The 144,179-nt window shown below is 38.0% G+C and overlaps 1 protein-coding gene and 1 pseudogene across 2 annotated transcripts; one reads left to right on the forward strand and one right to left on the reverse strand.

Moving 5' to 3' along the window:
- The first annotated feature begins 15,458 nt into the window (after positions 1–15,458).
- On the forward strand, positions 15,459–102,632 carry PAXIP1 (PAX interacting protein 1). 2 transcript variants are annotated; one of them, XM_036760470.1, is made up of 21 exons: positions 15,459–15,584; positions 21,470–21,604; positions 26,125–26,168; positions 29,540–29,603; positions 36,661–36,774; positions 54,324–54,971; positions 65,644–66,421; positions 66,929–67,023; positions 68,659–68,754; positions 69,777–69,914; positions 71,074–71,195; positions 76,286–76,470; positions 78,360–78,403; positions 82,568–82,638; positions 84,945–85,047; positions 86,353–86,521; positions 94,690–94,790; positions 96,515–96,649; positions 96,746–96,821; positions 96,913–96,973; positions 102,190–102,632. In XM_036760470.1, the coding sequence occupies exons 1-21, from the start codon at positions 15,504–15,506 to the stop codon at positions 102,203–102,205; spliced, it is 3,276 nt and encodes a 1,091-aa protein (XP_036616365.1). In that variant the 5' UTR covers positions 15,459–15,503; the 3' UTR covers positions 102,206–102,632. The 2 variants fall into 2 exon arrangements, with proteins under 2 accessions (XP_036616365.1, XP_036616366.1); XM_036760471.1 differs by lacking the exon at positions 15,459–15,584 and having other exon boundaries at positions 21,521–21,604; positions 29,529–29,603.
- Positions 101,176–101,272, reverse strand: LOC118852449 (annotated as a pseudogene).
- Positions 102,633–144,179: the final 41,547 nt, after the last annotated feature.

Raw genomic sequence — 144,179 nt, forward strand, 5'->3', positions numbered from 1 at the left:
TGATCACAGTGAATGTTGGCCTCGTGTTATTCTCATCCCTACATACCCAGGTACCTGAATTCTCAGTCACAGCTCCAGCAAGAATGTCATATAAGATTGATATGACTACATTCTCTCAGGAGTATGTCTACTTGTTAGTCACTGGAAAAATATTTAGAAACCATCTAAGCGAGGTTAGTATTTATAGGTGATAAAAAAAAAGGTGTGATTCTTAGGATTCTCTGCTCCCTTTCTGGCTCTCAGACAACGTCATTAAAAAAGTATAAAGGACTACTCCGAAGGTCTGTTTTGTATTATTCTTTGTTTCATAGATTGCCAAAGAATTGATTGTTGAATGGCCAACCTATTGGTGATGAGCCTCTCTGTACTTAGCTAGGCTGGAACTGAAAAAAATAAAAATAAAAATACACACACACACACACACACACACACACACACACACACACACACACACACACACGCTACTCTTGCTGAGACCATATTTGAATCACTTCCACCCTGGTAGAATCTGCCAGAGTTTGAACTCCTCTCGCATAGTCTTTGAGAAGCTAGGGTTGCTTTCCTGCCACAATAAGGCATCAGACTCTGTTAATACTATTTTAAAAAATGGTCCTATATGAACATCTCCATTATTTTGGTGGATGCTAAATTTTACCTAACCTTTTCATATTAACTCTATTTTGCTTTCTGAAGGGTCACTCTATAACTCACAGACATTTGTATCTGAATATTATGAACACTACTACTTTAATCCTTTTCACCTGCGCTGGGTTTATTAAGAAGGCATTAAATTAAACAGCTCCATCAAATCTCAGCAGTTGGCATTGTGCCCCACTGAGTATCACAAACTGAAATCTTATGATTATTTGGGGAAGCTACGTAATTATACGACCAAGATGAAAATCCTAGCGGCCAGGAGATACAGATATTTGTGACACTTTCATTAAATTTCCTCTCAAAAATCCTGGAAAATATTACTTAGAATGATAGTTTGTGCTTACTGTGAGGCCCTTTCCTCCATGGATCTCAAAGATTTGATTAGTATTAATTAGCCCCAATTCCCCTGTTTTCTTATCGGTCAAGCATTCAGATTGATCTCTTGAGTCTCTTGGAGGCTAAATCAAAAAACATGACTGGGAGTTGGAAATCTTGGGTTCCAGTTCTCAACTCTGCTATTAACTCAATGTGTGATCTTATGCAAGTTTCTAACTCTCTAAGGGTCTTCTTTCCTCATTTGTAATACAAACGAGTTGGACTAAATGGTTTCTAAGGTCCCCTACTGCTCTCAAACTTTGTGGGCAGTAATTGGCAACTTCAAGAAAGATTACTTCTCATTTGTATCTATATGCAGTTCTTTTAGTTGACAGCAAAAGTGTATCGCCATGTACTTAATTTTACAAGTATCTGAGTATGTAATATATGTTAGGAAAGGAAGGATGGCAGAATAGATAGCCAGTGTTGAGTTTGGAAGAACTGGGTGCATGTCAGGCCTCCCAAACACACTGGCTACGATAACTGAGCAAATCACTTAACCTCTCAGTGTCCCAAGGCAATTCTCTAAGACTATAAGTTCTTAGGTGGTTGGTGATCTGCATTGTTTGAGGAAGTTCCCTCAGTGGAAGTTCCCTATACCAATAAAATCACTAGGATAGGTTAAAAAAAAGGATATTCAACAACTCTGCTAGACACTGTGTTATGTTTTTGCTGTGGCTAAACAGAGCACTTATTTTATTTTGCCTTATTTTTATCGCTATCTTTTTTTAGATCATCACCTTTATTTCCAAATACATCCCTCATCCCTCCTTATCCAGAGAGCTATCTATTGTAACAAATGTTAAGAAAAAGAGAAAGAAATGTAGTTTAGGAAAAAAAAAACTCTACATCAATCATATCTGACAGTATAAATAATATTCTACTCAACTTCCTCCAAGTCTGTAAAGAATGGAGGAAAGTACATTTTATCAATTCTTCCCCTGGGCCCAGCTTGGTCTTTATATAGTGTTAGGTTATACTTTTTTTTGTTGTTCTATTTTCATGGTTATGATCATTGTTTGTACAGTTTTACTGGTTCTACTTATCTCCCTCCTCTCTTCACATGATTCTCTGAATTTTTCAGATTCACTATTTCTTAGAGCACATGAATATTTCACTGTATCCATGTATTCCAATTTATTGGCCTATTTCAGGGGTGGGGAACCTGCAGCCTTGAAGCCACTGAGGCCACAGGTTCTCCACCCCTGGATTCTCTGACAGACATCTACTTTGCTTCCAATTCTTTGTTACCACAAAAAGGGATGGTGTGAATATTTCTATCTTTGACCTCCTTGAGACATGTGCCAGGCAGTGAGGTCTCTCAGTCAAAGGGATATTTTAGTCACTTATTAGCATAATTACGAATTGCTTACCAGAATGGTTGTACCAATCCACAGATCCACCGGTGCAATAGTGTGTTTGTTTTCCATTGCCCCACCATCAATTTCCATCTTTGGTTCTCTTTGTCCATTTGCTGTGAATAAATTGGAACCTCTGAGTCATTTTTGATTTGTTTTTCTCTTATTATGAGTTGAGTTGGAAGGGTCTTTTGTATTGTGCCTAATAGTTTGCAATACTTCTTTTGAGTTTTTGACCACCAGTCCACTGGGGAATGGTTTAAACAAAGTATTTACTGAGTCGCCTTTCCTATACATTTTCTAAATAAATTAAACTAAACATTTCTGTTGCTACAATTACAGTCATTTTAGGTTTTGTTCTGTTTTGAAATAAGAATGTCTAACAGATTATCACATAATTCCTCTCTTCCTTTTGTCCTCTTCTCCATTCCCACCTAAGCTTCTTCTAGTACATCCCATCGTGATTCATCTACCATAGCCACAGGTTCTCTCCCAATATCCCAACCAAATCATATTCATTTCTACCTGAATTGCCACATGCAGGATCTCCTGCTCGGAATGCTCTCCCTCTCCTCTCCAAAGTTCACCCCCTTTTTTATCAGTCCCCTTCTTTTATACAGTCTTCTCTGATAATGTGACTTACATGATTACCCCTCCTTTTAACTCCTATAGTATTTGTTGTCTATAACACGTTGATTTAGTCTTTAATGATATTAATAATGGCTCACATTTATATAGAGCAGTTAGACAGCTCAGTGGATGGAGTGCTGGGCTTAGAGTCAGGAAGATCCGAATTCAAATTTGGCTTCAGAAAGTTACTGTGTGACTCTGGACAAGTCACTTAACTTCCATTTGCCTTAATCCACTGCAGAAGGAAATGGCAAATCACTCCAGTATCTTTGCCAAGAAAACCCCATGGAGAGTATTGGTTTGCTGTGGTCCACAGGATGACCAAGAATCAGACCAGACTGAACAACTACAACATTGACATGAGCACTTTAAGGTTTTCAAAGCACTTTATATATGTTATTTTACCTGATCTTCACAAAAGCCTTGTGAGGTAGGTGTTATTATTACCCCCATTTGGCAGATTGTGTTATATTGATATTTTACAAATGAAGAAAATGAAATTGAGAGTTTGAGTGACTTCCTGGGGGTCACACAGCTAGTTCTTTAACAACTTATTTTGTTTGGTCATTTGACTTTTCAATAAGATTATAAGCTCCTTGAGGACATCTTTTTTTTCCTCCCATTTTTAAGTTCCCCATAATGTCTAGCACCATCAACAAGCCTTTGTTAAGTACCTACTATGTGGCAGTCACTGTGCTAGCAAAATGCAAAGGCACCCAGTTTACCTGAACACATTTTACTTCACTCACTTAATTTTTACTCATTTGGGGGGCAAATTTTAGGAAAAAACTAAAAAGGCATCTTTTTAAATTAAAAAGACACTGATCCAGTCATTAGCAGTCAATATTCAATAGTCAATAAATACAAAGGCCTCTATATAATTCAGGTGCTGTGCTAGGGATACAAAGAAAGGTTTGAGACGGTCCATGCCCTTAAAGAGCTTACAATCTAATAGAAGACAACACAAAAAAAGATGTCCTGCAGGTGGGGTGGGACATGATCTGAAGAGGTGTGAGTATCAGAGTTAATTTTGTCTAACAATGAGTTTCTGGAGAAAATGAAAACCTGGAAATCATTTGGGTGGGAAATGATGAGCTGAATTTCCAGGACCAGGTACCATGGGGGAGAAGAGAGCTATGTTCTTTTTAATCTTGTGTTTTAGGCAACAACTCATGCTCTAATGGAAGAGTACTACACTTGCAGTCAAGAGAAACCTAGGTTCAAACCTAGTCCACAATACTTGCAAATCATGCAACCCTGGGCAATCATAAATATAATCTCTGAGCCCGAGTTCCCTCATCTGTAGAATGGGGATATGACCACCTGTAATCCCTTTGTGACATGGCTATTCTATCAAATGATATAAAGTACATAAAGTCGTTTTTTTGTATTGTTATTATTGATATCAGTGGTATGGAAAGGATCTGAATTTACATATTTCCATGAACTCTGCCTTAAAATGAGCAATGTATATATAATGTGTGCCCATAAAGAAATAAGACAGATTCCTTTACGTTACATGAAAATATAGCATCATTATTTTATAGTCATGTTTATAGAATATGTAAAATCACTTATTTAGCTCATAACAGAATATAGGGAAAAGTAAATGCTAGTATGTTATTTATCCTGGAAGATGATTTTGGCAAATAATAATAGCATTTATCTATCTCTTTAAGGTTTATAAAGCACTTTACGAATATTATCTAATTTGACCCTTACAACAACCCTGGGAGGTAGCTGTTGTGGTTATCCCCATTTTATAGATGAGGAAACTGTGGCAAACTGGGGTTAAGTGACTTGCTCAGGTTCACATAATTAGTAATTATCTGAGGCTGGATTTGAACTCAGATCTTCCTGACTCCAGGTTCAGCACTCCATCCACTGTTCCACATTATTTAATATGTGTAAGGGATTTTACTTCAATAACTCAGGCATCCATGATTTCATTGATTCATGGCATACTGTCTCCCCAACACAGAGCTCAAACCCTGGAAGTCTTACTTAACAGTCTTTATGAATGGTCATGGCTGAAAAAAAATGTCAGCATCCAATGAATATCTTTCTAGGGATAGGTTATCCTTAAATTAGATTAGGTTTATCTGATGGCAGAGCCTTTGACATTTTTCCACCTTGTCTCCAAGCATGTTCTCCTTTATTCCCTGCATCACTCTTCATTTCCATCTCTTGCTCAGAGAACTTTAATCACATCAATACTCGCCAAGTCTCTGAAAAGGGTACATTAATAGATGAATGTTCCACTCATCTAACTACGTCTCAGTGGACATCTCCCTTCCCTGGTCAACTGTACCCTATAGATGTTGTTTTCCCTATTTGGAATTTAGGCTCCTTGAGAATAAGGATTGCCTCAGTTTTTGTATTTTTATCCCCAGCACTTAGCACAGTGCTTGGCACATAAGAAGCTCTTAATAAATGCTTTTAATTAATTGATTCATTCATTCAGTGCAAGTTATCTACATATCATAATGAGGGACTGAAGTCAGACTTATCGCATTGTATGTACGCAAAATATTTCTAAATTATTTTTATATTCTTTCACTAAAATCAAATAATGGTAGTGTTAGTTTTTAATGTGAAACTTCCATTTTCTCCTAGAATATCTTTTAACCTTTACAATTTAATAAAACGTCTCATCCATTGAATTCTAATTGACAGAAATAAATTGTTGAATCCTAATACACTTTTACATGGTACATGTACTTAACTTAAAACAACTGGGAAATAACCTTTCTAGTATATCTGACACCTCACCTAAAAGACCCTTTAATCTATCCTACTATTTTACTGATCATGAAGCAATAAATGTAGAATTTGACAATGCTCCCTCTTGTCATAAACTATCTAATTATTGAAAATTAAATAAATCCCAGTAGAGGATGAATCATTAAATATATAGTAAATAATGAGGTTAATTAATTTAACCCTTTCTAATTAGGGAACTAATTAAATCAGAAAATTAAAACTGAAAAAAAGACATTAAAATCAGTATGAATTAGAGCATTTAGGTGTACCAAAAGTCTTTTCTGTTTTTACCTACTCCAGGTAGACAGCTGTTATTTACTTTATCTATAAAAGCATAATCAATGAAGTGTTTTCAAACAACTTGGGAGATAAGAATAAAATTTTCATATTAAATAATATTTTATTTTATTGACTGTTTTTCCTTGATCCTATTATATGTGAAACTGGATTATAAAAAGTAATTTAAAATTTATTTTTTCTTATTCTTAATAATTAACAAATGTGGCCTAGCTTGCCTGGCTTATTACACTTATGTGGAAGCTGGCTGATATGAAAACAATTTTTTTTCTCACAAATGGCTTTTGGTAAAAAGACATTCTGGTAACTTTTTTTTAATTAAAAATTTTTATTGTAAACTTAATCAGTAACAAAACTGCTCTATTTGTGCCTCCTTCTGCATTTTTTTGTTTCCTTCTGAAATGTTTCATTAATGCTTTTTTCCCCCTTCACTTACCCATTAACTTGTCTCCTCATCTCTTCCTCTTCCCTCAAGTCCTTCCTTGTAACAAATATATGTGGTATAGTGAAACAAATCAACACAAAGCATATCAAAAGAATTCATATCATAGAATTCATACCTCACTCTGCCTTTCAGAACCATTATTTCTCTGTCAAGGGGTGGGACATATAATTTTTTCATCAGTACTTTGAATTCACTATTATTTGCTTCTGTGATCAGAATTCTGAAGTTTCTCAAAGTCATTTTCCTTCATATTATTATGACTGCACACAACATTCTCCTGATTCTGTTCATATTCTTTTGCATCGGTTTGAACAAGCTTTCCATGTTTCTCTGAATCCATCATTTTTGTCATTTCTTGTGGTATGATAATATTCAATTACAGTTTGTGCTTTTGTGATGTTCCCCTCCCTGGCCCCCTATTTCCTTTCTAGCTATTCGTTTTTCAAAGTTCACCAATCCTACCTTATAAGGCTTCCATGACTACTGTAGCCCACAATTCACTTTATTGAACTGCATTTATAACTTACTTCACATTTTAGGACTTAATTATAGAACACATAATTTTGTTTTATGGGTGTTTATGTATCTATATTTCCCATCTTACATTATAAGTTCTTGAAGACAGAACATGTATTCTATTTATTTTATGTTCCTTCATATGCCTAGTACAGCACTGGTTTCCATATGTGTTCAACAAATGCTTCCTGATTGCTGAAATGTATTAGGAGTTTGCTATTTTAAAATTCTGTTGTGATTCTTTTGTAAGGCAAATAATTTCCCTAGAATTTCAAAGTCTAGATCTTGATATATTAAATTGCAATGTATATCTGTACTTAATCATTTTATAAATAATAAGTAATTTTCAATGTGCTAGATGCTAGGTGCATATGGAGAATATGATGGTGTATATACATATGAAGGGGCAACTAGGTGGTGCAGTGTATAGAATGTCAAGTCTGGTGACAGCAAGTCCTGAGTTCAAATCTGGCCTCAGACACTCATTAACTGTGTGACCCTGGGCAAGTCACTTAACTCTGTTTGTCTCAATTTCTCATCTATAAGATGAGCTATAGAAGGAAATGGCAAACCACTCTAATTTTTGCCAAGAAAATGCCAAAAGGGGTCACAAAGAGTCTGAAAATGACTACAACAACATATAAATGTGTGTAGGCACACAGAACTAGTATATGATACTTGAAGATGACTATTAATTTCAAATTTTCAAATTCTTTTCCATTAAAAAAGAATGTTCTTTGTGTTCATGGTTTTAGTTGCCATTTATCAAGCTTAACTATACTTGAGAGTCTTCCTGGTCCCTGCGTGCAAAGCTAGTGTCTCCTCGGCTATGGTTTCCCAGTTTCTTCACAGCTCTCATTTAATGTCATTTCCTAGTATTTAACTTTTATCTGCCTACAATGAGTCATGGTTTTACTGAGTGATCTTAATGCATAATAGTGGCTGTCATCCATTCCTTACATATGGTTAGCTCAGAGTCCTTGTGTTGGAATAAATCAACAAGCACTCATTAAGTACCAAGTGTTTATATACCAAGTGCTTGGGTTAATTAAAAGACAAAAATTGCTGCAGTGCTGTTAGATTAATAGCTGTATTCTAAGTTCCCGTATTCCCATTAAATGTCTTATGTGCAATACCAATGAGTTACTTAAGAACTTGAATCTGAAAATAGCTATCCAGTCCAAGATCTAATTGAAAAGCAAACAGAAAATGGAATCAAGGGGACATAAAGTTTTTTGGAGAGGTGAAATGCTGTAGTGCTAATGTGGCAGGCACCACATGTGCCTCTAATGTGGCTTGTTCACTTTGACCAAAGGGAAGCTTTTCTGAGCAAGGTAAGATAGTCTTGTTTGGTAGTGTCGAACCTCCTATAAACCTTGTTGTATTTATATCATAGCTTGTACTGGTCAATAATACTAGTTCAAGTCTATGTCCGCATGGAAAGTAAATCAATGAGGCAGCTAGTGTGAGAGTTGTTGAAAAACCCCCACTTATACCTATTATATATAATTCAGGCAAAAGTTTATTTTTGATTATTTAGATAATAGCCTCAAATCTCCATTTCTCTTTCCCTGTATAGGTTTAGCCTTCAGTAAGAACCAACAACAAACACACCACCTCCTGATTTCTAAGTTCCCATTGACTTTCTCAGAAGGTTTAGTTGGGTTAGTTATTTGACCTGAAGGTTATTTTGTAGATTAGAAAATTGAGAGAAAAGGGGGAGACTATTCACTTACAGCATTTAATGAATTGGAAAGGGGAAAAAGGGAAAGGGGAAAACAGGCTTTTATTAAGCCCCTACCATGTGTCAGGCCCTATGCTAAGTGCTTTACAGATGTTATTTCACTTGAACTGATTCAGAAGATTGGAAAGCTGCTTATACCATGCTGATTTGTGTTCCACCAAATTCCCAGGCCTAGAAAATCATAGTTGATGAAACCTGGTGATTTTAAAGTTTAGGGTAGCCCAGCAAATATGTAAAAAAATAATAAGAAATACAAAATACTTACTCTAATGAACTAAAAGTGATGCCTACTTCCACAGTTGTTTATATTATATGAGACATACTCTAACTGGTTGTGGTTGTGTGGTTTTTCCTTCATTTTCAAAGAAGAGGACCATGACATCAGGGAGATGAATACATGACTTGCAATTGAATTGGATTTGAGGGAGGTAGGGCTGTGCAAAGTCACCAGCCTCACTTTCTCCTCCAGAGCCATCTGAGTCCAGTGTCCAGGAATCAGTTAGGATGACTGGATGGGACCCCAGGATGCAGTGGGAGACATTGGCCTTTTTAGCTAAGGTCTTTTCAGGTTCTCACTTTGGGTAAGGCAACACCCATTCAGTGAATAGGCCTCTTTAAGAAGTGGGTCAAAGGATGGCCCCTTTAATTAAAAAAAAAATATATCAAACTGGGAGAGTTGCTGGCCAAAAGAGAAACAGTTACTATTTGAGGCAGGAGGGCTCAAAAATAACCATTAAGTGGTGCTTGGGTGGGAACCTATTGTTGTCCAATCAATGAAATCTAGAGTGAGTTGGGTTTAAGGCATGCTCTTTGAGAAAGAAATCTAGCTAGTAAACCCCAAGTTAACTAGGTAGGTTTCAGCCATCAAAATTTACCTTCCTTTGGGCAGAATACCCTCAGGTGAGCTATGTGCTAATTTATGTTTAGAGGATAATAATTTCTACCTATTTTGAGGTCAAGGTATATAGCCATTTTATTTTAAAGATTCTCTGTGGAGATAATTTTGATAAGCTTTATTGCTTAATTTTTTTTAAATAGAATTTTGTTTCCAGTCCTTTTTTTGATGCTTTTAGGCAGGGATATTCTTCAGGACTTCAAGATGTCAGTTCTGTGGACTTTATTTTTCCTACTTGCCTAGCACATCTACTCTCTGAATGAAATTAGATTTTGTCTCAAGATTTTTATTTATCATAACTGGCCAAGAGGAACAGTCTTGGTCATGATTGACACACTCTTAATGAACATTTTCTTTGCTTGAAACTGGTTTGACTCTGGTCCTCTGTGGTGATGGCTCCCTATGATTTAAACGTGTGCAGCACACTGACCTTGCATAGTTAGCATCTGATATTTTACAAAGTCTGACAGGTTGATGGGATTTTAAATATCAGATGGACACCTTAGTCCTACAATTTACCTTATTGAATAAATATTGAAAGTCAAAGTGGAGGTAGCCTAGTTCTGCTGTAGAAAAAGCTACAAGGGTTCTTCCTTTTAAAAATCCAATCAAATACTTGTTTGAGTTGTATCTTAAGTCTTTCAGTTTAAAATCTTATAGATCTAGGCTGTGTCCACCCAAGCAAAGCAGAAAGCTGGGCAATTATCTTTTTAAAAAAGATTTTGACACCTTTTGCTTTTTTTTTCTTCACCAATCATTTCCCAATATCCTTGTTATCCCCCAAAGAACCTACCCTTATTTTAAAAAATAAATTTTACATGCATTTATAATCTCTCCCACTGCTCCTATTAAACATACAAAAATGAAAATTAAAACTCTCATAATAAAGAGGCATAATCCAACAAAACAAATTCTCCCACTAGCAAGCCTGAAAATGAATGTCTCTCTCTGCATTTTAAGGTTATCACTTTTCCAGAAGGAGATGGTAAGTAGTGTGTGCTTCATCTTCAGTCTTCTGGACTCATAGTTTAGCATTGCTTTGTTCTAGTCTTTTTTGTTCTAGTCTTTCAAAGTAGTTTTTCTCTGTTCACTTAGCTCTGCATCCGTGCAGAGAAGTCTTCCCAGGTTCCTCTGAATTTATTCTGCCATTTCTTATGGCATATATTCTGTTACGCCAATATGCCATTAAAAAAAAGGCCATTCCCTAATTGCAGGACAGTTGCTTAGTTTCCCATATTTGGCTAACATGTTGTTATATTTTTGTACATATAGGCCTCTTTCCCCTTTCTTTGATCTCTTTGGTGTAAAAGCCTAGTCAAATAGCTGGATAACTTTTGGGGAAATTGTTCCTAGAATGGCTGGACCAATGATTCACAGATCCACAAATAATGCATTAGTGGGTCTGTTTTTCCACAGCAAGTCAGTCAATAAACATTTATTAAGCTCTTACTACGTGCCAGGCACTACGCTAAACACAGTCCTTCCAACTCAATACTTTCTGCTTTTGTCACTGTTGCCCGTTTCATGTGTGAAGTGCAACAGAACCTTAATAGTTAAGCAAAACCAATCTACATTGTTCAGTCTTTGTGACCCCTATTTGGGGGTTTCTTAGCAAGGGTACTGGAGTGCTTTGCCATTTCCTTCTCCAGTTCATTTCTGAAACTGAGGCAGCAGGTTAAATGACTTGCCCAGGGTCATACAACTAGCAGTTTCTGAGGCCAGTTTTGAAGAGTCTTCCTGACTCCAGATCTTGAGCTCTATCCACTGTACCACCCAGCTGCCTTGACACACACAGCAACCCTGACACTATGAAATACTTCATACCTAAAAGTCTCCCAACCTTTTACCAAGAAGAAGGGTGTTTATATGATAAATACAGATACAGTCCTTAGGAGTCAAGATTGACCACTGCTTTTAATCTGAATATAGATACCCTTTAGAGTCATTTTCATTTACATCACTGTACGTATGTATATATGTATATTGTTCTCTCTGTCCTTTTCTTCCTTCTACATCAGCTCATGTTTTCCCATGCTTCTCTGTACTCTCACATTTGTCATTTCTTATGGTGCTATTGATTATATTTTATTACATTTATTTGGGGTATCAATTTTTTCTTTGCTACCACAAAAGGTATTGCTTTAGATCTTTTGGTATATGCAACATGTTTCTTTTTGTCAGCTATTATCTGAGAGATAGCATGTCATGTTGGATACACAGCCAGCCCTGGAATCAGAAAAACCTGAGTTTAATTCTCACTGTTGTCACCTATTGGCTATGACTCTGGGCAAGTCACTTAATCCCTTGATGTTCTAGGTACCTAAGACAGGGATTCTTAACTTGGAGTTTCTGAATTAATTTAAAAAAATATTATGACTACATTTCAATATAATTGGTTTCCTTTGTGTTTTATTTTATGCATTTAAAATATTAATATATTTACATTAATAACATTAATATAATATTATATCCAGGGTCCATAAATTTCAATAGGCTGACAAAGAGATCTATGACACAAAAAAAATTAAGAATCCGTAATTTGCAGATCTACATTGGTAAAGGGAATGCCTCACAGTTCTTTTTACCAATGAAATCACAGGTCTAGACACTGCAAAAAGTAGAATAAAAAGGTATGTGAATTGCATTATACACCTAATATTTGACATGTTTTCTTAACCTCTTATATAAAATATTATGATTAAATATGTACACTTCTTTGGGTAATATTTTGCTTAATTGTGACCATGGTGGCACAGTGAGTAGAGCACCAGCCCTGGAGTCAGGAGTGCCTGAGTTGAAATCCGGCCTCAGACACTTGACACAGTTACTAGCTGTGTGGCCTTGGGCAAGTCACTTAACCCCAATGGCCCTGCCTTCCCCCCTGCAAAAAAAAAAAAAAAAAGAAAAAGCTAGAGAGAACCAATTGCCAGCTCTTGAAATCAAGCAGTCAGATCTTAGTTCAAGTTCTTCCTTTTAAATGTGCTAACAATGTGATGAGACCTCAGACAACTCTCTAAGACTATAAATTACAAAGGAATTCCTATTCTGCATGAATAGAAATCTTCATACTGGGATTTCTCTCAAACCCCACCCTGCCTATCCCCATCCCTGTTAACTTGTAGTTACCTAAAGCAAGATTATCAAATCTATTTTTCCATTATTATGAGTAAAGGAATTGTTAAGCTAGTATTTGAGATGGTTGTAAGAAATAATTTAGTCGTTCATTTGCATTTTAGTTTCCGTGCACGTTAAAATTAGTTGCACTTATCTGTAGCCAATAATTAAACCTGTGCGGGGGTAGGAGTGGAGGTTGGGGAAGGAATAAAGGGCAGGTTTGTCCACCTGATCCTTAAATAAGTAATCTACCTTTGCTTTTATTTTTGAAACTAGTGTACCCATTCCCCCCTCCCTTTATCGGAGAGGAACGGTGGTAATAATGGCCAATTTTTAAAAAGCCTGAAGGAATGAGTTAATCTGCTATGTTAGGTGCTACAGAGTAATTAAAAACCCCCTTGATTAAAGGATTTCAAATTGTTTTTCTCTTGCTTTCACCAAACGCATTCGCCTCAAATTAGTTTTGTTTGCCATATGGAAAGGAGTTCTAGGAGGAATAGTTTGTACTTTCACAGAGTTATGGTTCAGTGAGTCAATAGGAAGGAAAAATCTTTGTGAAGAAACATTTCTTTGATAGCTAAAACATCTCAGGAAATTACTAGCCTGTGATTTGTGGTTAGACTGAAAGCAAAGTGAAGTGCAAGGATTGCATTTTTGGCTGGGGTTTTCACACTTTGTCACAAAAGATTCAAGACTATGTCGTCATTAGTGCCATCAGGCACGTTTATTATAGCTGCTATACAAATTACAGAGACAAAAAAAATTGAACAGTTCTTGCTGACAAGAAATTATGGTCTGCTAGGGAGTACATGTTGTATGTGACTTACTGTGGAAGGGGCAAAAACAAAAGGTAAAATGTACTTAAAGGATCTATGATCTCATGTTCCCTTCAGTTATTCACACTGCAACTTAAAGGAGGAAATTTAATCACCAGATTTGGGCATACACAGGTATCTTGAATCACGTTTCTCACTTCACTGACATTAAACATTAGACAGGCAGCTTTTCTGCCTCGTGGGAGCTTGCTTTTCTTTCCTGCCGGTGACGCTTCATTAGTTGTGTTTGAGCGTTTCCAAGCAGTTACGGACCACTTTGGGGTTCTCGTGCACAATGGTGCACACGTGCATCACAATCCACCCGTGTCAGAGCCAAGTTCTAAACTTTGTCTCGGCGCGTCCGTGCTCTCTTTTGGGATACCTGGATCTCAGGGTTCAGTAAAGAGAGGTCACTGCCACAATTGGGAGTGCGGGAAGGAAAGAAGCGGAGCTTCTGGTCCTGAATGAAACAGAACTGGGGAGCCGAACCACCCACTGGTGGGGGAGAAGGGAGGGAGCAGGCACGTGAAGGCCTGCGGGGCGGGCGACGCGGCGGCAAACGATCCGATCCTTAGCAATTCCTGGTACTTAATACAAAATCTCAACTTTCCCAAACCCCCCACTACAGCCTCTGCACGAAGAACCGAGTCAGGGGCGGGGGGCAAGCCGGGTCAGAGAAGCCGCGGCTCCGCTCCCCACCCTTCTCTCCCCGCGCAGTGGTCGCCGGGTCAGCAATGGTGGCCGGCGGTTCAACCCCCACCGCGGGCCCCTGGGCTGCACGTGAGCGGCAATCCAGACCACAGGGGGCGCCTTCGGGCTCGGGTTCCCCGCGGCGGGCGGCTGAGGCGCCGGTCCCAGTCACTTCCTGCAGGAAAGAGGCGGGACAACTGTTGCTCCCCTTCTGACCCCCGGGAAGAAGGGAGAGGAGTTTCTCAAGGTCACACACACACGCGTGTCCCGTGGAGACTGCCCTCCCCTCCCCCCCGCTCTCACTCCACCCGGGTCTTCTCCAGTTAGGGCAGCTTCTTCACGCGGAAGCGTGGCGTGGCAGAGTCCTGAACTTGTACGAACCCCATTCTCCTAATCCTTCCTCGGGGGTCTCGGCGGCTTGGGAGCTTTGGTTAGCGACCCGAACTGTCCAGAAGCGCACGAAGACTCCAAGTCCAGGGTTCGAGAACCCAATACCATGACCCGAGGTCCCCGACCCCCAGCCCCTACCCCACCTCCACCTCCACCCCGGCCTGGGCTTGACAGCGGGGCTGGTCCTGACCCCCGCGGGCCCCCGCCGGCGCTCCGCCCCTTCCGCCCCGCGCCTGCGCTGCCCAGGGTGAGTGTGTGAGGGAACGTGTGTTGATGGGAGGGGCTGCCCTACCCCCTTTCCCCGGGATCCGCTCACTCTTGCCCCAACGTGGGGGTGGAGAGGCTACTCGAGCCCTCAGGTCCCGCCGGTGAGAGCGCTGGCCCTGGGCCTCCTGGTTTTCCTTTAGAAGCCGGGTGTGCGAGGAAGCCGCTTCCGCACCCCTCGCTCCAGGGAGGAGGCGGCGGGAGCCTCCGGCCACCCGGTTTCCCTTTCCCTTGTCCCCCTTGCTCTCCTGAGGGGAATGGTGTGCCCCGCAGGGCGCGCGCTGCTCCCGCGCTTTGGCCGTTCTGAGAGGGAGGGGGGAAAGAAGGAGGAGGAGGAGGAGGAGGAGGGAGGGAGGAGGGGGGAACCGGACCCCGATTCGTAAAGACTCCGCCGGGACCGGACTACCCGGGCCGTATAAGCCGGGGGTGAATTGGGGTGCGCGCGGGCCGAAGTGGGCCTCGCTGGGGGGGGTGGGGGGTGGGTGGGGTTGGGGTGGGTGCCATCGTTGATTCTTCCGGATCCAGGGAAGCCAGCCGAGCCGCCGGGATCATGTCGGACGAGGAGTTGAAAGTTCCCGAGGAAATGTTCAAAGAGGTCAAATTTTACGCGGTGGGAGACATCGATCCCAAGGTACCGCATCCGCTTACTCTGCTCGGCTCCTCTTCCGTTACCTCCTCCACTCCCCCCTCCCACCCGCGACCCACTCCGGGTGGATGTGTACCCTCCTTAACACCTTCCACCCCCTCTCGCTCCCCCCTCCCCCCTCCTCCGCCTCCTCCCCCCGTCTGCGGCCGTACCATTGTCGAGGTGGTCTCGCGCCGGCCTGCCCGGGCTGGGGAAAAGGAGGCTGGTCTCGCGCCGGCCTCGCGCCGGCGCAAGGGGCCCCTGGGTGGTTGAAGGAGGAGGGTGAGCGCGAGGGCCGGGCTCGCGCCTGCTCCGCGCTCGCCGGCGGCCGGGAGGGGGGGAGCGGGCTGCGGGCTAGGCGAGGCGAGCTTGTCTCGCCGCCGGCTCGGGGGCTCGGAGGAGGAGGAGGCGCTCGAGGAGGAGGAGGAGGAGGGGAGCAGACGGGGTCACGCTGGCGCCGTGGACTGCCCAACTTGGGGAAGGGAACGGGAGCGTTTGGGGGCGAGCCGGCTCTCCCTGACTGGTGGAGGCGGCGGCGGCGGCTTCTGCGCAGCAGCCGCCTCGGGCCCGGGGGCTGCTTAGCGGGGCTTCCTCGCCTCTTGCAGCGGGCAGGGGAGCTCGGGCCTAGCTGTCCCCGGCTGCCGCCTGACGTCGCGCTTTGGCAGGGAAACCCGGCGCTTTGCTCGGTAGTGAGTAGCTCTCCCGTCTTGGGGCGCATCCGCCTTGGACTCCTGTGGAATATGGAGCCGTGTGGGGATGCCTGTGGTTCTGATCCGGGGAGCCGCCTCTTTCCCAGGCTGGCCGTGCGGCTCGTGTGGCTGCTCCGGACGGCCTTGGGGGGCGAGACGGGACGGGACTGAGGCAGGGACGTGGGTCACCGGCCTGCAGATGGCCAGCGACTGGGGCAGGATCTACAAGTGGGAGCACGGCTTTGCACTAGGCCAGGGTGGTGGTTCTGAACCCAAGGGCCGCGAACGTGGGCTTTTTTTTTTTTTTTTAATATTTTGGTAACTGTTTCAGTACCGTCGGCCTGTTTTCTGAGCCTGTGTGTTTTATGCATCTAAAAATAGTCGCTTCTCCTGACTGCCCTCCGAGGGCCCATGACAAAGAAAGGTTCAGGACCCCCTCTCTGAGGACTGCTGCTGTCAGTCTTGTCAGCTCCCTTTTATCCGGCTCCTGCTGTGGTGGTGGAGGCACTGCTAAGGTGTGCCGAGAAGGGGAGCAAACAGTGCCTGCTCTGCTCTCCAGGAGATCACAAGCTAATGTCACAGCTATAAAGATAGGATGTATGTGGTTTGTCCATGTAGATATGTATGTGTGTGTCCCTTTAGCCATAATTTAGCCAGCTGATAGGAATTTGGATGTATTTTCTTGCTTAAAAGCAATGAACCAGTTTTTACAGATGATTAGGGGCTGGCTATTACATGGCAAACAAAAAAAAGCTACTTTCACTGAATTTTAGTATTATAGGTTAGTTTATAAACAAATATTTTTCAGAAAATTTTATGGTCCAGTTAAGTTTTAGGAGAATACTCAAAATTTAACACCACCAGCTTATTTCTAAATAGATATTAATTATTGGAGTTTTATTAAATATATAGGGAATTTGAATTATTATCAAGTTTTCTAAATAATTTATCCTCATTGTTAAACGGTGGTGATGAGGTTGTACCAGATGATTTCATGTGATCTCTTCTAATTTTTGTTCCCTCATTTCTTGAAGTAAATTTTTCTTTGTAATTAATTTTTATCTATCTCTGGAGTAAGGAAAAAATAAGAAAAGACTTTTTAACTTCAAGGAGTTTACTTATTTAGATGCAGGGTACACAGTTACTAAAAGAATTGGAAAGGAAAAAAAAGAGTTGTTGGAATGACTGATGGTTATGTTTTAATGATAATTAGGTTTCTATCATAACCTCTTGTAACAAATTTACTTTTGGATGAAGAATGTCTCAATATGACTATCTAATGAAGTAGATTCAGTATGCTTGTGTTTTGTCTTTTGTAGTTTTCTTGTATTGTTAACTTCTTAAAATTACAGATTAATGCTTCAGATTTAAAGATTGAATGGAATTATAAAAATTACTAAAGTTGCATATATATGATGTCTATAAATATAATCCCATATCACTTTATCTCATGCCAAAATAAATGTGGCGATGAAAAGTACCATATAGAATGCCACAGGAGAGAGGCAAAAATAGGATATTTTAAATATAAAGCTTAATGGAAATTTAGTAGGTACCTTTGATAGGAATCTTTCAGAAAGGGGAGGGAGAATTTTATCATGTACTTTTCTTTGCCATTACAAGTATATTGATTGTTTTCATCTTGTTACTTTTATTAATGTTTTCATCTTGTTACTTTTATTAAAACTTTCCTATGTATTTTAAAGTACATTAAGGAAGCATGGTGCAGTGCAATAGAACACTGGCTTTGGAGTTGGCAAATTACTTCTCTTTGGCCTCAGTCTTCAGCTCTAAATCTGTGATCCTAAAGTCTGGTTGAAACTTTGGAAGACTTCGTATGACATTATGTAACATAATTTTTAGAGGTTTCTCAGCTTCAGTGACATTGATAACAGATTTTTTAAATTAAAATTTTTTTTCAATTGTCAGGTATGCATTTTTTTTCCTTCCTCCTAACCCCGCCCCCCCCCCCCCCCAAGGAAAACAAAAACAACTAACCATAGTCAAGCAGGACAAATGTCCACCTTGTGAATGTGGAGAAAATATGTGATAATTTCTGATATGAAAGTTGGCACTCATGAGATTTGAGAGGTAGGACTCAGAAATAATAAGCTCTTCCTCATCTAGACACTACCTTGCATATAAGAGGGATAGATATAATTTTGAATTGAAGAAGGTATAGTCTCATAAGTACTGTCTGACCACAGTTAAAGTGCTTTGTTTTGTTCTTAACGCTGCATTTTAGGAAGGATGTTGACATACAGGACATACAAGGGCAACTGAGATGATGAGACCACTTGAAATTATCATAGATCAATTGAAAGAGTTAGGGATAGCCCAGAGAAGAACTTGAGCTATAATTGCTGTCTTCAAATATTTGAAGGGTTGACTTGTAGAAAGTGATGTTTACTCTTCACAGCCCTAGAAGGCAGATTTCAGAGAGCTGTCCAAAAGTGAAAGGGACTGCTTGAGACCTAGTTAAGGTCCTACCACTGGAGGTCATCTAAATGTTAGCCTAATCACTTGTTGAGGATATTGTGGAGGCTGTATTCATGGATCAGATAGGAGGTGGATTATATCTCAGGTTCTAGATCTGCAGCACATACACACACGCACACTGATTAATAAGTATTGGCACTACAAGTGTCATCTAAAAGAATAGATTTCTTTTTTGTGGGCTTTTGGAAGTTCTTTGTTATAATCTAAGATTAAAAGTTTATATGCCATAGGTTAATAAAAATTACATCTATAAATCTTAGAAAGTTGTAAAATCATCTTTCCTTAATTATAAATGGTAATTGTGAAAACTCCTAATTATAAATGATAATTATTTGGAATTCCTAGAAATTCTCATTACTTCAAAAGAATATTCTATATATGTGGTATATATTTTTTAACCTGTGGGGTGGGGGAAATGTTTGGTACAAATGTGAAATAAGGTGCTAAAGAATCCCAGATATTGCAGCTTTTAATCAACAAATGTATGGAGTACTTACATAGGGAAGTATGTCACACAGATCATGTCATTAAGATATTTGCAGTTTTTTAGAAAGATAGTGTGATAATATGAAAAATTGACAATTCAAGAGTTGCATAATAGTCACATACTGTAACATTTTTTTTTCCATTGAGTGCCATACTTATGACTGGATTTAGAGGAGGTAGTAAGGGACTAGAATGATCAGGGAAAGGCTTCATGGAAAAGTGTAAAAAGCTGAACGTGGCATTCAAGGATTGAGACTAAAATTCATAGCAAAGTATTAAAATGATTTATAGAAAATGGTTTTTTTTTCACCGTCAAGTACCTTAATATTTTAAGAAACTACAAATGGAAGTGTGTGTGCGTGTATATGTGTGTGTGTGTGTATACTTTGCTCTTTAAAGGTTTTTAATTTGGCAATAAAATAACTAATTTCCCTTGAACGAGACTCAAGAAGAAACACTTATTACAGAATTCTGTCATTGAGGACCCAGTGTTCTATAGAAATTTAGAGGTAAATAATCAGGAGAGAACATGGAGCAATAGAAAAAATGCTGGACCTGGGTTCAAATTCTGGTTCTACTACTGCTATTGTGAAGTGGGGCCAGCCAATCACTTAACCTCCTTTGACCTCAGGTTTGTCTTTTGTAAAAGGAGAAAGTTGGACTAAATGCTCCTTCCAGCTCTAAATCTATGATCACAGGCATTTAGCCTTGAGATTGGAATCTCCTGAGCATACACACTGAATATAGAATATTGAAAATGGGGTCCTATAGAAGTGACAACTCTGTCAATCAAACAAGCATTCATGAAGCACGAACAGGGTTCCAGGCACTGTGCTAGGTGCTGAGGGAGATGGATATGAAAAAATCTTCAAGAAATTTAAATTCGGGGGAAGGCAGGGCAACTGCGGTGAGGTGACTTGCCCAAGGTCACACAGCTAGTAAGTCTGTGAAGTGTCTGACGCTGGATTTGAACTCAAGTCCTGACTCCAGGGCCAGTGCACTACTCATTGCACCACCTAGCTGCCCCAAGGAACTTAAATTCTTTCTTTCCTTTCCCTCTTTAATCTGATTCACTCACTATAAACTGTGTTTTAGAGGTTATTTATCAATGAAGATCTGGTATTTTCACAAAACACTGTATTAGCAAGGCAATCACAATATTGATGATAATTGCAAATATGCCTGTGTGGGTCTGTATTGCAAAATATTAAGAGACTCTCCATATAGAAGGTAAAAGAAGTAAACCATTCAGATACCAGAGAACCAGATCCCAAAAGCATTAAGTGCAATCCGTGATAGCAGCAAAGAAATTAATACATGTTATCACAACAGAGAAGGACTTCATCTCAAAACCATTCCCACCCCTTGCTGGGGCCTTGCCACCAACAAATACAGTACAGCTAGCACACATAATGCTCTCTCCCTCAGCTGTTAACAGCTCTGAGCATTTCCTGCTCCTTCCGCTCCTCCCATCACATGTGACTTAGGCTTCCTGTGACATAAGCAGGCCACATGGGTGTATTAATGGATAGGAAAGCTCTTCAAATTGACATTACCATTACAGATACTTAAGAAAAAAATACTCCATTTATAGGGGCAGCTACATAGGGAAGTGAATTGAGTACCATCCCTGGAATCTGGAGGACCTGAGTTCAAATTCTACCTCAGACACTTGACACTAGCTATGTGACCTTGGGCAAGTCACTTAACCTCAATTACCTTGCCTTCCCCCTCCAAAAAAAAATGTTCCGAAGTCCTACCTTGAACATGAGAATATTCTTAGAGCCCTAACTGAACTAATGTTTCATTTGGTTTGATTACCTAGATCTTGTAAATACAGGCTCAAAAAATACTTCAAAGGCTATCTACATAGTATTCCATTCTTTCAGAAGTATTTATTGAGCACGGTTGATATCTAGTGATTTGTGGGTTATAAAATGTAGTACCTAACAGGTTCATCTTGTTAGCTAGTAAAATTAACTCTGTTGTAAAATGGGGCCTTTATTCATGTTTTATTTGACTCTCAATTTGCTGATTCTAATTTAGAAAAAGGGTTTTATTGGCAATAGATCTAGGAATAAAATTCTATTAGTACAATGTGGAAAATATTCAGGATATATATTTATTAGAAAGTTAGAGTTAAGAGTACTGTCATGATTTGTTCAAGCGAAGAATGAAATGTGCTACTTTATTTCAGTGTATATATTCTTTTTCTAGGTTATCCAGTTTTTGAAAGCTGGAAAAGCTAAGGAAGTTTCCTATAATGCACTAGCTTCACATATAATTTCAGAAGATGGGGACAATCCAGAGGTTGGAGAAGCTCGTGAGGTCTTTGATCTCCCTGTAGTAAAGGTGAGTAGTAAATCCAATTTTTTATATTTGTTTTACTGATGAACAATTTAGTCAAATACATTGAATTATGTTATTCTTTTCAGGGTCCATGTAGTAGTACCGCCTTTATATGTGATGCCTTTTCAGTAATAAAGTTTGGTGGCTAATAAATGACACAGTATGCCAAATTCTACTAGAGACAAGATCCCTAACTTGCTACAGTGAACTCCAGGTTACCTGCATTGTAGATTATACACAAGCCCAGGGAACCCTGAAGTTGCCATGTCATAGTTTCACTCCACTGCAATAGATGTTTAATAATAATAACTTAAATTTGTATAGTGTTTTTTAAACAATGTTACGAATTATGTGGTTGTGGATATTCACATTTTTCAGATAAGGAAAATAGCCTGAGAGAAGAGAAACAGCATGGCTACTAAGTATTAGTTTAACTCAGGTGGCTTGACCTTCCAGAAGGGCTCCTTTCATTATAGTATGCTGTTTCTTTAAAATGCTAGGATGGGATTTCAAGCCTGTGGCTAATTAAAAAAGCTTAACTATGGAATTTCAAGTCTAAACCCCTATTTAGCCCTCTTAGCACACTCCATGAAAAGCAGTCTTCCTGCTTTAAGCAGGACATTATGCTTAGCAATAGGAGAAATGCAGAAGTTAAATAGGGTACTAGCTCTGGCCTCATGGAGCTCACCAGACTTTTCATGAAATTCTTGGTGAACTGCAATAAAACCTACTTCTAAATCACTTTTGGATAAGAAAGTAAAAATATCTCTTATTCTTTGTGGCTGAACCAAGCTGAAAAGTTTCATTTGGTTCCCTTTTTTCTTTCCCCATAGCAAGGAAATTTGTTATGGAAAGTCAGCATACAATGCAGAACCAATTTGGAAATTATGTTGTGAAACTTCCCTTTGTTTCCATAGGTAGAGTGTTTTGCTGCTAGAAAGGAGGCTATTCCTTGGACTTTAGGTGGAAGGAAAGGAATCTTAGCCTGTTTTTAGCCTGCCTTTTTGATTGAATCAGGATAATGGGATAAGAGGGAAATAATTAATCCTAATTTGAGGGATGGGCAGAAGAGCACTCTGTACCCCATCTGGTTTGGGGCATCACAGGTATGACCTTGAGACTGGTGAGCCATGCTTAATGTAGGACATGATTTGCTTGGAGATTTAGCTGATAATAGAATTCCTCAGGGATGAGTTGTAATATTGAGAATTTGGTTTAGAGTCATTGCCCATGACTTAAGCAGGGGGAGGTAGCTTATGGTTTTTCATTATCTGTAATTTGTGTGGCCCATTGCAATAGATAACTGAGAATTAACTAGCTTTTTTTTGTCTGCGGTTTAAATCAGCTAATAAACATTTATTAAGGACCTACAATGTTTATCCTGATGCTTTCATAAATGTTCTTACCTTTGTTATCTTGAAAAGTTCTTTGAAGAACAATTATAGAATAAGCTATTTTTAAATTGTTTTAGGTGAATAGTTTTCTTTCTGTCTTCATTTGATTCATACTGACTATCTTTCTGGGACCATACGTGGTATTTTTTATTATCTTCTACTTATACTGTAAATAAACTTGTATGTACATAGTTGTTAGCACACTTTCTCTCTTAAGAATGTGAGCCCCTTGAGAGGAGGCACTGTGCTTTTGCCTAATTTTTGTATCTCCAGCACTTAGCGCAGTGGCATACATATTGTAGATGGTTAATACATGTTTGTTGATTGACATCACTCCCTTCACAGTTTAATGGAAAGATCCCTAAGCTCTGGGTTCTAGTCCTATTTCATCCACCAATTCTATGTCATTGAACAACAAACATAATTTTGTCTGTAAAGTAGGAGTTAACAGGGATTTGGTCATGAAGGTAAAATGTGAGGATATGAAATTATAATAAAATTTCAATGGCATTAGTATTATGACATTGCCTTGTGCTTAAGTTAATGAAAAGTTCTAAGTTGAAGGCATTACTTTTTATAACTTAGTAAATAGTGTTTAAAGTTAAGGCAAAAAGAAGTATTTTTACTTAATATTCATTTGTATAATTTTTAATATTTAATTCTACAAGCTTAAAATTTTTGAACTTTATCTTCCAAGATTTCCACCAGCTGGTTTTATCCCTCCTGCTTTCTATCCTACTATAACTCAGCTTTTCATGCTACTTGGCCATAATTGTTCTCCCCCTTTCATCTTCAAATCTTTGTCTAAATCATCTTTAAGTATATGAAGTAGCTTTCTTTTTGCTACAGTTATTTGTTTTTAACCTAAGAAAGATAGCTGCATTGTGGAGAAATTTTACTGTGCTTAGAAAGTAGTGGTGAAAACTACAATAGCATGTAGTTGCACATCAAATTTTGTTTTCCATCTACACCATAGTTCCTGGTGACAAGATTCTTACTGTTCAAGCTCCCTGAGATTAGGCATGATTTCTGTTTTTTGTCTTTGTATCCTCTGTTCCTTTCACAGCTAATAGACCCTTAATTATTTTTGGTCCGATCAACCAACTTTTATAAAGTTCCCTGTGTGTCAGGCACTGGGAATATAAAGACAAAAATGAAAATTCCCTGCCTTTTGATATTTGTAAAGCACCTAACACAGTGCTCACCACATAGTAGGCACTATCTAAATGCTTAATTCTTTACTTCTTTTGATAGCTTGCATTCTATTGAGAGATACCATATGCAGAAATAAGTGCATATAAAACCAGTACAGGAGAACTTTTAGAGAGGAAGCACCAACAACTAGGGGTGGGTAGGCATCAGGAAAGGCCTCAAGTAGAGTGACACTTGAACTGAGCTTCAAAGGAGATTTGGGTTTCTAAGAGGTGGAGGTGAGGAGAGAGGGCGTTCCAGACATGAAAGACAAATAGAAAGGTAGATTGCAGCTAAATAATGAAGAACTTTAAATGCTAAATAGAAGAGTTTATATTTGATATTAGAAGTAATAGGGAACCAGTGCAGTTTACTGAGCAGAGGTGTGATGTGGTTGGATATATACTTTCTGAATGTCACTTTGGCAGTAAATAAAGAGAGATTGAGGATTAGAGAGAAGGTTCTTTGTTGTTTTGTCTGACTCTTCATGACCTCATTTGAGTTTTTTTTTTTTTTGGCCAAAGATTCTGGAGTGGTTTGTCATTTCCTTTTCCAGCTCATTTTACAGATAAGGAACTGAGGCAAACAAGAGTTAATCGACTTGTCCAGGGTCACACAGTTAATAAGTGTCTGAGGTCAGATTTGAACTCAAGTGCTCCAGACTCCAGGGCCAACACTCTTTCTATTGTGCCGCTTAGTTGTCTCAGAGAGAAGGAAGGTGTGATTAAAGGAGCAGGCTCCCAGAGAAGAAAGGGTTAAAATTCAGAGAATTTTGTTTTTGTTGTTTAATAATGCCCTCTACTTAAAGGGAAAGGGAGGTGGTAGTGTAAGGGTGTTTCCACAATCCGGCTAGCAGCTTCTGTGTGGGTGTAAGATCCGCCCACAGCCAGCACCCAGAAAGCTACCAATAGCACAGGTTCTTTTGATCTGCTTAACTAAGGAAAGCAAGGTGAAGGGGTTGACAAGCTTACTTTACTTCAGCACACAAATATCATTCACTTAGTTCAGGGGAAGAGACCAGCACGCTGAACTTCAGAGCAAATTACAAACAAATTACAAACATCAACAGACAGACCAAGTACAGATTCATAGTTATCAACATCTAGGTTCAGCCGGGGAACTCAGAACAAGGGCTGGCCCAGAGTCACGCGCCACCACTGCTGTAGGTAGGAGCTCCAAGGAGGAGGAGGCCAACCCCTGGTTTTATATCTTTTCCAGTGTTGGGTGAGTCACACATGCGACTCACCCACGTGACCTAGAATCATCACAAAGAGGCGACTTAAACCCATGTGGTCTAAAAGCCTCTGCTGTCCCAGACATGTAAACTAGGCCCTCCCTGGAGTTAGCCCCACCTTAGTTGCCAGTCCACACCCACTAAGGTTTTACACCTAATAGGGGTTTGGGCCTGGGGCTTAGCACTTAGTAAGACTCAGTGAAATACACTGAATTACTCAAAGCAAACAAAAACCAAACTCTTCAAGGGCATTTGTTGAACTAAGTGCTAAGGAGCCCATTTTGCTTACCAACACAAAGGGACACAAGAGGACATAGCTTGGAACACTCTGTGTGGAATGTGGTAGGCAATCAATTGGCAAAGGATTGCTGAGCAACAGTGAGGACCCACTTGAGGGCCTAGTTAGACATGAAAGAGACCAAAGAGAATTGACCAATTGTCAAGAAACAAATGGGAAATCTTTGGAAAAAAAAGCCAAACCTTGTGAAGTCTGACTTAAATGTGGTCCCTGGTCAACATTGCCATTAAAAACTGCTTTTTGAATATGACCTTTCTGCTAGTTGTGCACATACAACGTAAACTGGATATTGTATGATTATTATAAAGTGTTTCTTCGAAGAAAGATATAGTGAAATATAAAATTTTATTTTTGTTATACATTACAAAAAGATTTTAATTGTATTATTTTTTCTTTTGTCTTTTAGCCTTCTTGGGTGATTTTATCTGTTCGATGTGGAGCTCTTCTGCCGTATCCTTTTAGGGGACAATGGATTAAACATTGAAATCGAGATTATAATAAATTCTTGATTAATAGCCACAGGGAGAATCTTTAGTTTGGAATGAACTTCCACTTTTCCACTCCATCTCCTATATTACCCATCCCATGTGAAAATAGTAGTTGCCTGGTGGTCACTGCTAACTTAAGCAAGAGACAAAAGGAAACACAATGAAACTAGATCACTGATTATTTACAGCTTTTATTGAAGATTAAGTTGGGGTAGAGAAGGTGAAAAATAGTTGAAGCTCGATTTGGGACTATGTTCTATTTTGTCATATGCCACCTTTTAGTTATGTTAATCAAAAGATTCACAATCTTGATTTAAATTCTAAAATCCTATCATTTCTCCCATAGTTTTGAAAGACTTTCAGCTAACTTTTCTCCTGTCTTATAATATGGAAGCCAGTATTAGTGTTGTCTTTTTTTATAGTAAAAATAGATTTGTTAATATTTCCTACAGAATTCCCAATGGTGTTTCTAGTTCTTGCTGTGTAATTTCCAACATACCTCTTCAGTGCCTAAAAGTGAACCAGATCTTCAGTCTGTTGCCTCCTCTCCTTACATGACTCTTTGTCTAGGTTTAACTTCCTTTAGTATCATGTTTTGCTTCTTAATTCACTTAGCTCCCACTTTTCTCTCCTGTTCTGTTCCTAATCTCTCTTGTGATACTGATCCCAACCTTTCTTTGTATCTACCCCTGGTCTGTTTATGAATCTTGATGCTTCCTTTTTTACTACATGAATATCCTTAAAAGAAAATCCACTATATGAAAATTTCCACAAAGCAGAATAAGTTATAGAAAAGATTACTTAAAAGAAGTATCTGATACTGTATAGAAAACATAAAGTTAAAGATGCTTAACTAGAAGATGTTGAAAGAGATCATCTGATCTACCATCTCCCACCTTTTTTAACACTTTAGAATCCTCTCCATGATATAGATGAGGGAAATGAGTCCCAGAAAGATTGTGCTTTCCTCAAATCATAGATCATAGACTTGTAGAGCTTAAAGGAAGCTTAGTGATCCTCGGGTCCAGCCCTCTCATTTTAGAAATGTGCCAGACAGCTCATTTAAATGCATTCTGTAGTTCACTGTAGTATCACACATGGAAAGATAAGGGTCAGCTTTCATGTGTAAATAATTTTATAGGACACTTGAGAGGCAGCTTGATGTACTAGATACATGTACTGTATACTCCACTGGACTTGGAGTCAGAAAAGCCTGAATTCAAATCTGCCCTCAGATGCTTAGTAGCCGAGTGACTCTGAGCAAGTCCTCTCTGTGTCTCACTTTCATCAACTGGAAAGTGAGGGGATTGGACTCGATGACCCTAGAGGTCCATTCTAGCTCCAAGTCAACGATCCAGTGATTTAAGATTGACAAAGCAAACACATCCTTAAAAGCAATACTTCTTTATGTCATTGTGCCCAAATAGGAAGCAGTTGTAGTAGGAGAGCTCTAGTCCAGGAATGAGTATTCTAACCCTCAGTTTGCCACTGATTAACTAGGTGACAGTAGCTATTAACAGGTACTTACTGTGTTCACTGCTGGGAATACAAAGACAGAAGTCAAACTGTCTCTGCCATCAAGGAATTCAGAGACAGGTAACAACATGTTACCTATACATGAGTTGAAAGGATATAAATGACAAGGCAATAGAAGTACTAGCATTTCTGTAAATATTTATTTGGTAAATAGTTGACTCTTTAAGGAAACTAGGGATTCTGAGGGGCAGAGGCAAGGTAAGACAACATTCCAGGCATGGAATAACCATGCAAGGCACTGAGATGAGATTGAGCATTGTGTTTGAGGGACAGCAAGTAGGTAGCTGTGATTGGACCATTTAACGTGTGGATCAGACTTCACTTCTGAGTGAAGCAGTTGGTATGGTCCTCTTCTAAGATTCTGTAGAAAGATTTTATAATTATGTGGCTTAAAGAATCACTAGAGAGAGTGTTTGGAAGTGGTGTAGTGACCTGTGACTCTTTTTTTAGTTATCCATAAATCATTTGGGCTATTAAGTTATTTCCCTTGAGCCAGTTTCAGTAATGGCTATGTCTCATAGAGATTCTTGAGGAAGTAAAGAGGAGATCTCCAGGCTATTTGCTGTGCCAAGGCACTTCAGGGTTTGCTTCTGAGAGGATTTAGACCCCTTTGATTTCTGAGTCTGGAAGGAAAAACTCTTTGGGGGGGAGGGGAGAAGACAGGGCAGTTGGAGTTAAGTGACTTGCCCAAGGTCACACAGCTAGTAAGTGTGTCAATTGTCTGAGGCCAGATTTGAACTCAGGTCCTCCTGACTCTAGGGCCGGTGCTCTACTTGCTGTGCCACCTAGCTGCCCAGGAGAAACTCTTGAACTGCTATGTTGAGGGATCAGATCTCTCTGGTATATGGAACTAGAACTTATCAGTTTCAGGTGTACAAAAGTCACTTCAGCCAGAAATGAAATTGTTCAAAGATGTATGTCCTGCCTTAGGGTCACCTACTACTTTTTCATAAGAGGCCTAGAAATTGGAACAAAAGAGCTTAAAACCTCAATTTTGTTTCTTGTTTGCCTATATTAAAATAAGGGTTGGCTGCTTTTCTCCTTAGTGAAAGAGAATAAATTTCAAAAATTGACCTTTTAAAATTAGAGATGCAACATTATTTTGAAGAGCAATTAATTTTTCTTGAGTAGTGTCTTAGAGGGTTAGTTCACCCTCTTTGATTTATATATTAGGAAATGGGTCATGTGACATCCGAAGTCACACAGCTATTTAATGGCAGATTTCAGAGTAGAACTCTGGTTTCTTGGTTTGTAGTCCAATGCCCTTTTTACTAAACTATATGAATAGTAATATTTTTGTTCCCCTCCCCCCCAGAATCTGTTCCATTTAATGTGTCCTTTAAAAAGTTGCCACAGTCTCAAATTTGAAAAAGTAAGTATGGACTTATTTGTGTGTGTTTGTTGTTGAGGCTAAATTTATTCCCATGGCTGTATAATTCAGTTTTTATAGCAGATAGGAAAGTAGTTCAGTTTTTGTAATTTGCTTTACAGCTAACTTAATTCATAAAATGAGGGAATCTTATGTCTGCCCCCTCCCCTACTACCTCCAACTTCTATTTTCTCTTTATTGTACAAGATTCTGTTCTTATCTCTCTCATTTTTATTTACTCCAGCACTAGAGTCCACTGTGACTGAATACTCCTCTTTGCTCACCCTCAATCCATTTCTTCCATAAAGACATTTTAGGGATGATTTTTTGTTGAAAGGTGAAGGAGAAAATATTCAAACATTGGATGCTTGAGATTCTAAATATACAATGGTTTTGTTGCATTGTTAATCTTAATAGCTGTTATCCAGAGTGAATGGTTTTTCTCCAGAATCTTGTCAGATCTTTTTTGGAGTCACTGCCTGCCTTTCTCAGGTAAGCATCATTTTGAATGATTATGATACTTATAATCCTAATTTAACACATTACCGAGAGTTTTTTTACATGTTTGGGATAATAAAAATCCAAAAAATTTTAGGGAAGATATTTATTAAATTGAATATTTAATATAGATTTGCCAAATATTTTAAGTCAAGAATAAATGGTAATTTTTATCATCAAATATATTTTTTGCTGGGTGGAAGATTTTTTTTTAGGAGGGGATTATTCTAGGCTAAATAACTGAATAGATAAATTTATTATTGATTATTTGAAAGTGATGCGTTATTCAGGCTACATGGCCAGTCATTTGGAGTTTAGGGGAATTTTTAGGCCTAGTCCTAAACTTTGACCTTGTTATTCTCAAGAAAATATTTTTATGGTAGTGTTTAATGAATATAGAAGAGCTGGGAATAGAATTTGGATTTTTCATCTTTATTTTTAATAAGATTAGAGATGTATAAAAAGTAGGTTTGGTTACTAAGCATACTCAGCTCCTTGTATTTGTCTAGCTTATGTTAAAAGAAATGAATTTGATCTTTAAATCCAGGCAGGAGTAAACTTAGTTACTATTAGTGTGATTTGATAATTTTGTTCTAAATACCCAAAGTTCTTTTAAAAGATAGAATCTTCCCCTCCCCCCCCATACGCACACACACAGACTTCATGTAGCTCCTGAGAGCATTGATTTTGAAAATACAGATAATAGCCCTGGTCCACACATAACCAGTTGCTTGGGGGTGTGTGGGGGATGGTGTCTTTGATCCATGGGACAGATTCATTTTCTTTTAAAAATAGTCTGTATTTTAAACAGCAAAATCATGTGAACTATTTTCATTCTACAATTGAGTAATTGGGTTTAAACCCTCTCTATGTTCTCTTTGGGGCCTTTGGCAGCCACTTAACCTGCCTGGCCTTTGATTTCCTCATCTTTTAAATGAAGAAGTTGGAAAAGATAATTTCTAAAGCCTTTTCCAGTTCTAAATAGATGGATATAGGATTATATCAACATTTAAAATGTCTATAACATTTTATTAGTTATTTTCTCTGTTCCCCCTTCATTTTCCTTTGTCCATTTGTCTATATTTGCATGTGCATTTTCTTTTTTATTTTGTAATCTGTGTATATATTGTTTTCTTTCTGTTTATGCTCTTAGGGTCTAGTATGATTATTTTTTTTTAACTCCTGTGTATTTTCAGTTTGTTTTTTAGAAAAAATCCCACCAATTTGCAGTTTCACTAGTATATACTGGTTTTGGGGTTGTTGTTTTTTTTTTTTCTTGGCAACCTAAACAATATTAAATTTTGGGGCATTTTAACCTTAAGAATAAAAGACTTCATCTAGTATATGAAAATTTTTTTTAAGTGTTGGAAGTTGATATAATTTTCATTTGTACAGGTGGTGATGGTATTTAAAAGTGGCCATTTTGAAAACCTTAGAATACTGTATTAAAAATAGATAAAGTGTGTATTTTTACTGACATTCAATTACTGACTTATTTCTAATGCAATGGATTGGATTTCTAAATGCCCGATTCGGAAGTTCATCAGTCTAGAAGAGAGAGATTGAGATTGAATATACTTAGTGGAGTCTGGGTCAGGGAGTTAGGTCAGTATGACCAGGATGAAAAGTCTAATATGGGAGGTTTGACATGGGGAAATTGAAGGTACATTAATCAAGAAATATTTCTTGAACACTTACTTTGTATTTTTTAATGTGTTAGGCGCTAAGGGGGAAGGATTTATACCAAATTCTAAGAGTCAGGATTTTCAAGGATCTTTATAGGTTGAGAATGGGCTGTTCCAACAAGAATATATTTTTATACTTTTATCCCTGATAAGTTTCAGTCTTGCATTTATTTTAAAAATCATTTATAAAATATGCCAGACATGGTTTAATATTCATATGGAGATCTAGGAAGTTTAGTATGTATGCTCTAGGTTCTGGGTTAGTGTATTATGTAATGATGAGTGTTAAGAAAAAGTTTTTGTAATTATAGGCTATATTCCTAGAAATACATGGTCAAGATCCAGAAAAATAGTGGCCATGTTATAGTTTGTCCCCTCACCTGGAGCAGAGTGTTCAGTTCTAGACACTGAATTTTTAAGAGAAATTGACGTGGTTGTGCTTTTAGAGGAGGGTAAGCAAGATGGTGAAAAGTCTGGAAACTGTGTCAGATAAAGATTCATTGAGGGAAGTAGGGATTTTAGCTTGAAGAGAATATTTAGGAGAAACTAACTGTTCTCAATATTTGAAGGATATCTTGTAGAAGAAGCAATAAACTAATTATAATTAATTATGTGTTGTTCCAGGGGTTAGATCTAAGACCACTGGGTAGAAGTTATAGGGAAACACGTTTCTTACCAGCTTTAAGGAAGAACCTTCTATCAATTAAGCTGTCCAACGATAGAATAGGCTTTCTCCAAAAACAGTGAAACTGTTGTCAGTGGCTTGGATGTGGCCCAGGGGAGTGAGAAATGTCACCTTCCTTTTGGTGAATTTCGATTATAGAAAGAATAAGAATAGATGAAAATTGGTCTCAGATAAAAGACAATTTATCTATTAGGGTTTCACCAAGGTATACAGGAAGAGAGCAAGAAACCTGGGGAAATTTGAAGGGGTAAATGAGACATGTTATGGGATAGGTGGACATGGAGGGAAGTATGTGTAAGAAGTAAGTTCTGAATAATGATTATGGCAAGCAGAAATAAAGGGAGCTTTTTGTTGGGAGGAACATGTTAGAAGTTCAGGAGAAAAGAACTGAAGCAGCAGGGAGTTGGGGAGCTAGAGTCACTAAGGATCATTGGAGGAAAACATTTAAACACGTGGATATTTAGACGAACATCACAAGTTCATCAGCCTGTACCCCAGCTAACAAATGGAATGTTTGTTTGGTAATACTTAGAGATTTTTGTTTGTTTGTTCCTGTTTTCCCTTTTCTCCTCTCCCCCCCACCAGGATGTTGATATGAATTGGGTTATTGTGTGAAATTTTTGAGATTTTCCAGGGAAGAGGAGGAGGTCCCAAAGGAAGAGGTTTTTGCTCCTCAGTGAAAGTTTAAAGATAATTTTGCCTTCTCTCTGTTCTGGTGTTGATGAATGGTAGTGGTGTATTCTAAAATGTGCTGAGTTGAATAACAAGCTAGATAAGGACCTTAAATAAACTATAGAAGATTAAAAGCAAATTTGCCTTCCATGTCTTTATGCCTCTATCAGAAAGTGTTTCTTGACTGCCTACCAGTGTCCTGGACTATGCTAGTTAGGCACTTTGGGAAATATTTTTTAAAAAATCTTTTGTATCCTTGTGGGATAAATGATTCAGAAAGAATAACCTAATATGCAGCCAAAGTGTGATACATCCAATATGCATGACAAAAGGCCAGAGAAAGGAAATATTGGGAGCTGGAAGCCAAGATGTCCCAGATAGAGAATATCATTAACCAAGTATGTGGGGATTACAATGGAAAAAAAAGGAGACAGGCAATCCTGACTTAGAAGGAGGTAGTAGATAGTAGTCAAGGTAGTGGGCAGATTCTAGAGGACCTTGAAAATTAGATTGAGGAATCTGAATTTGATCTGATAAACTTTAAGGGGAAGCATTGTAGGTTTCTGAGTAGAGGAACGACAAGTGATGTTTTTATGAAGGTTAATTTGGTAGTGATGTATTGTAAACTGGAGGGAGGAGGACATTAGCTTTAGACAGGCTAAGATAATTCGTGTGAGAAGTTGAAGGCTTGAACAAGGGTAGAACATTGGGGGATAAAAGAAAAAAATGATGAATTTGAAGGAAAAACCTGAAACAACCTCTTGCCCATTCCCTTTCAGCAGATTACTTCACCTCTTTACTGAAAAAAAGAGATTACCTTTCCTTTCCCCTTACTCTATACTTCATAACTTCTTCACGTTCCCCATTCTCTTTGTTCTAGACCTTGAAGAAGCAGTAGCCCTTTTTGTTAAGAACAGTCCCTCCCCTTGTCTCATCCTGGCTACTTTGGGAGCGTTACTTGTCATTATGTATGCCCTCTCTTGTCAGTTGTTCTTGCCCACTGCCTCCTTCCTTGCTGCTTAAAAATATCCTTAATTCTTAAATATCCCTTCTTTAAAAAAACATTGACTTGACCTTGCCACCTCCTCAAGTTGTCATCCTGTATCTCTTCTCTCATTCACAGCTAAACTCTTAGAAAGAACCTCATGTTAACTTGAGTATTCTCGTTGTCTTTGCTGTTCTCTCACTTTTCATCCTCTTGCAGTCTGGGGTCTGACCCCACCATGTTACTACTGTGTATTCCTCAGTGATTTCTTAACTGTTCAATCTGGTGGTCTTTTTCCATTGTAAGCCTGCTTGATCTCATTTTGCCTTTGTTGGTTTTCTTTCCACCTATTTGATCTCTCTTTGGTGTCTTTTGCTGGATCGTTATCCTTTTCCTCACTGTGTGGTTATTCCCTAAGATTCCCTCATTGGCTCTCTTCTCTTCTGATACTCTAAGTGAACTTAACAGTTCCCATGATTAATTTATCTACTTGTACATGATTCCCAAATCCATAAATCCAACACTAACTTCTATCTTGAACTTGAGTCCCACATTGATAATATTTCTGAACATCTCCAACAGGAAATTTTAAACTCAACATATGAAAAAGCCTCCCCTTGAGGATGTCATCATTATTCCATTTATTTAGGTTTCTAACCTCAGTGTCATCATTTACTACATGATATTTTGGAAAATCTTAGTGCCATTTTAAACAGTTAAATCTGAAAATTGCACTAAGATTTTTGGAACACCATGTATCCCACTCCAATGAAAGCAGTAACCAACTCATATTAATTCTACCCTAGAGCCTTCTTTATCTCTCTTGGACTATTTTCAATACCCTAATTGGCCTCCCAGTATTTACTCTCTTCCCTCAGCCCGTAATTCCAACAATATATTATTACTAAGGTACCGGTGTGATCATTTCATCCTTTTGCTAAAACAATCTTTAGGGACTTCTTTATTTCTGCTAGGATAAAATAACAACTCAACTTGCCATTTAAAGCCCAGCTCAGTCTGAAATCCACCTACTTTTATGCACTCAATGTTATTCCCTCCACACGCTTTACATTTGAGTCAAACTGAACTATCTCCAGGCCCCTTCTATATGCTTTCAAATAACCTCCCTCCCATGCTTGGGATACATTTCCTTATCTCTTCCTGTTAAGATCCCTAGTTCCCTTTGAGGCCCAGCTTTTATGCTATTTATAGTTTAAAAATATTTTCAGGTTCTCCTGCACCTCTCCATTATTGCTCTATTCCTTCTGACATTACTATTTATTTACTTATTTGAATATGTGTTATGTGTCATCAGGAGAACATAAACTCTATATGGATATGAACTATTAGTTTTGACTTTGAATCCTGAGCATGTAGCATAGTGCTTTGCTATACAGAATGGGGCCCTAATAAGTGTATATTTAATTTAATGTAATATAATCCTCATCATTGGTTGAGCTAGAATTAAGTGGCTAGCTAATAGTAATATTCTAGTTCAGAGCTGCACTAGAATTCAGGTTGCTAGCATTCTTACCATTGTACCATGTACAATATGGAGAAATTCCTTTAAACTATTCGTTTTGGGTGCAAAAGTGACATCTGAATTGTAGTCTAGTATTTACTTTATTTTTAAACTTCTTGTATGCAGTCTTGATTTGGCATATGTTTGTGTGTATTTGAGTCCTGGTTCCACTCATAATTTGTGATATGACCTTGAGCTAATTGCTTCCTTTTTTCTTGGCCTCAGTTTTTGCACCTATAAAATGAGGATATTAAAATTTCAGAACTAGCCAGTCACTTAGTCCCAAATCTTCATAATATAAAGTTCTATACTATCCATAATGCTTTTAAAAGGCAAATTAATAGAGATAATATTCAGTTCAATAAGGCTTAATTTATTACATAATTTATATGTTATTTTTGTTGGTATAATAAGATGTGCCAAATTGTAGCATAATGTACCATTTTAAATTAAGGTTATCTTCAAAAATGATTAAAAAACAATACTAGACATTCCTTGAAGCTTTTTGAGTAAGAAATATTAGTTACAAGTTAAATGAAATATGTTTTTCTAAATTTTGTTATTAGTACTTTTCTTTGTAATTATTTAACATTTAAATGAAATAATGCGAATAAAAGGATAAAGCAGAAGTATTTTCTTGATGCATGGTAACGATTCTACCAGGAGTTATAAAATGAGATTTCATGATTAAGAAATGAGATTTAAAGGCAGCTATTAATGGAAAAGCAGAAAGAGCAAATCGTTTATAAGAATATGGAGAAATTCAGTGGATGATTTAACTGTTAAGGTAGGTATATTTAGATTTTAAGATGTTCATGCAAGTGGATTTGTTTGTGGTTATATTCATTTTGAAAGTCTAGCGTTTCTATTTTACACATAAGTTTTAGAAGTGTGGAAGTTGAATTCAGATTTATAAAAAATACATATGCCATCAGCTCATTTCTATTCCTTCATTGACATTTTGTTTACTAGTGGTCTAAATATTTTCTCTATCAACTCTCATACTTTTTATAAATATTTGAAGGACTCATTTCACGCTTAAATTTATTTTTATTAATTTTGTGAAGACAGTGGTAGAAAAATAGTTGTGTAAATATAGTATGAGAAGGTAGTATCATTGCTTATTTTCTATTATCAATTTCTCCAACTAGATTAGACTAATATTTTTATCAGAGCCTGTTACAGATACTTTTTGGTTACAGATATTTTTTGGTCACTTAATATTTAACTAGAAATACATAGTTCAGTTAAGTTAATTTGAGAATGATTATGTAATTTAAAGAATCTTCCAATTGAAATAAACCCTTTTTGAATATTTTCATTATTAATGGTTAAGAAAACATTTCCTATTTACCTTTTAGGTTAGCAAAGAAGAAAAGTGTATATTTGGAAAGAGATAATGTTTCATAGTGTTTTAATACATAAGTTAAAAAAAGGCATGATATCTAAAGAATAAAGTACATTACATAGCTCTAAAAGTTTTATTTTTAACTTTCCATTAGATTTCATCTGAAGACCGAAGTGCGCTGTGGGCTTTGATTACGTTTTATGGGGGGGATTGCCAGCTGAGCCTCAATAAGAAGTGTACTCATTTGATTGTACCAGAACCAAAGGGGGTAAGAGTCTTCCATGTACAATCCTTTTTTATATAGCACTGAAGTATTCCTAAATACTTTTTTCCTCTTTGAAGGTTGTTTTCAATTGCTCATTAGACTCAGCTGATGATTGCATTTACATCTTTCATGTTTTTCAAATTGTTATTCTGATACTTTTGAACATTTCCAAAAACATCTTAGCTTTTGTTACTACTTTTACATCTTTACATTTTTAATTTAAGTGGTTTGAGTTACGTATTATAGTATTTCATTATTTAGTTAGTGTGAATCTCTGCTTTAGAAATCTCTTGTTCAAAATAATTATTGTACACATGCATCGTCTTTTGGGAGTGAGAGAGACAATTTTTGGCAACACCAGATGTTTTCCTTCAAATGTAAACGAAATGGGAAAGTTTATTCTTATACATGACCAAAAATTATTCTATTGAATCATTTAAAAAGGTCGTAACATGATTATTAAGTGGAGTTTTCATATTTTCTTATTAATATATAATGTATAATATAATAGGTACCTATTATGAGTATTGAGACTATTTAAGAAAAACTTATTTTTCCGAGTTTTGATATTTTAAAAGTTCATCTTTAGTAAAACAAAACCTTTTAAAAATTTTCAATTAATGAGTTTGTGGTGATTTTCAAAAAAGGTATTTTGCTGTGAAGTTGAAACAGATTTGTATGTATTCTTGGAATTAATTATATTGTCTTTTCCTTTTCCTTGATTCTGTATCCTAGAGAATTATGACTTTTTAGTGTGGTTTTTTTTTTGTATATTGCTTGTTCTCCAGTGATGACAAAAATGTAGGAGAATATATAGGATTTAATGAATGGATTGAATGACTGAAAAAAACACTTACCTAGCACTTAATATGTTCAAAGCACTGTACTACAGTAGGGATATTGCTGAGGTTTCAGAAAAGATGTCATACTATATCAGAGGGCTGGAAGGCCCTGGTGAATCCTAGCTTGATTACTTCTGAGCTACCTGACCTTTGGCAAATCACTTTATTCTTCTTGGTCTGCCTCCTCATGTAAAATGAGAGGGGTGAACATGATGATCTGCAAGGCCCTTTCAGTTAATTTTACAAATATTTATCTTAGGCTTTGAACTTGATTTTCATTCATTTTGCCTTAACTCAGTACGATTATTTTTCTTAACTTCTTTTGAATCAAATCCAAATGCATATATTTTCCCATCAAAAGTGCAGAGAACTCTTCAAGAGAGGAATTGAATAGTGGTAAATGAATACACTTAACTTCAGTTTGAAATTTGGCTTGAGTTCAAACCTATCGTCAAATATTTTTGGTTTTGGTATTCCTAACTGATTTCATCACTTAAGGAATAATAGCACTGTTATTCTCTGATTCTACAACACTCCTCTCACCCCAACTTCGAGTTGTGTTCACTATGCACTCTAGGACACATATTCATTTAAAAATTGATTGAAGTAAAAATTAATTTTGTTTTGAGCTATTGTAATACTTTTTGAAGTAGTCCCTAGAATAGTTACTAAACATTAGTGATTGTTAGTGAAGTTATTGATAAGTATCTGCTTTAGTATCAGAACCCATTTATTAAGTGCCTGCTGTGTAAAAGGTGCTGGTGCTAGTTCCTGGGACCATACAGCTTGTACACAGATAGATAAAACAAGATAATCTGAGGAGGAAATGGGAGCTAGTGATGGGGAGAGTAGGGAAGATCTACACAGAAGAAGTGGTACCTGGTCTTTGAAGGGAGGTAACATTGAAGTTTAGGATCATAGGCTCCTTGCAACTTCATGATGTCATCTTGTACAGTTACCTTCATTTTATAGATAAGGAAACTGATGCCCCAAGGTCACACAGCTGGTGAGAGGGAGGTTGGACCCTTTTTCAACAAGGTAAAGATAAGTGCTGCATATATTGATTTGTTGAGTCATCTACATAGAGCTAATTTAATTCTTGGGGACTGATGAGATTATCTAGCACAGGGAACTCCTTGGTAGTCTGGTGAATCCTATAGATCCCTTTTCAGAATATTATCTTTAAATAAAATAAAATTTGTAGACTTTCAAAAGAAGCTAGCTATATTGAAGTACAATTATCAAAATATTTTTTAAAATGTTGTCCCCTCTTCCTCTTCCATTAGAGAGTATATTTTGAGAGAAGATGAGTAGTCTCAAGACCAGAACTTCAGGAGATGCCCATACTTAGGGAACTTGAGGTGATCCAGTAAAGGATATGGAGAAGGAACAGATAAAGAAATCTAGGAGATAGCAGTAGCACAGAAGAGAAAAAAAGAGAGAATATCTAGGAGTGTGGTGATTAGCTGTGTCAAAAGCAGCAAAGAATTCAATGAAGATGAAAACTGAGAAAAGATCGTTAGTTTTTAATAATTATTAGATCATTGATAACCTTAGGGAGCAGTTTCAGTATAGTGAATCAGAGCCCACTCTATTTTTTTCATACTAATTATGCTTTTTTTTTTTAAAGGTATTTAGTTTTCAACATTCACTTCCATAAGATTTTGAGTTTTAAATTCTGACACCCCGAGATGGCGTTCAATCTGATATTGGCGCTACATATTTTCACAGTAGTCAGGTTGTAAAGAAGAGTTAGAACCAAAGGGAGGAGCCAAGAGAAAGAAGAAACAAAACAAAACAACACAATAAGAAAAAAGAGAGCAAATAGTATGCTTCCATCTGCATTCAGACCCCAAAAGATTTTTCTCTGGATGTGCATAGCATTTTCCATCAAGAGTCCTTCAGAGTTGTCTTGGATTCTTGCATTCCTGAGAAGAGATAAGTCTATCAAAGTTAGTCAGCACACAATGTGGCTGTTATATGAACAGTATTCTGGTTCTGTTCGCTTCACTCAGTTCATATAAGTCCTTCCAGGTTTTTCTGAGCTCCTCCTAGAGCCCACTCTTCTACGAAGGTTTGAGAAATGGAAGTGACAATTGAGATTATTTATATAGCATTTAAGGTTTGCAAAACATACTCCTCACAAAAGTCCTTTGAGAAAGGTATTATGGGTATTATCATTTCTCTTTTATAGATGAGGATAATTGAGAATCAGATTAAGATTTGATCATGTTCATATATTGATATGTGGCAGATAGAATTCATGTCTTGGTCTCTTGACCCTAAGATAACATGTTGTTTGTAAAAAATATTATAGAGTACTTTTTAAGGTTTACAAGGTGCCTTATAATGCAGAGTAAGCTAATATGAAGGTTTCTTTATAGTACTGGCACCCTGAGCACATTCATAGGCCAAGAAATTGGAAAAGAGTCAGGTTGAGAGAAGGTAGGAATGATTGATGAGAGAACATGGAATCAAGGCTACAAGTAGAGGGCAGAAAGTTAGCCTTGGCAAGGAGGAAGACCACTTTTTCTCAGACTAGAGCAGAGAATGAGAGGATGAGTAAAGATTTGTTGTGGATGACATCATTTTTTCTCAGATTGGGAGGCAAGGTCATCTGTAGAGGGAAAGGGGTAGGAGAGGGCATTGGAAACTTAAGAGATTTGTAATAACTACTTTGTGAGCATTATAAATAAGCCCCTTGGCAAGCTTTTTAGTCTGCTAAGTCTAAACTACCAAGAAGCAGTGAGGGCTGTTTTGAATTTTAAAAAACCATCTATTTGTAGTTGATCTAGTCTGTACATTTATAAGATTCCTCTAATAGTTTTCATTACTTACAAGGCAGGTGGTCAGGCTGACAGCATAGGAGAGCAAAGTAATGAAGAGTGGAGGACAAATACAGGGTGTCCAAAAAATCTTGGTGTACTTTTAAGCTATTAAAGCTTAAAAGCTTTATTATTAGCTGTTACAATCGCTATCAAGCCATTGAAACTTAAAACTGCATTGAGATTTTTGGGATACTCTGTATATACTGTATTCTGTGTTGATTTAATAGTAACATCAAGTTTGAGAAAAGAAGTGAGAATAGAGCAGAAGTGGGGAAATGGGAATCAGGGATCGGGGAGAGGTAGAGAGAGTAAGTCATAATAAAGAAAAGAGATCCCAAATAATTGTTTTGGTGGTGTAAGCCCCAGGGAGAGATGGAAGAATTGCACATGATGATCAAAGAGGATAATTTCAGAGTTCTAGGGCATGGAATAATTTGGGATGGTGGTGAGGTTTAAGGTGTTCACATTTTTGTGGGGGATGCTAAGGTAGAATGAAATGAAAGGTTATGGGAGTTAAGGAAGTTGGTAAACTGGGAGGTCAAGGATATATAGCTATAAAGAGAACTGAGGCAGTATTACATCTGAGAAAAAAGCAGTTACAGATTCTGATCTGGAGTGGATCTAACTTAACTCTCGTTTTGCCAAAGGAAACTAAAGCCAGAGAAAGAAATGTTACTTGAACCAGCTCATGAGAGCCAGGTCTGTGCTGTTTTTATTTTTGTGTCCCAGCACCTAGTGTAATGCCTTTGTATGAAGTGGATGTTTTATAAATGTTCGAGAGAAATTTAATTGTCCATGGACCTATATAGCTTGATTCTGAACCAGGTCCAAATTCAGTGCTGTTATTTTTAATTTGTTATATTTTCCAGTTAATAAACATTTTGTCATGTTGCTGTATTTCCCTGTCCCCAAATTGAAAAAACAAGATCCATGTAGTGAATATGCAATCAAACAAAACCTGGAATCTTATCTATCAACTCTATCCACTGTGCCACCTAGCTGATCAGATAGTTTTTAAGCCTTTCAAAATTGTTTGTCTTTATGAAGTTATTGTTACATAAATTGTTCTGGTTCTGTCCATTCAACTCTGCATCAATTCATACAAACTTTCCCATGTTTCTCTGAAGTTGTCCCCTTTGTTGTGTTTTATGGCATGGTAGTTTTCCATTACATTCATGTGCCATGATATTTTCAACCATTCCTCAGTTCATGAGCACCCTTTTTAGTTTCCAATCCCTTGACATTATAAATAGAGCAGCAATAAGTATTCTTGTACATATGCATCCTTGTGCTATTTCTGTGATCTCTTTGGAGTATAGGCCTAATAGTGGTATTGCTTTGTCAAAGTATATTAATAATTTGGTGGCTTTTGAGGTTCACTTCCAACTGCCTCTTTTTTTTTTTTTTTTTTGAGTCTAGGTCTCCCTATCTCACCCAGGCTGGAAATACAGTGAGTACTTTTGGGCCTAATTCCACTGCTGATTGGCACAGAAGTTTTGGCCTTCATTTCAGACCTGGGCCATTTTGGTCTCTTTGGTGCTAGACTTAGTGTGGAAACCCAACCAATGGCCTTCAGCCTTACTGCAGTTTAGAACTCCTGAACTCAAGTGATCCTTATTCTCACTAATTCCCTTATGTCTGAAATGACAGGTATGCACCACCTTGTCTGGCCCAGAGTTCTTTCCAGAATGGCTGGACCAATTCATACCTGCACCAACAGTGTATTTTGGTATGCACTTTTCCTACAGCCCCTCCACTATTTGTCATTTTCCTTTTTGTCTACTAAGCCAATCCAACGGGTATGACATGGAACCTTGGAATTGCTTTAATTTTAACTTGTCTAATTATTAGTGATTTGGAGCATTTTTTCATATGGCTATTGACAGCTTTGATATCTAGCAAATAGCAACCTGAGCTACCTGCTTTGGCCTTCTACCTTTTTTTGTGATCTTGTTTTTTATCCCCTTTTTTCTCTTTTTCTTTTTTAACAGAAGAAGATACCTGGGCCAGGGAAATTTAAACAGAGACAGAGTTTCTGTTCAGATTACTAGGGGCAGACCCTTCTACATTTTTCTTGTCCTTTTAGTTTCCCAGGCTACACCTTGCCTTAGTTTTTCTTACTCTGTAGGAACCTGGTACTTTCACTTGACCCTTGAGGGAATGAGATAATACAATTTCATTATTAAAACTGAGACAAGAGAAAGCTACCAGGTGTATAGGATAAGTGTACTTAGTGTGGAAAGATGTATCGGTAAGGCAAGATTCATGACCTTGAGGATGACCATGAACGTGCCTATATAGTTCGGAATCGCAAAGTATGAAAAACTCTCTAGGTAGGAGGCAGAGGAAGTATAACATTTATTTAGACATCAGAGGATCCAATCAATTTAGTCCAAAGTTTAGACCAATTATTTAGTCACCAATGACTCCAATTCAATACAGCAGTAATTATATTCTAAAACCAGTAAGCCCACCTCAATGTAGCAACAAGGAAATTATAACAGCATTATAGCAAGGAACCAAGTCATCCTGTAACCTTCCTCCCTGCTGGAGCCTCCACATAAACACTCAGAAATCCTGACTGCTTGCTTATGTTCTCTCCCCTTTCAGTTCTCTGGTCCCTGCACCTTCCTGGTTTCCACTCTCTACCCACACTCTTTCTGCAGCTCTGTTGTCTCAGAGTACTTAGTTTGTGCTGGACTCTTGCTTCTTACTTCTGAATTCTCAGCTCTCAATGACTACCTTCTGGGTGTATACACTCTTTAGGGCCTAGCAAAAGGGTGTGGGCCTGAGGCTTAGTGCCTAGTAAGTAAAGGCCTGCTTACAAACAAACTTCAATCAGGCTTAATTGGCCCCACTTGAGGTCTATTGAGTGGGGGGGGGGGGGGGGGCGGGGATATCTTTAATCACTGATTGGCATCATAAAAGAGACCTTATAGACCATCTAGTCCAACCCAGTTACTCTACCAGGAGAGTTACTTGGAGGCCAGATGATAGCATTGAAGACCTAGATATGGTAAAACTTTAGCATTGAATGATTTGTTTAGTACATGGGGAGGGTCTGGTTGTGAAATAGGATGACAACTCTTTGCTATTGTGGGGAGCCATAAGATTGGGGAGGCATAAATGAAGGAGCAAGTAGTACTGTATGTGGTATCTAGGAATAATACTATATCAGCAGCCCCTTTCTATTCGTTTTCTGAGATTCTATAGATTGGTAACCTTTAGGTGGTAATAGTGTTCATTCACCATATCATGCCAGAGGTAGACATGGTAACTTCTCCTCAGCAGGCATCCAGTTTCAGAGTAGTTGATTGACTCATCCCCATCTTTCTAAGCCTGTGTTGACAGAAGGAGGAATGAGTAGACTTGAAGTTGTTTCTTGATTTCTCTATGTCACAACTTCTATCGGAGAGTCTGAGCACTTAATGATCTCTTGTTTGGTTTTTTTTTTTTTTGGAGGGGGAAAGGCAAGTATAATGGTAATTAAGGTGGGACTTTTTGCTTTTCTTCTCTTAAGTGCCTTTAATGATTCTGGCCTTTGTTTGAATGGGGCAGGTAAAGTGGGATCTTTTTGTCTTGGTTATTTCTCCATGGAGACAATTGGGAGTAGTTGGTATATGATGTGGTACTGGGGATGGGGAACTATCCCACACCCAGCCTGGGTGAGGTCAGAGCCTTCAGGGCTCTAAACAGGATGTAATTGAGGACAGCTTGGGGTTTGACTTTTTGGGGCACACTCATGGAAGGAGTGTTGAGACTCTGGGAAAGCTGCAAACTGCCCCCCAGCTTTGCAACCCAGAAGTTGGCACTGGTAACTATGTGTTGTGATTTGAATCAGACAAGATCTGTCTGTTGATGTTTGTAATTTGTTTGTATTTGCTCTGAAGTTCGGGGTGCTGGCTTTTTCCCCTGAACTAAGTGAATGATACTTGTATGTTGGTTTGAAATAAGATTGTTAACCCCTTAATGCTACTTTCCTTAGTAAAGCAGATCAAAGAACCTGTGTTGGCAGCTTTCTGGGTGCTGGTTGTTGGTGGATCTTACACTGCCACAGCAGCTGCTAGCTGATTGTTGAAACAGCAAGGCAGTTGGCTCACTTAAGTGAGCCACCCAAGGTCACACAGCTAGTAAGTGTGAAGTGTCTGAGGCCATTTTTGAACTCAGGTCCTCCTGACTCCAGGGTTGGTGCGCTATTCACTGTGCCACCTAGCTATCCCCACTTAATGATCTCTTGATGGCAAATGATAACACAGTTATAAAAAGACTTTCAGAAGCCTAACAAATTGGTCTTTAATATGCTAATGGCCCCTTTCAAGAGAATAAGGCCTATATTATATGTCCTAGGAGGTTATGTTATACTCTTAACTAGTTTTTACCGGCAACTCAGACATGAGATTCATCTCCAGTATTATTATATATAGAATTTCAGATACTTCTGGATCCTTCTATTAACTGGTTGAAATTGAACAATCTAAGATTAATTATTTAATTTGGAAGCATGAATCTGTTTATATCCAATTTTTTTTTTTTACCTTTTAGGATTATTCTGAGTTGAAATTCATAGATAATTATTTACCAATTAATGCTTATCAGTAAGTCATTGGTATAATATTTATTTCTCTGATTCTATGCCCTAATATTCAAAAATGTGCTTATTGAAAAAGAAAAGTTGAGGAAATTATTGGCTATTGTTGTGACCGCATACTTTTAAGACCGAGCAACCCATATAAGAATTAATTGTTTCTAAGATTTTAAGGTTATCAAGCTCTCAGACCCCTCCTCTATAGTCATACAGCTACCACCTTAGTTTAGGCCCTCATCTCCTCTTTCCTAGATTACCATGCCTCCTAATTGGTCTCCCTGCTTCAGGTATCTCACTACCAGTCCATCCTACATGCTGCTAACAAACAATTTTACTTCAGCCTATATCTGATCATAACTCCCTTTCTCACTCTATAAACTCCAATTGCTTCCTGTTGCCTCTAGGATAAAATATACATTCCTATTTAACTTTTAACACCCTTCACAACCAGGCTCCAAACTAAGACTTCATCTCCCCTTGCTGCCTTTGCCCTGGCCCATCCTCTCTGACTGGAATGTGCTCTTTCCTTATCTCTGCTTCTTTGAATTCTTCTCTTCCTGTTAAGACAACTTAAGCACCATTTTGTGATCTCCCCAGCTGCTAAATGTTTCTCTCCTAAGCTAACCTCTGCTGAACTATTTTGTATTTGTATTTCTTCACTTTATTGCTATTATGCCTTTGTCATCCTTGTTAGAATGTAAGCTCCTTGTGAGTAGGGGCTGTTTCATTCTTTGTACTTGGACAATGCCTGGCACATAGTAAGCACTTAAATATTTTTATTGAAATGGTACAAAATTAAAATAATAGTGTGAAATGTCAAATCTTAAAAATGCTTCTGTCAGTAGGGATGACTTTTCCATTACTATATAATATTACTTTGGAGAAATTAATAACATCTTCAATTTCTAGGGCACTTAAAAACACATTTTATTGACCCTTTTTGTGTTTACATTACCATTATGCCCTGAATTCTTCCTTAGGACAAAGAAAATCAATTAAACAAAAGCATCCAATAAAAACTGACATCATATACAATTTTCTCTCATAGTAGTTCCTCACCTCTGCTATGGGGGAAAAGTTATGTTTCATTATCACTTCTCTTAAACCTTCATCAGTTTTTCAATTAATACTTCAGCTTCCTTTTATTAATGTGTCCATTTACGTTGTTGTAGTTGTACATAGTTAAAGAGCCCTTTTCAAAATGTTTTTCTATGATATTCACATATCATGATGACTCAGCAAGTTAACTTGTCTTCATTTTACAAATGAGGAAACTGAGGCTAAGGTTAATTGGCTTACCCAATATCATGCGTAAAATTATTGTCAGGAGTCAGAACCAGAACCAGTGAGTGTGTTCTCATGACTTAAACTTCTAGTTCATTTCCCGTCATACCTGGCAGGTAGAAAAAGTTGTAAATTGAAACAGATATGACTGTAGACATTACTGTGAATTTAAACATTTTTTATTCATCACCAAATTTATCTAAATGAAATTGAGACAAGTTAGAGTGACATTTAAAATTTAACTGAAAAGATTGAGAAATTAGTATTTCTTAAGTCTCAAGTCCTTTTCCGAATTACCTGAATGAAAGAAACCTTATCAGTACTTAAAACTTAATAGAGAAACAGTTCCCTTCACCAATCCTTTTCCCCTTTGTCTTAAGCCTATCATCTTTCCCTCTGGCATGTGTATAAACAGTTAAGAACAAAAGCTATGATCTGGGAAGATGGATTAAAAGTTGCAAGCAGACCTAGGGAAAATACCTCTATATAGTTAAGGTCCTTGCCTTTTCTCTTGCTTTGAAGATACCAATGAGATAATGATCCTTGTTTGGGCCTACCCTCTTCCCCACCCATGACTTGAAGGTAAAGATAAGATGGAAGAAGTTTCTTTTATTATTTCAATTAGTGGACATATTTCTTAGGTTTACCTTTGACCTGCTGGAGAAAAGAAACCTTATAGAAGGGAGAGGGCAAAGGATTGAATGGCTTTGGGAAAATGATTCCCTGAAGGTGTTCTCAAAGTTAAGTACTGATCATCCTACCTGATAAAGCAAACTCTTAACTGTGACCTAAACTCTGTGGACACTTGTTCATTCTTGGCTGTGAAGTATTCCTTGTTCCAGATACCCAAGAAATTGTGACATCTAGATATCTTAAGGCATGATTGAAATTAAGGTACACTGAGGCACAGAGTTCTGAGCCTGTTCAATTTATTGGTTAGGCTAGTAATTACCAATAAAATGGTTCTTACCTCCTTAGTCAGCCAAAAGACCACAGGATAGGGCTTATTAGCCTTCATATAGTTTTGGGAAGTACGAGAGAACAGAGAATAGGAAGCATCACAGATGGAAAACAACATGATTGGTCACTAAGTCTAAAGTAGCATACATGATGGAAAACAATGTGATTGGATAGAAGTCTGGGATACATGGTTAGGAACAACCTCTCCTTCCATCTTGTTGCTGTAGAAAGCTCATTGATGGTGGCCATGGCTAGTTAGCGTTGCAGTGCTGACAGCCCTGACTTTTTTAAATGATAGCCAGTGTTGCAGGGATAACGGATTTCCTGGTGCCCACTTGGATCTTGGAAGGCTTTGCAGTAAGATAGCAGATCTCCCTTAATTGTACATGAATGTACAAGGCTTTTTTAGTAAGATAACAAGTCTACCTTAATTGTGCATGGGCAGTAAGATGTGTGGAGATGATATATTTCTTTGAATTAAGGTGATTTTATAGAACAACTGAACTTTAAATTAACTCAGAGAGGGAAAATGAAACTTCTGGATTCATGAACTTCTGAACTTCATTCACCGTAGTGGCTCAAGCAGTTAGAGAATAGAATCAATTACAGAATGGAATCATATAAAATAGAAAATCAATTAAAAAAATTGCATTTTAGGCTCAAGCCTTCCAGAAACAGACTACAAATTTTCTTCCAAAAATAAAAGTTTTCAAAGTACAGTTTATTATCATGTGTATGTCTGTATGGAATGCCAAGTGATGTTTCTTTTATTCTTTAAAGAACTGCATATCTTTTTTTCCTTCCTATGTTCTAGCATTTTTTTATTATTTAATTTATTTTTAGTTTTCAACATTCACTTCCATAAATTTTAAATTTTCTCCCCTTCCCCTACCTCACTAAGGTGGCCTGCAATCTGATATAGGCTCTACGTATACATTCCTATTAAACATATTTTCACGTTAGTCATGTTTTGTAGAAGAGTTAAAACAAATAGGAGAAGCCGTGAGAAAGAAAAAACAAAAAAAGAAAATAGTCTGCTTCACTCTGCATTCAGACTCCATAGTTCTTTCTCTGGATGGAGATGGCATTTTCCATCATGAGTCCTTTGGAATTGTTCAGTCATAACTGTTATTCTTTGGAACAGCAACCCTGAAGGTCTTCCCCTCTCAGCTTGATTTTTTTTCTTTTTTTCTAATTAAAGGGGCCATCCCTTGACTCACTTCTTAAAAGAGGTCTATTCACTGAATGGGCTTTACCTTATGCTAGGTGAGTACATGAAAAGGCTTTAGCCTAAAAGGGCCAGGGTCTCCCATTGCATCCTGGGTCATCTCTGGTCATCCTGATGAATATCTGGTTACTGGATTCAGATGGCCCTGGAGGAGAATGTGAGACTGGTGACCTTGCACAACCCTCCCTCACTCAAATCAAAGTACAAGTGCAAGTCATGTCATCATTTCCCTGATGTCATGGTCTTCTTCAAAAATGAAGGACAAAGACAACAACAACAACTTGCATTGCTGAGAATGACTGAGTCTATCAAAATTGGTCATCGAAAACTATGGCAGTTACTGTGTACAATATTCTCCTGGTTCTGCTCACTTCACTCAGCATCAGTTCCTGTGTTTCCAGGTTTTTCTGAAGTCTGCCTGCTCATCATTTCTTCTAGCACAATAGTATTCCATTACATTCATATACCACAACTTGTTCAGGCATTCCCCAGTTGATGGGCATCCCTTTAATTTTCAGTTCTTGGTCACCACAGAAAGCTGCTATAAATATTTTTGTACATGTAGGTTCTTTTCCCATTTTTATGATCTCTGGGATACAGCCCTAGAAGTGGTATTGCTGGGTCAAAGGGTATGCAGTTGGGCATAGTTTCAAATTGCTCTCCAGAATGGTTACATCAGCTCACAGCTCCACCAACAACGAATAAGTGTTCCAACTTTCCTACATCTTCTCCAACATTATTTTCTTGTTTTGTCATGTTAGCCAATCTGATAGGTGTGATGTGGTACCTCAGAGTTGTTTTGATTTGCATCTCTATTCAATAGTGATTTAGAGCATTTTTTCATATGACTATAGATAGCTTTAATTTCTTCCTCTGAAAACTGCCTGTTCATATCCTTTGACTATTTATCAATTGGGGAATGACTTGTATTCTTGTAAATTTGACACAGTTCTCTATATGTTTTAGAAATGAGGCCTTTCTTTATTAGAGACTCTAGTTGTAAAAATTGTTTCCCAATTTCCTGTTTCCCTCCTAATCTTGGTTGCATTGGCTTTGTTTGTGCAAAAGCTTTTCAATTTAATGTAATCAAAATTATCCAAAGAACTGTATATCTTTTGAAAGCAGGTAAATTTCTTTTAGAAGAGAAGAGTTTTGACTGCTTAAGAATTTCAGGTGGACTAGAACAAAATGATTGTGTATGATTCATTATCTTCTTTGAAGGATAGCATTTTCACCAAAATTTCCCCTTGTGGTGAATCTAAAAAGGAATGAAGGAAAATGTCATCCCTCCCTATCAAGGAGTTTCTCTTCCCCATTTTATAGAAACTTTTGAGGCTAAATAATTTCTAAATATTTCTAAACCCCAAAATGCAGAATTGTAATTTGTACTGATCATCCTGCAATTTAATTTTTTGTTGCGGGTAATGATTATTTCCTCATAACAAAAACCGATTTGGGTGAATATGGTCATATTAACTATTATTTGACAACATAATCCTAGTGAAAAATATAAGAAACTTAATATAGCAGTATACACCTCAGCCTTAACCTTTTTTCTTTATTTGGGCACTAGAAAAGTTTTCTTTTTGCAGTTCTAAATTCTAATTTTAGAAGTCACACACATACACACACACACACACACACGCACACACACACACACACACACTCCTCCAGACTTTGAACATTCTCACTATTGGTACCTCATGCCTGGATTGGTTTCCCTTCTCATTTCCACCTCCTAGCTTCCATGGCTTTCCTCAAGTCTTAGGTTGTGCAAGAAGCCTTTGCCAGCCTTCTTTAATCTTTTGATATTCTTCCTAACTCCCTTCCCCAAATTTATCCTGTGTTTAGCTTGTTTGTACATAGTTCTTTTATTCATGTTGTCTCCTCTGTTAGACTGTGAACTCCTTGAGGGTATGGACTGTTTTTTGTTCTTCTTTGTATCCCCAGTTCTTAGTACAGTGTCTGGTGCATAGTAGGCATTTACTAAATGCTTGTTGATTGAGTTAATTGCAAAAAAGAAAGCTTGCTTTCTATGCTTGCAGAATTGCTACTAAAAGCTGGATGTTTTCCAATGTCTCTGTAATTCTGTAATTATCACTTTAATAATCCCTTTTGGAATCCAGGTGCTTAAGTGACTTCTTTCAACTCATTGGTGTGATTTTCTTTAAAACAAGTTAAGGATTTGCTCTGTTCCTGAATAGAATCATAAATTTAACATCTGAGAGCCATGACAAGATAACATCTGGTCCAGCAGCAGTCTGTTAGTTAAAGGTGTATTGTACTCTGTAGTTCGTTTTCTCCTCTATTTAAAAAAAAGTCAGTTGTGTCCCACAGAGGCTAAAACTTGACACCTACAAGGTCGTGTATCAGGCAAGTGGTAGAAGGAATACTAAAACTATTGCCTCCAGGTATTATCATACCTAGTTGCTGCTTGAGAATATTGCCCGTAGTGAACTGAAAAAATGTATACAATCTGCCCTAAATTACCCTCAATTTTTTTTAACTTTATTTAAAAAAAAATTTCAAGTATCTATTTTCTTTTCCTGCTCCCTCCCCTATCCTCAAATTGAAGGATGAAGAAAAACAAAACCCTTGCATAAGTCAAGCAAAACAAATCCCTACATTGATCACGTCTAAAAATGTATTTTTCATTCTGTTCCTAGTCATCCGTCTTTGGCAGCTACATGACATAGTGGATAGAGTGCTGGCCCTGAAGTCAGAAAGACCTGAGTTCACATCCAGCCTTCTGACCTTTGTCTAGTCACTTAATTTCTGTTTGCCTCAATTTCCTCAGCTGTAAAGTGGTGATCATAGCACCTATTAGGAGGATCAAATGAGATAATAAGTATAAAACACAGGGCAGTGCCTGGTATATAGTAGGCACTTAATAAGTATTTGTTCCCTTCCGCCTTTCTTTCTCTTTTAGGAAGTAGGTAGCTACTGAGCAGCTAGGTGGCTTGGTGGATAGAGCATTGGGCCTGGAGTCAGAAAGTTTCATCTTCCTGAGTTCGAATCTGGCCTCAGATATTAGCTTTGTGACCTGGAGCAGGTCACTTAACTCATTTTGCCTTAGTTCTTATCTGTAAAATGATCTGGAGAAAGAAATGTCAAACTACTTCAGTGTATCTTTGCCAAGAAAACCCCAGATGGGGTGATGAAGAGTCATATAAGACTGAGATTACTGAACAACATTCTCCATAGTGGATCTTTTGGAATTTTGTTTGGTCATTGTATTGATCAGAGTTCTTAAGTCTCTCGGAGTTGTTTATCTTTACGAGGTTGTTATCATATAAATTGTTATTCTTTTTCTGTTCATTCACTTAACATCAGTTCATTCAAGTCTTCCAAAATTTCTCTAACGCTTTTTCCTTCATTATTTCTGATGGCATAAAAGTATTCCATTACATTTCTCTACCGGGATTTGTTCAACCATTCTTCAATTGATGGATACCTCTTTTAGTTTCCAGTTTGTTGGTACTATAGATAGAACTGCTGTAGTTATTTTTATATGTATGGGTCCTTGTCCTATTTCTTTGATCTCTTTGTGGTGTGGCCTTAGTAGTGGTATTGCTGTGTCAAAGTATATTCACAATTTAGTAATTTTGGAGGCATAGTTCCAAATTGCTTTTGATAATGGCTAGACTAATTCATAGTTCCATCAACTGTGCATTTCCTGCAGCCCTTTCAACATTTGTCATTTTCTTTTTGTCAACTAAGCAATAGTTTTGTGGCTATAAGCTCAATACTTCTTACTTGAACTATTGTCACAGTTTTCTAACTGACCTCTCGGTTTTGAATCTGTCCCCCCTCATCTAGCTCTTTCCTATCTGCCTGGTAATGCATAGGTCTGACTGTTTGATACTTGCTTGACTGAAAACCTTCAATATCTCCCAGATCCCTAAAAACATCATAAGTTCCTCCACGGTCTGGCTTCCACACCTACTTTTCTACCTTTATTTCATATTTTTCCTTTTGCAGACTATATCCAAATTATATTGGCATATTAGTCATTTTTCAGTCTTATCCTTTCTTTTCCCCACTCTGCATTTGTTTAGGTTTTCTTCTATTCCTGGACTTCCCCTTCCTCTCCTTCCTCCCCCCCGCCCCCCCACTGCCTTCAGTCCCTTTTTTTCTGTTGAAATCTTTTTCCTTTCTTTTTAACCCATAAAGTGTCAAGCCTTACCTGATTCCCTCAGATGAAAGCGATCTCTCTCTTCAATTACCTCATCACCTACTTTGTTTTATGTTTATGTGTATATATGATTCTCCTCTTAGCTTGGTAGCTTCTTTGGGGCAGGGATTATTTTGCCTCATGTGTCCTATAGTCTTATTTTGATGGCTCATCATGGTGTGGCGTGACACTTGAAAGCACACTCTGAAGGGTTTACCAAGCTGAAATGGTTTTGACCATGATTGAGGATGGATAGATTTGTCCTTTATTCAAGAAACAACAACCTTAACAGCTTGTGGTGGTTCCTCACTAGAAGATTGGTTGTTATATTTTTCTAAAACTCATAAAGATTCTAGTTTAAGGGAAGGTAGAAAGAGGGAGTATTTACATTTATGAAATTGTTGATTCTTGAAATATCTCCAGTGCTTAGCATGTGTGTTTTATATGTTGTGTATGCATAATAAATTTTGAATTAAATTAAATGATTCTGAAGTTTTTAAAGGCTGGGCCACTGTGGGAGGATTGTGGGGCCATAAGCAGAAATCAGGAAATAGGAGGAGTGATAGATTTTCAGAAGAGAATGAGTTCAGTTTTAGATGTGTTAAGTTTGATTTGCTGATGGGGCATTCATGTGGTAATGACCAGAAGACAGTTTGAAATATAGTTCAGAGTTAGAGATTAGGGTTAGATCTATAAATTTAGGAGTCATCATCCTACAGGTGTTTATTGAAGCCACTGTATTAGATAAGACCACCAAAGGGCATACATAGAGCTACAGAGAAAGAACGGTAGAGAGGCGAGGATGGAGCCTAAGTGGAAGAGTTACATATGCTAACTGCGTGACCATAATTGAATTTAAATTTTCTTTGGCTTCCCTTGAGGGGCAGCATGGCCTAGTGCCCTCCCTCTGACACACTAGCTGTGTAACTCTAGGCAAGTAAATTCGCCGTGAGCACTCGAGGCAGCTTTCTAAGATTATAAGTTACAGAAAAAAGTGCCCATCTAGATTGGGAGACAAGAGTTTCCTTATGTAAGTTCTATTGTTTTTCTTAATGAAGTCACCTTTGGCTCTTCTCTAGCTCTATTCCTTGTTTTCCGTTACCATTAAATAATTCTCTTTCTAGCTCTTGTTCCCTAATTCTGTTACATTCTGATATTAAAAGGGATGTCATTATTATATATTTAGCATTTTCTAAAAGCAGTATACTTTATTAAAATCCTATGTGTAAAAATCTACCTTTACAAAAAGAAAATTGCCATAGCATTCCTTAAATACAAAGTGCCTTTCATTTTTTAAATACAGGATTTGTTTTACTAAAATTCATTTTACATTGAACTTTTCATGAATACATAAATGAATAATCCTCTAGTCATTTGAAATATAATGTTTTTGTTTTGAGTTCAGTATGCTGTGACTAAATGGAAATTTAGGTTCTATCTACAGGTAAGCTTAATATAATCATCTCAGAACTATTTTTTACTGTAAGTTTTAGTTACATAGATAACAGTGCTTCTTCTAAATTGTGGCATGAAAGCTATAATCCATTTTTATTTATACAGGCTTCCAGGAAATTATTTGATTGCCAAGTTGTAGTGAAAGGAGAGAAACTGAATTGTAGGGCTTTTAATTTATTTTTTATTTTCTCCTCAGGAAAAATATGAATGTGCTCTTAAGCGAGAAAGCATTAAAATTGTGACACCAGACTGGGTCCTGGATTCAATATCTGATAAAACTAAAAAGGAGGAAGGATTTTATCATCCTCGTCTAATTATTTATGAAGAAGAAGAGGAGGAAGAAGAGGAGGAGGAGGAGGAGGATGAAGTCGAAAATGAAGAACAGGATTCTCAAAATGAAGGCAGTACAGATGAAAAATTGTCAAGTCCTGCAAGTTCTCAAGAAGGATCAACATTAGGTGATCAGCCATTTTCACCTAAATCAAACACTGAAAAATCTAAAGGGGAATTGATGTTTGATGATTCCTCAGACTCCTCACCTGAAAAACAAGAGAGAAATTTGAATTGGACCCCAGCTGAAGTCCCACAGATAGCTGCAGCAAAGCGCAGACTGCCTCAGGGAAAGGAGTCTGGTTTAATTAATTTATGTGCCAATGTCCCTCCAGTTCCAAGCAACATTTTGCCTCCGGATGTCCGAAGTAATTTAATGGCTTCAGGACAAGGTCTCCAAAGCTCTGAAAGACCAGAAATGATGGCTACTTGGAGTCCAGCTGTACGGACATTGAGAAATATTACTAATAGTGCTGATATTCAGCAGATTAACCGACCATCAAATGTAGCACATGTAAGTCGTACTTTAAAAAATTCCAAAGTAATGGACTTTACAGTGAAAGGTTTTATATTCATTAGTCATATTTCTATTAATACTGTGTATTGTCATATTATTTTCAAGGTTAATTAGTTCTCACAGTATTTGTTTAGATCAGTGAAGTAATGAGAAGTTGGTATTTTCTTTAAACCTGTTTTTATTGTTTTAGATAGTAGAAGCTGTGGTCTAAGGAATATAGCAGTAGTTAACAGTTTTCAAATGAATTGTCTAAAACAGTAACCTAAATAGAAAACTATGTATCTTGAACATTGTATCTTGTTAACATGCCTGTACATTTCTAAACCTAAAAATGAGAAGTACAGATACTAAATCATTAACATTTATAGTCAAACTGATATAAGGGTTTAAAAATCATTAAATACACGATTAATGGCTCTAATAATGTTGTGCCACTACATGATACATGCATTAATTCTGGATTAATTTGTTTATAAAATACAAAGAGCTCTGTATATGCAAATGGTGAACATCTAGAAAGGGAAACAGTAATTACAAAGGAATTCTTCATCAGGAAGAAGTCATACCAGACTAACCTTTATTTCATTTTTTTACAGGATTACTAAACTAGTAGATGAGGGCAATGCTGTGAATACAGTTAATCTAGTTTTTAGCAAAGCTTTTAATCCAGTATCCCATACTGTTCTTGTGCAAAAGACAGAGATATATTAAATAATAATACAATCAAATGGATTCAGAAGAGATTGAACAGCTGAACTCAGAGTAATTTATGACTCAACGTAAATGTGTTGGCAGGTCCCTATCTAAGTACCCTGGTGCTATTTGACATTTTTATCTATGACTAAAGGCCTAGAGGACATACTCCTCACCTGTGTACATGATCCAGAGCTGGTACTGATTGCTGGGGTCCACGATCCAAAAGGATCTAGAAAGTCTAGAGCATTGGCTTGAATCTAATAAAATGAAATTCACTAGGGAAAATTGGAAAATCTTGTGCTAAGGTAAAAACAAACATGAAATGGGTTAGGTATGGGTAGATGAGTTCTGAAAAAGATTTAGTAGTTTTGGTGAGCTGTGAACTCAGTATGAATCATTAATGTGAAGTGGCAGCCCCAAAAGTTAATGTGTTTTTAGAGTCCTAGCTCCCAAGAATAGGGAAGTAATCCTGTGTCAGACTTCTCCTGGATTATTGTATTCAGTCTAAGGACATTCTTATTCTGGGAAGGTGTTCAGAGGAAGGCAGCTAGGGTGATAAAGATCCTTGAGTCTGTGACAGCAGGATTGGTTGAAGGAACTGGTCGTATTTAGCCTGGAGAAGAGAAGACTTGGGACATGATAGCTGTATTATTTGAAGGGATGTCATTTGAAAGAGGGACTAAACATGTTCTCTTTGGTCCCAAAGAACAGAATCTGGAGGAATGAATGGATAGAAATTGTAAAAAGGCAAGGTTTGGCTTCTCTTTAGGAAAAGTTTCCTAACAATTGAAGCTGTCCAAAGTAGAATAGCTTGTTTTGTGAAGTTCCCAGTCTTCAGGGTTCTTCAAGCAGAGGCCAGATGATCACTTGTTAAGTATATTCTAGTGTTTATATGAATGAGTTGAACTAGAGGGCCACTGAGGTCCATTACAACTTTCAAATTCTGTGATTCTGAGTGATTGGAGAGGAATAATATCTTGGACTTAATTACAGTTTACTATTATACTCACAAGAATTATTACTAAGTTGGCAAACATTTACTATACATCATGTTAAATTTCCTTTAATAGAATTTTGAATCATTAAATAATAAACACAATGTAAAATTGTTGAATGGAAGATATTTAACATCACTCACTCTATACCAGTCCTTTTGAGAGTAGAGTTTTTGGATGGTCTGCACACAGGAAAAGGGACAGGGAAGAAAATAGTAGCATTGTACCAGTGTTTTAGAAATGAATGGATTAATGCCAATGCTACTCTTACTGTAGATTCATCTTTCTGTGGGTTGCCACATGACAAGGCAGAGCCAGGTACTTAGGGGAATATACTCTAAGGAAAGCCCTTCTGGTTTTAAAAAAAAGTGGCAACAGAAAGTGAACAGCTGAGGGAAAGTATGAATGAAGTATTGGAAGTAGAGAAGTAGGGAAACTGGTTAGGGGATCTAGACTATATTAGCTGTGAGAGTGGAAGCAAAGGGGACTGATGACAAATGATACCTTTGGAGGTTTTAGTGCATTGGGCTTGGCAACTGTCAAGATATGGGCATTCAGGGATGGTGTAGTCACAAATGACTAAGACTTTGAGAAGGTTTGACTGGAAGGAAAATAGATAAATAGGGGAAGTAAAATGATAAAACTGAAGATAGTGTAAGCTTCTCCCCCCCCACCGCCAAAGAGTTGAAAAAATCACCTCCTTTCATTGCAGAAGTGGGTATATAATATTTATATACTGTCAGATAGTGTCGATGTGTCGATTGGTTTTTGCTGAACTGTTTTTTAATTTTCTCTTTTTAAATCATTGTTAACAGGAAGGGCTGTCTGAATAGTAGAGGGGAGGGATATATCCACAAATCAATATTATATAAAAAACAAAAATGTTAATAATTTCAAAAAAAATAGGGAAATTTTGAGAGAAGAATGGGTTTTTTATGGGGAGGATTTTGTACTTACTGATTTTGGGGTAACAAGAAGAGGCCCAGTAGACAGTTGATATGTCTCTGAAACTCAGGAAAGTTAGGTCAGGGCTAGAATTACAAATTTAAGAATCATCTCTAAATGAATGTGATGATAATCGGGAAAAATGTAGAGATGATAGCTGAGGATAAAACCCTAAAAACCCGTATGTGAAAAGAGCAGAACAAACAGTAGTGAAGAATGTGAAGGAGAGGTTAAGAAGAGACATGGGGGAATGTAGTTCAAAGAACCAAGAGACTGTATAGAGTGTCAGGAAGAAGGGGGTTGCCCAAGTGGCAAAGTCTGTGAATGTTCAGGAATGTGAGTGTTGAGAAAGTGCTTTGAATTTGGTTATTGCATGGTTTGAAAGGACAATTTCAGTAGTCGTGGGAGGAAAGCTACACTGCAGGAAGTTGATATTTTGATGCATAGTAAAGCTGCAAAACTAGCGAAAATAATCTAAACTTGTGAGACATTTAACAATAAGAGAAGAGGCGATATGGTATCTTTAGAGGAATTGACATGTTAAAGGAAAGGCTTTTTAGGGTAAGCAAGACTTAAGCATATTGATAGACAGAAGAGGAGCCAGTGGCAAGGTAGGTATTTTTTGCTTATTTTAAATTTTTTAAAAATGTTAATTTTTTTTCTATTTTCAAGCATTTATTTTTTTCCTCTTTTCACCTCTCTTGCCTCTGGGGGAAAAATACTTTAATACCAGAAGGTAGGTATTAAAGATGCAAAGGAAAGGGTATACTGGTGCAATAAAGTTAAAAAAACAAGTTGGGAAGATTTGGGATCTCCTCCACAGGGTTGCTATGAAGATCAAATGAGAAAATATATGTGAGGTACTTTGTAAAGAAAAAGTTGTATAAATATCAGTTATACCTATTAATATAGCTGTATCTTAGAACTCACCATTACTTAGAACTAAATGGTAGGAATGGAATGGTTTATATTGGGATTAAGGTGATGAATAAGGGCAAAAGTATGGATGAAGATACAAAGAAATTTGGAGGTATGAAGGAATAGAATTGAGGGAACAAATGTCAGAAGTCTCTGGTCTCTGTAAAGTGGAAAGTGAAATTGTGGAGAGTAGTAAAGTGGGGAGTATAGGGAATGGAGATTTGTTTTGGAATTGAGGAGGGTGGAAAAGGTTTGAAACAGCTGCTATAAGGAATGTAATAGGGATTCAGAAGGCTTGAGAAAAGAAATTGCCAAGTAGAAATGAGATGGTCCTGCTGGACTCACCTAGGGTCATGCCATATTAGGAGTTTTATTTTTAGTTGAGTGCATCACATTTTAGGAAGTACATTGATAAATTAAGAGACCAGAATGGCGAAAGGCCTTGAGATCTAGCCATACGAAGATCAGCTGAAGCAACTAGAAATATTTAGCCTGGAAAAGAAATGATAGGGTTAAGCTTAATTCACATGTGTGGGGGACTGTCAGGTAGAAGATACGTTTGACTTGTTGAAAACTCAAAGCAGTCATTACAACTTGCAGAGAAGCAAACTTGGCCTCTGATGTAAGGAAAAAAAATTCTAAACAATTACTGTTTTACAAAAGTGGGTTAGGCTTCTTTGGAAGATAATGGATTCTTCCATATTAAAAATGTAGTCTGTAGTACTGGTGGGGATGAAGTCCTTAGTGGAGAACACATGATGTTAAAGTCACCAGGAAGTGAAGTGAGGTGTGAATTTAGGAAAGATAAAGCAGAAATTCCCGTCAAAGTTTGATGATTGAATTTAGGAAAATAGGAACGAGTAGAGCAAGATACATTTCAACAGTATGGCTTCAGTAGGATGAAGAGAGTGGAGTTGGAGGGGCAGGAAAATGGGCAGAGAATAAAATTTCACCATTGATTATTTTTTCTAGTTGACAATAAGGTCCCCAGTATTGATGGATGACTAATAATAGTTGATGGTTTTGCAGCTTCTTAAGGTTTGCAACATGTTTTAAATACGTTATATCGTTTGATCCTCAAAGCATCTCTACAATGTAGGTAATAGCAGCTGGTATTATATTGATTTTACAGGTGATTGAGGATCAGAGAAGTTGTGACTTGCCTGTAAACATAGTGCAGTGAGAGGAATACTGACTCTGGATTCAGAACCTTGGTTTTAGTACCTGTGTGCCTTTATGCAAGTCAGTTGGCCTCTGCTGGCCTGAGTTTTCTCATCTGTAAAATGAGAGTTGGCATAGATGGGTAGAATTTGAAACCTTGTCTTTTGAGTCCAGCTTAGTAAAATTGATTCAGCCTTTCCACCTATATGAAGCAAATACCGTAGAGACTAAGATCATTGTAGATGAAAACGTTTAGAAACTGTGAAGTCAGGCTGATAGACTTCTTTGTAAATACAATGCAACCCTGAACTCTTGAGAACCTTAAAGATCACTAAGGTCATATCGTAGTTATTATTAGGAATTGTTTTATGTAGCTAAACATTTTCCTCAGCAAAATAAGGCTAAAGGTCATTCCAGAAAAATGTCTTTTCAGTTGAAATTTTATTTTTTATTTTTTTAAAGATAGGATGGCCTTCAGGAGCCTGGTAGACAGAGTGTAGTGCTAACTCTAGACCAGGCCTACGCAGCCTGCAGCCCAGGGACCACTTGTGGCACGCCAAAGGATTTCAGGCAGAAAGTGAAAAATGTAAATTATGTGTACATTTTTAGTGGTGGGCCACAGGTTGTGCAGGCCTGCTCTTGACCAAGCAAATGTTGATCTCATCTCATGAGAGATCATGAGATCTCTCTTTCTCAGATGTGGGTTATATCCTACTTTATATATGAATCTGAGTTTTGGAATGGCCATAAATGTAGCACCTGATATGTCAGATAGTGATATCAATGTTTTTTTCTAAGTCATATTCAACATTAAAAGACAAGATAGGATTAGCAGTAATGAGATACTGGAACACAGCCAATATACTAGCAATAAAATGCTGCTTTTACTGTAATACGTCTGTTTTGGCTAAACATGCAGAGAAATGAATGACAGAATAATAAGTAAATAATTTCCAAGTAAACTTGTTAACCATAGACAAAAAGGCACAATAAAGATGCACTTCACTAGATGTGCCTTAGCTTTTTCATTTTGGGAAACATCAGTAGACAGACTAGTATTAGACCTTGCAAGGAGCAACTACAAATTGGAGGGCAGTCTTCAAATAATATGTTGTTATTTGGCATCTCAACCCCACTTGTGCTCCATTGATTCATTATGGCATGGGGTCATCCTGGGTTCTTGAAGACTGCCAACATAGCACAAGCTTTGAGATGTTCTAACTAACCTAGGAAAGGTTTTAAGTATGAATCCCGCAATGGCTTATATGTCCTTTTTCAGAGGACCAGCCTAGCTAAATTCAGAGAAGATAACCTTAGAGAGAATTATCAGAAGGTTGGGTGTTGGGGGATGAAGTTTTTGGTCGTAACAATTTCCAGAGACTGTTGTGATCTGTTTTAGTGGAGGGAATATTCTCACTAACAAAATAACTTGGCCATGAAGTGTTAGCACTATGAGGAATGCAAGAAAACTCTTAAAACTTGATCCTGTCTTTCAATAGCTTAATATGTGGTCAAGAATTTCATATAGACAAAATTAAAATAGATGTCTCAAAAGCCTTAGCTTAAAACTTCACCAGTAATTGAAAGAAGGGATAAATGTAGTATATAAATAAATACAATAAATGTAATAATATTACATAAATGTAATAGTTGAAAGAAGGGAGAGATCAGTGCCATGGATGTAATCTGAGAAAGCTGCATGAGGAAAATTGAGGTTCAAATGAAGGACATGTACATCACCATGGCATATGTATGAGACAGGAGACCAACCTGACTAGAGTAGAAGGTATGTGTTAAGTGGCTTAGTGGATAAGGCTTAATTAGTTGAGTGAGCCAGATTACAGAGCACCTTCAAGTTATGCACAGGAATTTGAATTTAACGCAGTAGCTAAGAGGGAGCCATTATATGTTATTTAATGGGAAAAGGACATGAAGAAAAGTATTTTGGAAAAAGTTAACCTGGTAGCAGTAATGAAGGTTGAAATGGAATAATGAAAGACTAGAGACAGAGAGACCAGGTAGGAGACTATTGATGTTGTAAAGAGGACCTAGATTAAGGTGATAATAAGTAGAAATGGAGAGGAAAGATGACTGAGAAATTTCAGGACAAAAAATGATATTTTATGACCAGATTTAGTGTTTGAAAAACTCAGAATCATTTTATTCCTACCTTCCCACAATTCCTTGTATTTAACAACTGTGTATTTATTAACTTACGTAATAGGCACTACTTGATTGATATTTTTACTGTGTATGTTTCATATGTACTTATTATCTTACCTCATTAGAATGTAACCTTATTATGAGTAAGGATTGCTTCATTCTTGTACTTGTAAGCCTAGTATCTATCGTAGTGCCTCGCCCATATTTGTCACTTAATACATGACAATCTCCATTTGTATAGATGAGGAAACTGATGCTTGAAGACGTTAAGTGATTTGCCAAGGGTCATAGTTAATGTTGTGAGGTGAGATCAGAAATCAGGTCTTCCTGACTCCAGTTCCAGCAGCAGTCTATCCAGTCTGCCACCTAGCTGCTTTTATATATGATATTGCCGGAAAGACATTCCTAAAAGTTACAAAGTTCTGAGTAAGAAATGGAATGCCCTGGAAGTCAAGCGTATTTGGAATTAAAAGGAAGATTTGGGATATAAAGAGTGGATTTAGAAGGTGGTATTAGGGAATGGATGTATATTTCTGGACAAAAGATCAAAATTTGAGAATGATAGATTCTGGGCTAGGGATGGAGTTCACCTAGTGATGAGGGTCCCAGCAATGGCTGCAGCATTGCAGATTTAGTCAAAAAGACTTTAGACTGAAAAGGAAGGTGAAAGGAAGAAACTGCTGAGCTTATATAATATAGAACCTGGGGTTCTTAACCTGGGGTCCATGGTTGTGGACATCTTTATTTTAATATAGTTGGTTTTTTTTGTAATCTCATATATTTTGTGTGTTTAAAACGCTGTGAGAAGGGGTCCCAAGATTTCACTAGATTGACAAAGGGATCCATGGCAAAAACAAGGTTAAGAAATTCTGCTGTAGAGAATAGCTACAACATAGAAAAACTAGCAGTAGAGATGCTCAATAATTAATAGGAGATAAAGTCAAAAGAAGAGAGGCCAGTAAGATCCATGGCTTCATATGTCTATACACAAAGTATAAATAACTAGTGAGGAGAACTAGAGATCTTAAAGTAGGGAACCAAGTTTAAAGAAGATTTTTTTTTTAATAGCGCAAGCTGGATACACAAGGAAACTTGGATTTTTAAAAAATATATACAGAAATTAGGTCTATATTAGGTATGACATTTAAGGTCAATTGACAGGATGAATATTAACTGTAAAAGAACAGCGTGGTTCTATAAGATTATTGTCAGCACCCCTAAAGTTCAGAATGGGCTAAGGCTTGATGAAGAATCCTAGGGATGGGTTTTTAAAAGCTAGGTCAGGGATAGGAGAACCAGAGAAGAAATAGGATCCCTGCTTGGGCACCGAGGAGCAGAACTACTCGGTTCTTATTTTATTTGTCAGGGAGAAAGATCTTTGAACTGGAGACAACAGAACAACATGACTGGTAGGGAACTGAAACTCAAGGTTTCATAAAAATTATAGCAAAAATGGGAGCACCTATTTGCCTTGATGAACTCATGTCACCAGGCCTAGATGAATGAAACTCCATGGTGTTAAAAGAATGGGTTAATGTGATTTCTGAAAGATCATGGAGGTTGGGAGAAGTTCCACTTAGACCAAATTGGGACAAATGCCCCAAGTTTTAAAAAAACTGGTAGAGTCTGTAAATTATAGACCAGTGACCTTGATTTTAATACGTTTTAGAATTCTACTGGGAAGCTAAAAGGGTGATATAGAACATCTAGAAGAATCAGTGATCACCCAAGGCCAGCACGACTTCACCAAGAATAGGTTACATCAGACTTACCTCCTCAGCAAATAGGGGAATTTTGTAGATAAGTTTACATTGATTTCAGTAAAACATTTTATAAAATTTTTCATGCTTTTCTTGTAGTAGAGTTAGAGAGATGTGTGTTAAGGGTAGCTTGGTGGCACGGTGGTGAGAGTACTGGACTAGAAGACAGCCTCTCTGTGATACTTAATAGCTGTATGACCTGGTGCCTCAGTTTCCTCATCTGTAAAATGGGGAGTAATAATAATAGCACCTACCTCACAGGGTTGTTGTGAGGATCAAATGAGATAAGGTATGTAAAATGCTTAGCAAACTTTAAAGTGATATATAAGTACTAGCTATTAGCCTGTTGTACAGTTGTTGGATTTGGTACAGGTTAAGTGGCCAAACTCAAATCACAGCCATTAATGAGCAGGTATCAGCCTGGAGTAATATCTCTAGCATGGAGGAGTATGACTTTGTTTAATCTCTCTGGATCTTAATTTTGTCTTTTATAAAATGATTGGAGCGGATGAGGTGACCTGTGTGGTTCTTTTTAGTTCTTTCTAAATCTGTGACTCTATGTTAGTAACTTGGATAAAGATATAGGTGGCATATTGATCAGTTTTTTGGATGACACAAAGCTGGGGCATGTCATAGCTAGCACATTTAATTGATGGAATCCAAAAAGTCCCTAAAGGCTAGAGAATTGGGTTGAATCTTAAAAGATGAAAATTAATAAGGATAAATGTAGAGTTTTACACTGGGGTTCAAAATATCACCTTCATCAGTACAAGTTTGGAAGCATGGCTAGAGAGTTTATCTGCAAAAGATGGAGGTTTTAGTGTAGTACAAGTACAGTATGAAGCAACAATGAAAATGACTGCCTCAAAAAGGTAATGCGATCTTAAGTTGCATTGAGAGCCACAGTATCTGGAATAAAGGAGGTGATAATCCAGTTGCATTCTGTATGCATTGTTTGTATTTAATTTCAGAAGAATGTACATTAAAAATTAAAATGTATGTTAAAAATCTTGCCTGTACTACTGTGCAACTAAAAAACAGTTATGTTGTAATGATCCAAAATGTCACTGAATGATAGCAAAATCTCTTTGCTTTTCGGTAGAATGTAAGCTTGAGGGCAGAGGCTGGTTTTCCTTTTTTTTGTGTGTGCTCATAGGAGGCAAATAACAATGATTTTGGACTAGAACTGCTGTAACAACTGACCGTTGAGGGCTTCGTTTCTATTATACTTCAGTTGTTGTGCCTGTGTCATATACTGAAACTTTAGAGAGGAAGAGGTGAGTTTGAAATATAATCCCTGAAAAAAATCAGAAATGACTTCCTTTCTGGAGTTTCAGTAGTTGACTGCATTGATGGGCCTCTCTGAGCAGTATGTTCATGTCCTCTTTCTGGTCATCTTTATTTTATTGGACCTAGATTCAACATAGGAATACAGTAAGTTTCGAGGAGGGCTTCGTCGTGGTGTTAGCATTAAAATGGTGACCTAGTGCCTGCTACTTCTTAAGGCTCTTTACTCCCTGGGTCTTAATTCAGAATTTTGTTGGGGAGGAGCACCCTAGAGGGGAGACATTTCATGGAGAGATGACCTAAGCTATACTGGGCCTCAGGGTAGCACCCATGCCACCTACCTCTCCCAGCCCTCTGGGAAAGGTCCTAGGGTGATCATGTTCTCCTACATCCAGAATTTTTTCTGTTGTTCAAAACACACCAATCATGAACTCATTTTCATTAATATTCATTTTCATTTCCTTTTTTATGATCCATTGGCTTTAAGTTGTTTAATCATATAGTTTCAAATGTTGATCACCCTTGAGTATCAGTGTTTATTTATTAAATCAGTTACTAACAATACAAATTATAGTTTAGGGATATTGTGTTTTGAAGTTTTTCAAAGTTCTTGTTTCCCGTATTATTGATATCTGAAAGTCTTATAAAAATATTCTGTTTATTTTCTTTCAAGTAAGTTCTTAGTTAATGTGGAAATATCTTGTATATTGTATAATGACACTTCATTAAATCTTTGTTTTCTAGATCTTACAGTCTCTTTCAGCACCTACAAAAAATTTAGAGCAGCAGGTAAATCATAGCCAACAGGGACATGCAAATGCCGTATTCTTTAGTCAAGTAAAACTAACTCCAGAGGCACATTTGTTACAACAGCAACATCAGACACAGCAGCAGCAGCAGCAGCAGCAGCAGCAACATCAGACGCAGCAGCAGCAGCAGCAGCAACACCATCCAATTTTACATCTTCAACCTCAGCAGCTGATGCAACTTCAGCAGCAGCAGCAACCACCACCACAGATTTCCCAGCAACCTTACCCTCAGCAACAGCCTCATCAGTTTTCACAACCACAGCAGCAAGTCCATCAGCAGCATCAATTTCCGCAGCAACAGCTACCATTTCCACAGCAACAGTTACATCCTCAACAGCAGCTTCATCGCCCTCAGCAACAGTTACAGCAGTTCCAGCAACAGCATGCCCTGCAGCAACAGCTTCATCAGCTGCAGCAGCAGCAGCTGCAGCACCAACAGTTAGCACAGCTCCAGCAGCAGAACCTGCAACAGCAGCAGCAGCAGCAGCAGCAGCAGCAGCAGCAGTTACAGCAGCAGCAGTTACAACGTCTGCACCAGCATCAGCAGCAACAGCAACAAATGCAAAATCAGACAGCACAACATTTGAGTCAAACATCACAGGCCCTACAGCAGCAGGTTCCACCTCAGCAAACACAACATCACCAGCAGCAGCAGCAGCAGCAGCAGCTGTCACAGCATCATCAGCTCTTTGGACATGATCCAGCGGTGGAGAGTTAGTAATCTTTTTTTCCTCCTAAAAGTACTGCTTTTTAAAAGTGTGAAATGCTTTGGGGGTGGGGATTATATCATCATCACCATCATCATTACTATTCAGAATGGAAAATGTGAATCTCTTAATATAAAGAATCGACTATCTGGAGGAATTGTCTGCTGCTTTACTTCAGCATTCAAATTATTAAAGTTCACACATATACATAGATGTAATTGTTTTTTATAATCCAACCTAGAATATGGGCACTAGCTTATAATTTATAGTGGATAGTCATAAATGATATTGATTTAGTTTTCTTTAATTCAGATTACTATCTCAGTAAATCGAGCTGGACATTTTCTTGCAATAATTTTCAAGTCTTTTACAAAAATTTTCCCAACTTATCAGCCCCAGAGCTAATTAACCTCCAGAATTTCAGATTTTACTTGGTAAGATATATTTTCCATATTTGTTATTAAAAGTTTGTGGGTTTAATATATTTTATTTTCCTGTGCAATTCTTTTTCAGTTCCAGAAGAATGTTTCTTATTGGGATGTGTATTTGCAATTGCTGATTATCCAGAGCAGATGTCTGATAAACAGCTGTTGGCAACCTGGAAAAGGGTAAGACTTGCCCCAAAGAAATAATACATATTTCTTATTAAAGATTTTTTTTCCTGTGTATTTGCACTTAATAGCTAATAAGTACCTTTTACCTAGCACTTTAAGATTTTCAAATCACTTTACCTAGGTTATTTCATTTGATCATCCCTGTAAAGTAGGTGTTACTTTTACTTCCATTCTACAGATAAGGAAACTGAGGCTGAGAAAGGCTTAGTGACTGAGGCTCTGAGCTGAGACCTTTTTGACTTAGTTTAGCACTTTATCAACAGTGCCACCTAGACTAACTCATTGTGTGTAATGTCATAATTTACGTAAATAACTTGTAAATGAAACAACATGACTTAGTGGTTAGCATGCTAAAGGATCTGGTTTGGAATCGTAATACCAGTACTAGTTCTGTGGCCATAGGTAGGTCACTTCTCTCTGAGCCTCAGTTTCCTCATTTGTAAAATGGAGGTAGTAATACAAATCTTAATAACAAGGCTCAAATGAGATTATTGTTTGTAAAGCACTTTGCACACCTTCAAGGGCTATATAAGATTGTAAGGTTTTTTAAAAATTTTTTTAAAATTTTTTTAAAATTATAAATTATAATTATAAGATTATAAATAATTTTAAAAATTATAAATGTTTATTTTAAAAGGAGAAAGATGTAGGGATCATATAAATAGATGATAAAGATGGGAAGCAAACTAAAATGAAGTATAGAATTTTCTTAAATTATTAGAATAAAAATTTAAATGACATAGAACTGTAGTTTGCAGAGTATTATTAATTAAGGTTGACCTTAATTTCTTTTTGCTGCTATTGCAATTAATGGAAATAATCTCATAATATTAGTCTGTTCACTCATAAAACATGGTTATTTTTATGTGACTTTCTGTAGCTATGATGAGAAACCATTATCCAAGCAGTGATCATCAGCTTGACAATAAGCTATTTTCCATTTAGCTAGGACCATTAAAAAATTACGCTTGTTCATTTTACTTTAGTAAAAATTTAAAAAAATGAAGTATGATGTGACTTTTACATTATATACATTTCTAACATAATACTTTGAGCATTCCAGTTTGGTAATTGTATTTTGATTATTTAAGGCTTAATTGGAAAGCTTTTTGTTTCAAACTTTGGAAATTTAAAATCTTTTCGCTGTATTTCTTTAGCAAATAAGAGTATCCAGAACTTGATTGGATCTTTCTGTGGTGATTATAGGTCAAGTAGTGGGTGCCTCAGGGTTCTTATTCTTGAATTCAGTTCCCATTGTGCAGTATTATAGACACAGATAGAAGATGTAGGAAATAGGGCTAAATTTGTGTTAAACTCAGGATCTCCTCTGTAAGATATTTTATGTTTGCCTAATGAAATAAATGTTTGTTTTTTGCATATCGTTTTGCTTTTTCCCCCCTGAAGTAGTGATGTCCTTATCCTTCCCCTCCTTACAGTCTAAGTCAAATTCATAATTAATTTAGGTTTTGTTGTATTGTAGTTTAGAAACATCCTATAACTTTTCATGTTTTGTAAAAATTTATCATGTAAATATGAAGTAATATTCTTACAGCAAATTTATTGACTGACATTTATAATTGGTTAGACTAATAATAAAAGATGTAAATTGGGGTTTTCTTGGGTAACCAGATAATACAAGCACATGGTGGCTCTGTGGATCCTACGTTTACAAGCAGATGTACACATCTTCTTTGTGAAAGTCAAGTCAGTAGTATGTATGCACAGGTAAGTAAATAAAATAAAAGCTGATAATGAAAAATGTCTAATGACATAGTTTATTGGCATAAAATTCCTGATTTTGGTAAATTTTCATCACTATTGGGAAAAGATCTTAATTACATTCAGAAGAAAAAAACTTCTGTTTAATAATGAATTTCTGTAGGTACCTAAAGTTGCTCCTGTGGTATACTGTTGGTGAGGGAGAAAGGAAGGAGAAATTCCAGGTAATCTTCTAGCTATGATGGGAATGAATCCCTGTTATTTGCTGAAACATCACAGAATTCTAGCTGATTGACTAAATGGTGGGTGGGAGTAGGCATTTTTTATTGCTTGAAAGAATGAATGTGGAAAGGTAAGTGTGGATCCATGCTCTTTCAGGGACTTAGGGACATAAGTTTTGGGTCAGAATCTGTACCATTCTTACTGGTTATTCCTTCTTTTCTTAGTTTTATTTGCCTACCTAATGAGCCTCCCACTATGTAATTTCACTGTCTTAATGGAAGCATGCCCAATGTATATCTCTTTAACAAAAGTCCTTGCAAATTCTGCTTCTTCTCATGTAACAAACAAAGAAGTCTGAATCTGTAGAAATATTTGAAATTTTTTCTCAGTAATTTTTTGAAGGTTGTTGTTGAGCACAGTTTTTTAGGAAGAGGGGTTAACTGAGATGCTGAGCTCAGTATCTTTTTCTTACTCGAAAATAGGGAAATATTGTAGTGTTAATTTAGTTGAAATAGTCAAAGTCATTGTCTTACTAAATGAATTAAACAATCTCTTGATCTTTCCTTAGTTTAATTGTAGCTTCTTACAGATTTTGAAAAGTAAAATCTTGTCAAATGAACCAAAATTACCCAACTACATTGTTAAGTCAAATGCATTAAAAAAAAATCCTTTAGATCCTTAGCAAGTCCCATTGCATTTCTTTGGTTATGGCCTTCCAAGTAAAGGTGATAGTTATATAACATATAAGACAGTGGTAGCTAGTGATTATTCCTACAGTAAAAATTCTAATATTTTATGTTTGACAGGCGGTGAGAGAAAGAAAAAGATGTGTTACTGCACACTGGTTAAATACAGTTTTAAAAAAGAAGAAAATGGTACCACCTCATCGAGCTCTTCACTTTCCAGTGGCATTCCCACCAGGAGGAAAGCCATGTTCTCAACATGTAAGAGAAAACTTCAAGTTAAACGCATATATGTATTTTTAAATAATCTACTATACCTGTACTAAAATCCTATTCCAGTTAATAATTCCTTTTCTACACTGTCTTGGGCTGTGGTAACATAGAAATCTATTGGTTACAATTTGGAGGGAGTACTTACATAGATAAAAATGATAGATGTTCTTGAATTATTGAGTTAAGTGTGGCACAGTTGGCTATATCATATTTGCTTTTGATAGCTCTTGTGTGACTATTGACATACATCGTTTTCTTTTTAATAATAATAGTTGCTGGCATTTTTGTAGGACTTAAAGATTTGCAAAGCACTTCATACATATATATATGTGTGTATGTACACACACACACACACAAATCATTTGATCCTCACAGCACTGGGAGGTAGATACTCTTATGAGCATCTTTATTATAGGTGAGGCTATTAGACAGAGGTTAAATGACTTGCCTAGGGTTACACAGCAGGACTGGAAATCATGCCTTCCCAATTCCCAAGTTCAGTGTTCTATCCACTATGTCACCTTCTTTTAGAGTTCTTTGTACCATCTTTAGTAGATAGATACCATGTAGTCTTACGTAGTCTCGTACATACTTAGTAAAGGCTTGTTGATTGATTTCTCTGAAAGCTTTCACTTCAGGTTTTTAGATTGTTCATGCCCAAATACACCAGTTGATTGCTCCAAAGATGATGTTTTTAGGGGTACTTTCCATCACATGATTAAATAGCCATTTTCTCATTTTCTTTTTAAAAATTCAACTTCTAATATGTAGGGTTAGAAAAAATATTTTCATTATAGTCATTGATTCTCTTTGAATGCTATATGAATCACTTTGACCATTACTGCAAATCAGAATTCTTAAACACAATATTGATTTGTACTAATTAACATATATGTTGTCATCCCTATTAGAATGGGGAAACTCCTTGAGGGCAGGTAATATAATTCCTTTTTCTATGCATCCCCAGCACCCAGGATAGTACCTGGTACACAGTAAATACTTAACAAATGTTTGCTGATTTATTGGTTGATTGATAATACAGAAATGTTTTCTAATATGTCCCCCAATTCTGTGTATTCTTGGAACTTAAAAAAAAAGAAAAAGTATTTTGGGGTTTTATTGTAATGGTTTTTACTTTTTTCAACAGATTATTTCAGTGACTGGATTTGTTGATGGTGACAGAGATGACCTAAAATTAATGGCTTACCTGGCAGGTGCCAAATATACCGGTTATTTATGCCGTAGCAATACAGTACTCATATGTAAAGAGTAAGTGACTTAAAGAAATTATTTTCAGTCTGAGTCTCTGTATTAGGAGGGCAGAGTTTATAATCTCAAAGAGGATCATAAACATGTCTGAAACGTTCGGAACCGCCGGATATAAGAAACTCTCAAAGTAGAAGGCAAAAGAATCAAAACATATATTTAGGCTCCACAGTAACCAACCCATGAACCAGCAACCCCATTTTGATATATTGATCAAAAGCTTCCAGGCCCAATAAGTACGCCTTGAAAGAGTAACCAGGAGGCTACAGAGAAGCATGATTGCGTAAAGCAAAATCATGCTTCCCCCTCTATGGTAATAAGATTACCCACTGGCCTGAAGTCTTTGTTCAGCTTCCTCCCGTAGGTCAGCTCTGCTACTGGCAGCTCCTGCTTCAGCTGTGGCTGTGGCTGTGGCTGTAACTGTAGCTGTAACTGTAGCTGTAGCAGCCTCTGGCTCCAACGGGAGCTGCTTTTAACCATCCAGCTTCTGCGGGGGTGTAAGGTACGCTGGGGAAAGCACAGGTTCTTTCAATCTGCTTAAGCAAGGTGAAGGGGTTGACCGGGAAAGCACAGGTTCTTTCCATCAGCTTAAGCAAGGGAAGCAAGGTGAAGGGGCCGACAAGCTTACTCCAGTCCAACATACAAACAGCATTCAGTTCAGGGGAAAAAGCCAAACTAGTCAAGGCCACTTGTTGATTAAGTGCTAAGGAGCCCATTTTTGGTTGCCAATACACTCCACCCCTTGTTATAGGATACATAATCTAATCAGCCATGTATCCTAGAACATACATTGTGATCCAATTACAAAGGAAACTAAAACATATCATTCATTATAAAGCAAAACATATCATTTGGTGACATTCCTAAATATTGGTTTACGATTCAAATGTGATCCACCCCTAGGTCCCAGCAAGATAATCTCTTCAATCAATCATCCCAAAAATAATTATTAACATTTCAAATGTCCACCCCTAAATCCTTGTATCCATTACATAGGATCAATAATATCATAATAATAAAACAACATAGCAAAGATAACACAAAATAAGTAAACATAGAACACTATCATCATTCCCACCCCCCTTGAATGATTGGGGCTCAAAATCTTGGGGTAAGGGGTGAAGGTCTCATTTTCCATAGCTTCTTCATGCTGAAATTGGATGTAGAGATGGCCCTGCCCCCAAAAAGTCCCATTCCAGAGGTCATTTCTTTAACGAGCTGGCAGGAATTCCAAGAATGCTACATGCTTAGGCAGTCACCGGAAAGTGCAGGGTGCTTAAGCCTGAAGGAAACAAAACTAGCAACAAGGTTAGCCAAAACAAAGGACAAAAAGAATAGACAAGTATGGACTATAATTCTTCAAATAAAATCATCTCAAGTTTGGTTGAGATTTCAGTTATGCAAAGATCCAACATCAGAGCCAAACTCAGGTGGGAAATGTTTCTTTTCAAAAGGAACATAATGAGGAAGCCAAGAGGATCCCACCCTAGATAGAGACTAAGATTGTCCTCTCAGCCTTTCCACAGATGTACAAGGAAACACAATGGGAAAATTAAACTAAGAGGATCCCATCCTAGATAGAGACTAGGATTGTCCTCCCAGCCTTTCCCCAGATGTACAAGTTTTCATCCGTTAATCACACAAGGTCACCTTCAGTCTGAGTGGCTTGTGGGCTTGCAGGAGCAGTTCTTATTTCCCTATTTCTCGTGTTATCAAGTCCTCTATACATTCTGTATAATTCATTGGTTGGAATTCCATCTATCATTTCAAAACCTACCCCTGCTCTCAATAAAGCAGTAAACATTTCTTTCCTTGTTACTCTCCTTTGGCGCCAAGTTTGCTGGTTATTCACCCTTCTCTCTCGAGGAGATCTATCCCTTCCCCAGTCACCTAAGTCATGTAACTGTAAAATCTTATTTATCACTGTTGTAAGACGGCTCCCTACTTCTCCAAGTAATAAATTCAAAATTAGTTGTTTATAAGCAGGGGGAGCTGTCCTAATTATTAAATTCCTATGAGGCAGTCCCATTGGATCATTGTAATATTTGTCTGCGGTTCCTATCATAATGGCAGTCTTCATCACCTCCTCCTTTAGTCTCATGATACAATCTCTAAGTGAATACCAGGGTCTGTGCTCAGTGGGCCACATAGAATCAGTAGCATATCTCTTATTGCATCCCACAGCGGCTAATGCCAACAGAGTAGTCCTGCTATCACCATCTCCTTGCTGATGATGTTCCCTAAAAGCTTGTTGAACTAGAGGATCATGGCTGATACCTATGAATCTCATGCAGTCTGTCCTATCTACTGATATTCCACTGGCCCCTTGATCACTGAGTCTTACCATCCAAGATATCAATGGTTCTCCTATTCTTTGGCTGAATCTACTCAAAATATCTGTGACCTCTTGCGGTGAGAAATCTTCCTGAATTTCCCTTGTAACTGAATCTTCACCTCGGGTTTCTGTCTTCCTCCTTTGTATGGGTCGAGCCCTTGTCTGATCATTTAACCATCTCCTATTCTCTGTGTGAGGCACATCCTGAACCCCAGTAGTGTTTTGTGCCTCAGCCCCTAACATTGTCTCATTCTCCCCCCACTCACTTCCTCTGCCACCATGGCTAGGACGAAGCAGGCAGTCAGGCTCTTTCTGGGCTGGGTTGAAATGCACTCTGGGCTTTTTTGGTCTCCTGTTGCTCTTAGCCACATTAATAGAAAAGTTCTCATTTGAGTCAGTTTGGTCTCCTGCTATCTGAGATTCCCCTTCTTCCTGTGGGGTAGGAGTGCCCCCATGTCTTTCACTTAATCTCAATCTTTCGTATACTAGCCGGTAGGCTGATAACACTATCCAGCTTTGCCTAGATAGTGATGCCCCTGACTGAATCCCAACTTCTCGTAAACACTTTTCCAAATCCCTAGGATCTCCTCTCCGTAGCCTTGGTTCCCAGTTTTCACAGGGTCCAGCTTTTTTAGCCAATTCTTTTGCTAGGGAGGAATAAAATGGATCCTCCCATCCTGGGATATTCATCTCTTCCTCTGGAATTGTTCTGCTTCTAAATAGAGATCTTATACCTAGCGATCCCATCCTCGTCGCCAAATGTATTAGGAGGGCAGAGTTTATAATCTCAAAGAGGATCATAAACATGTCTGAAACGTTCGGAACCGCCGGATATAAGAAACTCTCAAAGTAGAAGGCAAAAGAATCAAAACATATATTTAGGCTCCACAGTAACCAACCCATGAACCAGCAACCCCATTTTGATATATTGATCAAAAGCTTCCAGGCCCAATAAGTACGCCTTGAAAGAGTAACCAGGAGGCTACAGAGAAGCATGATTGCGTAAAGCAAAATCATGCTTCCCCCTCTATGGTAATAAGATTACCCACTGGCCTGAAGTCTTTGTTCAGCTTCCTCCCGTAGGTCAGCTCTGCTACTGGCAGCTCCTGCTTCGGCTGTGGCTGTGGCTGTAACTGTAGCTGTAACTGTAGCTGTAGCAGCCTCTGGCTCCAACGGGAGCTGCTTTTAACCATCCAGCTTCTGCGGGGGTGTAAGGTACGCTGGGGAAAGCACAGGTTCTTTCAATCTGCTTAAGCAAGGTGAAGGGGTTGACCGGGAAAGCACAGGTTCTTTCCATCAGCTTAAGCAAGGGAAGCAAGGTGAAGGGGCCGACAAGCTTACTCCAGTCCAACATACAAACAGCATTCAGTTCAGGGGAAAAAGCCAAACTAGTCAAGGCCACTTGTTGACTAAGTGCTAAGGAGCCCATTTTTGGTTGCCAATACAGTCTCCCAGAAAACTATGTACTTTCTTTATACAGTATATATTTCACAATTCTGTTTTTCCTGCCATAATGAAGTTCTTTCTGTTAAGGATACCACTATGCTTCTAGTTAGCCAGCTTCATAAACTCAAGTCATTCTGGATTCTTGCGCTCTCTCACCCCACATGTCCAGTCAGCTGGCATCTTGGCAGTTGTACATTTCACATCTCCCCACATCAGTTCCTTTCTCTCTAGTTAAACTATCACCACCCTTGTTCAGGCCCTCATCATTATCGTAGTGGCTTCCTAATTGGTCTCATTCCAGTCCATCATCATCCATACAACTATTGAAATGATTTTCCTTAATTACAGGTCCAGACATTTCACTCTCCTCCTTAGCAAACTCCAGTGGCTTTCTCTTCTAGGAAAAATATAAGCGCTTCTGTTTACCTTTTAAAGCCCCTCACAACTTAGCCCCAACCTACATTTTCTGCCTAATTGTATATCACTTTACTTTGTACCCTCTACAGTCTAGCCATTCTGTCTTGCAGTTTCTCACAGATTAGAAATTGAGGCTCACCAGAGGGTCACGGGAACTCCCTTTCTCATCCCACACTTTTATACAGGATGTTCCCTGGGTTTGGAATCTACTACTTCCACATCTTCACCTCTTAGATTTCTTATAGCTCATAGCTACGTTAAGCCTTTTTTTTTGATTGCCCCCATAGCTAGTGCCTTCCCCCTAAAAAGCATTTATTTTGTATATATTTTTCATGTTTATTCTCTCTCTCTCTTTCTCTCTCTCTCTCTCTCTCATGTTCATTCTCTCTCACAAAGTCTCTCTGATAGAATTTGAAAGCAGTGAAGTTTCATTTTTGTCTTTGTAACCCTAATTTCCAGCAATAATGCCTGACACATTGAAGATGCTTAAGAAATGCTTTAGAAATGCTTTTTTATTGATTAATTTGAACAGAAATCCAAGTGTAAAAGTAATTCTTTTAAAAAATGAGCAAAGAGTAAAAATGTTCACGGTAATGGTTGTACACATAGCTAGAAACAGTGAATCACAGTTAGATATAAGTAATAGAAAATGAAGTAAAAGTAGGACTGCAAGAAATTAAATTGGTGGTCTAGTATTCCACTATGAAATTTGTAGTGTGGATTGACTGTTCCGTTATTAAATTACTGTTTTAATTTTAACATGATTTATTTAATATTTTCAATAATCTTAAAAAGCAAAAGAATTCTATTGTTGTCATAATAGAAGTGAGAACTATGAATTTCTTGGTAATAACTTAAAGTATTTGATAAAATAATTTTCTCCCCATATACAAAGGCCAAGTGGTTTAAAATATGAAAAGGCCAAAGAGTGGAGGATACCATGTGTGAATGCTCAGTGGCTTTGCGACATACTGCTTGGGAACTTTGAGGCCTTGCGGCAGGTGCAGTGCAGCCGCTACACAGTGTTCAACCTGCAGGATCCATTTGCTCCTACTCAGCATTTAGTTTTAAATCTTTTGGGTAAGTAAAAATTCAAATACTTCAAATTATAATTCAAAGAATGAAATACAAAATGTTATAGAATTATTGAGAAAAAATACTTGGATAACAACCTAGCAGTGAAAACTGATTATACTTTTCTTCATCTTCACATGTATGAGGCTTTTAAAAATTTCCATCCCATAATTAACTGAAAGCTACTTAACTTTGAAATCTTACCCATATTAACCAGTGAACTCGGCTTTATGAGCCTTTTGTTTCTCCCTACAGAGTTCCTCTGCTTATTATATTTTTTTCTTTTTGAGTTTGAAGGACTCATAGAAGTTATCTTGTCCAGCTTCCCACTTAGTGCAATAATTTTCTCTCCAGCCTCTGAGAAAAATTGCTTTCTAACCTCTACCTAAATATTGTTAGCAAGGGTGAGTTAGATATTTGAGAGGGCTCTCCCCAACTACTTTTAGATAGCTATAATATGTAGATTCTTTATGTTGATCCAACATGTACCTCTCTGTAATTTCTATTATTTGTCCTAATTCTGCCCTTTGAAAGTACACAGAATAAATCTATTCCTATTTTCACTTAGTAATAGCTCACATTTTCAGTGTTACCACAGCTCTGTGAGGTTAAGTATTATTATTATTTTACAGATGAGGAAACTAAGGCCCATAAGTTAAGCGACTTGCTCAGGATCACATAGCTGTTAAGTGTTACTGCTGGGGACTCAGATTATTTGACTCTTTTTGAAATCATTCCCATTCCTATCTCACCAGTTAAGATGATGCTTGTTCCATGAAACTGCCTGCCCAAATGAAATAATCTCTCCTTTTGTTATAACTCCCATAGCAATTAATAGATATTTTATTATAATTTGTATACTAATTTTTATTTGTATACTTTATCTTCCTTATTTATAAGTTCCTTTAGGACACAGAATATCTCATCTATGCTGGTTTACCTTTATAACTCCTCTTAGTGCTTAGCACAGTGTCTTACATAGAGTATACACTTAGATATTGAATGGATAAATGCATCTTTATTACCTATGCCACACTATTCACTCATATTGGACTTAAAATTACTTAGAATTCTTAGGTCTTTTGGGTAGAGTTATATTACCCCTAATGGAGATAGTAACAAACAAATGGGTTTTCAGAGTAGGAGAATTCTGCATGCTGAGGTCAGTGGTTTGACTGTTGGGTCAGTTCTGACCTACATACATTACCTGATTATCTCAAAGGGCTTTCAGGCTTCTTTCTCCAAATGATTAGAATACCTTCAAATTTTCAAGAACAGAGAAGGCTTTCACAGTAGAAGCTATTCTTCTGCTATATTCCTTAATAAGAGTACATCTCACCTGTTTCTAAGAAGCTTCAAGATGATAATTTCTAGCCCCTTGAAGACCTTCCCAGTCATCTGATAGTAGGGAAACTTGCCCAGGCTTTCTGATTAGAAATAATCTGAACCCTGTACTTAAGTAGTATTTTGCCTCCTTCTGGTAAATGGTGAAAATATATTCCCTTGATGTGTTTATACCGAGATTATTTCTGATAATTGCTAAAATTCAGTATGACTGGGTTTCATAAAAAAATAAGTGCAGTGTAATGTGTTTTTCTTTATGTAGAAAGAGACTTTCCCCTAAATTATGTTTCTAGTAGTGGTAATATGGGAAAACATCCTGCGCATTGTTTAGTGGCGTCTATTTAGAAATAACTTACCCAGGGGTTAAGATGTAGGTGGTAGCTTTAAAAATAAAGTTTACCGACTAGCATGGAGGCCATCATAGACTCGTTGGCATTAGATTGAAACCACATGACCTAACCAGTCATAGAGAGAACATGAATATACTACATGTTTATATGAAGGCTTCTTTGTTATAATGATCCAATTGTAAAATCTTGTATTTCTCTTAGATGCATGGAGAGTTCCATTAAAGGTATCAGCAGAACTACTAATGGTATGTTGTTAATAACCACACTTTGTTTTCCATTTTAATAATTTGTTAAATATTCTAAATTGTAGATTCATGGAATAAATTTAAATAGAGTAAATAGAGTAACATGATAGGTTAGTAGAGCAAAAGTTATTTCTAGCAGCTATTTGTTTTTCCATATCAGTGTGTATTATGTTTTAATCATTGCTAATTAAATATTGGATTTTTAAAAAATAACTTTGGTATTTCTCTCTCATAATTATTTAACTTTAGGGTTGGCATTATGGATTTTTTTGCATTTTTTCATGTAGAATCTTGAATTAGGCAGCTCAAGCCTGTTCTACGGGATGCTGTATAAATCTGTTTTTTACGTACACACACACATACGTATGTATATGTACGTGCTTCCATTTTCCTTTTATTTAGTTTTTTATTTTTCCCGTTACATGTAAAAACAATTTTTAACATTTGTTTTTAAAACTTTGATTTCCCAATTCTCTCCCTTCTTCGCTTGCCTCCCCATCTTATTTTTTGTTGCAGAGTTCAGAGTTTACATTCATTAATTCCGTTTTACAATTTCCCTATCATAAAATAGGGGAGTTGGATTATTCTCATTTTGTACAAGTACGTAAAATGACTTTTTCGTTATGATCAAATAACGAATTGGCCTAGAACCTGGTCTTCCTAATCTAGGGTTCTGGTTACTATATTATTTTTAAGTGTGATTTTGGTACCACTGTTGATCTTTGAGCATCTTCTGAGTAATCTCTGTGAGTGTCCTATTTTATTAATGTTTATAACAACTTGACAGTGTTTTATCTCTTTGTTTTGGGCATAAGTGACTATTATATTTGATTTGTCATCAGAAGTAGTAGTATTTTTCTGACAAATAGCACGTTATGATTGCAGAACACTTTACAATAAACTTGTTAAGTGTAGCTGGTGTAAGTGTCATTCCCATTTGTAGATGAAGAACCTGAGACATAGAAAAATTAAATGACTTACAAACATTCATATAACTAATAAATCTCAGAACCAAAATTCTAACCCAGATCTCGTGACTCTTCGGTTAATTGCTCTTTTGACTCTCAATACATTGCCAACCTGAAAATCAGATAGGTGAGGTGAATCATGGTCATCAGAGTCTTTATCCTAACAAGCACAAATTTTATCTTATGTGTACTTAACTGCTTTTGGAAGCTCTCTGGCATTTTTTTCATTCTTAAAATTATAACAGTTATTATAGTGTATGTAATAAAGTGCTTTTCAAACTTTAAAATGCTATATAATTTTTCTTTATTGGTCTGGATACTTTTTTTACAGATTACTTGCACTGTGTCCCAGCCATTAGAGCAAGACGAATTGGGTAATGTTTAATTAGTATTACCTTTAAAGTTCATTTCCTTTTACTTTGTAGTTAATTTGGAGACCTGGTAGATTTTGAAAATTAAAAATGTGTATACATGAAGCATACTTTATTTAGGAATATAAATGTATTTAACCAGAATACTATAGGTCTTCTAAGAATAAAATTCCATTTTTAATGGGGAAAAGTCCTTTAAAAATCGCCACTGGAGAATGTACTACTTGAAATTTTGATGTTAAGTAATAAAACTTTTTCATTTGTCTTTAACAAAAAAAAACTCAAAATTAGACTAGGCTTCTATCATTAAAATTTCAAAAATGTGTGTGTGGAGAGAGGTGAATGGCATTGTTTCTAAATGGATTGTGTAGTAAGTTCCTCCCCAATACCTAACACAATGCCATGGATGTAGTAGGCACTTAATAAATGCTTATGAATTGAACTGAATTATCTTCCCAACTCCAGTCCCTAGCATGCAGTAAGTACTCACTTAAATAGGCACTTAATTTATGAGGGAAAAGGAGGGAGTAAATACGTCTTTATAGAATTCGTGATTAGCGTAAGGAGAAGGGCATTATTTCAGTTGTTTTCAGTGCAGTAAGTATTCATTCAGTGTCTCTTATGAGCAAGTTACTGAAACAGTCCTTGACCTCCAGGAATTTATATTGTGGCAGGAAATAACAGAAATAGTTAAGCAAATATATGTATATGCAAAGTCATTTTGGAGTAAGAGAAGCACTAACAACTGGGAAGATCAGGAAACACCCTGTATAGGAGATGGCATATTAACATCATCACCCTTGAAAAGAGTCTTCTTGATCCTGGGGACAGCCTCTGCAGAGGCAGGAGATGTAATACTTTGTTTGGAGAATAGAAGATAAGGGCAGTCTAACAGGAATATGATGAGTGTGAGGGAAAGTTTTGTGAAATCAGTCAAGAAAGTTGGAGCTAAGTTGTGAGCAGATTTAAATGTCAAATAAAAGAATTTGTATTTTATCTTACAGTTAATAGCCTCTTTGTTTTTTTAACTTTTTTCAATTAACAAGCGTTTATTTACTCTCTTCCAACTCACTTCCAAGATTCAGTTCATAACTCACCTTCTCCAAGAGTCCTTTCCCAGCATACCTTGTACTTCCCCTTCCCCCACTACTACCTTTGATATTAATTTTTATTTACAACGTATACACCTTTTTTTTTTTTAAACACTGTGTATATTTTGTTCAGACTTAATTGTTTGCATGCTTCCTCCCCCATTAGGTTGTGAGCTGGCAGGGGAACATGTTTTTGACTTTCTTCATAGCACCACCTTTTTTTTGTAAAGCCACTGCCCTGGCACTTAATAAGTCCTTTTTGACAGGACTGAAGCTTGGCATTATAGTATTTGTGTAGATGTGTGTATGTATAATACACATATATAGGTATATTCATAGATATTTCACAATTTCAGGTGATGCCACCATCATTTAAACTGGTTTGTAAATTTTTTAATGTATATAAATTAATATAACACAATAGAAATTCTAAATAGTTGTCTCCTGAAGGCCTTTGTTATACAGATGTCCACCTCAAAATTAGGATCCTACTTTAACCTCCAGTAGATAGATTTCTAAATAAGTTTGTCAGATTAGCTAATTGTCACCTTGGAAGCCAGGGGGGCCTAGATATGAGGGGATGAAATAGGGGAACAGGATTAACCTAAGGAAGAAGATAGCATGGCTTAGATCTCTGCTTGAATCCAAATCTAACAGTTGATTGTTGATGCACATAACACATTTGCAAGCCACAAGAACATTATGTATCATGATTAGAATGGCATGAAAAAAAGTCAATGTGGAGAGACAACAAAACTGGTTAAATACAATGGTTGGTGGTAGTGTGCTATACAGTTATCCCTTCCATATTATAATTTTCTTCTTTGTCTGGGTCGGCATAAGAAATTACATGGGAGTTTTGTGGAAGCTACAGATGATACTTCCAAGGTCAGTAGGCAACACAAAAAGTTTAGAAACGCATAAAATTTGTATAATATAGTATTGTATAATATAGTTTATGACCAAATACTTAACCCAAATTTTACAGTAAGGTATGATAAATACCCTATAAAAGAAAACGAAAAAGAAATCATCATATTAAAGATAGGAAACATTCTTGTCTCAAAGTACATTTGGAGGTGAGGGATTGGTGAGTGTTGTCTGAGATATATTTCCAAACAATGTATCAGTAAATAAAGTAATTTAGAATAAATGAAAAATTGTTGCGGTAGTTAGATATGAATTGATGAGGATGACGCATAGGTTCATGGCTCTTATAACGGAAAGGAAAATAGCTTTTGATATTAAGAGGCAAACCAGAGTCACAGAGCTCCTAACAGTAATTTAATGATTATATGCAAGATGAATGAACTTGTGCTTTCATAGGGAAAAAGACTCTGATAACCATTACCCCCAAACTGCTCCTGTTTTTTTGGCACACACTTTCATAGAATTAATTGGGGAAAATGGTGCTATTTCTAACCATTCACCAATGTGATATCGCTTCATTATAACAGTATAGTGGGTGCAAGAGTTATTTTAACTTGGTAACAGACATTTATAAGGAGGGAAGAGTTGAAGATGACTCTAAGGTTATAATTTTTTTAACCTTTAAAATCTTTAAAATTTTTCTTCTCTAATTTTTGCTTTCCTTGTCCAAGCAGTATTTTCGCTGTTATGGCTCTTGTATGTTTGCTTGTCGAAAAATAAACACATAAACCATTTTTAAGAAAGTCAGCCTCTAAAATTATTCCTTTGTAAATGTATGATTGAAACAAAATGTTTTAATTGTAGGGTATGAGGTTACCTCCTAAACTGAAACAGAATGAAGTAACTAACATCCAGCCTTCTTCCAAAAGAGCCAGGTAAGGGCAGTTTTAAATTATTGTTGCTACTTTTCATTGTAGAATAATCTTAGATGTATTTTAGAATGACAGCACCTCTTGAAAATCTGAATATTTATAGCAAAATTTCAGTAGTTTACACTTAGAGAAATTTTCATTCAGTATTTTAGAATACATTATCACTTACCTTACATCTTTCTTATGCATTAACAGCTCTATCTCATTTTAGTTAAAGAAGTAAAGTACCCAAGTTGGAATAATAGTCTAGGGCACCATTTTCCAACCAGTTATTTGTTGTTCTGAGATAATGTCCTGTTGTTCCGTGTTTGTTGGTTCTCCTCTTCCAATTTTTGACCAGGAAGCTTGAAGTAGTGGAGTGAGGAGGAGGAGAAGGGTGTGTGTGTGTCTCTGTGTGTGTTTAGTGGAGAGAAGGGGTGCTGTTTGGTAAGTTCTCGGATTCGTCATAGATTGAAAAGGTTTAGAAAACATTAGTCCATAGTGACATAGTACTGATAATTTAAGAAAAGGCAGAACTACAGGTAATATGTTTGAAAAGTTCTGGTGACTCTCACTCTCTTCTAATTATTAGAAAACTCTTTAGAAGTTTAAGGAATGGCTTGAAGTATGGTTATGCAGCTTAAAAGAGGTTTAATATATTTTCAGTGTAATTTGTATCACTATTTAACTTTTGTTTCTATTTTTACTTATTTGAGGTTTCTTTACCTTCCCTTTTCACAGTATAGGTTGTATTTCTTTTTGTTTTTAAAGTAAAATTTGAATTATGTTGACAATATCTTCAGGAGAATGATTGAAGTATCCTAAATAAAACTTTTTTTAACATTGAATTTTTAGAAGTCCACGGTTTATCTCATTGTACCCTACATTAAGAAGAGTTTTAGGGATAATCTAAAATTTATGAAAAGAAATTTTACTTTAGGGTAGTCTATGTTTCTTGAAAGATAATCAAAAACTAAAACTCAGGTATGAATTGGGAGCTATAAGAGCAATTCATTTCTTTTTGGGTTTAAGCTGCTGTCTTTCTTTTTTCCTTGACTTCCTACTACTATTGATCTAAAGCAGTACTGTTTAAATGTGGACATATGTACAAAAGAGAAAAGATCACTATTTGTATAGTATAGCTTTGTAAAATGAATACGAACTCAACAGATGCAAAATTTTTTATTTAACTAAAATTTGGCACCTCCTTTCTTGATTTTTTAAAAAATGAAGGCTTTTTGTTTTCTTTGGGGCATAGTAATAGAGAGTTTGTTATAACTAGAAATTAACTTGACTTCATGGTTCATATCAAGTTGTGTATTTTTTTTGTATCTATGAAAATAAAGCTGGGAAATAAATTCTAAGATAATAGAGAAAGAGTAAAGATTTCAGTGGCTTTAGTATGCATAATATACATCCATAGCATATGTGCCTAATATAGTAAATAATATAATTTATTAGGTAAGTATAAGTTTTAAAAAGAAAACTTTTCAAAGTTATGTGCATCCTATTATTTGAGCTTCTTAAGGAGGCAGAATTGGGGGAGCTAGGTGGTGCAGTGAGTAGAGCAGGTCCCTAGAGTCAGGGACCTGGGTTCAAATGTGGCCTCAGATACTTGACACACTTACTAGCTGTGTGACCTTGGGCAAGTCACTTCCCCCACCCCTGAAAAAGAGACACGATTATATTTTTTAATTAATGACATTTGAAAATCCAACTCTATCTATAGAATTTGACATGTAGGAAAGAAAATTTCTTCACTGTCCAAGTCATTGATCTCCAGATATTTGGTTTTATTAAATCCTAGGGTCTTTTCCATCCCTCAGTATACAAGATATTTCAGAAGTCTTAGTGGGACTGCACTACCTTTGGGATATTATGTATGTGTGTTTCTCTAATGAAAACAAAACTTGCAGCACTGTGGCAGGCTTTACAGAGTATTAGGGATAGAGAGGTACATTCCACGAATTCAGACAAATTGTAGTATGTGTTAAATCCTCAGAAGTCAGAAATCTAGTCATAATTTTAATAGTAGTTGTGCTAGGACTTGTAAAAAAAGTAAAAAAAATCTCCAGTAGTTTGTGCTTTTCAGTGTAATGAAACTCTCAGGAATTCAGAAGTAAGAAATTGTGGTATACTTTTGTCAGAAATACAGCATGATTGTTTTTTAAATGCTGTAAGTTAGGAAAAACATTAAAGTATATCTGCTTTTATTTGTAATGTTGGGGACTATTTAGTGCATATGTTTCATAGAATAACTTTTGTAAAGATATTTGTAGTTTTAAGTGAAATAAAGCCTTTTTTTTGTATTGTATGTATTCATTTTGTAGAATTGAAGATATACCACCTCCCACTAAAAAGTTAACACCAGAATTGACACCTTTTGTGCTTTTCACTGGATTTGAGCCTGTCCAAGTTCAGCAGTATATTAAGGTGAAAATTTGCTTTGATTTTTATCTGTAATGTATAGAAACATAGCAATTCGCAGTGTTCTTGCTGTTGTTTTATTTGGGTTAACTATGTACTATTTTACCAAATAGATTTCATCAAAAGGGAGTGTAGTATTGATATAGCCTACTTAATTCTACATTATTATTTAAGCCTGAAATATGTGCTGTCTTGTTACTAGAAAAATTTGGGCCTGATGAATATCTACTTCCTGAATAAATTAGAGGAATGTTGCTATTTTCAGACCACTGGAATTCCATTTAATAAATTACTATTCTTTTCTCTACCATATCTTAGTAACCTAACAGAGTGACTGTTTCTTTTCATCTTCTATAGATATACTGAGATATTAGCCTTCTCAATAAGATCTAGCCAGTTTTTAATCTATAATTTCAATAAAATATTTAGAAACATAAGTTTCTGAAATATTTTTGAGTGAATCAGTCTTTTTCCCCCATAGTAAAATAGTATTAAACCAATGTAACATATACTGTATTTTCCTGTTTTCTTTCCTAATGCTGAATTTTAAAGACATTTTAAATAGTGTACTTTGAAGCACAGCTTAATTTTGTGCCATCTTAAGAAAATAACTATAGTCTTCATGAGTCAAATTTTTTTTTAATTTCATGTTCATGTTTTTTCAGTCAATTTTCATGTCATCATTCTTGAAGAGAAGATAGCTTTTTAGTATTCATTAATAGCATCAAAGATATCCTCTTTGTTTATTTACTTTTTCCTTACGTATAAGAGGAGTTCCAGGTCCAACAACCTAGAAATCTTTCTTACCATGAAATGAACAGTGCCATTCAAATCATTAATGTTAATCACAGATAAAATCATCGAAATGTATTATTGAAAATATGATTGTGTATATAACCTATTGTAAAAATGCAATTATATATATTTAAAAACCCACTTCACTTAGAATTAAGTGACTCGAAGTATATATTGTTAACTTTTACATTATTTTACCTTTCCCCACAGTGGTATTTTTATTCTGCCTGCCGTATTGTTTTTTCTACGGCTGTGAATTATTTCATACATTTGTTGTAGTCTTTGTAATGCTTTGACTCCAGTTGAATGGAATACTGCTCTAAAATGCAAGGTTAAAAAAAAAAAAAGGAAATTACCTAATTTTATTAGGTATGTAAACAATACTATATCATAGTTTTTTTAAAAAATAAATCTGTCTTGAGATTAGACTTCATCTGTTTTACACCCCATTGATAACGTCTTTATAGATTTTTAACTATTTAATTTCTGATCTTACTATGTTTGTACAACTTTTAGAAACTCTATATTCTTGGGGGTGAGGTAGCTGAGTCTGCACAGAAATGCACACATCTCATTGCCAGCAAAGTGACCCGCACTGTAAAGTTCCTGACAGCAATTTCTGTAGTAAAGCATATAGTAACTCCAGAATGGTTAGAAGAATGTTTCAAATGCCAGAAATTTGTTGGTAAGTAAAAGCACCAGTAACATTTTTTAAAATGCCAAATGCAAAAGTTTAATTAAACCATTGGGAGTTGATTTGTTCCAAAGTGTTCTAGATGTAATTATTGTATAATCACAAGCATTAAGCTTCTATAATTGTGAATAATATGTATGAATTAATTAAAATCTTACGATATTTCAAGCTTTGGCAACTCTGGCGCCTACTGCTATTTTAAGATAAATGCAATCTGGTTGATGTCCTTTTTCTGCCCTAAATAGAAGCATCATATTAGTAATGAAAGTTTGGGAAGTGTCTCAAACAGATCAGACAGACAGAGACACATGCACACACACACACGCACACGTATATATACACATGCAGACCTCTTTGTTTTACTAGAATTGAGCTTTACTCCATTTTCATCCCAACAAACATCTAATTTGTTCTTTAATCATTTAATAATCATCAGTTAATACATGAATTTTGTGTCTCAGGATTCCATTTCTTTACATTTTCAGATGAAAAATAAAAGGTTAGGATATTTGAACAGTATTAGGAAAGAAAAATTACTTTTATAACATTGCTTTATTTTTTGTTAATAATATACTTGGTTACAGATTCTTCAGTGAGAGATGGAGGTAAACTGTGAGACTACTATTTCTTCACTTGTAGTCTAGCTATAAAAAATAAAATTGCCAATATAATGTAATCTTTGACTAAGGATTGACTTAGATTCTCCCTAAGGAAGAATAGGCTTACGTACATGTAGTAGAGAGTATGGCCGTTACCTTTCCTGGGACCTATACATTGTAGAGTATTGTGAGTGAAGCCATAGGACTTGTTAATTAGTCAGTCAGTAAGCATTTAGTAATTGCCTAGTATGTGCCATATACTGTACTAGGTACTGGGGATTAAAAACAAATCCCCCCCACCCCATCAGAATGCAATAGTCCCAGCCTTGAATGAGCTCACATTTTTATCACAGCTGACATATACAAGTATATATAGAGTAAATACACAATAAATACAAGGTAGTTTAGGAGGGGAAGGTACCAGCATCTGAAGGGTGAGGGAAAGAGTATCAAGAAAGACTTAATGTAGAAGCTGGAGACGAGGCATGAAGGAAGTAAGAAATTCTGAGGCTGTTGTGAGAAGGGTGTGGATCTAAGCCTTTGGGGACAACCGCTGCCAAGACAGATAGATAGAAGGTAGTATTATGTATGAAGAATAGTAAAAAGACCAGTTTGGTTGGACTTCAGAGTGTGAAAAAGGGAGCAATGTATAATGAGCCTAGAAAAGGCAGGCTGGGGCTAGGTTGTGAAGGACTTTAAAAATCCACTAGAGAATTTGTATTTGCCTTAGAGACAACAGGGAGGCCCTAGAGTTTATTGAATAGGAGTGTAACGTGGTCAGAAATATATTTAAGGAAAATCATGTTGGTAGCTGTGTAGAGGATGGATTGAAATGGTTGAGATTTGAGGCAGGGAGAGTAATGAGGAGCTTCATGCCCAAGCAACAAGTGATGGCTTTGAAAGTAACACAAATGCGACAAATACGAAAGATGTAGGGGCAGAAATAGCAAGGTTTGAAAATTGAATGGATATGTGGTGGTGAGAGAGAGAAGCCTTGAGGAAAGCCTTGACTGGAAAGTTAGTGGTACTCTTAACAGAAATAGGGAAATTTAGAAGAGAAGTGAGTTTTGGGCAAAAGATAATTCTGTTTTGGACACACTGAGTTGGAGATGTTTTGGGACATTGCTTGAAGTGTCCAAAAGGCAGTTGAAGGTGGGAAGGAAGAGAAATCAGGAGATTAATGAACTGGATTGGGAGTCATTTGTGTGAAAATGAATGAATGCATGCTTGAAAGTATGAATAAAAAGCATATATTAAGCATTTACAGTACCATGTACTAAGCACTGGGCTAAGCACTTGAGATACTAGTAAACCATGGGAGCTGACAGGATCACGAAGAGTAAGCATAGAGAGAGAGAACAGAACAGAGCCCTGAAGTATGCCATAGTTAAGGGGGTGTGATATGAATGGTAGACCAGAAGTGAAATGCACTTAATGATTATTACCTCTGTATGTGTTGACATGAAAAAAAGTACAAGGAAGACTATATATATTGCAAGTAAAGTTGGAGAAAATCTGGGAGGTGTGATAAAAATAAGTTCCACTACTGTTTTCTAGCTTGAAGGGTAGAATCAGGTCCGGTGTTGATGGTTTAGTTTTTATATATCCTAATTTCTGTTGCAGATTGTAGACTGTGCTCTGTAATGACAGGAAAAGAGCTTTATAATAGCAACTACAAATCCATTTAAAGGCATCTTTGGAAAGAAACAGGAGACAGGCAGTACTTGCCCCAAACTGCCATTGCCATCTTGACCACCATCTCCCCTTGGACCCTGATGGAGGTAGTTTAGGATCCTGAGTCTAGGAGCTTAGGGAATAACAGTGTCTTCAAAACCAGCAGACCTCTTTCCAGCCCAGTCCCCAAAGCCACTATCAAGAATAGGGTGAAATTGTGGAAAAGTGACCCGCTTTCCTCATCACCAATAACAACTGCTCATCACCCTCTTATTGTTACCAACAGGGAGGTAAACATAGGAGCCTTGGAGTGGCAGCAGACCACTGGTCTTACTTCCACACTAGCCCTCGTAGCCATTACCAGAGTAGGGGAAGGGGTGGCCAGCCATCCCCACCATCTGTTGCCCAAAGGGCAGTCAGGATAACCTTGTTAAAGCAGCAAAGCACCTTGGAGAGAAAGACAAGAGGCAGCACATGCCAGGCAAGTCAAACCCCACCACTGCCTTGACCACTACCTCCCCCAGACCCTGATGGCAGCCTACAACCCAGAACTCCAAGAGTCTTGGGAATGACAGTGCTCCAGCTCCAGGCCTCCAGCCATCACAACCTCTTTGGAGATTCAATCTAGTAGATGCTTGTGTAGGTATGACAGCCACAGCTGTTGCAGACCCAGAAAAGAAAGCTCTTGTCACCACTCTTTGGCAGTGTCAGATGGTTCAACATCTAAAACTGATATGGTTTTAGGAAATGACATTATTAAAGAAGAGGCATTAACGTCTGTTTTGCGACTGTGTTCCCAAGGACCATGGGACTTTTCCTTTTAACTTGGAGCTACAATGTTCCATGTGTGTTATCTTCCCCATTAGAATATGAACTCCTTGAGAGCAGAGACTATTTTACTTTTTTCTTTGTATCTCAGCACTTGTCACAGTACCTTTTGACATAGTGGGCACTTAAATTCTTTACTCATTTATTCACTTACATGGTTAGAGCCCTGCTATTTAAAAAAGCCATTTTCTCCTTACAGAAAGTACCTAGGAAAGATACTAGCTATTATTAGTAGTAAAGATAATACTACTGTAGCAGCTGGTAACCCTTCTGAAGTACTTTACACAGAGGAGAATTCCAGTGGTGATAAACTTTGTTTCCTTTCTTATTTTTCTTGGCACCAAGGGCCATGTGTAGTACTAGAAATGTCTTCTGCCATCTTTGTCATATGAGCTGTGAATTGGGACAACGTGAACTAGTGGAAAGAATAAAGAAAACATTGGTTCAGGCCTCCCTTTTGTCATTCACTAGTAGGATGCTTGTATGTATGTCATTCACCCTCTCGAGGCCTCCGTTTTCCTTGTGAAAACGAAGGCACTGGATTCTTTGTGGCCTCCCAGTTTTGTTTTGTTTTTTCACTTAAATTCCCTGAGCGTTTATGATGCTGGTGTGTATTCTAGGTATTTGACCAATATTTTTTTACTATTCTGTCCATACTTTAATATGAAGCTAACACCCTGAGATAGGTTAAGGGTGCATTATATAGCCATGGATCAAAATAAAGTCAACTGTTTTTAGTGTAGAGAACAGGACTAGAGAGAACCTGGTAACTTATAATGAGTTGAGGTCGAGAGACAGTTTTTTATCTTTTATCTCTCCATAATCCAATCAGTTATAGGTTCTGCCATTTCCATCTTTACAGCATATTTCAAATACATTTTGTCCTCTCTTTTTATATTGCCAATACCTGAGGGTTGTTCTTATTACTACCCACTTGGGCAGTAGCCTTCTAGTTGGTGCTTCTGTGCTTTCTATAGTGCAGTCTATCCTTTATATGAAATTGCTGTATGATCTTTCTTATATGTAAATCTGTTCATGTTGCTCCTCCATTTAAAAAAGTTAAGTAACCTCCTGAGCAAATAATAGACTCCTTCCTCACTTTCAGAATCCTCTTCAACCTGGCAAAATAATGCTTCCAACCTTATCTCAAATTATTATCCTTAATACCCTCTGTATTTCAGCCAAACTGGATAGTAATAAAAAGATCCCAAACTATCTGCCCCCTTCCCCCATGCTATTTACTCTTAATCCACTTGTCTACATGAACTCCAGAATTACTTTGTCTGATTGTGATCTTTTATCAGTCCATTTTTCCATATTCTTTAAGACCCTAAGCTTTCTGTCATCCTCCACTTTACCTCCATTCTCTCCATCCCTCCATTCTGTTGGCCATTTCCCTCACACTGGCTACTTTTCTTGCTTCCTTAGGTCAACCCTTCAGCTCTCCACTATTCTGTTCTCAAATCCCATCCTGCTTTGTTCTGGCAGTGACTTCTTGCCAAACCCCAATACCCTCAACATCTATCTCTGCTTCTATTCATGTGCTCCTGAATAGAGTTCAAGAAAATCATGAAATTGTGCTGATTAGGTCCATTACAACATTTATATTATCTGGACCTTTACTGCCACAAGGCAATCTTTATTGCTGCAGAGGCAGCTGGGTGGTGCAGTGGGTAGAGCATTAGCTATTATTATTGTTGTGGTCGTTTTTGCTAATTGCCAAATCCAATGGTCTTTTCTCAACCCTGATCCTCCTTCATCTCTCTGCAGCATTTGACAATGTTAATCACCTCCTTCTGGATATGCCTGCCTCTCTAGGTGGTCGTGATTCTACTCTTCTGGTTCTGTTTCCCAAGCGCTACTTTTCAGTCTCCTTTGTTGGTTCTTCATCTGGGTTATACTCACTAAACATGTTTGTCCTCTGATGCCCTCCTCTCTTTTTCCTCTGTGCTGTTTTACTTGACTGTCTCATCAACTCTCAAGAGTTCAATGATCATGTTTTACAGATGATTCCTAAATCTATGTATTCAACCCATCTCTTTCTCCTGAGTTCCAGTCCTGCATCATCCACTGCCTTTTGAATATTTTAGTGTTCATAGGCATCTCAAACTTAAAACAGAATTTAATTATCTTTTTCCTACACCCTCTCCTCACCCTAACTTCCCTAGTACTGTTGGACATCATCATCTCTCAGTCACCCTCACCCCCAACCTCAGGGTTTACTCAGACTCACTCCATATAACCAGTTTATTGCCCAACCTCATCATTTTTGGCTTCACATCATCTCATATATGTCCTCTTTTCACTCATAGCCACCACCCTGGTTCAGGCCCTCATAATTTCTCAATTGGACCAATGCAGTTGCCTTTCTGATTTGTCTCCTTGCCTCATAGCTGCATCTCTCCCCCCCAACCTCTTCATTCAGCTACCAAAGTGGTTCCCTATCAGGCCCAGAAACAAAGATGAAGTCCTCTAATGTTGAAAACTTTTCACGACTTGGCCTCTTCCTAACTTTCCAGTATTCTTGTGCTTTATTCCCCTCCACATTCAGAACACTGTTCTCCTTGCTGTTTCTCAAACCTGACACCCTGTCTCCTGCCTCCTTGCTTTTTATACTGGTTGTCTTCTGTCTGTGGAATTGTCTTCCTCTTCATCTCTGCCTTTTAGTTTTTTGGCTTCCTTCAAAAGCAGGCTAAAATCTTATCTACTCCACGATGACTTGCTGCCTGGTCCCCACAGCTGCTAATGCCATTGTCTCCCACTTATGTTGTGTATATCTTTTAACCTAGTTATATATGTGGTAATTATGTGAGCCCCTTGAGGGTGGGAATTGTGTTTGCCATTCTTTGCATCTCTAGCACTCAGTGTAGTACCTGGCGTAAGAGCATGATAAATGCTCATTGATTTATTTTATATTGTTTGATACTTTCCTGCCATTTCCTAAACCTGGAATGCTTTCCTTTCTCTGATCCTTCATTGGTTGAATTCCTGCTGATAGCTTAAAACCTAATTCAGATATGACTTCTTCCATTAAAATATTTCTGAATTTTTCCATTTGGTGATAACCTTTACCCTTGACCTCACATAACACTTTTTTTTGTTATTCACCACTGTGCTTATATTGTATGTTATAGTGATTTGTGTTTTGTATTATGAATCGTATTGACATATTATAGTTATCTGTCCTCTGCTAGACTGGAGGGCAAGATTTTTTTTTTTTTATCAAAACATTATATAGCTTTCTTAGCATCTAGCAGACACTTAAAATGTCTGCTGCTATTGTATAAGTGTGTGCATATATGTGTATAGAAACACAAAGACATTAAAATCCTAGATCTCTATGTTAATCATTAATTTTTAACACTTTGGATAAAATTGTATTTAAAAAGTAATTATCTAGTACAGCCCTCCTATTCTGCTGAAGGTCCAAGAGTTGAAGTAGGTAGCAAAATGTATAGAGTTCTGGACTTGTACCAAGGAAAATCTGAGTTTTAGTTATTACCTCAGATGCTTACTAGCTTTGTGAGCCCAGGCAAGCCTTAGTTTCTTCATGTGTTAAACTAGCATAATAAATATAGCACCTACCTCACAGGGTTGTTGTCAGGATTGAATATGATATTTTATATATACACATACACAATGTATAAGTTATTGTTGTTAACAGCCTAATTAGGAGAGGATTTTATTCTAAGAAATTTGTAGATGTTTTACTAGTACTAAGCCATGAAAGTAGCAATGGAGGGGTTAGAAACCATAGGAAAAATCTTAACATGTAAAATTTGATAACCCAACTTTATAAGTACCAGAGGTATAAACATCGGGGCCTGCAGCAAACACTCTGTGCAGGCTGAACCTGATTAAAATGTAATTGGGAAATATTTAACAAAACAAGAATATAATAAAACACAGGTAACACACTTTAAAACTTAAGTCGTGTAGCCCACAGAGATTCTTATGTACAGAATTAGTGGCCCCCATTTTTATTTAAGTGTGGCACCACTGACTGAAACCCACAGGGAATTTTATTTGGAATAGTATAGTGGACAGGGCACTGAATTTGGAATCAGAAAACGGGCTTTAATCCCAGCTATGACACTTAGTTCCTATTGACCATGGGCAAGTAAATTAACTTTGCAGTGTATTCAGCTATATGACGAGGGAGTGGGGAGTTGATGTTCAATAGAAGGCCTCAGCTCCATATCTTATGATCATGGGGCCTCTTCATAAATTTCAGTGCTTTTGAAAGAAAAAAATCTTGAATTGAATTTTGAATCTAAAGTAATATTATGTAGTCAAGATATGCTCGCAATATATACTACTCATGCATGCACATAAACATACATACACATTGTTCCTCTCCTCCCTTTTCCTCTTTCCCCTCCCTCTCTCAACACTGAGTTTGGAAACTTAGAGAAAAAATAACTTTTTTTCCAGCAGCCTCTAGATAAGAGTTGGACTTGGGAGTAAATCACTTGCAGCTGGGGAAATAATTGCTGATTTTTACAAATGTTCAAGATCAAGGGCTGTCACCACATAAGTCAGTTATTTAGCAACATATTTTTTGAAGTTAAATTTTCAGATAAGTATTTGACACAACAGATGAAAATAGGATATTGAAACACTTGTTAATAATATAATTTAATTGGCAGCTTATCTTCCCCTAGTTTGGTTATTCTGGATATGGATTTCTAAACTGGCCCCAAACTCTGCCACTAACTAGTTATGTAGTCTTGAATAAGTATCTGTATATTTGTTTTTCTTTCTGTTCTAATTCTAGTCTGGGGCAAAAGGAGGTAACAGGAGTGTTTAGGGAGATTTAAGTTGGTGTACCCCTCTTGGGAAGAACCCAGAGGAAATGAGTGCAGGTGCCAGAGACTGTGTGAGTGTGCCTGCCTCTGGCTCCTGTTGGGATGTAAGGGGAGTGTATAGTTGGAGTGGGGAGTGGTCAGAGATTTCACAGTTTACTGGGCCTTCATTTGCTTCTTCATGAGGAATGAGAGAGGGCTGTGGGTGAGTTTCATGAAGCATATTTCATCGTGTTTATTGTCTTTTTTCTAGATGAACAGAATTTCATGCTCCGAGATGCTGAAGCCGAGGTGCTCTTTTGTTTCAGTTTAGAGGAGTCCTTAAAGAGAGCACACGTCACACCACTTTTCAAGGTAGGCAGGACTTTCAGGCAAAGGGATTGTTAAAAAATAGAGATGGTTTCATGACCTGCTTCATTCATCAAGTGAAACTCGATTGAAACCCTTGCCACTGAAAATGTGATAGAAACAACAATCCATGTTTTATAAAATGTGGTGATTAAAAGAAATTCTAGTAAGTCATGCCTTCAGGTCAGTGGTATAAATTCATTTTTAAGGTCAAATGCTAGTGATTTTAGTAAAATATAGTTGTTGTAACACTAGCATTCCTGTAGTTTGAAAGAGTTGGTATTTTAAATGATTAGAAATATTAGTGTTTAGCATTTTGATCAGTGCATACCTGAGAATTTAGAGCTCATTTTAGATTTTTTTTTTTGCAGGGGGTTTAAGGGAGGGCAGTTGGGGTTAAGTGAGTTGCCCAAGGTCACACAGCTTGTGTGTCATGTGTCTGAGGCTGGATTTGAACTCAGGTCTTCCTGACTCCAGGGCTAGTGCTCTACTCACTGAGCCACCTAGCTGCCCCAGAGGTCATTTTAGATTTAACTCAGCATGAGATTTGTAAAGTTACTTTTAAATTTTTTTTTAACAAATTTCCATGAGATTTTACATCTAGACCCTTTATTCATTGCATAGCTACAGAAATTAATGTGGGAGACTAGTAGTGAGATAAGAAGATACTAATTGAAAACATATCTAAATAATTCATAACCAAAAAATTTTAAAATATTTCAGAGATTAAAAGGTTTATTTAGTGTTAACTTTCTGGCCTCTTATTTGTCCTAAAATACAAGTGTTTGTGTCTTTCAAGTAAGGTGACCTGTTTCAGGGTGCAGAATATTATGCATCAGAAACACTTTGAGATAATAGATACAAATGTATTATATTTAGAACAGCTCTCCCCCCCCACCCCAAACTCCAGGCATATTAAAAATGGTTATTATAAATAGAGTGTAGCAAACTGTTGTGTGCTGTGGACCATAGTGAAATGAGGTCTAAGAAAGGGAGAATACCCTTTGGTGCATGGTGGTTGAAGGATTAAAAAAAAAATTAACCGGCCAAATTAATCTTTTCTATTTCTGTGTGTGACCAAGTAGTGTTTTATTGTCAAATGGAGATAAATGCATCTAAGTAATGAATGTGGTCAGGTGTGTGTCAATCAGCACATCTGGTAGTTTGTTTTAGGATGCCGTAGTTGTGAAGTATCCGTTTAGTTGAAGTATTTGTTGGGCACCTACTGTATACTGCTCGAAGCAGTGGACAAAACAATTTATGTTTAAATCATTAAAAATAATTTAGGAAATTCTATACCTCGTTCTTAATTATAGCTAACCTGTATATGGTGCTTTAAGGTTAGCAAAGCACTCTACAGATATTATCTCATTGGATCCTCACAATAGCCCTAGGAGGTAGGTGTTGCTATGATTACCGTTTTACAGGTGAGACAGTGGAGGCACAGGAAGAATAAGTTACTTGCTAATGATCACACAGATAGTATGTACCTGATGCAGGATTTGAACTTACATCTTTCTGACTCCTAAGTCCAACACTATCCATTATGTCTCCTCTCTTTCTGTCAGATAGTTAACTTAGTAGTAGATTAATATCTTATTGATTGGAAAGTACCTGATATATACTGAAACAGAAACTTACTAACCTAACAGCATTGGACTGCCTATTAGTTTGGTTTTATTGAGTTTTCAACTTGATTCACGACTTACTTTCTCTTTTTTTGCCCTTAGGCAAAGTATTTTTATATTACACCTGGAATCTGTCCTAGTCTCTCCACCATGAAAGCTATTGTAGAATGTGCAGGAGGAAAAGTATTATCTAAGCAGCCATCTTTCCGTAAACTCATGGAGCACAAGCAAAACAAGGTGGATATAAGTAAAATGATTTCTTAGATTAGTCATTAACAGTTTGTAAGTCCCATTGTTGTGCATTAGTTGGACTCATTGTTTTTTCTTCCTTAGAGTTTGTCAGAAATAATTTTAATATCCTGTGAGAATGATCTTCACTTATGTCGAGAATATTTTGCAAGAGGAATAGGTATGATCAGATTGTCGTTAAGACTTTTTGTGTATTTGTCACCATGTGATTGTTTTTACTTTATTAAGTGATTATTTTTACTATCTTTCAGATGTTCATAATGCAGAATTTGTTCTTACTGGAGTGCTGACACAGACATTGGACTATGAATCATATCCTTTTCAAAAGAGATTACGAAATATTTGATGGTTAAAGTGACTTTCCAAGAATAAGAAAACAGTTAATTTTATCCCCTTTCTTGCTTTTTCAAAACTCTGTCTTTTATTATGGTTTTACAATGGTGCTAGCAGTACCTCTTCATATGTTTCATCATGCTTTGAGTTTCAACCAGTTTTGTAGAATAAGAAAGTGTCTTTAGTTCCGCAGAAGATTTGTTTTAGATATGGCCTTTATGACTAACGTACCATAACTCTAGAATTTACTTATGAGGAGAAATTTTTTTTTTGGTCTAGACTGTAGACCTATACTATCATTTATTTCCCTCTGCCAATACAGAATGGTAACTCTTCAGTGATTTATAATTTTAGATTGTTTCAGGGTGCACTGAGTGATTAGGTCACACAGCCAGTCTGTATCAGAGGCAAGACTTAAACCTGGGTCTTCTTGACTTTAAGGCTGGGTCTTTATCCAATCTAACATACTGCTTTTTTGAAGACAATTATGTAAAATTGAAATATGTTGGGAAAAGCATGCAGAATGGAACTGGGTTTTTTTTTTTATAGTGGCTCACATTTATATAGCGTTGTGCAGTGCTTTATGAAGCACTTTATGAGAGCGTTTTCTTTGTAGGCATAGTGTGAGATTGGTAGTGCAGATGTTTTTATCTTAGTTTTACAGGTGAAGAAACTGAGGTTACAGTTGGTTGATTGATATGACTGTGGTTACATAGCTATTTAGCATTGAAAGCAAATATTTTGACCCCCAAGTCCAGTGTTACTTTATGAGCTTGGACAGACTTTGGGAGATAGTGGAGGATAGAAAGGCCTGGCATGCCGTGGTCCATGGGGGTCATGAAGAAATGGACAGGACTGAATGACTGAACAACAACAAAAATAACCAGTGTACTTCCATTAGATTATTCTGTCTCTTTTCTTTGAAGGACCTTTCATTATAAAATACTTAAATCATTTTCCAATTTAAATATTAAAAATTGAATATACTTAGAGGTGAATTGTTATCAATACAAAAATAACCCAAGTCAGAATTTTCCTTTTGTCTTCTGGTTTCCTTTATAGTGAAAATATCAAGGTTTATGGGATTCATTTTCTCTAATAATGTCTCCTCATTGGTCACTGGAAAAGGATTTCTCATTTAAAGTAATATAAGATAAATTTATGTTTATAGATGACCTGAAAATGATTCTTAGCTCTCATTGCATTCTCTACCATTCTGCCACTGTCACTGAAGGAGTAGGAGGCAGCCAAACAGAACTGAGGCCATTTTGCATTTTTTGTTGTTTCATGTATTACCGTGGGCAAAGAGTGATGTAACAAATCGCCTCCCTTCTGGGGATGAGTTTATCCTTACTTACCTGAGCTTATCCTTGGAAAGAGATTTAACTGTGTTTCTTAGATCATACTGAAGGCCTTTCTGGCACAGTAGAACATAAGTGAGCTAGGGTGGCACTGGCAGAGCCTTTGAAAACCTAGAGTCACCTCCAATGAGAGTGAGCTGTTGTAATAGGACTTTGAAGAAGTCAAATCAAAAAGACTTTAGCTTGAAGCTCTAGGTGAGATTACTCCGAAAACCATAATGCACTACACAGAGAATAATAATCCATATTTCAAAAGCGTGAACCGTTAGGCCTTATTGAAATGCTATTTATACTCTTTTTATAGTAGTTGATAGTTTTCAGAGAGCCCTTTAACTAAAAGACTATTATAAGGATTAGATGGTATGATGTAAGAGAGTTAGACTTGCTGTAATTATCTGCATTTTATAATGAAACCTAGACTCAGAGAGGTTAAATAAATTTCTCAGGATCTTGTGGCTGAGGCCAAAACTTGTATCTTCTAGTTCCTAGTCTATACTCTTTTAACAGTCTCATATTGTGGAGAATTTACTGTTTCATTGGTCTTAAGATGCAGGCATCACAGGAGTGCTCCTGATCTCATAGAATCGAGGAGTGAGGGGGTTTAGACATCTTTTGGATCAAGAGCTCCTTTTACCTAGAAGTGAACCAAAGGCCTTATAGCTGAAGGAACTTAAGACACAGTCACAAAGTAATTAGACAGCAGACTTTCTTTCCATAGTAATCAGCTTCTTCTGGGCCTTATTTCCTTTCTGCCTCTTCACTCACCCTTCCTTATTCCCTCCCTGTTTCTTTAGCTTTCTCCATTCAGAAGGCACAGTCAATCTCAGAGGTTTGTATTTGGCCATAGAAAAGAAATTTTTAGTTTCTCACCAGAGAATTTGCCTTCTTGACATCAAAGCCCAATCTAATTTTGAGAAATAACTGATTAGTTGTTTCCTTATTTTCCTGGATCTGGCTCATTGTGTCCTTGAACTGTTAGACCACTGCATACCAGAGACAGGACCAACTCTTTTGTCACCCTCTATATTCTTTTTGCTTACTGTATAGAATGAACAGTTGCAGACATGTGCAACATTATAGTAGTAATAGTGGTTGTAGTATTAGTACTATACAACATAGTAGTAGAATTAATTATAAAAATAAGCAATAATAGCTAGAATTTATGTGATGCCTTCTGTGTGTGTCAGGCTAAGTACTTTACAAATGTTCTCTCATTTAATCCTTACAGTAACCCTAGGAGGTAGGTGCTATTATTATCCCATTTTACAATTGAGGAAACTGAGGCAAACAGGATAAGAGATTTACCCAAGGTCACATAGGTAGTAAGTGTCTGAGGCTGGATTTTAACCCAGGTCTTCCTGATTCTAGGCCCAGCTCTCTCTGTGCTTGCTACACCACTTAGCTGCCATTGTTCTCATTAGTAAGCAACACATTTTATTTAGTGCTTATTGTGTGTTTGGCACTGTAGAATAAAGGCCTATTCATACAGCTCATCCTGATGGAGAAGTGTTTTGAATTCTTGAAGGCTATGCCAGTGGAGCTTAAACTTTAATATAAAGCCTTCAGGGGAGGTGCCAAGGAATTGACTTGAATTTTGTGATCATAAGATCAAACAAGTTCATAGAGATTCATCAGCATTTTGGCTATAGAATAGTAAATTTTGTTATCCATGACATCTTTCAAAAATCAGTTACATAGAGGGGATGCAATCTGTTGTAATGGAGGTTGGTGGTAGTGGTTGTCAACAAAATTGCAGAGCTTTGAAGCATTGAAGCATTCACTAGCATCAGAGTTTATTTTGTGAGATTAGATTTTCTGTTCTTCCCCTCATGCAGATGTGAGGAACCTTTTTCTGTCGAGAGTAACCTAAATGCAAATTATTTACAAGTTTATACAAGAGGCAATATGTTGTGAAGAACAGAAAATTACTGATACAGATTGGCTGCTACTTCAAAGATTTGTCTTGGGACAATGAGAGGTTAAGTGACTTGGCAGCTAGTGGTGCAGTGAATAGAGTGCCAGGCCTGAAGTCAGGAAGACTTGAGTTCAAATCCAGCCTCAGACACTTGCTACTTATGGGATCCTGGACAGTTCCTTAACCTCTGTTTACCTCAATTTCCTCAACTGTAAAGTGGGTATAATAGCACTTACCCTTGAGGGTTGTTGTGAGCATCAAATAAGAGAATTGTTTTTTGAATGCTTAGCACAGAGCCTGGCATTTAAGAGGTGCTACATAAATGCTTATTCCCTTATTCCTTTCTCCCTCATCCAGGACTTGAACTTGGGTCTTCTTGACTCTTCAGCCTAGATCCTCTACTACAGAGCATTGCCTTTTCTGTGATAGCTACTTAAATGAAAGAAATAGGATTGGTAGGAAGGAAAAGAGGGAAAAATTAAAAGGAAATGAGATCATCCTACAAAAAGGCACGGAGTGAGAGGAATGGTACCATGACTTCCTGCAGGGTGGTACAGCTAAATGCAGTAGATTTCTAGGAAACTTGAATTCTGAACCAACCACCTTGTTTTGTAGAAAAGAAAACTGAGGCCCCAAGGTAATTTTCAAAATTACGATTTTAACAAGTGTGGGTATAGATGAAACTATTGCCACTTGTTATTTGCTGAAATGAAATTAACATGAGGACTAAAATTGGCCTAAAGGATGGAAACTTGTAATCTCTTCTAGATAGAATCTTATTCCTGTCTTTCAGGCACATAACTATAAAGCATAAGCCTATGTGTTTGTCCTCTAGCCATAGGAAAAGCTTACCAAGTTACTTTTTTGTTTGATTTGGTATATTTTGCCAGTAGTTTTTTTTTTTTTTAAATATGGTATATTTCATGAATTTGCATATCATCTTTGTGCAGGGGCCATGCTAGCCTTCTCTGTATCATTCTTATGTGTGTTGGCAAAAGCAGCACTAGTAAATTTTCTAATGTAGAAAGAGTAAAAGGTTTTGTTATCCCCTCATTGGCCATTTGTCTTTTTCCTCTTTATAATCCATTTTAACCACTTCATTAAATTAACTCACCTTCTACTTTCTTTATCTGAAAAACTATGATTACAGTAGTACATGACAGTTATTAAAAACGTCGGTAATTTCTTTGAATAACTTGGGAGTAAAACAATAAAAAGGAATTAGAATTAAGTATTTTTCAGAATTTTAGAGTAAAATTAACTTTGTAATGATTTTGGTGGAGAGAGAGCTGGACTTAGATAAGGTGATACCAGCTCTATCACATATTATCTGTGGAAGAGTGGGCACGTCACGTCACATTGCTGAGATTTGATTCTCTCATTTGTAAACTGGAGATAGCTTGTAGTACTCATCTCACAGCACTCTTGTGAGAAAAGTGCTTTGTCAACATTATTATACTATTTAGAAATGAGCTAACTCATTGGTGTACTCTGCTTTTTCTTAGTAATAACATTTGAATCATTTCCTTTTGGAGACTGCTCCCTACAAATAAAATTTATATCAATTAATGTAAAATTCAGTGCCATCATCTTTCAAGTACTTTGTTTTCTTAAAAATGTAATCATTCCCTTTTTCTGCTTTTCTTCTGATACTATCCAAATGAAAACCTGTTAGGCCATTCCTTCCCTTGCAAAAATAAAAAATGCTATTTAAAGTATATCAGGTAACCTGGAGGAGAGTAGACAGAGGGCAGTATGTATGCACAGTCTGAAGACAAAAAAGTGTCACAGCCTTCTTTGACACTGTATACTTTAATAACCTATGAATAAAACACCTAAAACTGTATTTTAAATTAGACATGTAAATTTAAGTGTGTATCTTACATTGTTTTCAAAGTTATTTTCCTCAACAAGCCTACATATAAATTTACTTGATGTTATCTGAAATGTGACCTTTCTTCAGAGCCTTTGGAGCACAAAATCTGGCTGTCGTAGCTACCGGATAAAATTAACCAGTGCTTCCTGCAGATGCTCTCGTTTTCCAGCTGCTTTCTTTAGGTGGCAAGCCATTTAAAGCAGGAAAACAAAATACCTGCATCTTATTAAGATGTGTAATTTTATTCTGAGGAAACATAAATTATTATGTTTTGTATTATATGAATTTAAGAGCCCACATTAGGTTTTATGATTCCTTTGCCAGTTTTTAAAATGTTTTTATAACTGGTATAGAACTTCAACCAAAAGCAAAATATGGGTGTAAATAAGGGCCTTGCTATCTCTTTAAATTATGAATGTTGAAAAATTAAAATGTTTTGTACTTTGATTATTTTTATTTCTTACACTGTTTTCTTTTATATTGATATCTTGCCCAAGTTTTAAATAAATGTAATTTTAAACTTTACCTAAAATGTGATTCTGTTTTGACTGTATGTAATCCTGGTTTAAGGAATTTTGAACAGTCAGTCTTATAAGGTTTTGAAAACATTTTCTTAAGTTAAAACTTTTTTCTGAAATATTTGATATTCTGAGTAAATCAAAAAGAATGTGCAGGTCAGTAATATTATGCCATTGTAAATTAGTATACTATTAAGTAGATAGACTGAGTAAAATACATATAACATACTAAGGTCTCATTTATTAAGGAAAATATTCTAGAACCCTAAATATAATCTGGTAGTATCAGGCAAAATAGTTTTAAATGCTAAGTAATGTTCCTTGTGACTTGACCTTACGTACAACTGAGATGTTCCCTAAAATTTGTGTCTGTTGCCTGGCATGTTGGTGCTTGCCTGTAGACTCCCTGCTGCTGGAGAGATTGAAGCAGGTGGATCACCCAAGTTCTGAGCTATAGTAAGGCTAATGCTAATTTGATATCCATACTGAATCCAGCACCAGAATGGTGAGCCCCAGGTAGCAGAGGGCATCAGGCTGCCTGAGAAGCCCAGGTTGGAAATGGAGCAAGTCAGCTGTAGGATCAGGTATGTTGTAGCCATTGCACTAATATAAGTATATAGAATACAAAACAGTCGATCAGCAAACATATTTTAAGCCCTTAACTATGTGCCAGATATTGTGCTAAGCTCTGGCATATAAACAAAAAGGGGAATACCCTTTGTCTTCAGGGAGCTTAAAAAATACATAGTAGCTATAAGGTAACCTTAAAAGGAAAGGTACTAGTAGCTAAGGGGATGAGAAAGGCTTCCTGATGCCTACTGTTAGAGATGGCCGGTGCTTAAGTGTTGAAGGAAACTAAGGCCTCCAAGAGGCAGAGGTGAGCGAAAGCATTCCTGATCAACAGGATGTCCTGTTGAAAGCACAAAGACTGGAGATCATCCAATATGACTGGACCATGGAGTGAGTGATGTGTAAGAAGAAAAGATTTTATATGGCTTTATTCAGGCAATTGCTCACTAAATATTAAGAGCCTACTATATACTAGGCACTAGAAATACGAAGAAAGGGAAAAGGTAGTCCCTGCTGTCAAAGAGTTTGGAGTCTAATGGTAGAGATAATGTGCAAACAATCATGTATATATGAACTGTATGTAGGACAAATTGGAAATAATGCAGAGGGAAGGCACTAGAATTAAGAGAGAATCTGTAGAAATTAAAAAAGACTTCCTATAGAATATGGGATTTTAGATGGGACTTGAGGGAAGGTGAGAGGCAGAGAATTCTAGATATGGGGGACAACTATTAAAAGGAATAGTAAGGGAGGCCAGTGTCGCTAGATTTCTGAGTATGTCGTGGGATGTAAGGTATTGAATACTGGGAAGAGGGTGATCTGTGCTTTAGGAAGATCACTTGGCAACTGAATGGAAGAGAGACTAGAGGAGGAAGAGACTTATTGAAAGGAGACCTGTAAGCTATTGCAAAAATTCAGCCATGAGATAAAAGACTGGACCAGGATGGCGTGGCAGGTCAGGAGAGAAGGGTGTGAACTGGGAGAAGGCATTAATAACTAAGGGATCAGGAAATACTTCATATGCAAGGTGGTGCTTGGGCTGGGTTTTGAAGAAAGCAGTGGGTTCTGATAGAAGTGAAGAAAGATGGAGGGACAACCAGTACCAAGATGTAGAGACTTGTGAAGAGAAACAATAGGAGGGCCTGGACAAAATGCAGGAAAGGGAGTAGCATTTAATGAAAGGTGGAGTGGGGCCAGGGTAGGGAGGTTATTAAAAGCCAAAGGGAAGTTTTGTATTTGATTCCAAAGGCAATACGCAATTAATGGATTTTATTGAGTTCAGAGTGACTTACATTTTAGGAAAATCACTTTAGCAGCTGTGTGGAAGATAGATTGGGATAGGAAGAGATCTGAGCAAGATTATCATTTGTGCTGGAATGTCCAGTATTCCCAGAGCAAGATGTGTGTGTGTATCATAAATACTAATGAACCTAACTGCATATTACAGCATCACTTTAAAAAAGGGAGAAGCTTTTATTAGTTAAGTACAGTTAGTTGTATTATGAATTTTATTTGGGGATTTATATTTGGTCTTGTTAATATATATATAATATATATGTATTTAATGAAAGTTTTCCATTTTTCTCACCTTGAAATTTGATTTCCCTTTTTTTCTGTTACAGCCTTTTATCTACTATCCTACAGACACAATGAGTATCAATTTTTCACAACTTAAAATGTGGTTTGGTTTTTGTTTTGAGAAAAGATAACATGGCACTTGGTTGCAGGGAGTAGATTGAAATAGTTTGAGCATCCTTTAATAATTTAGGTAAAGCAATGTATGGTGCAAATCCCCAAGGCTGATGTGAGTTGTTGCTTAAAATGGCTAGTAAGGTATTCTGTAAGCCAACAAAAGAGTAAAGATTAGAAATGAGGTAGAGACAGATTGTGAAGATGGAACCTGGAGAGCATGGTGGGTTCAAGGAAACGTATGCCTGGACCATCTGTGAATTAGGTGATCTCAGTGATGATCAATAGATTAGGCCCATGAAAAATCATTCCTAAATGTTGTTTGATAGTGCCCAGGACTCAGCAGAGGTAGGACTAAATAGAATACAGATTTCCTAGATCTGAATGACTTGACAAGTCCCTCAGCTTCTCTGGGCATTAGCTGAATAGTTGATCTCTAAGGATCTAGATCTTGAGTCAGAGGACGTGGTTTCAAATCCTGGCTTTGCCATAGCACAATGTCTGGCACAAAGTAAGCAGTTAATAAGTTTTTGTTAACTTGACAAACTATGTGACATTGGGCAAAGCACTTAAGTCTTAGTATTCTCATCTAAATTGTGGTGGTTAGACTCTGACCTGAGTACTCTTCCTGCTCTGAATCTGTGACCCTTTATTATTCTATGACTCACAAAGCTGTCTTCCTCCTCAGGGGCAGACTTTGTATCTCTAGTGCCTGACATATAGTAAGCACTTAAAAATGCTTATTGATTCTTGACTGGTTGTAAGAATTGTATGATTTAATGAATTAAAGTGAGGGGAGAATTTAAATGCTAATGTGATGACATTGCCACACAACTGATTTCAAAGTATTAAGTGTTCCATCATTTAACCTTTTGAATTATGTGACAATATAACTGCCATACTGTAAACATTTAAATTCTACAGCTACCACTCTCTTATTACAGTTACTTTCAAATATGTCTATTACAACTTTTGAATATTTAAAAAGTAATTTTATTGATACTTGTTTTTTATGTTACCAGAATTTCTCTCAATATTCTTCTCATCTCTCTTCCATCCCAAATAATAACAAAGAATGTTTTTAAAGAAGAGAAAGGAGACAAATCAGCAAAATCAATCAATACATTGAAAAAAATCTGTAAATATATGCAATATAGCACATCCATGGACCTCCCACCTATGTAAATGAGTATTTCTTTTTTGGAGCCATGTTTGTTTTTTGTACCATTCACTGTTGATTGTCTTTGTGGTTGTGCTTTTCGTTTATGTTGTTACAGTTGAGTGTATTGTTTTCTGGGTTATGCCTACCTCACTCTTCATCACATTGTATGTATTCTTTCCATGTTTCTCTACATTCATCATTTTCATTGTTTCTTACAGGACATTAATATTGCATTAAATTCATGTACCACAATTTGTTTAGCCATTCCCCAATCAGTGGGCACCTGCTTTGTTTCTAGTTCTTTGTTATGACAAAAAGTACTGCTATAAACATTTTGGTGTATATAGGGACTTTATTCTTATCCCTCATACCCTCTCTGGGCTACATGCCTAGCAATGGAATCTCTGGGTCAAAAAATATTATAGTCATTTTATTTGTATGATTCCAAATTGCTTTTCAAAATGGTTGTATTGATTCATAGCTCCATATTTGTGCCTGTCTTCCCATACCCCCTCTTATCAATGACTATTCCTATCTTTTCTCATCTTGCTGATTTGCTTGTTTTAGGTGAAACCTCAGGGTTGTTAGTGATATGGAGCATTCTTTCATATGGCTGTTATGGGAGTAGGTTTTTCCATACTCTTTGACCACTTAACTATTGGGGAATAGCTTTTGGTCATATATATGTTCGTTGTCTATATAGCTTGAATACCACTCCCTTATGCAGTTACTTTCGACTAGAGATATGACTTTTGAATAGACTACAAGTTTGAACACTGACTGTTGTGCTCTTAAGATAGTATTTTAAGTGCTCATAATACCCTGTAATGGTTATTCAGACACTGAGTTACTGTACAGTAGATGGAATCATATTGCTGTTGAAAATGCCTTAATTAGTACTAGAAGAATACTACAAGTGAGGAGGAGTTTTATAAGGTGGAGTATAATTTGGGTTCACATGAACTATTTAAAGTGCTGTCATTCCACAGAGGAGATTGAAGAAAAGTGAATATAATTATGGAAAAAATGAACCCCTTGGGTAAATGGAACTATAATGCATCTGTTTCATCATCACTGGAGACAGGGTGTTTATTTAGCCAACATACTAGTATGACTGATTTGATTAACCTTTCAATTAGAGTGAAAAAAGAGGCTGCCAAGAAGCAGTCCTTAAAGATCTACAGGAGCTGTCGAGAACCAACTGGCTTGCACAGATGTTAGGCACTGATTAAGTAACTAGGAGAGGTTTGGATATGAAATTCCAAGATTGAAGATTTCTGGTAGGAGTATGTTTCTGAAAAAAAAAAACTCTTTATGAAAAAGGTGATGCCATTATTTTTCACTTAGCCCTGCTGTTCTTATCAAAGTATAGGATGAACAGCTGGTATATTTAAAGAACAAACAGCTGTGTGTAGTTAATGTGGTTGCACTGATTTATCTTAAAATATCTAATGTTTGCAGGATTAACTAATATTTTTGCCAACAATTACACTGTTAACCTTAGAGCATCAGTTTCTTCTCCCCTGAGTTGTATAGGACTTGAAAGCCAATGAGGTGAAAGTGTCAATTTCAAACATGTGAATCAAAAGAAAATACATGAGCACAAAGGATGTTCATTTCTTGTAATGACATGTTGGAGAAGAGGTTTTGGAAAAAAAGCGTATCACTGTTGAATCATATAGTTAATCAACCAGATCATATATTTAATCAGCCAATCAGTAAACATTTATTAAATGCCTACTGTGTTCCGTGCAGTATGCTAGGCACTAGAGAGATAATGACAAAACCAAAGTAAGTCTTTGACTTTAAGGAACACGTCATATGCATATAAATAAATACAAGATGATTTGTATGATTGGGAGAGGCATTAGCAACTTGGGGCAGGGAACGAGGGTAATGAAAATCTTCATATAGATGAAGCTTGAGCTGAGCCTTGAAGGAAGCTAGACAGGTGAGAAATGGGTGCTTTGCAGATATGGGGGGCAGACTGTTGAGGAGTTGTAATCTGCGCAGTCTGTGCAATCTGTATAGAGAATGGAGATGAAGTATACCGTGTGAAGAACAAATCTAGTTTGGTTGGACCATGATGTGTCTGAAGGGGAGCACTAGGCAATGAGTCTGGAAAAATAGGCTGGACGTAGATGGGACTCCTACAGACAGGAAACTTGAATTCTGGTTGCAACTCTGGCATTATCTAGCAGTGTGACCTGAGCTAAGTCCCTTCTGTCTTGTGGTATTTATTTAGATATGTTTGGACTTATTTAGACTTTTTAATGGCCATATTCCCTTGTTATAATATCTTTCCTATTGATTTGTCTTACTTGAGCCCTGGGTTTTTAACTGAGTTTTCCTCCTGAGATCTTCAGTAAATTCAGTCTTTTTTCTTTATAGTCCTCTCTCACTTTATGAATCCTTCCTCTTTGATGGTGGATTCCTTGGAAGCTAGACCTCAAAGATGTCTTAGCTTCCTCCTACATTGAGGAATTCACTTTTCGCCAACCTCAGGCCCTGAGGGGACTGAATTGGCCCCAGCTGGGTGCTCTTTCCTTCAAGGCTGGTGCAGCTTTCTCTTCCACACACATGGTGCACTGCTCCTGTTAACCTCTGTTCTTTGGTTTTCTGGCTAAGTGCTGCTTCTGCTTTGCTATGCCTAAATGTTGGTGAGGAGATACCATGAAGGAACACAAGCATTCAAAAGGTCACTAGGTAGGCAGTTTATTAGTCACAGACTTGTAAAGGTGTGTGGCTCCTTTACCCTTCAGAACTACAGGTACACAGTGGTAGTAGCTAGTACCCCAGTCAATAGGCTTAAATTGGATTAGTACCCCAAACAAGAGCCCAGATCCCTGGGTCTCTGCCCTTACATTTGATTGTTGTTCCTGAGCAGATTCACGAAGACACCCTAGGAAGGGGACTTCAGGAGCAGTCAGTCATCAGATGGTTTTATTAAACAGAAGGATACTCTGATTAATGAAGTGTGCTAACCTTACATACCTGGATTAGATAACATTTGCTAAGCTGATGGTTTGCTAATGTTGCATTCCTAACCCTAAATGTAGCTGACCAAGCCAGTTGTTGGGTCCATAGGAACTTCCAGTGTATAGGTGGATCAATCAGTGGTCAAATGTGTAGTCACTTTGGTCAGCTAGGGCCTAGCAATATGCCAGTTCTCACATCCTCCTTCCGCTCTTTCTACAAAGAGGTCTGCAGAGTTGAACAGCAGCAGCAGCAAGGAAATTGCTGGGTGGATCCCAGAGGTCAAGCATTAGGTTGTATTGTCCTCCCAGATAAGGTGGGACTGAACACTGAGTAAATGAGTCAGGGATTACTGTTTTCTGCTGTTAACCTTATTAGACTTCTTGGTCTGTGGAGATAACCGCAATTGCTTTGCCTCTTGCACATAGTTCCTGTGTTCGGGAGTTTTTGGTTTGTGAGAAGTGGAAAAAATGTCTAGTCTTCCCTATTGGTCCAGTGACTCAGAAGTGCCCTTAACTCTGGCTTGTTTCCTTATCAATAGAATGGAAGATATTGTATAAAATAATTTCTGTTGGCCCCTTTCATTCCTCACATCCTGATTCTATTAATGCTGATACTATCTATATTCTTTGGATTCCTATCTACAAGAAGGTTTGTCATTCTCAAGGAAAACACCTTGTTGAATGAAAAACATTTCTATAGTGTTCATTATGTGGCAGGCACTGTGTTGAATAGTGCAAACATAAATGAGATAGTCTCTGCCTTCAAAAAGCTTAGTTGTAATACAGGAAGACAACATATAGAAAAGAATGTTGGCCAGGGAAGGGAGTTTTGATCTGAAGGGTGACAGAAATGTTGAGTTTAGATAATAACAAATATATTTATGCAGTGTATCAAGGTTGGCTGCAGGGTATGAGATATTCCAACTTTTATGTAAGCCACTCATTGGAATCCAAGTCTCTTGAAATATGAATGCATCATTAACTCTTATTCATTTCAGTCAGATGGCTAAGTGTTGACTAAAGTAACACACAAATCAACAGAACTGATGGGATAAAAGTTTCCATAGAGGGAAAACGGAAAGCTTGGATAAGTTTCTAAGCATGGTAACTTACGAGGTCAAGTTGAGGTGTAACATGGCAGGGGAGTAGCTTTCATCAGCACACCAGAGAATGAGTTGAGAGGACCATAGACCAGGGAGGTAAGAAAGTGCTAGGGACAAACTCTGCCTGCTTCAAAGTTTTTATGAGTACCTATGTATACCTGCCTATGTATACCTAGCCATATTCAATGATAGCGTGCCATATTTTTCCTTTATGGGGATTTGTCTTTTATAGTTCTCCTTTACAAAGCCTTATTCTGATCCTTCCTTGTGGCATTGAGGTGACCCTGGGTTCCTCCAAGGCTGTGCCAGCAGAGAATAAGCTCTGCCAGGTTCTACTGTGCTAGAAAGATTTCAAGTCTGCTACCAGCAATAGACTGCTTTGCAAGGATCAGCCTAGATAAATATGGACAAACTCATCACCAGTAGATTGTCCACTTACAAATTAATTCTTTGGTCATTTCTGTAGTAATTGGAGCAGAGGATAATATCCACCATTTTTAGACCATCTATAAACAAAAAGGCAGGTTAGTGTAGGGGAGAGCCCATTTTTGGCACATAAGGGTTCTGTGACCCTGGGCAAATCCCTTCCAGGGTGGGGAACCTGCAGCCTCAAGGCCATATGTGGCTCTCTAGATCCTCAGGTGTGGCCCTTTGACTGAATCCAAACTTCACAGAACAAATCTGATTTCAAAGTATCCAGTACTTTCTTTAAGAAAAATCGGGAGCCACTGGATACTTTGAAAGAAGGGATTAGGCCTGTTACGATTGGTTCCAGAGTATAGAACTAGGAATAATTGATAAAAGTTCCAAAGAGTCAAATTTAGGCTTCAGTATAAAGAAAAACTTTCTAATTATTAGAGTGTAATGGGGTCCCTTGGGAAGGTAACGAGTTCCCCTTACAACAGGTGTTTGAGCAGTGGCTAAATTTGCCAACTTGTCAGCTATCTTGTAGAAAGGATTTTTGAGGGATTGGAGAGAGGGAGAGAATTTGAAATTCAAAATGGAAAAAAATGTTTAAAAAAACCTACTTGTTCTTATGCTTTGACCATTATCTATTGGGGAAATGGCTGTTAGCATTATAAATTTGGATCAATTCCTTATATATCTTGGATGTTAGACCTTTGAGAAAACTTGCTGCAGGTATGTCCGCAAATTTCCTGTTTCCCTTCTAATTTTAGCTGCAGTGACTTTGCTTGTGCGAAAACTTTGTTTTGTTTTTTGGCGGGGCAGTTGGGATTAAGTGAGCTAGTACATGTATCAAGTGTCTGAGGTCGAATTTGAACTCAGGTCCTCCTGACTCCAGGGCCGGTGCTCTATTCACTGTTCCACCTGGCTGCCCCGCCACCATGCAAAAACTTTTATATTGAAATCGGCTATTTTTCTTTTCTGTGAACTTCTCTCTCCCTTGTTGTGGCAGCTAAGTGGTACAACAGATAGGGTGCTGGGCCTAGAGTCAGGAAGACCTGAGTTCAAATTCCATCTCAGACACTTGACTAGGGGTATTTACTAAGACAGTATAATAAAAAAAAAATTGGTACAAAAACGTCTTCCTAAAAGTCTGGGACATATTAGAGCATATGTGGCAGAGAGATAAATCATGGTTCCTTACAGTACTTTTGCCCAAGTCCTCACCTTTGGGCATAGTGCAGGTTTTGAGCTGGGCTCTTGGTAGAGCTTTGGTTCTGCCTTTCTCACCATGGGCAGTCTGTTAGGAGGTCCTGATGCAGACACTGTTCCCAACCACTCCTGTTCTGGGGAGAATTCTGGGATTCCAACAGAAAGATAAGTCCCAAATCCTCCATACCCTTTGAAGCTCAGAGGACTGTTGCCTGGCTAAGGAGAGAGTAGAGACTGAGAGGAGCCCCAGACTGCTGAGGTTCAGGGCTGTGACCCTCTTCATGCCTCTTTTTTTCACCATCAAGTTCTTCTCAGAAGTTTAGCTGGAATATTATCTCCTTTTTTGATGCCAGATACTTAAATTCTCAGTTGTATTTGGCTTTATGGTTTTCCATAAGCTAGTAGAAAGTATGATTAATGACCAACCCCATCAGCCAATACAAATAGACTTCCTTTCACACCCAGAAAGATACTTAGCAACAATCTAGGTGTGTGATAAATGAATAATTCATCTTGTCACTTTAAGTCATGTGGGATAATCGTCTGGGCTGATACCCTTTCCCCTACCTCCCCCCCAACACCATTACATAAAGAACCACAGTAGATTAGATTGATTCATTCCATTAGATCATAGGATTTAGAAATGGAAAGGACTTTTAAGAGATATTCTAGGGGTTACCCTGTGTTCATTCACAAACATAGTGCTTGTTGTGTGTAGAGCACTGTGCTAGGTTTTGAAGGAGATAAGAAACTTACATGAGACATGGTCCCTTCCTCAAGGAGGTCACAATCTAATTACAGTGTAAAACCCTAATACAGATAATTATGATATACATGGCATATTAAGTGAGTTATAGAGCTGCAGAACAAAGGTTTTTGTTGTAAGGGGGTAGTCTTCCTGACTGGGGAGATTAAGAGATAAAGAGGTTTTATTGAGAAGATGACATTTGACTTAGATTTTAACCGATACACAGGAATTCAATGCTTAAAAAAAATGTCAACTGTGAACTCTTTAACTGAAATGTTTGGAGAGTAGGTGATTCTAGTGAATTGAATTTCTGGGCAACTAAGTTCAACTTCAGACGTTTCTTAGTTCGTAACAATGATGATGAGCATCTACTATGTCTGAATCTATTTTTCTACCTTAGTATTCAGAATTTAGTTAAAAATGTTTTTTTTTAATAATTAAGAATACTTGTGGTTACAAGATTAAAATTCTGAAAACCAATAGTTACTGTCCATGACTGGAGATTATAGGATCACAGATTTAGAGCTCGAAGAGAACTAAGTGGCCATCTTCTCCAACCCCCACCCCTGTCATTTTACAGATGAGAAACTAAGGCCAAGAGACATTAAGTGACTTGCTCAGGGTTGCACATAAGTAGTAAATGTGAGGCAGGGCTTGACTTCAGGTCTAGTACTTTGTCTACTATTGATCTCTCCTGTTAAGTGTAGGAGATTAGACTGATTGGACTGAGCCCAGGGACATCTAAAAGTTGCTTTTCCTATTTTTTTTTTCTTGCTTGTAGGTTGGAGACCTATACATCTGGCCTTCCATCTTAGTCTAGCTCTCTGATCTCACTGCTCCTGCCTTCGTATATGCCACCCTTAGAGACTAGCCTCCGAGTTGCCTACTGTATATATAATATATATTTATGTAATATGCAGTATATATACATATATAATACATAATAACAATGCAATAATAAAGATTACAGAGCACTTTCTATAAAGTAGCAATATGAGGTAGGCAGAACAAGGGTCGTTGAAAATTTTCATGTTCTGCAGCTCTATAACTCAATATGCCATGTATATCATAATTATCTGTATTAGGGTTTTATACTGTAGTTAGATTGTGACCTCCTTGAGGAAGGGACCATGTCTCATCTAAGTTTTTTATCTCCTTCAAAGCTTAGCACAGTGCTTTACACACAGCAAGCATTATGTTTGTGAATGTACACAGGGTAACCCCTAGAATATCTCTTAAAGTCTTTTCCATTTCTAAATCCCGTGATCTAATGGGATGGAAACTGAGGCCCAAAGAGGTTCGATTCTGCTTTCCTCATCCTGGCCAGTCTGTTATGGGGTCCCGATGCAGACACTGTTGCCAGCCACCACTGTTTTGGGAATAGTGCTGGAGTTCCAAGGGGAAGGTAGGAAGTCCCAAGTGTCCTGTACCCTTTGAGGCTGAAAAGACCCTTTCCTGGCTAAGGAGATAGAGGTGCTAGGAAATGTTGGAGCCTGTACTTGAACCCAGGGCTACTGAATCTCAGTTCATACTTCCCATAGGGATCAAAGCATCTGAATTTTCTGTGGGATTGCCCTAGCTCTCTCTATCCCTAAGGTGGGGGAGGGGAGTGGCAGGTTTATTAGGCAGGAGACTAAGGAAGAGTGATAATGAAGATTCAAATGCACAAAGATGGTTAACCCTAACTACCTCTTGTTGGGACATCCTTCCTGCATCTCTCTTCTTTTCTGATAATGGATCCATCAGCCACTTGTTCCCTACTTTGTTAGTAAATGGGCAGCTTCATATTCTATAAGTGAAATTTTTTTCTCCTGAATTTCTCCTGTTTGTTGTTTTGGCAAGCTTTGATAAAGAGCCAATCTTCTAGTTCTTTGTGAGATTGTGAATTCTGATATTGATGTACCTTAACCTTTAATGTAGAAAACCCCAAAGCAAGTCATTGGATCTAGTGATAAGCAGTAAATAGTTTGAAAACAACTCGCTATGTAGATGTAAATATAGATTATATAGATGTAGATTAAATATAGATTTGCTTTGAATCACCAGAAATAGCTTTGCTCAGCCTTTGTGTTACTCCTGCATCAGCCTGCCTTTGTTGTGTTGCCACTGATGGTGTTTGGTGTCAGTGACAATGTGCATGATTTCTTGCTGTCCCACAATCCAGATACCCCACTGAACAAGTTTCTTGTACCAGATGAGTAGTGATTCTGGGCAGTGGCCTTTCTGCATAGCAATCTTCTTGCACTCTTAGATTTGAAGCCAGACAGTATTCTTGTCTCAGCTATGTAGCTTTGTAGATTCTATGTTGAAATTTTAAAAATTCATTCATTTGTTTATTCTCATTCATTTATCCATCCATCCATCCATCCATCCCTTTATTCAGCAAGCATTTATTAAGCACCCACTTTGTACCCAGGCACTGTGCTGGAGATGCAATAACAAAAAATGAAACAATCCCTTCCCTTAAGGGATTTATGGTCCGCTTCAAGGAAACAATTATACAGATAAATCAAATATATACAAAATATACAAAGTTATTTGTGAGGAGAGGATATAGAGTAGGGAAGGAAGGAAGGAAGGAGAGAAGCATTCATTAAATACCCACTATGTTCCGGGCACTGTGCTAAGTACTTTACAAATATCTCATTAATCCTTACAATCCTGAGGGGCAGGTGCTATTATCTTCATTTTACAGTTGGGGAAACTGAGGCAGCCCAAGGTTAAGTTACTTGCTCAGGGTCACCTAGCTAGTAACTAGCCTAACGGGGAAGATCAGGAAAGCCCTCTTGAGGGAGAGAATTCTAAGAGGCCTCTGCAATCTCAAATGTAAAAAAAAAGAAATACAATCTAGACACGAGGGTGTTAGGTTTTGGTTTCAATAAAGTGTGATAGGGAAAATGAATGTTAACCAATATCAGTTCCCTCAACACGTTTCCACTGTAGGGAGGTAGTTGGTCTTTGACCACTTGATTTTCTCCCCTCTTTCCCCTTGATGTAGTCACAGAAAATCAGGGACAGATAATAAGGTGTTAAACTAACCGTAAAAATGTGACCACATCAATTATCCCTTCACTAGACCAAACAAGTCTGCCCTTGATTAAATCCAAAGGGGGGAGGCTAGCTTTTGGCAGGCAAAAATTGGCCACATCCTTAGAGGTCTCAAAATAGCTAACCCCGACAGCTCTTTGGAGAGTTTAAGGGAATCACTGTGCCTATAGGACTTTCTCTCTTCCCCAACCTCCCATCATCCATGGCTTTTCACAGAAGAGCTGTTTGCTGAGGAGTAGACACCCCATTTCTCAGTTTGGGACATAGGAAATTTATGATAGAATCAGAGGTGCAGTTGAGGGATGCAGAATAGTGACAGACTAATTCTAGAGGCTGTGTGGAAAGCAGTTGGGGAGCTGGGTTTAGAATTAGGAAGACCTGGTTTCAAATCCTGCCTCAGACTCATTAGCTGTATGACTCTGAGCAAGTCATTTAACCTCTCTGGGCCTCAGTTTCTTCATCTGTAAAATTTAAGAGATTGGACCTGATTAGTTCTAGGCTTTCTTCTAACTCCACATCTATGATCCACTCATCCTTATTTTAAAAATGAGTAAGACACTACAGTTGTGTTAAATAGAAGGGGCAGTGGCCTATTTCAGCTGTTGATCCCCTGTTGATCCTGCTACTAACCCTCGCACACAGCAATCTCTGATGTTTCGTTATAACGGTGCCCAGGACAAATGAAGCAACGGGGCCCAGCATGGGTCAGCAGTCTGCAATGGTAGCCAGAATAAAATGGTAGCTGTCACGTGAAAAAGAAATTGGATTTGTTCTGCTTGATCTCAGAAGACAGAACGAAGAGCAACAGGTGGAAGTTTCAGAGAGGCTGATGGAGGTTTGATTTCAGGGAAAACTCCCAACAGTTAGAACTGTCCAGAAGTGGAATCATCAACTGCCTTGGGGGGCAATGAGTTATCTCCTGCTAGAGTTTTTCAAAGAAAGGCTGAATGAGCACCTGTCAGAGTTGTCAAAAGGGGGATTCTCATTCAGGCATGCGTTGGACCAGATGGCCTCTGAGGTTTCTCTCAACACTTATATTCTGTAATTCCTGGGCCTTTTCTACTAATAAAGACATCTGATGAGGCATGGAGGGAAGGGAGTCGCTTAAAAGCATGTCACTTGGAGAGCAGTCAGCCATGGAGGACATCATTCATTCTTGGAGCTCTCTGCTACTGTGAAACCTTAAGTAGCCTGCTGGGTTAGCTTTGGACTGGAGAGCTTTTCTTCCTGGAGGAGGGCTAACTCTGCCAGAAAGACTCTAATTGCCCCCAAAAAGCAGGCACAAAAAAAGGTACGAAAAAGGGGGAGTAAAAGAGGACTGCACTGACCTGCTGTCTAGAGAAACTTATTCTAAGGCTTATGAGAAGGGATTTCGGTCAAAAAGGGATCTCAGAACTCCTCTCGAGGTGGATAGAACATGGGTCCTGGAATAAAGAAGACCCAAGTTCAGCTGGCCTCAGACATGCACTAACTGTGTGACCCTGGGCAAGTCACTTAACCTCTGTTTGCCTCAGTGGCCTCACCTGTAAAATGGGGATAATAACACCTGCCTGTTAGGGTTGTTGTGAGGATCAAATAAAATAATAATTGTAGAATGATTAGCATAGTGCCTGACACATAGTTGACATTTAATACATACTTATTCCAATCCATTCTTATCTCAAATGACCAAATCGAGATCCACAGAGATGAAATGACCCACCTAGGATCACAGGAGAAGAGCAGGAGTGGGGGTGGGGATTTGAATTTGTGGCCTTTGACTTTCAGTGCACTTGCTCCTTCCACTAAGTCAGACCATGACATCTCCCTGTGTGTACTAAGACGAGCCTGTAATCACTGAATGGATGTTGCCTCAGACAAACAGATCTGGGAAAGACCTTAGCTTGAAAAGGCCAGGGCCTCCCACGACATCAGGGGGCCACCGCCAGTCATCCAGATCCAAGTCTTGCCACTGGACTCCGATGACTGCCTCACTTAAATCCAATTCTCTTACAAGCCAGGACGCCACTCTGCTGATGTCATTGGCCCTCTTGGAGAATGAAGGACAAACGGCAACAACAAGATGAACACAAAAGAAAGGAAAGGACAACTTCTAAGGCTTACAGTCTGCTGTGGGGAGAGTGAGGAGAAAGGGGCTACAGAGAGCATTACATTGGATCATGACCACAGATTGAGAGCTGGAAGGAACCTTAGCTGTCCAGCATCCAAATATTTTTAAGTGCCTGTGATGGGTCAGACGCTGTGCTAGGTGCTGGGGATAGAGGCAAGGACAGGAAACAATCCTTACAATATATGACCTTACATCCCAGTCCATCTCCAGTGAGCACCTGGGACCCAGAGAAGTTAATTGACTTTGGTGAAGGTCACATATATAGTAAATGCAGAATTTTCCAGATTCCACCACACTTTCCACCAAACCATTTTCCATATGGTCTGCAAAACAACACAGTCATGATGTATGTAGGACTGTTCCAAGTACAGAAGTACCATGGGCTTGCAAGGGGAATCTAATGATAAACAGTGATGGCATTTTCAGAGTGGTTTACAAAAATTACCTCATTTGAGCTTCACAATAACCTCAGGAGGGAGATAGTACATTCCTTATACCCATTTTACAGAAGAAAAAAACTGAGGCTCAGGGAAGGTGATGAGATCTGCCTATGATGTACACAGCTATTAGGAGCACACTCCTGGTCTCTGCTCTTTCTCAATGGTGCCAGCTGGGTTCAAGTTAAACAAACTGGTATCTAACCCAGGGAGCTGGGCCCAGTGCTCCAAACAATCTTTTTCCTCATTTGTAGGACAAGAAAGAGGTTTCTCTGCTGCCCCTTAGCAAATACAGAGGCAGCAGGTGAATGCCTTGCTTGCCTCTGAAAGAGATGTGTTGGGCAGCTAACATATTTACAGCACAACAGGACGATGTTTGCATATGTAGCTCAGAAGAATTAATGATGCATCTCCAAGGATGTTACATTTTACATCTAGTAATACACCTTAATTAAAATAAATTGCTCTTAATTATGCTCTGTGCCACACAATTTGTATCTGTGTTGATGCAATAAGCAGAATATTAATGTACGTTTATATCAGAGCATAAATTTAAGTTGCCAGACTTTATTTCATAGCCACCAGAAACACAAACAGACCCTTTGACTTTTTTCTCTCTTTTTTTTTAATGGAAAGATAATAAATGCCTGCCTGTCCTGTAGACGTGGTGAGGGCTTGCTCTGGTTTTATTTATAATGTATAATATTTATAATATTGAATTCAATTCGATAGCAAAGTGAAGCACTTGTATTGCATTCTTGCTGGGTACAGGGAACTCCATTAGGTGCTAGGGATACAAATGTGAAATAAGGTGAGGTCCCTTCTTAAAGGAGCTTACAATATACGAAAGGTGAAAAATATATTGCAAATCAACTGGAACAAATTAGAATGTGGGGAACTGATGAATTCAGTTTGTGGTGTTGGCAGAGCATCCGGATAGAGATGTCCAGCAGGTATGCAGTTAGGACAATGGAGCTGATATTTACAGTGGCCCCTTTTTTTGAAATCAAAGAAATGTGTTCCTGGTGTATAGTAGAAGCTTGTTGAATGACTGGAAACAAAGTGAGTGTCTGTCTATTTAGAAAGGCTTGGATAAATTGTGGCGTGCACAGGAATGTAATGGAGTGTGCCGTACTGTAAGGAATTGTGTATATGAAAAAGTAAGGGAAACCTGGGAGGAAGTGTTTGAACGATAGCAGATGTAAGCAGAACCAGAAGAACAAAGTTCACGATGGCCCCAACAATGTAAAGGAAGACAACTAGAAAAGACATCAAGTAACATTCTTGTCAGTGCAGCGAGATGGTGAAGCATCTCCTCCCTCTCCTTGGCTGAGAGGTGGTGGACTATGTGTACTGAGGGAGGCGTAACATTGTCGCATATGGCCAATATATTGGTTCATTTTGCTTAGCTTTCATCATAAGGAGGGCGTGTGTGTGTGTGTGTGTGTGCGCGCGCGCGCACGCACGCACGTGCTAGAACTGGAGAAGTCATTGGGAAGTGAGAATGTTGTAGGAAAAAGCATCAGTAAAAATTTATTGAAAAAATGTACAAAAAGAAGTAACTGTGGAGCTAGAGAAGTATTTGATTGGGGTGATAACGGCCCAGGAGACTAGAGATCTTTAAAAGACAGTGTGGAGAGGGAAGAGAGCCAAGGCCAACTCCCCAGTGTTTTCTATCCCTTTCCCAGTGCCTAGAGCTAGAACAGGATAACCAAGGCCATGTCTTAAGTGGAACCTGGTGGCAGAGTGTATTTCTTCCTACCTGAGGAAATACTTGCAGCCCAACTGGCCTCACTCCTTCAGCTTGGTCTGTGTTGCCAGCCCTGAGGTCCTGTGGCCTTAATACTGGTAGCCCTTACTTCTTCCTGAGGCTGTGACCTGAAGCACCTTTGTTTAGTTTGACTTGAAGACCATTGTACCAGTAAGACATCTGGAGAATCAGCATGGATCACCCTTAAAAGTGATCCAAAGATAAGCAGCAACAGAAACTGGCCATTGACCATTCCATGTCATAGTAAACTTTAAAAAATCTTAGAGATGATCAAATCTGACTTCTTAATTTTACAAATAAAGAAACAGATTTAGAGGGGTTAAATGATGTGCTCAGAGTCACGTAGTTAATAAGTATCTGAGGCAAGACTCAAATCCAGATCTTCTTGACTCTGCCTCTGATGCTGCTCTACTGTTATTTTTACTCTCCCCCACCACCCAGATATGGAACTAACCTAGGGCAGCCAGGGCCATAGCCCAAGTAGGATCTGGTGTGATGGGGACATTTCTTCCCCTTTGAGAAATGCCTGTAGCCTAGTTTTGTCAAACTCAAATAGAAATGGGGCCGCTAAACCATTATAAAGATCCCTGCAGGCCACACATTGACTTAGGAAACCACACATTGACAATATCTATACTCATTGCATATTTTTAAAAATTTTGTTAAATGTTCCCCAGTTCCATTCTAATTTGGTTCTGGTCTCCCTGGGGAGTGCTGCCAGCTATATAGGCCTTTCGTTTGACACCTCTGGTATAGTCCAATTGGCTCTATACTTTTCTTCACTTATACTACCTATTCCAGAGGATGGTTGGAAGGAAAGTGCTTTGCAAATATGAGGTTAATGAACTACATGCCCTCAGCTTGCTCCTAAAGTCTCACTGAATTTTAGAGAATGGCAACTCTAGGCCTGGGTAGAGAAGACACAATATGTGGATTTCTACCTGCTCAGCTTCAGAGGTGTTGGTAAATGTCTTTGCAGTTCATATATGGAACATAAATGTCATCAAATCTAACTCCCTCACTTGAGAAATGAGAATACCGAAACCCTGAGCGGTAAGATGACTTGACCAATATCCCATGGCCAGTGAGGGCATCTGGGTCCTTGTTTTACTGCTCTCAACCAGCTTCAAATGAAGGTTCTTGAAAGATGCCCATTGAAAGCTGCCTTGTCTTTGGTTGGTTGTGTGCCTGTTACTGAGTTTTAAGCCAGAACATTGCAGATGATAAATGCTTGCTTGATGAATAAGAATGGGGAAATGATGAAATACTTTGCAGGTAGATAGTTATTTCTTACAATGTTTTAAAGAGCCTGAAATAAAGAATTTCATCTCACTATTATCAGGATAGAAATTGAAGTAGACAGGAATGATGAGTCCTAATCACACATTGTGACAGATCATAGAATGAAACTGGTGGCTCTTTACTCTTGTACAAATCATGAGAAGACAGTCTCATTGAGGGGATGGGGGCAATTTCTTCCTCAGATTTAGAGATGATCAGAGTCTCCTTTGATCTGTTTCATTTTTCATAATTTCAACATGGGTCTTTGTCGCTAAGGTCCTGGGACATGGGAACAGAAGACACCCATGTTGGTGAATAAGAGGAAGTGATGACAGGTGTATTAGAAAGACTATTTACTTGAATACTTTAGGGATCTAGTTTCACTGATGAGGGTACTCCCTTTACATGTCCTGATTACAACCTCTGTGCAACTTATTAAATGATCTTTGAGAATTATGACCAAAAACGCATCACTCTGAGTCTCTCTGAGCTTAGCCAAGCTGGTCTTTGGACAACGGATAAACATTATGTAATCTATAACTGGGTCAATATAGATAAATCCTATACTGATGCTGTACCATAGCATAGAGATCTTGGACTTACAGCTCCTCCTTCCTCAGCTAAATCTGTCCCAGATGTCAAAATTCTTGTTACAAAACTCTACCTCCGTCACCAAACAAGTATGCGTAGAGAGTGCTGGACTGTATTGTGAATGTTCTTCAGCCTTTTGCCTGTAAGGGATTCGATCTCCCCAATAGTGTATGCTCTCCAAGGGCAGGAACCATTCCGCTACGAAAAACACTTGTGGAGGGGAAAAGGAACTAAATTAGAAGGCAGGAGCCCTAGGCTCTTGTCCTTGCACCCTGGCTATTTAGCTGTGTGAAACTGGATGAATCGCTTTGTTTCTCTAGACCCAGGTTAAAATTCCACATCCACACTTACCATTTGTATGGTTCTTTTTTGGGGGAGGGGCAGGCGATCAGGTTTAAGTGACTTGCCCAGGGTCACACAGCTAGTGAGTGTCTGAGGCCTCATTTGACCTCAAGTCCTCCTGACTCCAGGGTTGGTGTTCTATCCACTGTACCACCTCCGATCGGTGTGATTCTAAGCAAGTGAACCCCTCTAGTCCTTAGCGTCATCGTCTGTAAAATGAGGGATGAGAGTCATGGTATCAGACTCAAATAGAAGGGGGCCAGTCTATACATAATGATTCCTACAGGGTGCATGTTGACTTAGTTTTAAACATGTAACGTTATCTACGTCTTATTGTATTTTTATTTGTTAAATATTTCCCAGTCACATTTTAGTCTGGGTCGGCAGCACTTAAGAGTATGCAACATGCTTGAAACCTCTGGATTAGAGGACTTCTAAGGAAGGAAACAAACACTGTACAAATATTACATCATTAGACTCTCACCTGTGAGATAGATGCTCTTATTATCCCCATCTTACAAATCAGGAAATTGAGGCAGTCAGCAGTTAAGTGACTTGTCCAAGGTCACACAGCTATCAAGGGTCTGAGGGCAAATTTGAACTCGGGTCTTCCTGACTCAGGCCCAGTGCTTTAGTTACTAAGCTACAAGCTATCTCTCAGATTTCTTCCAAGCTTTTCTTCTGAGATCCTATGAGCTATTCTACTTATCTCTTTTCCTTTTCCCCAGGATTCTTATGTGAAGCAAAAGAGATAATGGATGTGAAAATTTCTTTGAAAGATACTGTCATCTTTTTTCATAGATACTTATGTCTACCAAACTTGGTGCTTATTTGGTGAATGAGAATCATCAAAAGGCTTTATTATTATTTCCTATTAAGAAGTACCTATTAAGATCTTATTTGTCAAACACCATGCTAGGTGTGATGATAGAAAAAAAGGAGAAAATGCTAAACCAGCAGTTCTCAAAATGTGGTCTGGAGACCCTTGAGGCTCCCTGAGACCCTTTCAGGGCATCTGTGAGATCAAAACAGTTTTCATAATTATACTAAGAATTAAAAATTTTAATATAGTAAATATTTTTAGCTAAAACCCACATAATCAAAAGCTCTTTGGTAGAGGAGAGGGTTCCTTAATAATTTTTAAAATTGTGAAGGCCTTTATATCTCTTTGAGACCATAAATTTGAAAACCATTGCTATGAGCAGTCTCAGGGCACAGAATCTAGGGACTAGGGGCCTAAGGTGTGTTATGGTAGGGGCTTTTGCTTCTAGGAACTCAGAAATCTGGATCTCAAGAACTATAAGAGAGTCTGTCTTCAGAGATCCAGAGTAAATAATGAGCCTGCCCTGAAGGAGACCCTAAACCAGGGGTGGGGAACCTGCTGCCTTGAGAGAGCACATGTGGCCCTTTGGTTCCTTAAGTGCAGCCTTTTGACTGAATCCAAACTTCACAGAACAAATCGCTTTAATAAATGGATTTGTTCTGTAAAACTTATACTCAGTCAAAGGCTGCATCCAAGGACCTAGAAGGCCACATGTGGCCTTGAGGCCACAGGAATCCCACCCCTGTGACTTCTGACTTGAAATCCTCACTCTGTTTTTAACAAACTCCACCTTATCCTATATTCCTTCACTTCACCCTTTACCATTTTCTTGGACTATTGGGAACCTGGCTCTCCCAAGAAGACTTTGTTTTCCATTACTGGAGAGCTTCTCATGCCTCCAGAAGCACTGAAACAAGAGATTCACCCCATCCATCTTTAACATGCTGTCCAACTCCTTGTCAAAATGATCTCCCAACCTCCAGCATAATCTTCCTCCAGAGTCATGGACAAGGCCTGTAGCTGGCCCAGGATCTCACAGGCAGTATGAAGCAGGTAGGCACGAACACACATTGTCTGCTGCATAACTTCTTCCTATGAACCAACTCCCTGGAAAGAAAGCTAAGCATCCCATTGGGAAACATGACTCAGGAATCTTGGCACAGGTCACTGAGACACGCTGGAAATCATAAATGGAGTTTTACAATGAGTGGCTTAAAAAAAAATAAAGAAAACAAGCTACTAGGAGACTCCCTTTCCCACTGGGCTGGCTCAGGGTCACTTGTAGGCTTTTTGTCACCATGTCACCTCCCATAATAGACTTCTGATTGCCCAGCTTTTAGTGCTTTTTTAATTTAATCTGTGAGGGTGTGTGTGTGTGTGTATGCATATGCATCTGGATATGGGTGTATGTATATGTATATTTAGCCTGTATATACTATTTATATTTGAATGTGTTGTCCTATCCCAGTCTCCAGTAAAATGTAAGCTCCTTTAGGCCAGGGCATGTTTTCATTTTTGTCTCTGAATCTCTAGCACATAGCATGTGCCTAGAATGTAGATTGGTCTCTGTTACTTCATTAGATGTTTTCATTTATGTCCCCTACTGCCCCCTACTCCACCCCAAACACATCCACGAACACATACCTCTCTTCTGCTGTTGGAATATGTTTAGTGTGACTAGAGAGGTGTTTAAAGCTCCCACAAATATTTCTTCTACCAGCTGCCATGCTGCTGGGATTTCCCAAATTGGTTTTGGGTCAAGAGACTAGTTGGCCCAGTTAAAATGCAAATGTTATAGGAGAGGGGTAACAGTAAATAATCACCTGCTGTCCTATCATTGCTACAGTTAATTTGATGAATCAACCCCATCCGAGAGCAGTACTCTGACGGGCCTCAATTAGTAGATGAGGGGAGAGGTAATCTGAACACAACCCCAGACAACGATTCAGAAATCTCCCCCAACACAAGCCCTGAGGCTAATCATTGGAATCACAAACTTAAAATCAGTGTCAGACACCCAGGGTTAAGGTTCTTTCTTTTGACCACAGTAGTTCAGGATTTCTCTCACCTCGTCAAAAGGGAGAAGGGAAGCCTTTGAAATAAGACCAGGCTCTTCAACAAGGACCCAGTGGCTGGACACTGATTTCTCTCTGCCATGTACAAAAGCATGGATGTCCTTATGGAAGGCCTTGAGCTGGCTGAGTCCCTTCTCAGCTGCCTGCCTGCCCACATGCCCATCTGTTCTCAGGCTACCTTGGAGCATCTCCTTGCCAGCATACACATGGTGATGAAACTGTAGCTTGATTTTTTAACAGCAAAAACCTTCAGTTATATTCTTTTTGACCTACTAAATCAGACCCTGATATTAGAGAGGAATGCACTTAGGGGATACAGTATAGTGGAAAGAGCTGAACATATGTGTGTGTGTATACACACACACACATATATACATATATTTACACACACATATATATGTGTCTATCCATCTGTTGAGAGAGAGAGAGAGAGAGAGAGATTTGTAGTTAAAAGAGTGGAGTTTGAATATTGGCTCCATTACTATTTGACCTTGGCCAAGTCATAGACTCAATCTTCTTGGACCTCAATCCCCTCATCTGGGGGCATGGACTAGCTGTTTTCTAAGGTTTCTTTCTATCTTTGCATCTTTTTTAAGGGTTAATTTTTTTTTATTATAACTCAGGAATTCTGGGACCTAATTCTGACTCTAACTTGTTTCTTCATATGTCAAATTAAGATGTTGAACTGAATCCAAATTTTGGGGGGTTAGAATGGATTCATGTTTGATTTCCTGTAACCGCCTCATCCTTTCTCCTCCCTTCCCATAATTGGAGTTCTGTTGTGTCTCTCTGACTTGGTATCTTTATACCATACGTGTGAGTTGTTATATGGCCACAGATATGACAGAGGTAACACAAAGGTCATTATACTCAAATATCAGCATCCAAATTTGAATCCAGGTCTGACCTCCAAGCTCAGCATCCTTTCTGTTACATCATGCTGCCTTCACCAATGACATGTGATGACATGTAAAAATATGAGCATATATGGAGGAGGAGAGAGAAAGCATCAAGAAAGGCTTGTCACAGGTGGTGGCATTTGAGCTGAGTCTTAAAGGTAGTTAGGGCTTAAAGGAGAGGTGGAGAGAAAGGAAATGGATTTCAGGCATGAGGGATAGCCCTGTGCAAAGGCTGAGGTGGAAGATGAATGCTAAATTCTGGGAACAAGAAGTAAGCCATCATTGGTGGAGCACTGAGTGAACACGTAGGGAGCAACTTGTTTTACTATGAAAATAAGACTTAATTTTCTCTTTTCCTCCAAAGTTTCTCTGCCACCCCCTCATTCCAAGGGCACTCTATATTCTCTGATCTCTTGAACTGGTTTTTTGGGTTTCATCAATATATTTTAAACCTTCAATAGGTATTTGGCAAGTCATTTTGGAAAATAGTGCTTTCTCAGACAGCCTAGGGAACATTTTACTTCATTTCCCCTCTAAATGAAGTATCTCTCTCTTATACCTTATGCCTTCAGGCCTCAGTGACCACTCCCGGACATTGCCCCCATACAAGATACATTCTGCCGATGTGGGGGTGGGGGGGCATGTTATGATATTGCCCCCACAAGATTTTTGATAAATAACTTTATATTTGCTATTTGAGAGGGGGAACATATTACTGACATCCATTTATTCTCAAGGAACACCTATTTGCCTCACAAAATCATAGGCATCTAGTCAAACGTATATCAAGTCAATAGCTTGGAATAAAGTTTAGGAGTGTGATAAATTAATTTGTATTAGTGTGTTAATAGGGACATTAATCATTCAAGAAATGAATCCTCATAATCTTCGTGCATTTAATGTAGTCTTTTCCTATCTCTGCTATCTGATAGTGGGAATTTAAGTCTGCGAAGAGGGCATGACTGTCACAGACAATAGAAGTAATATTTGGGGAGACTGAATGTTATAGTATCTGAAAAGTATCCATTTGTCCAGAGCACTTCCTTTGCTGCCATCTTGTGTTGATTTTGAGAAAACAGGAAAACACTGTTAAGAAGGGAGGAAAAAAGTCCCAGGTAGACTGATCCAACAAAATGTAATTGAAAAGGGACCTGAAAGATGATAAATTTGCGGATTTAGCGGTAGAATAAATTTTACAGATCTTCTAGTCAAATCCACAGAAGTGGAAGCTGAAGCCCAGAAAGGAGAAGTGTTTTCCCAAAAGCCACTTATAAATAGCAAGTATCAGAACCATGCTGAGGACACTGTATTATATTCTGGAGATAATAGTAAGCTACCATAAGATGAGAGTGATGAAGCTAGAAAGAGCCTTAAGAGCATCTACTCCAATATTCCGTAACACAGAGGAGCCAAGATTATGCATCTGAGGCTAAAACCTAATGCTCTTCCCACTACCGCATGCATTCTCTGTCTAGTTCAGTCAGCTTGCCGTATAAATGGGAAAACTGAGACAGGGCAGTGAAGTGACTTTCCCAAAATCACACAGCTGATGGGGATGAGAACCTAGCACTGAAGCTAGGTCTTCCAACCCCAGACCTTTTTTCTGATCCAACACACTGCTTCCTCCACTAGGTGACTATACGACCTTGGCCAAGTCACTTCACTTCTCATTCCAATTTTACAGTTGATGAGAAAAATGAGTGGTTAGACCAGATAATGTCCAAAGTTTCTCCTAGATCTGTTACCACTTTATAGGGGATTATGAAATTTTCAAGGCACAGAAATGTCAATGATTTAGTGAAAGGACTTTCCCTATTAGGAATTTCTCTCGTGGTTTTCCCACAAACCATTTTATTTGATTTGTCATTTTTAAAGATGGAGCAGAACAGAGAACAAATGTTCTCTTATTTGGCATGATGGGAAAATAGTAAAATAAATATGCAGGCTAACCCTAACATACTTTAATTAAACTCTTAAACCTTTAAAGTGTCATGGAGTGGTGGATAGAATACTGAACTTGGAGTCCAAATGGCCTAGGATTGAATCTTACCTCAGACACTTAGTAACTGTGTGACCATGGGCAAGTCATCCAGCCTTTTTGAGCTTCAGTTTCCTCACCTATAAAATGGGCCTAGTAAGAGCACCTGCCACACAGAATTGTTGTGAGGCTTGAATGAGATAATGCATGTAACGTGTTAAATTTTAAAGCACTGCGTAAATGTGAGCGTTAAGAACTCTGTGTTACGGAATATTGGACTAGATGCTCTAAAGGCTCTTTCTAGCTTCATCACTTTCATTTTACAGAAGTAACTCACTATTAAGAAGCAGCTTTCTATTATCTCTAGGATGTAGCCCAAAGTCCTCAGCTTAGCATTTAAAGCCCTTCGCATTCTGACTTTAATCTACCTTTCCAGTCTTGCTTCAGATTATTCCCTATGTGTCCACTTGGTGTTCCACCCACAATGGCCTACTTCCTGTTCCCAGAAGTTAGCATTCAGCTCCCACCTCAGCATTTGCACAGGCCATCCTTCATGCCTGGAATCCATTTGTCTCTTTACCTCTACCCACGGAAAGCCCTAACTACCCTTAAGACTCAGCTCCTGTGCTACCACCTGTGGGAAGCCTTTCCTGATGCTTTCTCTCTCCTCCTCCAAATATTGTGAATATTCTTGTATTTTTACATGTCATAACATGCTCCCCCCTCCCCAGCAAAATGTAGTCTCTCAGTTAATCCATTGATTTTTATAACTGTTATCAGGTAGTAGGACTTTAAAGTTAAATGAGAGTCCAGATGATTGTTTGTGTGTGTGTATGTGTGTGTGTGTGTGTGTGTGTGTGTGTGTGTGTGTGTCCATACCTGATTTTCATTATCATTCTTTTGGTATGTCAGATCTCACGGATGATATCTCAAAAAAAATGACCCAATTCCCTGAAATTCTAAACTGTTTTATGTGTGGCTTTACTTTTTAGAGTTGTAGGGATTAGAAAAAGAATTCAAGCTATTTGGACTAAAGGATTGGATCACAAACCCTCAAGAGGCTGACAAGGAGTGTGTGTGTGTGTGTGTGTGTGTGTGTGTGTGTGTGTAAGGATGAGGCAATGGATGAATAAAGAGCTCACACCCATGAAGAGGAAATCTTAAAATGCAGATGTTTTCTTTCAACTCAGTAGAGTCTTTCAATCAGCATGTACCTCACATTGCACACTGCACTACTAGGGCAGGAATTGTTTAATCATCATGCTGCTCCACAGAGCTTCAAACCTGTTTAGTGTAGTACAAAGAGTCCTGGACTTGAAATTAGGAAACCTGAGTTCCAATTCTATTTCAGAAACCTGTTAGCTGGTATGCATGCATGAACAAGCTGCCTAAACTTTCTGAACCTGGATTTCATCAGCTATAAAATGGGAGCAATCCTTGTACTGCCTGCCTCGAAGGGGGGGGGGGGGGAGTGCTTTGTAAGTGCCAACTGTATGACTCTTTTCTTCCACTGCCACAGATATCTTGTAAAACAAGGAACTCTAACATTTACTCCTGTGCAAAAATTTTGCTAGTGAGCACAGGGGCTACCGCCAAAGGTGCATGTGGCAGGCAGCAGCAAGAGAGAACTCTCCATGGTCCTGAATCAATGTTTTCCTGAGCACCCTGTTCATGTCTACTTTTCTCCTTAATCACCTAACTCCAGTCTTGTTCTCAGGCAGAATAGAGTATATGTGGTGTATTTTGACAGGTTTTGCAAAAATTCCCACTCACAATAAGTTCCTGACCTAGCTGTTACCTGAACTTTAGTAGGGTTAGAGAGTCCAGAACAATGGGTATCTGAAAGGTAGGGATGGAGTACCACTGATAGAGAAAAGGCTACATAAAGAATGAAGAACCTGGAAAAAGCAAAGAAAAAAATATTATTCAAAATTTTGCTTGCAACCATCCTTTTCTCCTTTCACTCATCACCCCAAATCTAATTCCTTGTGATCATGTCATAAGCCTAAGAGAGAGAAGGGTAGTCTTGCAATTGACCCAAAGTTGCCGGTATCCAATAATACAGATCACAACACTATTAACCATGTCCTATATTCAGGAGTGGGGAACAACTGGGGGGCAAAATAATATAAGGAGTCACATTGTATATACCCATAATGTGAATAATATTGGTAATTACCCCCTACTTCTTGCAAGTGAATCCATTTTTCCTGTTATCTGATAATGATGAAAATAAGCTACTAGCATTCTACTGGATGCCTATCACACTCTGAGGAACTTGGGCCCATGTTTTGGTCAATATCAACAGTTGGTAGTGTCAACCAGACCAAACCAGCCTCTAATCTGTGGATGGCCAGAGCCTAGTGGAGCAGGTTAGAGACAGGAAAGTCAGCAATCAAACAGAAGTTTGATTTCAAAGTGAAGAAAATGACTTGCAAGCAAGGAAGAGATGTAGACACATGGGCCAGGACCCTGCTACTAGTCGGGGGACCTACCTTAGTGTGGTCAAACCTTGATTTATATATTTGTGGTTAGATAAAGAGTCAAACAGTATAGTGTAGCCACAGTGGTGAGGCAACAGCCAGACCAGGTTGTCTAGTGACAAAAAGTTGGTCCATATCAGGGCTTCATGTCTGGGCCTGTTGGTGCTTGCCCCAGCTCAGAGTCCTTCAGTTCTGTGATTTAGTTGCAGCTGAGATCATCCAGAGGGTAAGCACAAAGGATTATTGTTATGCCATGCTTAGGGCGCAGCCTGCTTGCTGGGCCTCAGCTCTGGAAAACAGGGTATCTCCTAATGTCTTGATAGTAGTGTAAGCATTTAACAAAAGGTTAAAAAGATGCAATGCTGAGACTTAATACATTAGAGATACAAACATTATCCAGGTAAATTTAAATGTAAACAGTAATAGATTTCTCTACTTCTCTGACCTTTTCATTGCTCCCAGCAATCTTTGCCAAATCTACTTACTGGTAACATAATGGAGTGGGACTAGATGGTCACTAAAGCTTTTTTTTTCTATTCTAAAATTCTCATTGTTCTAATAGAGCTTTTATTTGCACCTAAACACAAACACACACAAATGCAAGCACTGATAACATACATAAGCCCTTATATCAGGGTTTCTGGAAGAATTAGTCTTGGGTAATTCTGTTATTTAAATCCTGAAATGACTAGAGTGCTACACACACACACACACACACACACACAACCTTTAATTTCCAGGGTCAAAGGGGTTCTTTGTTAATGGCAGCTACTGTGAGTGGGGTATGGGTTTCCTCTTCAAGAAACCCCACTGGCTTCAGGAGATTGACTAAAAATTAAAAAGGTGGGGGAATTAGAAAGCAATCAGAAATTTATTGCTTTTCTCACTCACTTTCAAAAAGCTGACAAGTAACTCTAAATTTCTGGGGCTTCTCCCCACTAGAGGGAGCATGGAGAACTAAAGGTTGGCATCAGAATCTGATTTCCTGAAAGGCATTTAACCATCTCTTAACACTGTCAGGCTCCAACGTCATTTGGCTGCCTAGTGTTTCTGATGGTGTCATGATTTAATCAGTGAGAGTCTTTCCACTGAGGGTGCAACCCCACCTGTGTAATTCTTATTCATCGCTATCTATAATTCTTCCACAGGAAGATCAATTCAAAATGCTGAATGCTGTCTTCTTATTTTATTCATATTTCAGTAGTACCACTGTAGCAATCAGGCTGCCCAGCTATAGTCTCTCATTCTCACTTTATGACTGGCTCATTCTTGTTTTGGCCATTTATATCCTTGATAATACCTTGTGTGTCACTTCTCACATACAATCCTTTACTGGTAACATGCTATATCCTTTACTTAGGCCCCCATCGTGACTTTGTATTGCATTTTAAATTGTTCGAAATTTTTATTCTTTGGATATATTATTGTGTCATAGGAGTCACATCCGTATAACATCATTGAAGGACTATTGGGTTGAAGAAATGGATTCAACAAATACATTCAATAAACATTTGCTTATCACTGAATATATGCAAGGCATGATGGTAGAATGAGACAAAGAAGACACTATCGTGCCATGATTCTATAACCATTACTACCCCATCACCTACAATGAAAGGGCAAGATCAAATGGTATGTCATGACAGAAACCAAATTAGGCTGTTCTGCCTCTAAAGGACGTTCTGATATTAAAAGACTTCTTTGACTCACCTCTTCAGGATGATCAAATTGTAAGATTAATAATATGAGCTTTCAGACCGACTCCTCTGTTGAACTGGATATGATCAACAGAGGAACTGCTTGAGGAATTCCTCCACTTCACTGGCTGTTAACATGAACTATCTGCCTTTTATGGAGAAGACACATGGTTACTCCATAAGTTATTAACACATTACCTTGGCTGCACTATCTGCAGCAGATCCAGAGATTATTGTCATAAAAGCATTGGCAAGAAGTGATGTCTGCAGACCTGGAACTGATTCTGATATTGAAAAGACAGTAAGGGAAAAGAATCCATGCTACTCAGCATGGCCAAGAAAACGTGATTAAGACTCCACATTGATATGGTGAGGATTTCACTATAGTGGACTGATTTTCAAAATCAATCACTGAATCCCCAGAGTGGATGGGACCTTAAAGACTCCTGAGTTGTACTCAGATATTCATTGCAACAATCAGAACTTTGCATAAATGATTTGCAAGCCACAGATTGTCAGGAATAAAGAGATAAAATTGTAATGTACTTCGCAAAACCTTGAAATGCTACATAGGTGCTGGTTACTATTGTCATTATTATTATTATTATTATTATTTCTGATAATGCTTGCATTTTCCTTACTGGAGTATAGCGAGTTCTTAGAGATGTTTGTGACCAGGTAAGCCACTTTCCTGCTACTCTTGACACTTGACTTGGGGGCTGAATGTTAGTTATTCCATATTGCCTCATTTTGCCCCTACTCAATACCTTTTCAGATCTAGCTGTATTAAGAAATCACTAGCTATCATATACTAAAGAAGAATAGTGTAATTGGGTTAGGAAAAGCATTGTAGCATCAAACAGAAGACATGGGTAGTACAGAACACATAAAAAACAGATATTGCAAAATTTTACCATCATCCCAAAGTGGTATTCTCCCATGGTCCCAACTTTCAGCCTTAGGCAGCTAGCTACCAAGGACAGGGGGTAAGGCTTGCCATAGATGTGTTGTATCCCAGTATTTAGGCTGCTATGCTGTTTCTCTCATGGATCAAGTTCTGAGAGAGAGGATGTTTAAACATTCTGGGCTGCCTGCCGATCACTGAGAGATTAGGAATCAGATGATGTGGTTTCCATGAAAGAATGGAAAAAATGATGCTCCCTTACATTATTGCATATGTATAATCTATATCTGATTGCTTACTGTCTCAAGGAGCAAGAAGGGGAGGGAGGGATAGAATTTGGAACTGAAAACTTTAAAAAAAAAGTTAAAAATTGTTTAACATGTAACTGGGGAAAATATATTAAATTAGAAAAAAAAAGAAGTAAAGCTCCCCGGGAGAGTCAGCAAGCCATGAGAGGGTAGGCCTTAGTCACTTTTTTTGCTGGAGGGAATAGGGGAGGGAGTGGGAAGGGGGGAGGGAAAATTTGCTGCAATCTCATTAAACTATGAGGCTAACTCCCATACCCATTACTTCTTTCCTCCCATATTCTTCCCAGTGTACATCTAGAAAACCTTACCACCACTATGTGCTTAGAATTTATATCCCTTGAGCATTAAGCATCCTAGGAAGAAAGGGGGGAAAGATGCTATATCTAACCATTAAAATATTGGCAAGGTACCAGAATGTTCTCAGTCTTAGTATGTGTTTCAGACATTTGTGGATAGAAATGTGAAGTACAGATTCTTCCAGAAGAACAGTTTTGGGAGAGAAAGTATTTATAAACCACCTGAATGAAGCTTGTCTCAGTAGAGCAAAAAAAAGTTGTCGCATATAGAGGGATATCAATTGCCTTTGAATCTTTTTTCCCCCATGAGGATTAATCTTTGCTGAAAACAATGGAACTGAATCAATTCTTACCACTATAATTGAGATCATGGCACATATGTCATCCAGAGTCCAGTGAGTGGAGGAGTCAGTCTGACATCTCCATGTTAGTCAACTGTGAAAATGTTCCTCTCATGGTGACTTGACAATTTGACTAAATGACTAAAAAGCATTTCCTCTAGAGCAGGGTTTCTAGATATTTTTAGTATCTGGCAGTCTGGTGAAGTCCATAATCCCCTTTTCAGAAAAATGTTTTAAAATAATTGAAGGATGTGCTAAATTTCAGTTAGAGGTTAGTGAAAATAAAAATGTAATTATTTTCTCATCCAAGTTCATGGACCTCCTAAAATCTACCCTTGGATTTCTTGGAGCTCTGTGGACCACAAGTTAAGAATGCCTTCTCTAGAATCTTCTGGCAAGTCCCTGGGATTCACCAGAGCCTTAAAATGAAGACCTCTCAGGCCAACACAACAGTGGAAGTGAAGGCACATGGTATTTCTATATCCACTAGCAGAACACAGAGAGTTTCCCAAAGGCTATTTTCTTGTTTGCTAAAATATTATGATACATAAGGGGGAAGAAGGGCCATGATTCTGCTTTGGATTCTTTGGTGCAATGCAGTGATTTCTCCCCCTTTGACTTTCTTAGTGTTTTGTGTCTTTTGAAATTCCACGGTTGTAAACTGCAGGGATTGGAAAGCAGTTTCTGCAGTCATAAAGAACAGTCATGTTGAAGGTCTGTTCATTCATCCCTTGTGTGTGCACTGATGCCTACTCAGCACATTGTCTATGCCTTAGTTTGTTTGTCTTTAAAATGGAGATGTGGTCATATGCCTTCCTCTTTGTGAAGTTATGAAGATAAATGAGGTTTGAGTTTCTTGAGATTTCAATACATTATTATTGCTGTGGGTTTACAGATTCACAGACATTCTGTCCTCCACACATGCCCTATGGCAATTCATGTTCCTTTAATACACTCAAGACCAAGGTGATAAAAATAAACACGTCTGCATCAAATAATTCCTTTGTAGACTTAACCCTTCTCAGGATTGGGCACTAGTGAATAATCTTCCCCTAATACCTCCAATTATAAAGCCTAATGAAGCTCTACAATGTACTTGACAGAAAAATACCTGCCCTATCTACTTCACTGGGCTGTTGTCACTTTCAAATGAAAATGTATATCAACCAGAAATGTGCCGGAACCAGCTTGAGGTGGCTCTCTAGAGCTGATGGTTAAATTTTCAGTTTGAGCATTTTCATCTTGGAAATTGGCAAAGGCTACAAATCAGGGCTTGACTTATTGTTTTGTTGATTGTCCAGACATAAGAAAGTGATGGAGAAAATGTTAATAATGCAGGTTAAACTTCAAAGTGTGTTGTGCATTCTTCTCCTCCTCCTCCTTCTCCTCTTCTTCCTCCTCCTCCTCCTCGTCCTCCTCCTTCTCCATCTTTGAAAAGTCAGTTGTTAAACCGACCAAAGATGATTTGAAAATTTGCCCAGAAGACAAAGAAAGATACTGTACTGTGCGATTACTTTATTGGTATAATAACTGAATGAATGGCCAAGAAGATAAAAAAATATTCAGTCAAATGACTGGTGAAAGCAAGGGAATATTTGTTGACTAAGTTTGTTTTTTAAATGCTGATGCTTAGACCTCCATCGCTCTTGGCATCTGCCTGGTTACTGCTAGGAGTCAGCATGCAGTGGAAAGAACACATGGGCTTTGGAGTCAGAGGACCATGGTTTGAATATTGGCTCTGCCACTCGCTGCTTTGGGCAGGGCATTTTGCATTTCTAGGATGAGTTTCCTCATTTATAAAATGAGAGAGTTGGCCTAGATGATCTTTAAAGTGCCTTCCAGCCCATTCGAAGTCATTTAATCGACCCCCACCTCCCTATTACTCTCTTGTTTCACAGATGAACAAACCAAAGCAACTCTAATGGTCTTTTGGTTCAAGGATAGGAATACTTAGTATACATGGTACTAGAAAAGGAAACTAGTACTAACATATATATAGTACTTTTAAGGTTTGCAAAAATATAATATCTCATTTGACCCTCACAATAACAATTTAAGATAAGTATTATCCCCATTTGGCAAATAAGGCAACTGAGACTAAGAGAGGTTAAATGACTTGCCTAGGGACAACACAGCTACTAAATGTCTGAGGCAGGATTTGAACTCAGGTCTTCCTGATGTCAAGCCCAGCAGTCTATCTACTTAGCAACAGTCAGTTCCCCCAAAATCCTGGCCTATGTGTTAACTGGTTTTATATTTCAAGTTTCTAATACAATTCAGTTCAATGATGTAAAATAAAACCAATATTTATTGAGACTTGCTATGTGCTCAACAACATGGGGCATATGGAAAAAGTATATAGTTTTTATATTCAGGAAAACTGTAGACAGTTTGGGGAAATAAAAAGTTTGTACATGAAATATTTACTGCAGAGCTTTGATAGTTACCAAATACGTCTCTGATATTTCTAGTCTTTTTGAGTGTGGCAGAACAAACTTCTCCTTCTTCTTACATCCGTGGAATCCTTACCTGTTCCTAAGAGTGAAGTTTGAGGTCTAGCAGTGAATCCAAATAATTCCAACAAGCATTTATCATGATTTATAGAATTATAGAAACATATAAGAGATAAGAAGCTCTTAAAGTTAATTTAATATAAGCCTCTCATTTTACAAATGAAGAAATGGAGACTCAGGTGTAACAACTTGCCTGAGGTCACAGAGCCAGGATTTGGATCTAAGGCTTTCATGTCTAAATTCAGTGTTCTTTCCTTCTTGTTTTCCTCCTCCCCCCATCCAGTCACTTGCCAAGTCTTGACGATTCTGCCTCCACAGTATCTCTCTCATCCGTCCCCTTTAATATACTTACATGGCCACCACCTTGGTTCATCCATTCATCACCTCTTACTTGGACCACTGCAACAGATTCTTCCTATTCCCTTCTTTCAGTCTCTTCCCTGTCCAGTACATACTGCCCAAATCTTCGTAACCTTCCTAGAGCACAAGCCTCTCACCATGTCACTATCCTTCCCAAGAAGTTTTTATGGTTCCCTATTGTATCTAAGATGAAGAAAGCTCTTCAGTTTGATATTTAAAGGTATTCACAAGCGATCAATCTATATTTCCAGGCTTATTTCACATCCCCCTTTTCTCCTACTCTACAGAAATGAAGGAAGGAAGGAAGGAAAGAAAGAAAGGAGGGAGGAAGGAAGGGAGGAAGGAAGGAAAGATTTGCAAAGTGCCTACTATGTACCAGGCGCTGTGCTATGTGTTGGGGATTCATATATAAAAGTGAGTCAAGGAGTTTACATTCAGACAGGGAAAAACAATACTTTATATAGGGGAATGACTACGGAAGGAAGTGTTAATCTGGGGAGCCTTGGTAATGGTCAGTGGATCCAAATGACACAAGAAGAAGCAGCACGGCATAGGGGATATAGTACCAGATTTGCAAATCACTTCTCTTTTCTTGCCTCAATTTCCTCATTTGTAAAATGATCCAATGTGCTCGTGTGCTCTCCCTCTCTCCCTCTCTCTCTCCCTCTCCCTCTCTCTCTCTCTCTCTCTCTCTCTCTCTCTCTCTCCCTCTCTCCCTCTCTCTCTCCCTCTCCCTCTCTCTCTCCCTCTCCCTCCCTCACTCCTCAAATTATTACATATATACTCATCTGTACTTACAAGCAACCCTTTCTGATTTCCTTAGTTGTTAATACCCACCCCACCCCCATTATACTTCTTGAAAAGACCAGGCCTTATCTTTAGACATGATACTCTTTTGCTATATAAAAATGGGTTTCTGAAGATGGTTTGGAACATGGTTACTAGCTTATCCTCTTATCATAGCATTGACTGGTAGGTCATCCTAGAGCTTTTGAAACAGAAAAGAGACCAGTGTGTCATCAGGAAAGCTTTATTCTAGGTGACCTCAAGAAAAAATTCCATTCATAGGCATCTTCCCAGGGAGAGTTAAAGACAGCTTGCGGTTCTGAAAGAGAATCCTGAGCCTGGCTACCTTCTACTGCACTTGTGGAAACTCCATCCTAACGCCCAAAGGGAGAACAGAGCACCTAGAAGCCTCCCATGGTTTGGGAGAGAGAGATTTATTGTATTTCATTTACAATTTATGAAGTGAGTATTAAAGGCATTTAGCAAATAAGGCAGCACAATCTGCAAATTCATAGCACAGAGGCAACTCTAAATAAGGTCTGCAAATGTTATTACACTTGATTAATGCGATTTGTCAATGTCTGATCCAAATAAGCAAAGATGAGGAATACTTTCTGCCAGTAGCAAAGCTCTTCTGTAGAAAATTCACTCCTTAATAGTCAGGTTTTACCAGGGGAGGGGAACCTGTGGCCTCAAGGCCACATGTGGCCCCCTAGGTCCTCAAGTGCAGCCCTTTGACCGAATCCAAGGATTCAGGGCAGCACTTGAGGACCTAGAGGGCTGCATATGGCCTCGAGGCCACAGGTTCCCCAACTCTCTGTGCTCTTGAGCCCAGCTCTTATTGTGTGCTCTAATCCTCTGTGTTTATAAAATCCAGACTATCAGTATGTAAGGAGAAGTTGAGGATGTGGGTGTCTCTCCTTTGTTAGTCATTCCCTCACTCTCTTCCCTAATAATAAAACATACTTGGCAGGGAAAAACAAATGATTTTATTTTCTACTATCTCAGGATGATCCCTGGGTTAGTGCTGAATCCTAATGAGACCTTGTTTGGAACCCTTTGTGTTCCAGGTGACTTATTTCTGATCCATATTGATGGGTGGTGCCCGTATGCCTGGCTTAGACATTTTGTACATGCATGTAGCGGGTCTTAAGGGGAACCGGGTAAGAGTGTGGATCTTATCACACAGTGAAATTCTGATAACTGTTGATAATACTAATAATAATAGCTGACACTTGGATAGTATCATATTTAAGGTTTGCAAAGCACTGTGCATGTTTCATTTGATTTTCACAATATCTCTTTGACACAGGTGCTGTTATTATCCTGTCCCCATCATACAGAGCAGGAAACTGAAGCTGATAGAAGTTGAGGGGCTTGCCCAGGGTCACGCAGCTAGTAAGCATCTGGAGCAGCACTCCGTCCACTATACTGCCTCGTTGCCTCAAAATAACTTGGAATTACATAAGATGAAATGAATAGTCTCTGGCTGTGTGTGGGCTCACTGTATGCCAAAGTGTTCACTCTTCCCTGCCCTCCTCCATCTTCCCATGTCTATTGTTCCTTCCGCATCTCTGTTTACAAAATTCCAAATTCTATGCAGACCCTAAGGCCCAGTTCAGATCAATCACTCGATTGCTTCATTTCCCCATTTATAAAACAGCAGTTCCTTGCTAAGCACCCATAGATTCAAAGCTCAGGGATACAAAGATTAGTACAAGATAACCCTTGCCTTCAAGTGGCTTACATTCCCCTGGGACCCCAATGGATTCCAGTTGTCTTTTCCATATAATTTAGCATTTGATTATTCAGTTTTGCATTGTACAGCCTTCCCCCAAAGACAGAGATAATATAATAAAATGGGGTATAACGGGTGGGGTGGAGTACAGTATATTAAATTTTACTTAGATCTGCAACCTGGTTTGCATCAGACTTGCTATTTAATTTCCTCAAAGGCCTTGGCATATTATCAAGGCTGGATTAGGTAAAAGTTTTAGATTTTACAGATGAACTCATCCATGTATGCAACTGCATACCCACTCTCTCACTAAGGGAGTGGCACAGACTTATAAAATATTGAATGCTTAGTCAGATGAACAGCTTAACCCAGACATTCTCAATCCCAGCATTCTGTAGTCCTCAAACTTGACTCTCTGTACCACATCCATTCCATCTCTTGCTTCCTTCAATGACTGGGTTTCTTTAGTTCCTCTACTCTGCTCACTAATGTTATTTCTGTTCATCTGTATGAAATCCCATTTGCTCTGCCTTTTTCCTGCCATCGCTCTGTGTCCCAGGTTGTTTTTGGGAGATACCTGTGGTTGGAAATATCTTCTTGCTAGTCTATTATCCTGACTATCAAGGCAAGATGGTGCTCAAGATAGATATGCCGGCAGTGTCTGGATGACAGTAGCTCAGCTGAGCTGTGCATGTGGAAGTCTCACTCACCCAGCAGCAAAATGGAGCCATGTTTTCCTGGCCTTCACTTAAAAAGAGGAACAGATGAATATGACAATGTGAGTCTGTATGTGTTAAATCAATTGATCCATCATGGCACAAATATTTATTGAGTAGCTACTGTAGGTCCTGAGTTCAAGGAACTTAAATTCTGTGGGAGAAAATATCATCTGTACAGATAAGTAAAGCAAACACAAGGTGATTTGGGGGTACGTGAGGGAACATACATCTCACCACCAATTCCTCACCACATTCCCTGCCAGTTTGAAAACTGTTTGGAAACCAATTATCAAAATGGAAACTGTTGAGATACTGTTTGTCTTCTTTGACCCAGAATTTGTATTTTTACTTTGCCCATAGTTGGTCCTTCCTGTCTCCTTGGCTTCCTTCAAGTCACTATTAAAATCCTACTTTCTACAAGAAGACTTTCCTAATCCTTTTAATTTTTCTAGTGCTTTCCTTCTGTTGATCATCTTTAATTGCTACTATATAGATCTTGTTTATATATGGTTATTTGCGTGCTGCCTCACCCATTAGAGTTTGAACTCCTCGAGAGCAGGAACTGTCTTTACCTTTCTTTCTTTCTTTGTTATTATTATAGAATTTTATTTTCCCCCCAGTTATATGTCTAGAAAATTTTTAGCATTCCTTTTTACAAGATTTTGAATTCCATTTTTTTCCCTCCCTCCCTCCCCTCTTTAGAAAGTGGCAGACATTTTGATATATTTTATACATGTGCTATTGTAAAAACATTTCCGTATTAATCACAGTTGTGAAAGAAGAAATAAATTTTAAAAAATGAGAAAGTAAGTGAAAAAAGTATGCTCCCTTCAGAGTGCATCAATTCTTTATCTGGTTATAGATAGCATTTTGCCTTTACTTTTCTTTGTATCCTTATTGCTTAGCTCAGTGCCTAGCTCATAGTAGCCCATTAATCAATGTTTCTTGACTGACAGACTTTGCAGTATAATAGGACCCTCGAGATATCCTAAGTCATGCATTAGTGTCAGGTATTCTTCTAGGCATAAGGCACAAGGAATTTCTGGAAATAGAAACTTAAAATGAACCACTGTCAGGCAGTTTCCTGAATTGAATTCAAGTGTTTGGCCTCATTAGTACAAAGTCATGAGATCTGATAAAGGTAGTGAGAAGTGAGGTCAAAATAGTTAACAGATGCTTTCCGCCGGCTCTGCCATACTCCAGTGAGTTGCCAAAATGACGAACACAAAAGGAAAAAAGAGAGGGACACGCTACATGTTTTCTAGGCCCTTTCAAAAACATGGTGCCATCCCTTCGGCTGCATATACGCAAATATACAGGAAAGGTGATATTGTAGATATAAGGGTTCGGGCACAGTTCAGCAGGGACTGCCCCACAAATATTACCATGGCAAGACTGGATGAGTCTATAATGTTACTTGACATGCTGTAGGTATTGTTGTGAACAAACAAGTGAAAGGCAAGATTCTAGCCAAGAGAATTAATGTGTGTATTGAGCATATTAAGCATTCTAAGAGCAGAGAGAGCTTCCTGAAGTGTGTAAAGGAAAATGATCAGAAGAAGGAAGCCAAAGAAAAAGGCACTTGGGTTCAACCGAAACGCCAGCCTGCTCCTCCCAGAGAAGCACACTTTGTGAGAACCAATGGCAAGGAACCTGAGCTGTTGGAAGCAATCCCCTACGAATTCATGGCGTAAATGACTGCTAAAATAACAATAACAAAATCTTGGATTATGGAAAAAAATAGTTAACAGGTAGCAGTGAATGTGGAGCATGGAGATAAAAGGTAAGGAAAGGTGGGGGATGCAAGAGCCTGGGAGTGATGGATATTAAAGCCTTCTTTCACCTTCGTGCATAAATTGATGTGGTAGACTCCAAATGAAAAATCCAGAAAGGGTCCCTTTATCCCTGGTCAAGTAAAGTCAAGAAGCATTTAAGTGATTCTGATATGCCAGGCTAAGCACAATGCTAAGCACTGGGAATATAAAGAAAGGCAAAAAGAGAGTCTTTGCCCTCAAAGAGCTTACGTTCTAAAGAAGGAGACATCATGTAAACAACCAGGTAGATACAAGATATACTGAGAGTAGATGGAAGTAACTCTGAGAGGGGAAGGCTTGGGGGGTGATGTATGGGGAGAGACCAGGAAAGCCTTCCTAGAGTGGGTGGGCTTTGCTGGAGTCTTGAAAGAAGACGGGGAAGAAGAGGCAGAGGCAAGGGGACAGAGCATTACAGACATGGGGGATAGTTATTGCAAAGCCACAGAGATGAGAAATGGAGTGTTATGCTCTAGGAAGTGCAAGTGGGCCAGTGCTTCTGGAAGAAAGCATTCATGGGGGAGAGGAGACTGGAGATGTGGAAAGGTGGCAGGTTAAATGCCAAACAAAGACATTCATATTTCATCCTGGAGGTAACAGGAAGCGACTGGAGCACATTGCGCAAGGGAGAGGAGGGGGGATGTTGGCCGACCTACATTGGGGAAACATGGCCTTGGCAGCTGATGGGAGGATTGACTGGAGTGGTGAGAGACTTGGAGAAGTCATGAAGGCCTGGACCAGGGTTGGGGTTGTATGAGCAGAGAGTAGGGAATGCACACAAGGTGGAAGTGGTGAGATTTGTTAACAGATTGGATATGTGGGGTAAATAAGAAGAAGGAGTCCAGGATGACGTACATGAAGGTCGTGAGCCTAGGTGACAGGGATAATGGGATCCTGGACAGTAATAGGGAAATTGGGAAGAGGACAGGGTTTGGGAAAGAAAGAGAATGAGTTTGGTTTCAGATTATGGCAAAATCCTACAAGCAGATTTTTAGTAGAAAGTATACCCTTCTCCTCCTTTGCCTCCTCCTCCAGCCACCGATCCTTTCATGCCCTTTGGTATACAGGGGCTGACTGAGCAGCATCTATAACTCTACCAGTGAGGTGGTCCGCTGGATAGAGCACTGGACTTGGCGTCAGGAAGACCCAGTTACTGGTTGTGTGATCCTGGATGAGTAACTTAACCTCCCAGCCTCAGTTTCATTCTCTGTGAAATGAACATAACTTATCTCCCAGGGTTGATCAAATCAGGTGATATTTGTAAGGTGCTTTGTATGCCTTAAAGCGCTATATAAATGCTAACTTTTATAAATCTGCTCACCAGGTAATAAGCTTCTTTAAATGTACTTTTTATCCTCTCCTCTGTCCCCAAACTCTGAAATTTGCCCTCTTTGTTTCATATTATCTGTGCAAAACATCTTGTTTCACCACACTGGTCCGAGTCAGCTGTGACTGCCTATTGATTCCTGACAACCAGCCCTTGTTCTCATGAAAATGAGAGTTCTCCCCTCCCAAAGCCCTACACTTCCCCTCCATTATACTCTGGCATCATTCTGTGAAATCCATCAGCACCCTGCATCTTCCTTTTGCCAAGAGAATGTGTCATTACTAGGACTGATGCCACCAACAGGAGGCTATAGTGCCAACTAATTAAGCCTGCTTGAAAAGAAAAGAAAATGAACCAGGATGGGTAAAAAGGGCAGATATCCTTTGGCTCCAGTGCCATAAAGGAAGGAATTGAGTCCTAGCCTTTTCAGTATGTGGCTTTTAGACTGAAGGGTTTGGAAAAGACTTCTTTACCGTTGAGTGGAATGGGAGATCTTTTCGTGGTCAAGAGATGCTTCTCTTTTTTCTTTCCTGAGGTTCAAATCTTATAACTCTTCTCAGAATCTGGCAGAGTTCCCCCCATATCTCTATATGATCCAGAGCAGCTAGGAGCAATATAATTAGTACCTAGACCACTCAACTTCTTAACCTGATCTAGGTCAGGTTTTTTCATTTGAAAATTATTCATGACATGTAGCTGCCCAGAATTCAGTAGAATCAATAGCCCCTTTGTAGGCTTCCAACAAGGAATTTATTTTTTAAAATTTTTATTAATTTTTTTTTTTTAGTTTATAACACTCAGTTCCACAAGTTTTTGAGTTCCAGATTTTCTTCCCTTCCCTCTCCTCTCCCCTCCCACCCAAGATGGCATGTAATCTGATATAGGTCCTACATATACCTTCACATTAAATTTCTTTTCCCAATAATCAAATTGTAAAGAAGAATTACAACCAATGAAATGAACCATGAGAAAGATGTAACAAAACCAAAAAGAAAAGAAAAGAAAAAAGA

Source organism: Trichosurus vulpecula, chromosome 5 (assembly GCF_011100635.1).
Source record: "Trichosurus vulpecula isolate mTriVul1 chromosome 5, mTriVul1.pri, whole genome shotgun sequence".
Taxonomy (NCBI): domain Eukaryota; kingdom Metazoa; phylum Chordata; class Mammalia; order Diprotodontia; family Phalangeridae; genus Trichosurus; species Trichosurus vulpecula.

Bases quoted from the DNA above. Each gene is read 5' to 3' on its own strand.
- PAXIP1 (XM_036760470.1), top strand. From the start codon at position 15,504: ATGTCGGACGAGGAGTTGAAAGTTCCCGAGGAAATGTTCAAAGAGGTC. The intron at 68,755-69,776 runs GTAAGTAAATAA...TATGTTTGACAG, and splicing joins TCAGTAGTATGTATGCACAG to GCGGTGAGAGAAAGAAAAAG. The intron at 94,791-96,514 runs GTAGGCAGGACT...TTTTGCCCTTAG, and splicing joins ACGTCACACCACTTTTCAAG to GCAAAGTATTTTTATATTAC.